The sequence below is a fragment of the Peromyscus leucopus genome, chromosome 1, assembly GCF_004664715.2.
Source record: "Peromyscus leucopus breed LL Stock chromosome 1, UCI_PerLeu_2.1, whole genome shotgun sequence".
NCBI lineage: Eukaryota > Metazoa > Chordata > Mammalia > Rodentia > Cricetidae > Peromyscus > Peromyscus leucopus.
Window position 1 is genome coordinate 163,065,737 of NC_051063.1, and position 144,179 is coordinate 163,209,915.

The 144,179-nt window shown below is 42.4% G+C and overlaps 3 protein-coding genes, 1 long non-coding RNA gene and 1 pseudogene across 8 annotated transcripts; 2 read left to right on the forward strand and 3 right to left on the reverse strand.

Annotated features, from left to right (window-relative positions):
• Window positions 1–326: 326 nt before the first annotated feature.
• Window positions 327–61,489, reverse strand: Znf568 (zinc finger protein 568). 4 transcript variants are annotated; one of them, XM_037202111.1, is made up of 9 exons: window positions 61,402–61,489; window positions 58,339–58,599; window positions 57,291–57,349; window positions 46,591–46,717; window positions 46,265–46,360; window positions 16,091–16,137; window positions 13,538–13,661; window positions 11,950–12,045; window positions 327–5,900 (listed from the first exon to the last, which is right to left on the reverse strand). In XM_037202111.1, the coding sequence occupies exons 2-9, from the start codon at window positions 58,370–58,372 to the stop codon at window positions 4,459–4,461; spliced, it is 2,025 nt and encodes a 674-aa protein (XP_037058006.1). In that variant the 5' UTR covers window positions 58,373–58,599; window positions 61,402–61,489; the 3' UTR covers window positions 327–4,458. The 4 variants fall into 4 exon arrangements, with proteins under 4 accessions (XP_037058006.1, XP_028711168.1, XP_028711167.1 ...); XM_028855335.2 differs by having other exon boundaries at window positions 16,091–16,140; XM_028855334.2 differs by lacking the exon at window positions 61,402–61,489 and adding an exon at window positions 60,394–60,457 and having other exon boundaries at window positions 16,091–16,140.
• Window positions 61,490–63,806: 2,317 nt separating this feature from the next.
• LOC114681695 lies at window positions 63,807–66,347 on the forward strand. The gene is made up of 2 exons (XR_005090818.1): window positions 63,807–64,923; window positions 65,198–66,347. It is a non-coding gene; the product is annotated as an uncharacterized LOC114681695 (long non-coding RNA).
• Window positions 66,348–76,487: 10,140 nt separating this feature from the next.
• LOC114681702 lies at window positions 76,488–76,587 on the reverse strand (annotated as a pseudogene).
• A 9,884-nt stretch (window positions 76,588–86,471) lies between these two features.
• Znf570 (zinc finger protein 570) lies at window positions 86,472–101,719 on the reverse strand. 2 transcript variants are annotated; one of them, XM_028855348.2, is made up of 4 exons: window positions 101,359–101,719; window positions 95,133–95,259; window positions 92,737–92,832; window positions 86,472–89,269 (listed from the first exon to the last, which is right to left on the reverse strand). In XM_028855348.2, the coding sequence occupies exons 2-4, from the start codon at window positions 95,254–95,256 to the stop codon at window positions 87,921–87,923; spliced, it is 1,569 nt and encodes a 522-aa protein (XP_028711181.1). In that variant the 5' UTR covers window positions 95,257–95,259; window positions 101,359–101,719; the 3' UTR covers window positions 86,472–87,920. The 2 variants fall into 2 exon arrangements, with proteins under 2 accessions (XP_028711181.1, XP_037058168.1); XM_037202273.1 differs by lacking the exons at window positions 92,737–92,832; window positions 95,133–95,259; window positions 101,359–101,719 and adding an exon at window positions 91,206–91,283.
• A 5,387-nt stretch (window positions 101,720–107,106) lies between these two features.
• LOC114681682 (zinc finger protein 569) lies at window positions 107,107–128,915 on the forward strand. The gene is given in 7 exon segments (XM_028855333.2): window positions 107,107–107,212; window positions 108,278–108,449; window positions 119,205–119,260; window positions 124,251–124,377; window positions 124,619–124,714; window positions 126,181–127,904; window positions 127,906–128,915. Coding segments are annotated over 5 exon segments (2,091 nt in total). The 5' UTR covers window positions 107,107–107,212; window positions 108,278–108,449; window positions 119,205–119,245; the 3' UTR covers window positions 128,035–128,915.
• The last annotated feature ends 15,264 nt before the right edge of the window (window positions 128,916–144,179 follow it).

Consider the following 144,179-nt stretch of genomic DNA (forward strand, 5'->3'; position numbering starts at 1 on the left):
ATGGCTCCTTGGTTTGCTAAATGTTCTTTAAATGAAAAATCTTTATTAAATCCCTCAGTGCTTAAAATACATAAATGTTATCTGCTTCTGTTGTTCTCTCAGTAAATCTAATACATAAAAATGGAAAAGAGCAAGCACAACATTAGGTCTGTCCCTGTCAATCCCACACACTGTCCTAAAGTTACAGAAGGCTGTTACTCCGAAGTCAAACAGGTCATGCATCACCCATGTGTACACTTGAGTTTGATCTTGCACACCCAGTGCACGAGGCTCTCACCTCTTCAGGCACAGGAAACAGAGCTTCACAAAGGCAAAGTGAGACTTCATCATATTTTTCTGAAATGATTTATTAAATGTAATTTCAACCAAAACTAAGCAAACAAAAACTCATGCTTGAAAAATACTGGGCCAATGTTACACACATGCTACTGATCCTCTGAATTTTTAGGAAGGAAGATTTAAGGCCATAAAATACAGAAAACTTGGGATAAAAGATAATTCAGAAAACAAAGCCAGCAAAACAGCACACAACCAAAGCTAACACAGGGCGAGACCACCACACCTGCAGGCGCACTACGGCGGCCGCTCGCCTCTGTGAATGTTTTGTCGACACAGTGGAGTCCAGTTCCATTTGGCCAGAAACGTGACTGCCATTTTCGGAGTGCAACATCGTTTTGCTTTGGGGACTACAGTGTGCATCACAAGACACTGAGAAGGATCTCTGGCCTCTGTCCACAAGACACAAGCAGCAATCATCTTTAAAGTGACAAACAAAAATGCCTGTGGACATTGGCAAATGTCTCCTGGGGTGTGGTACAAGTGGCCGAGAACCACTGTCTCCAACAGGATATGCTTCCATGCTGCAAAGGTTGCATGAAAACAGGACCCCAAAGCCTGAAATAGTGTCTGGCCCTTCAGAAAACATTTGGTAACTTTTAATATAAACAAGGGCAAATGACATGTGCTAGACTAAGACAATAAATTGCTAATGTGGTAATATGATCTCCTAGCTGTGTTTCTACAAATGTCTGAGAAAAACAACTCCAATTTTACAAAGGCAGACCGATAACAATGTGCAATTCACAGAAACAAAGCTCAAATGTCCCACAGGCCCAGAAGATGCTCAGCCTTGCTGGCAGTTAAGGAAGTGCAAATGGAAGGCACATTTTCAGTCCTGGTTGACACAGTTTCTGTTGAGATACTGAGACCTTCACACAAAAGCAATAAGGCACTGAGTACAGTTTAAGTCTACTATGTTAAGGCAGGGATTCAACTGGCAGGAATTCACCTGCTTTACAGAAGCAGAAACACCAATATGAGGCAAGACCTGTGTCCTGAACTCACTGTTCATGGTAAAACTAACCTGAACATTCGTGGTAAAGAATGGGCTCCACACACATGACTTGTGTGAATTATGTGACGCTAGTTAGATCTGTAAGCACCGACTAGAAAGATGTCTACAGTATATTACCACCATGTGAGAAAAGGAGGCTGCCCCCTCTGTGTGTACCCACGATCCCATTCAATACAATCCCATAACTTGTTTCCAAGCCGGGTCTAAGCATGGGTGTGTGCCCCAACCAGAGTGAGAACGGACGCACAGCCTCCGCGACTACACTTCAGACAGTGTGGTCAGTGCCGTTTCTCTAAAGAAATCTGTGTAGCATATTCTTGCTTTCAGGGCGTCATGATACATACATTTGGGAGAGGACATTCAAGTCTTGGAAAAAATATGTATACATGAACAGAAAATTAAAGAGTTATTCTTCCAACACTGAAATCAGTACTAATATCACCTTTTAAAAAACTGCTCTTATTAATTAATTCCTATAAAATGTGCAAGTTCTCTTTTTAGAAGAATAGTTAAAACTTTAGATAGATTTATTAAATTACTATAGCAGTGCAGATTGCCACCCAGTAATCATTTCTCCCTTAAGAAACACTGTGATGGGCTGAGAGCCGGCTCAGTCAGTAATGTGTCTGCCGTACAGACATGAGGACCCAAGCCCCAAAGCTCCCAAAACCCACAGAAGGAAAAGTCAGGTGATGTGGCACCTGCTTTTAATTCCAATGTAAGGCTACAGAGTGGGCCCCTGGTCACTGGTCAGCCGGCTGAGCCTACCGGGCAAGCCCCAGCTCCTCAGGAGGCCCTGTGGCACACCACCAAAGGGGTGGCTTCTGAGGTAGGACATCTTAGGTGGACCTCTGGCCTCCACACACGTGTGCACATAACACACCTACTCACTACCTGAATTCCGTTATAAATTGTCCCGCAGTAGTTTTTCCAATAATTAGGAGTTTTACTTATCACATGCATTACTGTTCTACAGTGTGAGGCAGATGAACTCCACTAGATGGCGACTGTTCTCAAGTGGAAGTCTGTAGACAGGGAGGGAGGTAGTTTCCCTTCACAGCAGGCACCTGCTGTTCTCAATCAAGTTCCTGCCTTATTACTCTCATTTACTTATTAACATGTCCACAAACACATCTGCACAAAGCACCACGGTCCTCTTTTGCTGGGCTTCTGACGAGCCTTGCTGGTCTAATCAGAATACCCTCTACTAAGTACAGTGGGATTGTAAATAGCTGACTTGATTTCAGATGCTGCCCTTTTCCAAATCTGGTAAAATGTCTGCTCCCTTCCCAGATGTGAGTGCCTGTGTCCTGAAGAGGTAGAAGATTTTCAGCTGTCAGATGACTCGGTTAGAGAGGATTTAGTGTAGTTCCTTAAGCAGGTTCTTAACTTCAGTCAGGAAAACAAAACTTTTCCAAGATTTAAGATATATTGTAAAAAGCAGGATATAAAAATACATGATCAAATGCTTTAAGTAAACATCCTATATCTTACTAAATCAAAACTAAATATATATTTCAATAATATGGCTAAGAAAATACTTTGGGAAATAATGCTTCTCTATATCAGATATACTATAAAAGCTGAATATATATATATAAAGCTTACTGAAACTGAATATATATGTAAAAATATTTTAAAATGGTAATTTCCCAAGAGTTAGGTATACTGTAGAGCTAAGTATTTATTTTCAATTATTCATTTCTTACTCTGCAAGTTCAGGGAAAGGGCAGTTCATGGTTTCATGAAGCCACAATGTCAATGACAATGTATTTCCCACGACAATCTCAGCCTCATGGCCTTGTGACTGCAACACAAATCAGGCGCCACCTGGTGTACAGATGCGCTCCCTGCAGTGAAGACCATTTCTGTGTCTTGTTGCTCAAGTCCACTGTGGACTTGTGCTCAGGCCCTCTATCACACAGGAGGCCAAGTGCTTAGCCAGGAGGAGCAGACTGTGAGTGGTTGGGGACACTGCAGAGGGGGAGTGGTAACGCCAGCAGACAGACAAACCTACAGTCTCCGCTTGTCCACCTGGCCTTAGTTCAGTGATAATTTCATCTTCATCTCCTACACAACACTTGTGTCATCAAAATCTCCCCACCTCCCCCAATGGGACTACGTTTAACCCCGGACCTTCTGACTAGCAGAAGGGCACACTATGAATGGAAATTTTCAGTTTTTCTTCAAAAGGATTCTGTAACAGTCAAGGAGACAATGCAACATGTCCCTCCAAGCACTGGACATGTAAGGCTTTCCTTTTATAAGATTGTTACATAAAAGTTCACAATTTTGAAAATAACAAGGAAAGCAGCTATCTTTGGCATACTTTTTTGTTCTTGAAACATTCTTCAAGCTAGCCTCACTTGTGATCCTCCTGCCTTTGGCTCCCAGGGGCTTGTATTACAGGTGTGCACCACCATGCCCTGCTGGATGCTATTCCACAAACTATACCCATCCTCACAGTATAACTTGATACATGACACTAACATTACTAATTTATAAAAGAATTTGAAGTCAGTAATTCACCCTGCACGAACTCTGAGTGAGGACAAGCACAAAGTAAACATGGTTAAGTCCTTTCCTATACTTCCTCAGTTCAAATTCATTGCATAGAATAAACTCGCAAATATTTCTTAAAAGTTGAGTGGGATGGAGGAAGAATGTGCTGCATTTTTAATACAAGTGTGGCCTTCAGTATGAAAGATCACATTTGTATGGTGGTTATGAATTTTCTCCTCTGAGGGCTAACGACTAATTTCTGATATTACTGCTGCCTCAGTTTTTTTCCTGGTATGAATTCTCTGAGGCATATTTGGCTCTGGGCCACTGAAAGGGCCTTCCTACTTTCTTTACATTCATGGAAATTTCCAGCTTTTCATAAACTAAAGCCTCACGGTAAGTTCTGGAACAATTGAGTCACTTCCGATTTCTGTAATTGTGAGGTTTCTTACTGGTGACAAGTGTCCAATTGTTTCTGGCCCTAATTGGTCTTTGAGTATGAGTTCTAGTGTTGCTGAGAAACCCTATGATGTTGTTTTCCCACACTTGTTAGCCACCACAGGGTTTTTGAACCGTATGAATTTCCTGACGGCAGTGTTCCTTCATTCACTCCTCTGTCCTGTGTGGATTCTCTGATGTTGGGTAAGGTGAGAGCCACGGATGAAGGCTTTCCCACACTGCTTACACTTGTAGGGCTTCTCCCCAGTATGGATTTTCTGGTGTCGACTAAGCTCTGAGCCCCGGCCAAAAGTCTTCCCGCATTCCTTACACTCATAGGGTTTCTCACCACTGTGGCTTCTTTCATGATGGGTTAGTTCTGATCTTCGAATGAAAGCCTTCCCACACTCCTTACATTTGTGGGGTCTCTCGCCAGTGTGAACTTTTAGGTGTCTCATGAGCTCTGTAGTACATGTAAATGACTTTCCACATTCCTTACATTTATAGGGTTTATCACCAGCATGGGCTCTCTGATGCCGGGCAAGTTCTGTGCCACGACGAAAGCCTTTCCCACATTCCTTACATTTATAGGGCTTCTCACCAGTGTGAACACTCTGATGTCGAAGAAGATGCGAATCAGAGATAAAGCCTTTCCCACACTCTTTACACTTGTGGGGCTTCTCCCCGGTGTGAACCATCTGATGTAAAGTGAGTTGTGAGGCACAACTATACACTCTGTCACAGTCCTTACACTCGTAGCGTCGTGCCCCAGCATGAGTTAGCTGATGAAGACTAAGCTGAGTGTCGTAACGAAAGGCCTTCCCACACTCCTGACACACATGAGGCTTCTCACCAGTGTGGATCCGCTGGTGACGAAGGAGGTGTTGGGGCCGGGTGAAGGCCTTCCCACACTCCTTGCACTCAAAGCACTTCTCGTCGGTGTGAACTCTCTGGTGAAGACTAAGCTGTGCATTAGATGGAAAAGCCTTCCCACACTCCTGACACTTGTAGGGCTTCTCACCTATATGCAACTTCTGATGGTGACTGAGCTGTGAGGTAGTATGGAACCCTTTCCCACATTCCTTACACTTATGAGGTTTCTCACTACTGTGAGTACTCTGAGGTTTCAAACTGTCAGAACCACAAATAAGGGCACTTTTCTTATTTTCATTGCTTTTTTTGCTTTCATGAAGTTTTTGATGCATAATCAAGTCTGACCTACAGTTAAAGACTTTCCCACATTGTGCACACCCAGTGCCTTTTTCTTTATCGTGAATTTGCTCGTGTTCAATGAGACATGATTGGCACATGAATGTTTTCTTACATTTCTTGCATTTACAAGGTTTTTCTGAAGGCTGAACTTCTCTATGGACTGTGCATTGGATGGAACTTGGCCTCTCGACCGAGGTCACTACAGCTTGTCTCAAATGTCCCTCCTGATGGTCCTGCTGCTGCTCCAACTGGCCTGTGACTTCTCTGTTACCTCTGGCCCCGCTGTCCTCAAGGCTGGAGCGTGTATGGTTTTCTGCCATCTTTTGTTGCAATGATTTAATTTTGTAACCGTCCTCTGGAAGTAAGTTCTTGCCTTCTCTTATAGATGCCCAGTCTGTAAGATAATAAGAAAGTAGAAGGTCATTTTCAAACTTCAGAAGGGAATATTGCTGGAAGTGACAGCTAAAGGCAATGAAAATTCAAACAACTCACAACATAGCATTGAAATCTGGAGAGGGAGAGGGGTATGCGATTAGAAACTATGAAGAGAGCTCAAAAAGGAAGGGGAAGGTTATGTTCTTTCCACTCTGGTGGGCATCCAAATTCGATAGGAAACTTACTCAAATCACGGTATCAGGAACTGCCTAAGAAAGCTGAGAGAACACACACAAGGCAGAGCCACAACAGCCCCGTCTCCAGCGTCGGACCGTGTGCTCAACCATCTTGTTATGAGCCATTATTGGCTAAAGAGTTACACCATGCTGTGTGTGAACCACACTGTGTGTGAACCAGGCTGTGTGTGAACCAGGCTGTGTGTGAAACACGCTGTGTGTGAACCACGCTGTGTGTGAACCAGGCTGTGTGTGAACCAGGCTGTGTGTGAACCAGGCTGTGTGTGAACCAGGCTGTGTGTGAACCACGCTGTATGTGAACCAGGCTGTGTGTGAACCAGGCTGTGTGTGAACCAGGCTGTGTGTGAACCAGGCTGTGTGTGAACCAGCTGTGTGTGAACCACGCTGTGTGTGAACCATGGGGTGTGTGAACCACGCTGTATGTGAACCATGCTGTGTGTGAAGCACGCTGTGTGTGAACCACGCTGTGTGTGAACCACGCTGTGTGTGAACCACGCTGTGTGTCCTGCTAGCTCTGCTGACATTCCCTATTTCCTCTCCACATAGTAGTTAGAACGTTGCTGTTAAAAACACATCAGCCGGGCAGTGGTGTGCACACCTTTAATCCCAGCACTAGGAAGGTAGAGGCCAAGTGGATCTCTCTGAGTTTGAGGCCAGCCTGGTCTACAAAGCAAGTTCCAGGACAGCCAGGACTGTTACACAGAGAAACCCTGTCTTGAAAAACCAGGGAGGAAAAAAAGTGAGATCCTAGCACTGTCCTGTCAGAACCTCCTCCTCACTTAATAACATCCCTCCACAAGGGGGCTAAGAGACAGCTCAGAGGTTACAAGTACTTGCTGCTCTTGCAGAGGTCCCAGGTTTGAGTCTTAGAACCTACCCCAGGCGGCTCACAACCATCTTTTACTTCAGCTCCAGAAGATTTAATGCTATACTCACAGGTGCACACACAAAGACACAGACACACAGACTCAAAATAAAAAATAAATCTATTGCTGGAGAGATGGCTCAGCAGTTAAGAATATTTGCTGCTCTTGTAGGTGACTTAGGTTTGATTCACAGGACCTACAAGGTGGCTTACAACCATCTATAATTCCAGATCCGAGGATCCCAATGCCGTCTTCTGACCTTCATGGGCACCAGGAATATACGTAGTGCACATACATCTGTGCAGGCAAAGATCCTCAAACATAAAATAAACAACCTACAACGTCTCTTAACGGAGCCGGAGAGAAGGCGGCTCAGCAGTTAGAAATACTTGCTGCTCTTATACAGGACTTGGGTTTGGCTCTCAGCACTGTAACTTCAGGGACTCTGACTCACTGGCCTGCACAGGCACTGCATGCCTGTGGTACACAGTCAGACAAGCAGGCACATACACATACACATAGGAAAAAGAACTGTCCGAAAATCTGCCCTTCAGTATCTGTTTCCGACCTTAGCTACCCTTGATCCAGCTCTCTGGCCGACTGCATGCTCTTCACAGAGTCCTTCAGAATCTGCTGGTAGACCCCTCCCCTAAGACATCAACACAGCTCACTCAGCTGCTTTACCCCAGCCTCCTCCAGTCACAGCTACTTACGATCGTTACAGAAGAAGGTGCTCACCACTCTCTCCACACTTATTTTTGTAAAGCACATTTATTACATGTCATCTGGTATTTTCTAGTACTGTGAAAATTTTCAAACATGTATAGAAAAAGTATACTCAATTCCATTCCCTCAACTGTACAGTACATGCCGTGTTCTATTTGCCTTACTCTTCATCCATCATGATGCTGGGCAACCTTGTGTGCTCCTCAAATACATTTTCCACGGTTTCGCCTCTTCTTGAAATCCAGTAAGTTTTGTCCCTGTCACTCTACTGTAACTAGTTTCAAATGTCTCACCTCCCTCCCTCCCTCCCTCCCTCCCTCCCTCCCTCCCTCCCTCCCTCTCTCTCTCTCTCTCTCTCTCCCCCTAGACAGGGTTTCTCTGTATAGCTCTGGCTGTCCTGGAACTCACTCTGTAACCCAGGATGCCCTCGAACTCACAGAGATCCACCTGCCTCTGCCTCCCCAGTGCTGGGATTAAAGGCGTGCGCCACCATCACCTGGCCTCCTCTCATAACTTCTCTGTAGCTAATTCAAATAGCTAATTCTCTCAGCTACTCTCTTAGCTACCAGTTGCTCGATTCCTTTTTCTTTAAGGTCAGCATTTAAAGCGATGGGTTTTGGTCCAGCATCTCCACACAAATATGTCATTGTGCTTTGTTCTCCCCCTTGTTAGTTCCTCCCCTCTGCTCTTACACCACACACATCTTGTCCTCTGTCCCTTCCTTACTCAACTAAAGCCGCTCTCAGGGTTCTGCGGACCTCTCTGATCTCCCTCTTACACACTAGCTCTTCCGCCTGGCTTTCTTTGGCTAGATGCGCCTCTTTTCTCAACTAAATGGTAAGGGCCCCAGGGCTGAGTCTCCTCTCGGGATGATACACACTTTAAAGCTCAGCAACAGTAATATAGAGCAAACACTACGTTCTCTAGACAGCCTTGGAATTTGGCTTCCCCGTGTCTACTGCTTGGAAGGTGATCTAGTGGCAAGTCCTACACACCCCCATCCTCAGGGCCTGGATGATGGGGAAAGTGGGTCCCCATGGCCTTTGCCCTCCACTACAAGTCCTACACACCCCAATCCTCAGGGCCTGGACGATGGGAAAGTGGGTCCCCATGGCCCTCGCCCTCCACTACAAGTCCTACACACCCCCATCCTCAGGGCCTGGACGATGGGAAAGTGAAGGTCACGGCAAAGGCGTTGCTGATGTTGTCTGTTACACCCACCATCCCAAGTCCTCCACTCGCTTCCTGCGGACAATCTTTAAGCTCATGTCCTCCATGCACTGCTGTTCTTGCCACCCTGACACTGGCTCCCTCCTGGACCCTTCTCTTCGTTCCCTGTTGCATCCATGTCCTTCCTCAGACAACCATCCCAACACAGTCACAGAGCTAGACCTCATCCTTCTGACTTTAAACACAATGCTTCAATATTTTATCGCCACTTAAATGCTGCAGGATATTTGTTTACTCTGCATGAAGATGTGTCTATGTTTTGTCTCACCTGCCTAAGGCACCTGATTGTTTTTAATAAAGAACTGAGTGGTCAATAGCTAGGCAGGAGAGGTTGGGCAGGACTTTCAGACAGAGAACTCAGGGATGAATCTAGGCACACAGAGATGTCAGTGAGACACAGAGGGAGTCAGATGTACAGAATGGAGGAGAGGTAAAGAGCCATGTGGCAAAATGTAGATTAATAGAAACAAGTTAATTTAAGTTATAAGATCTAGTTAGAAACAAGCCTAAGCTAAAGGCCAAACTATCATAATTAATAAGTCTCTGTGTTATTATTTGGGGGCTGGAGGTCCCCAAAGGAAGTCTGATGAGAAAGCTTACTACACTTTAAATAAGTATGTATCTATTTTTCCCTCACTAGAACATATAATAAATCTGCTTGGATGGGGCCTTCACTTGTTCACTGTTAAATCTGCAATAGGAAAATACTGGGTGGGGTTGAAGAGATGGCTCAGCGGTTAGGAGCGTGTATTTCTCTAGCAGGGGAGCAAGTTCAGTTCTCAGCACTTGAGTCTGGCAGCTCACAACTGCCTGTCACTTCAGCTTCAGGGGATGGGAAACTAGGGATTGGGGGCAGGAAGCAGGAAGTCTCACCCTGGAACATTGTTGAAAACAGTAGCAAACAGCTAGTAATATTGTAGCAGCATAATGCTATGGTTTTAGTTTTTAGTAAACCAGGAGTTAGAAAGGAAATCATATATCTGGACAATCTATGTTTCTGGGAATATAAAGGCTGTGCACACAAGCAGCTGTCTGCTTCCCCAGAAGACTTGGGAAAGAAGTTCTCGTCAGTCACAATCCCCTGATCTCAAAGCAGGAAGGGGAAGTTTATGGGCCTGTTTTCTTTTTTTTTTTTTTTTTTTTTTTTTTTGAGACAGGGTTTCTCTGTGTAGCTTTGCGCCTTTCCTGGAGCTCACTTGGTAGCCCAGGCTGGCCTCGAACTCACAGAGATCCGCCTGGCTCTGCCTCCCGAGTGCTGGGATTAAAGGCGTGCGCCACCAACGCCCGGCATGGGCCTGTTTTCTTACAAATGTCTGTGGGAACGAGTAGGAGAAATACATCAAAGGCATTTGGGAAACTATTCTCTTTCCTTTCCAACTCGAAGAGCTTGCCCATATTCCACAGTTTGTGCCTCTATCTTATTTCTTTCTGAGTCAGGGTATCACTAGCCCAGGATAGTCTAGAACACATGAGCCCCATTTCGGCCTCCAGAGTACTGATTATAGCTGTGGGATGCCTGGCTTCTAAACTGTTTGAAATTAAAGTGCTGATTACACTTCTTAGTTCCTACTGCACCCCGTCAAATACAACAGTCGCTAGGGCAACCACTGAGAAAGTAACTAAGAACTACAGTAAAAGAATCTATAACAATCTAGCTGCAAATCTTACAGAACCAGAGTCTAAAGAGCAAACTAATGCTAACGCCAATGGGAGGGAGACCGCCAAGTCAGCAGACATCAACAAACTAAAGAACAGAGAAAGCAATAGATAGACCGGAGGGACTAAAGCTGACAAACCTTTAAGAGAAACAAGAGAAGACATTCATGGCTCCAAGCTCGAGAATGAAAGGAGACCACTAGTGACCTCACATCCATAAAAAGGGCTGTAAGGAACCACTCTGAACTAATTTATGATAGCCTAGACAAAACACACAAATTCTTAAATGAAAAACTACTAAGACAGATTCAAGAGTAACCAGAACATATGAGTAGTTCTGTAACAAAGATTATGAATTAATAGTTATAATAAAAAATGTGGGGACTGCAGCGATGACTCAGTGGTTAAGAGCACTTGCTATTCTTGCAAAGGACCTGGGTTCAGTTCCCAGCACCCACATCAGGTGACTCTAAACTCCTGTAACCTCCCCAGTTCCAGAGGATCCAGAGATCTCTCCCAGCTCTCTTGGGCACCTGCATGCATGTGCACATACAGACAAGCAGGCACATGTGAATACACATTAATGAAGACAGATTAAAAATTCTCCCCATTGTTAGGTCTCAAAGAAACTCAGGGCAGATGGCTGAGGTGCCTATTTAATACATCAAGGCAGATGCTGGCCGCCAGGTCCTCCCACCATCTCTCAGTATGGCAAGTACCTGTGACAGTCATCCTGGCTGTGCACCGCCCCCCAGCTTCGTCTCCCCCCCCCCCCCCCCCCCCGCCAGCTTCTCTTCTACAAACCCAGCCATTCTGGCTATGTGTTTCCTTGGTGCTCCTGCTCTCCTGGTCTTTCTGGATGATTCTGACTGTGCTCTCTCTCATATCTATACTAAAAACTTTCTCCTCAACCATACCATGGAGCGGTCATGTTCTCATTTTTTCATTCACCCATGAAAAGCATAGACCTAAAAGTTTTCACTGTTGAATTCTACCACTGACGGAATTTAGCATAAAGAGAAACCTGCATGTATGCACACAGTGGCCAGAGGGCAACCTGAGAATCTTCCTAAGGAACAACATCTGTATCCTTTGAGACAGCTTCTCATTAGGCTGCAGCTCAGTCATATGCTAAGCTGGCTGGCTAGCAAGCCCCAGCAATCCCCGTCTCACCTTTCCCTGGCAAGGATGACATGTTTATGAGCTCTAGAACACCCTTTCTCCCCCGGACCGCAGGCTTCGGCTGCCAGGGAGCTTTCCTAGCAGCACCTAGAGTGCTGCCTTCCTTCTCACAGACTGCCTGGTCTCGCCAGGTGCATGAACCGTCACTCACCAGAATGCCATCCTTTTGTCTCATCCCTCATAACCATCCAGGGCTCTTTCCCCCGCTCCAAAAGGGAGATCACACTTGGCTTAGTGTCAGCAAGACCTGTCCAAAGACAAAAGGGGAAGTTTATGTTGTGCATGTCAGAATCAATTTCAGTCCAGGAGGCCTGGCGCAGAAGCACAAGGCTTTAATCCTAGCACCCTAGAGGCAGAGGAAGGAGGATTTTTGTGGGTTCAAGGACATCCAGGGCTACACAGTGAGACTATAGTAAAATAAGTCCATGACTGTCAAGAGAGAAAAAGAGGGTCTCAGACCTGAGAGGGGAAGTGGACAGAAGCCCTCTCTCCTAACCCAGAAGCTCACAACCACCCGCAAGGGAGAAATGAAGTTTTCTCCAAAGGACCCTCCCTGGGCATAGAAACCACACGTAAGGGCAGGCCTCATGCTCAGCAGTAGATGGCCAGCACACCAGGAACTCAATGGAATTGTTGGAGTTTTTTCTTTATCTCCTAACGCTTCACCTGGGCTTTTTATTTCTTTCTTTCTATTTATTTACTTACTTATTTCTTTTTAACCACACAGATCTGTCACTTATATTTTAGGGTTTCCTATGTGTGCAAATGCGTCTCAGTGTCACTATGTTTCCTGTGCTTTTCCGTTGTTTTCTTTTTCTTTTCCCTGTTTATTTAGTCCTAGCCTGGTTTGTTTGCTAATGAGAGAAAGAAAGGCTGTGGATTTGGGTGGGTGGGGAAGTGGGAGGATCTGGGGGAAGGGAAATGCAATCAGAATATATTGTATTATAAAAAATCTCTTTTCAATGAGAGAGAGAGAGAGAGAGAGAGAGAGAGAGAGAGAGAGAGAGAGAGAGAGAAACTGGGCGCAACCTAAATTCAATCCTTGGAACCCACGTAGAGACAGATGGAGAGAATGGACTCCACAGAGTTGTCCTCTGATCCCTACGTGTATGCCCTTCACCATCCCAATTAAAAAAAAAATATTTTAAGATCAAAATGAGTGAACTTTAGAGGGCTGGGGAAGAGAAGATAAGATGCCTTTCTCTCTCTCTTCCCCTGTGTGTGTGTGTGTGTGAACATGTGTGCTTGGATGCACATGTGCGTGATATGTGTAAACCATTATTAATTTGGCCCAGTACTTGAAGCGTTCATGAAAAACTCAACAAAAGCTTTTGGTAGTGGTGCAGGCCTACAACCTCAGCACCTGTAAAGCTAAGGCAGGAGAATTGTCATGAGTTTCAGACCATTCTGGGCTACGTAGCAGACTTTGTCTGAAACAAAACAGATCAACGGGCTGGAGAGGTGGCTCAGCAGTTAAGAGCACTGGCTGTTCTTACAGAGGACTGGACTTCAATTCCCAACAACCACATGGTGGCTCACAACCATTTATAACTCAAACTCTAGGGGATCTGATGCCTCTTCTGGCTTCCATGGGTACCAGGCATGCACATGGTGCGCAGGTATACCTGCAGGTAAACCACCCACCCACATAGAAAACTAAAGACAAAACAGCACTCATCACAAAGAACATGGACGTTCTGAAAGGGCAGTTCTGAACTTCGGTGGGTAGATGAACTCACCTAGTGAAATGAGGTTGCTGTAATTCTCCAACATTACATCCCGGTACAGATTCCTGTGGGACGGGTACAAGCATGCCCACTCATCTCGAGAGAAGTAAATGACCACATCTTTGAACTTCAAGCTCTGAAATCACACACGAACATGTTGTTTGTGAAGTTAAGACAAAAATCTTAAGCTAATCGAAAGGACAGTGGAGAAGACACTTCCCTGGAAAGCCTGGCTGGGCCCTTCCACGTGAACAGGCCACAGCGGGGACAAAGGTGCCCACGGTGGCCCTGAGCACGCCTGCTCCTTGGACTTCAAAGAAAGTCCGTGTAGTGGTGTTTCTCAACTCCATGGGACTGCCCATGCCAGCACACAGCCCTCTCCTCACCGGCTCCATTCTCCTCCCAGCTGTAACTCCGAGCTTTAACTGCCGACCGACTCACTGTGCTCCACACCTGTCTCTTCTCTGCACCTACACAGATCTTATGTCTGTCTCTGTACATCTAAACTAGTCTCACCGTGAACCTCCTACCTCTGACCTAACTGGACAGTCCCATCTCATGCTGTGTTCCCTCTCTCCTCCTTTCCTTCCAAAGAACTAGGCCATGCACGCCCTCCATCCAGTGCCCCTAGGGCCAGTCTCTGCGCCGTGGAAACTCAAGTGTGATGCCAAAGGGTTTTCTACAGGGGGGCAAACTAAAACTGTGACAAACTACTGGAGGGGCTGCACGCCAACCTGCCCCAACAGCTGCAGGAAATGTACTTCGGAATGAGGGCATCCTTTTTGGAAGGCCTCGCACAAACACAGCCCAAGAAAGAGTTAAAAAAGGAAAGGACACATCCAGTGCCATAGATATGCAAATACAACAAAGGAACACCAAAGACTAGGAGACAACAAGCTACCACAACAGAGGCCCAACCAACTCCTGGGTAACAGAAGCTAAAAGAGCGAGACAGCTGAAATGTCTGAGAAAAACCTCAGGGTCCTCCTTTTACAAACAATGACAGGGAAAGGGGAACCACTGTTGTCAGCTGTGTACCCACTGGTGACCCAGCCGGTGCCAATGGAAAGTTCGAAGACTCACAGCTGGGTGTGGTGATGCACACTTTTAGTCCCAGCATTGGGGAAACAGAGCCAGGAGGAGGAGCTCTCTGAGTTTGGGCCATCCTGGTCTACAAAGTAAGTTCCAGGCCAGTCAAGGCTACACAGTAAAACCCTGTTTCACAACAAACCAATACACGAGTCACACAGAGAGCCGTGGGTAAACTATATGGACCACACAATAAAACCAAGGGTTGTGAGTCTGGGGAAGGGACAGATAAAGAGAAGGGGTGTTGTCTGGCATGGGAGGAAGATACGAGAGGGTCAGGAGAGAGTTATCAGAATGCATTCTATACCAGCATGAAATTGTCAAAGGAACAACGTCAACAAAGAAACAAGAGGGGCTGGAGAGAGGGCTCAGCAGTTGAGATCACTGACTCTCTTCCAGAGGATGCCGGTTCAATTCCCAGCACCCACACGGCAGTCCATAATCGCCTGTAACTCCAGTCTCTGGGGACTCCACCATCCTCTTCTAGCTTCCATGGGTATCAGGCACACATGTAGTGCAAGGACATACACAGAGACAAAATAACCACACATGAAATAAAAATGAATAAAAAATGTAATTCACCACACAAATATGATCTTAAGGATGGGGAGGGTGTTGAGACATGGAGACCGTTCTCATGGACTCCCTGTGGCTAACTACCGGCCCAAGGCCAGGCCAGCAAGACCAGTCAACATTGCAACAGGCGGAGGGGGAGGAGGAAGAGGAGGAGCGAGGAGGAGGAGGAAGGTGACATGAAGGCATGAACCCGGAAGGGGACATAGGGCTACCTGGCAGAAGGGGGAAGTGGAGGATGCGTATGACTAATGTACTTTCTATGTGTGAAACCGTCAAAGAAGAAACAGACACCCTATTTAAGAAAAGAATATGTAACAGAATTAACGACACAGTCACAGATGTCTCACAGGGTTGTGACGAGAATTCAGTAAGATCACTTTGGGGAAGAACCTCAAACTATCATGACCCAAAGCAAGTCCCGAAGTCAGTTGTTTCTGTCAGCGCCACCTGCACTGAAAACACGAACACAGGGCCAGCCGCACACACACACAGAACAGTGTGAACACATGAACAGCTGAGTGTCTTCTGCACAAACAGTGCAGGGAGGGGCCGGGCAGACACCACAGGCTGTTACCATTTTAAGCGAGAAGGTCACTACCGCGACTCTAGAAGGGACAACAAGGAGATGAGACCGAGATAACCTCGGATTCTCTCTTTGCTCAATGACCAGGTTCACCAGCACGATTCTGTTCCACACGAATAAAAGCCTGGGACACGGAGATTCTGGCACACGGATGGTCTGTACAGAGCGGATGCCTAGGATGGTTTGAGAAAACTGCCCCCTCCACAAACATGGCTTCCTCCTCTCCAAATCACTGAGGGCTCTAGAGGAGACGCCTGGATCACAGCAGCATTTACACCAAGAAGCTTCTCATGACTAAAGTGGCATTTGTGGCTTACCTTGGCCATGTCTGTAGACGCAAAGTTCTTCTTTCCTCCTCTTCTGGCTTCTTAGAGAAAGAAAAGGGTGGGAAATGGTTAAGAAACTATGTGCTGCGTACACTCCTGCACCGTCTCCCATCCCCACCATCTTCTCTAATCCTTACTCAGTAAAAAGGTGACCCCAGGACCCAGATTAGAGTGCTGAGGCAGAGTCTCAAAGGTAAGTTTGTTCTTCCTTAAGAAAAAGCACTGGGCTGCGGTGGCGCACGCCTTTAGTCTCAGCACTTGGGAGGCAGAGGCAGGCGGATCTGTGAGTTTGAGGCCAGCCTGGTCTACAGAGTGAGTTCCAGGACAGCCAGGACTACACAAGAGAAACTGCCTAGAAAAACAAAAAGTTAGTACTCTGATGAGAGCAAACCTTATTCCACTTCTTCAGCCCAAGACTGTCTCTAAGACACTGCCTAAACATGGGTGCACTGCTGGCCTTCGTCCTGTGGCATCTACACAATAGAGAAGTGGGGATCCCAGGGGGTCTAGAGCTCCCACCACCCTCAAACTTAGAGCTAGCCCAAGGGGAACAGCAGTCACAACACTGGAGAACTGAGTGGGGTTAGCTCAAGGAGTGAGTAACGGCAGCTCTGGTCCTTGCTGCTGGGACTCAAAAATATACCAGGAACTACACCGGCTTTCTACACAGTTGGGAATGAAGTAGAGATGACTCAGACTCCATCCAGTGTAGACCAAGTCTGTAGAGAGTCTATGCCCTGGGGCACTGCTGGTGCTGGGCATCACGGAGTGTCCCACATACACATCTACTAATGACTGTAAGAGCAAGAGAAAGCAAATGCAGCAACCAGTCCCAAGAAGAGAGGCTCTTGCCCACCAGTGTTCCTCTTGCCCCCTCTACTGACTAGGCTTCACATCACACTCGCCCTTAAGAGGCCAATCACATTTCATACCAAGGATTAATGGCTCAATTTTCAATCCACAGGCAGTAAGTTGTAATTGGCAGCCTATCCCTCTGGCTACTCAGTTCCTATAGGCTGTCTGTCATAACCAACAAGAGGATAAGGGTATATTAAACCATATTAACCAGGCCTCAGAACAGCCATGTCTGATAAAAGCATTCCATCTGACACATATGTACACTCCTTATGACAACACTACTCGAGCTACCTAGCAATTTGCAGATGCAAATGAGAAGATGCACAATCCTAACAGTTGGCTATATTAATTACTTTTCAATTTAGTTACACAACACTGAACATTCTTTTACCTAAACAGTAAATAAATTATAGCCGGGTGTGCGGCATATACCTTTAACCAGAACTCGAGAGGCAGAGGCAAGAGGATCTCTGTGATTTAAAGGCCAGCCTGGTCTACAGAGTGAGATCCAGGACAGCACAGAGAAACTCTGTCTCAAAAAACCACCCACCCAAAAAGTTATAAAGCTAGCTTCTAAACATTTGTATATCTACAAACCACGGGTAATATATAAACACGTGTAACAAAACAAACGCGCAGAGTTACCAGCAGCCTTTATGTTTGTAACCGAACATGAGTTATACTTGATGCCTGCAGCTCCCTCATTCAACATGAATCTGTACCACTTTATGAATCATCTTGAGCACTCTGGGGTACTCAGGACATTAAAGGGCTATGCACGTCCTTAATCTTTACAAGCAGGGTGATCTAAACCGTCATTTCAAATCTGACTTTCACCGCTCTCATTCCCCCCACTAAGGAGCACACACAGACAAGCCAGAGAGCCTCCGGGCTCTACAGCCCCTACTGCCCCATGCAACAGCAATCCAGTTTTCCACGGGAATCAGACTTAGTCATTTCAACTACTAAGTTCATCTGTGTTTTTGCTAATTCTCTTTCTTTTTAATCCCACCCCCAACCTGAGTTCTGTGAGCCACCTGAGCAAAGTAATTGAATCCAAGGAGAGGTTATGTGAATCAAGTTATAGCCAGTTGATCAAAAATTAAAAGCCACTGGGTCTTGCAAAAAGGCTTCTGAAGTGGAGAAAGTGTCAGAATTGACTTTCATTAGAGAACACCCAAGTTATGTTTGATACAACAAATTGTATGAACATAGACAATCCTCTTTCACGTCTATTAGTGACATCAGTTATCTCATGGGACATGCTTTATCGTCTACTGCATTATCTAATGTCAATCATTTCTTGGGTAAACCTTAATGTAATATATTTGGATATAAAAACCAGACAAGCTCAGATTCTTCATATTATAGTTAACACTAATGGTTCATTCTTCATCTTCAATATTGGTTTCTTTAAGGAACTTCCACACCTTGTAGAACACCAGGAAACCTTAGCAAGTTACTATATATTTAGCATGTCTTAAGAAAGTACCATTTTGGGGACTGGAGATATGGCGTAGCTGTTAAGAGCACTGACTGCTCTTCCAGAGGACCTGGGTTCAAATCCCAGCACCCACATGTCAGCTCACCACTGTTTCTAACTCCAAGATCTGACACCCTCACACAGACATACATGCAGACAAGACACCGATCGATGTACATAAAACTAACAACAACAACAAAAGGAGAGTTCCATTTTGGGAGGCTGGAGGGACGGCTCAGTGTTAAGAGCATTGGCTGCTCTTCCACAGGATGCAAGTTTGGTTCCCAGCCTCCACTTGCCTATAACTCCAGTTTCAAGGGATCTGAGACCCTCTTCTGATCTCTGTGGTGTCTCCCGAACACATGTGGTACACATACAATAAAAAGTAACACTCCAAAGCTGGGTGTAACCCCAGTACACGGGAGGCTGAGACACAAGTTCAAGGCCAGCTTAGCTTATACAATAGTGTGACCCCGTCCCCTCAAATCAGAACAAAACAAATGAAAAGTTGACATGTTGCAAACGTTCAGAAGCGAAGATGTCTGTGTGTGACCAGGGCTTCGCCAGGGTAAATGCATCAGCAGCCTGAGCTCTCCTCAGAACCCTCGCCATGCTGCTGTCTGTCCTCTCCGAGCCTTACTGACCTTTTATTGTTTGTTTTCTATAAAGACAGGGTTTCTCTGTGTAGTTCTGGCTGTCCTGGAACTCACTTGGTAGCCCAGGCTGGCCTCGAACTCAGAGATCTGCCTGGCTCTGCCTCCCGAGTGCTGGGATTAAAGGCGTGTGCCACCACTGCCAGACCTTCTGGAAACTAGGTTGAGAGGGGACTTTTCTGAAAATCCCAGTACTGGGTCAGAATGTCCCCGGGGCTTAGATCAGAATCTACTGCCTTTAATCTGAGGTACTAAGCCCGCAGGAATATATCATAAGAACTCAGCTGGTCATGGCAAAGCCACTACCTGAAGGGATCAAGGAATTCCTTCAGAGGAAGCCAAATGCCAAGGAGCTTTTGGTGTTATTTGGCTTGTTATATATCAGCTGTATTCTGTATGAAAATCATGTGTGCCGTCACAGTTTTCCCAATTGATTTTTTCCTAAGAACTGCTAACAGTGTGGACTGATCACTATTTGGACATACACATTTGAGGTATTTGGAGAACAACCCCAGGAAAGACTTCCTTCCCTCAGGCACATCTGTTTTTTTCTCCTTTCAGCACTGGAATCAGATATGTCCCTTAGCCACTTTCAAGGACTATCAGAAATAACAGCCCAGACCACCACATGCTAGTCTCCTGATTTAAGGTAAATTCCACAAGGAGACACCGCCTAGGTCAGGTGGACCTTAAGTAATAGCTTCGCACAATTTAGCTTGGACCCTCCTTTCTTACAGGATTACTAACTTTATAGACTTCTAACTCCTTACCTAACCACTCCTAAGAATGTAGACTGAGCACAAAAATTCCCTTTTTGATATACTAACTGATATTAGCTGTCAGCTGACCTCCTCCCTTAACCACGCCACTTTCAGGTCGTTAAAGAAAGCCTGACACTCAGTGCCTGAGGAAACTCTTACCTGCCTTTATGACCTTGCAGGAATTCAGGCCTGGTGACTGGCTGGAGGGGAGCATTGTGATTGGGTTTATAACTGTAAAGCTAGAGAATGAGGAGGGAATTAAAGCAAGTGGATGGACTAAAGAGCTTGCTGTACTTAGATTCTTTTCCTGAAATAGTTCTCGCCGTTCATAGTTTCTTTTCTGAGCCCCTGGGAAGTAAATTATTAAGGCTGGTCCTTTTTTTTTTTTTTTTTTTGGTTTTTCGAGACAGGGTTTCTCTGTGTATCTTTGAGCCTTTTCCTGGAACTCACTTGGTAGCCCAGGCTGGCCTCGAACTCACAGAGATCCGCCTGGCTCTGCTTCCCGAGTGCTGGGATTAAAGGCGTGTGCCACCACCGCCCGGCTAAGGCTGGTCCTTTTAATAATATACAAGACTGAGGTCACTTATTGACCCTTGGTTTACCATCTGTGACATTTATCACACATCAGGAAGGGAATTAAATAATTATGAAGATGATTATTTTTTACCCCTATCTGATTAATTCGCCAAAAGCTCGTAATGGGTCTCAAACTCTTTACATATTTGGGTAACTCCATACAGTAGCAAATGGACACCGTTCTTACATTACAGCTTTTTCTGCCTTGAAAAATGGCTTCCCCTCTGCTGATCATTATAAACAAACAAAAACAAACCAATACCCCCACCCAGACAGACAACAGCCCTCTACTCCAGCGGGCCAGCGGCTGCGGCTCTTCCTGGTGAAAGGCGCTGTCTCTGTTGGCTGCGGCTCTTCCTGGTGAAAGGCGCTGTCTCTGTTGGCTGCGGCTCTTCCTGGTGAAAGGCGCTGTCTCTGTTGGCTGCGGCTCTTCCTGGTGAAAGGCGCTGTCTTGGGCAGCTTTCCTTCCCAGCTCTCTCCTTGCTGTGAGATGTCCCACCTGCTCGGTAACAGCAGGTTTTCTCTCTTTGGAGACCTTCTCAGTTTCCCTGTCCTTGCCCACCTGAGTGGGAGTGAACACTAGCTGCCCAGTCAGTACCCACCTCCTGAAACGCAAGCTTAGGAACCAGCCCTGGCTTCTCTCAGCAAGAAACCCACCGCACCTCTACCTGCAGGTCCTCCTGGCCAGACTGAGAGATTACACAAGTACCACGTTCTCGCCCATCCAAACTGCCCACCCATGCGCATATGGTCCTGTGACAACATACTCCATCTGTCCGCATCTCCTTGGTTGTCCTGCAATGCCTGACAGTTAGCGAGAATGGAAGTTCAACACAGCTACGTCCCGTTTTTAGCTGGAAGTAGGCAGGGTGACTCCCTGTCCATTACAATAATTTAAATGATCTGATGGTCTGGACTCTTGAGGGGAAAATGGTAGGTAGCTAGATATTAGCAGGCTTGGAGGCCATCGAGGAAGGACCCTTTCCTAAAAGCACCCTTCTCCTCCAGGATTTCCCACACTATAACTGTCCCAAGACTCCCCTGATGAGGATGTCACTCCAGGAGAGAACTACTAAAATCCTAAGTAAGCTCCCCTTTCACCTGGCTAATTAAACAAACAAACAATCAAACAAACAAACAAACAAAACCCTCACAAATGTTACCTATGTGCACACCAGTGTCTAAAGGTCCTGTATTAACTTGTTTTTCTAGATTCTTGCTCTCCCGCACCTCCAGGAATGGCCTGCCTGAAAGCATTTACCATGGACTACCCCTCAAACATGTGGCAGAGAACCTTCCCCCTTCCTCTGAGACCGTTAAGGAGGGTCAGTCACTCTGCCCCATGGGGCTGAACTCCCCTCAAAGCCCACACCATGTCGCTGTTTGTCTGTTCCGCTATAACGTTAGTAACTTCTAATAAATCTCATACCTAAAAAGAAAAGAACAGTGCGTTGTGAACCACGAGGGACACTTCTAAAACGGGGAACCAATCACTGCACAGCTCTTGCCAAGCTCTGTAACAGAGACTATATTGGGAATACTTCACTAACTGGCTTCCTGCTGCTCGAAGTTGTTATATTTAGTTGGAGCAGCAGCAGCAGCTGCATAGTTACATGGGACCAGGCATCAGCTACGCTCCAGAAGCAGCTGCTGAGCTCACTGTGGGTTTGGCACAGACACTCTGCCCGAAGCCTAGGGCAGCTGGCACCATCTGTTCTTTACTGATGGAGTCATCAGTCAAAATTACACTGTGACTTGAATTTCCATAGCTTGCCAAGCTAAGAAAGAAAGAAAAAAAGAAAGAGAGAAAGAAAGAAAGAAAGAAAGAAAGAACTAAGATGGAATTAATAGCACTGGAAATTTAGACTTTTCATAAATACGTGTCTCACATTACCCAGCCAATTTTACCTCAGTATCCATCTACCCAAGAGAAATGAAGATCCTTACTTATCTTCATGAGGTCTTGTGCACGCATCAATGTATGCTTGCTTGCTTTCTGCTAGCCCCCAGACTGGAAGCTGCTCAAGTCTTCATGGACAACTGATGGGATAAGCTGGCTGTGGGAACATTGCTAATAAAAAGACGCTACAGAGACGGCAATGTGGCCAAAGCTCATGGTGTCTGAGCCAGTGAAGCCAGGCCACCGACAGGGTAGAGCTCCACCGATGTGACGCTCTCGAATATGAACATTAATCCAGGAGGATGGAAGTGGGAACTGGTGATTCTGGATGGGGAAAGGAGACTTTTGAGAGGAGGAGGAGAGGACACTGTGGGAACTGGATTAAATACTCCACTTTCTCTTCTACATGGGCCTCTGTACAAATAAATGTTCAAGATACAGACTTAAGACTTAATACTTTATGTAAAAAATGTTTCCATTTTTTAAAAAGAAAACTTTCAGTTTGAAAAGAAATAAAGACTTTCAGAGACCAGGGTTGGTAAAGAACAGAGGGAAGGAAGGAATGCCGGGCAATCAGCCTGACATGCAGACTATTTCAGACCAAAAGTACAGAGGAGCTAATACTGTCTTCTAGTCGGTGTCTACAAAGCGTGCAAGTTGTCATTCCTAACAAGTAAAACCCCATTTAAGCCGGGAGGTGGTGGTGCATGCCTTTAATTCCAGCACTAAGGAGGAGGAGGAGGAGGAGGAAGAGGAGGAGGCGGCGGCGGCAGAATCTCTGTGAGTTTGAGGCTAGCCTGGTTTACAGAGTGAGTTTCAGGACAGCCAGGATGACACGGAGAAACCCTGTCTCAAAAAACCAAATCCAAACCAAACATAAACAAAAACCTATTTAAAAAACTGACATTCTCTCAGATCCATGAGAACAGTGAGGCTAAACTATCCTCCCAATCCAGAGACACAGGCAGATAGGAGAGTCACAACTGACTGGAGCAGAAACCACACAAGACAAGGGATGGGGTAGAAAAACCCCAAACTAGAGCTGATGAGTTCCCCAGCAGAGTCACTGTGCAACTCTGAGAGTTAGTCCTGGTCTCTGGGGAATGCTCCCCGCCCCCCGCCCCACCATGAGCTCCTTCTTTTTTGATAAAAAATAAAGTGGGTTTTACTTATAATATAAAGAGGGGGTTGTATCCATTCTGGTTAATAAAGTTGGCCTCGAGAGTTTTAACAGGACTTTAATCCATCACACAGCTTGGCACGCCAATGGCACTTTGAATGCTAACTCCAAGAGTGAACAGACTGCTCAGTTTGGGAAGCTGAACCCTGCACTGAGCAATTCCCCCCTTTCTCTACAAATCCCTGGGTACTACAGCTGCCCTCGGCAGCTAAGTTTCAGCCTCTCAGAAGAGGGGTTGGGGGACTGACAAAGGGAAGAGCAAGCCGACAGACGTAAGTGACAGAGGCAGCTGCCACTGTGGCAGAGCAGAGACTAGCCCGAGGTCGCTCTTCTTCACACCTGCCCTGACATCTTCCACAGACTGTGCTCATTACATTCTTGAGCAGATGTGCCCGAGACTCAGGATGGAGACGCCTGGACAGCGACAGACAGGAGGTGCTTGGCGTCAGCTCCTAAGGGGTGGGTACAAACGACTGAGGCCAAACATGGAGATGATGGAAAGCCCATGCATGACCTGGGGCCGGTAGAGGAGAGGAGGACTGAGCTCATGACCAGTCCAGGCATTTCCTCCTCGGCAGCAGCACTTGTCAGCGTCCCTGTGACAGACACACGCAGTCTCACTTGCCTGCTGTCTAGCTCAGCAGCACACACAGAACAGAAATGGGTAGCACTGAGGAATAATAAATTACATTTGTTACAGATGTGTTCTCTCTTTCCAAAAGTTCTGCCCCACCCCGAGCCTCAACCCAAGCCTGTCTAACATTAGGAGTGACCGGTGCACGGAAAGAAACAACGGAAGTGGGGACAAGGCACGTGGGGACAGGCCTTTTCCAGGCTGTGGGCTCAGGAGCTCGTTTGCTCTCTAGATGCCTCACCTGGTTCTTAGTAGAGATCAGAGAAATTCTCCACTGCGCATCTCACAGGAGGCGGGGAAAGCCACCCTCTGAAAGACACCCAGAGCGCTCGGTTCTTCACAAAACCAGCCCCAGAAGCCTTAAGCAAGAGCTTAACCTAGTGGGGTTTCATTATCACTAACTAGCCTGGGGATGGGGGTTCACTGTAGTCACCCCATTCCACCTACCAGGTAGAAACTACATGGGAAGTAGTTCACAGTCCAGAGCACCAGTTCACTGGATGACTGAGATCAGACCCACGATTCCCTCCCCATCAAGTTCTAGAACAGGGGACACTCACTGTAAAGAGGGAAAGTAACTTCAGAATGGAGATTCGAGGACAAGATTCCCAGAGTCCCCCAGGACTCAGGCTGCTTCCCTCCACCTCCACCTATCCTATCACATCACTATACGTCTGTTTGAGTTACTTTTGCCAAGAAATGTCCAGTTTTCAACAACAACAACAAAAACAAAAACAAACTCCAAGGTACAGTAAAAACAAAACACCAGAGTTTGAAGTAACAGAGCAAGGACAAAAACCTGAATCAGGTACAAGAACACTGTAGTTAAAACAGACAGGATTTAAAACAGAGTAGCATGCTAAAGGCTTAATGGGGGGAAAAAGCAAGACAAAGATGGGCAATGTCATCAGAAAGATGAAAACTCTAAACAAAAGTAAAGCAGAAATGCCACAGGTCAGAAACACTGCAAAAGAAACAATGTATGTTTCAATACAAACTTCTAAAATAAATAAAAAAGGACTGGAAAACAACGAAGAGAAAACCTAACTACAGAAAAAAGTATAGAAGGCTTAAAATAGGAGGAGATACAGAATCAATGATTATTAACTTTGAAAACAGCACAAGGCCCAGAAACATTCACTAATAAATTCTACCAAACAAGGAAGAAACTAGTTTCTTAACTCATTCTGGAAGGCCATTTCTAGAACAGAAGGATAATTACCACAAGAAAATAACCAACCACAGACTAACATCTCTCTGAACACAAGTGCAAAAATCCTGAACAAAATATTAGCAAATCAAAGTCCAACAGGACAGAAGAATTATATCAAGATCTGCAACTGTTCAGCACTGGAAGTCCATTCATGTAACCCATCATATCAACAGGCTAAAGTAGCACATCACATGATCATATCAAGAGATAGCCAAAGACTCACGGTGAAATTCTGTACATGAACACCATTTGTGTGTGTAAGGCATGTGTGTGTACAGACACACACACCCTGTGTGCACATGTAGAGGTCAGACATTGATTCTGAGTGTCTTAGACTGCTCTCCACCTGATTTGAATGAGTCTGTCTTCCTGAACATGGGGCTCACTTCAGCTACACTGGAAGACTGGTGAGATTCAGGAACCTTCCTGACTTTGCTCCCCAACAAAGACTGGGGCTACAGGCATGTGCCACCTTACACTGGCTTTTGATGTTGGAGGTTGGAGCTGGGAATCTGAATTCAGGCCTTCAGGTTTCCTCATCCAATATGTTACCCACTGAGCCATTTCTCTCTCTCTCTCTCTCTCTCTCTCTCTCTCTCTCTCTCTCTCTCTCTCTCTCTCTCTCTCTCTCTCTCACACACACACACACACACACACACACACACACACACACACACCCTTTCAAGAGAACAGCAAGATGGTTTAGGTGGGTAAAGATACTTGCCACAAAGCCTGAGAACCTGAGTTCAATACTGGGACCCACATAATAAAAGGAGAGACCCAACTCCACAAGCCATCTTTGGATCTGCACTCATACACAGTTCAATAAAAAAGGGCACTAAAAGTGCCAGAGATATGACTCAGTGGGTAAAGGTGCTTGCCTCAGAGTCTGACAAGCTGAGTTCAGGGACCCAAGTGATAGAAAGACTTCCACAAACTGTCTGCTGACCACATGTACGTACACATGATAGATGGATAGACAGACAGATAAATAGATGCAAATGGCAATAGACTACAACAAGCATTTCATACATGAAGCTGCATAGGTAACCAGTAATATATGGAAAAGGTACTCTGGGGGTTGGAACGATGGCCGAGCAGTTCAGAGTACTTCCTGTTCTTCCAGAGGACCAGAGTTCTGCTCTTAGCACAGGTCAGCCAACTCACAACTGCCTGTAACTCCAGCTCCAGGGGATCCAATGACCTCTTCTGGCCTCTACAGGCACTGCACACACATAGCACACATTCCCAGATACATATACATACACATAAATAAAAAATAAAAATTAAAAAAAAGGGATGGTGCATTTTTAATTATTTTCTTCTAATCGCCTTATTTTCAGAGTTTGGAGCTGGTACACTAGCCAGCAGCAAAAGATGAATATTGATTTTTTGTCTTGTGTTTTTCTAAGATCACTTGATTTGTACAGATTTTCATATTTTATACATCTAGATACTTTAAGCTGACATCAATTTGCAGCCATTAATATTACTATTGTCAAAGGCATCTTATTTTGGGCCACTAAGAGTGCCTTTAAGGGCTCTTTTGGTCTTTTGAATGATCTCAGAAGTCTTTGGTAATTTTCTTGCTTCTTGACACTCAGTAGCCTCAGGCTTTCATGATGGCTGCCTGGCTTAAGCTCACATGTAGAGCACAGTTCAAGATCACAATCTACTACTATTTGGCTGATTTTTCAAATGATCAATTTCTACCTCCTCTTCCTTTTGTATTAGGAATGTAGTGTCTTGAATTTTCAGGTGCACATCTTAGATATTATGCTCAATTGCTCAGTTTATTAGCCATGTGTTCAAGTTATTTTATGTGGATCCCAGGGACAAAACTCATGTTGTCCTGTTGGGCACACGTACCTTTCCTGGCTGAGCATCTCAAGTCTTTGAGAGATGCCTGAGCCTTGCGTATCTAGGGGAACTCCAGAGAGCCCAGGGAAATGAAGAGCTAGATGACTAAAGAAGGGGAAAAATCATTTCTGCTACTGCCTCCTTCAGGAAAGACAGACTAGGTTTTAAGTTTAGCCAAGTTCTGCTTTTGAGGATAGAAACCAACACTCTTCTAAGAAGTGTAACAAATTCTGGCATCTTTCTGTATCCCACTGCATGCCACCTGTGTCCTGCTATTCCCTCTCAACCTCCCTCTACTTGTGGTCCCTTTGTACTTTCCTGGTGTCTGTGCTTACTCCAGGGCATATATCACATCTGAGGATCTGGGGCTAGGAATCGCAAATGAGAGATAAAATATGGCATTTGTCTTTTTGGGTCTGGGTTACCTTACTCAATATACAGCCACTTACCTGCCAAGTCCATGATTTAATTATACTTTAGAGCTGAACAGTATTCAACTGTGTATATGGACCACATGTTCATTATTCATTCACCTGATGAAGGACATTTAGACTGTAGCCTATCGATGTAGTCTGTGTTGCCTCTTGGGGGTTGGGGGTTCGTCCCCAGTACTAAAGACACTGCACACTTAAGATGCAGGTTTTGGATAATTCAAGCTGGATCTGGCCCGAAAGCCTTCTTCGTTTGGATCTAATTTTTATAGTTCTAGAAAATACTTTGCAAGCTACCAAGGGAAGGAAGCAATTATACAGTCTCACCCAGCTGCAACAGCTCAGAAGCACGACAATGACCAATGTGGCGAGATTTCTATAAAGATGCAGCAAGTGGTTCTCACATGGTGGTGGTAACCAACAGCCATCTGACTGGACTTCAGGCCAACTCAACAAGAGTGCAATCAAGACTGCTCCTGGAAACCTAGCCAACTTTTCAGGGTTAGTGAGGTCATGGACCTTAGAAAAGAATCTATTACCACCACTTTGCTACATCAACATAATTCCTTACTACAGTCTACATCTTAACCTTAGACCCATGGATAATTGTAGTTACCACCCCTCATTAAAGCTTTTCTCTGCAGCAAATGGAGACCATCACAAAAACCACAACTAGACACAGTGCAGAGATCAACCGACTGCAGGGAGCCAAGCTCCAGAGGATACATCTGTGCCAGACATCACAGTTCCTGCAGCTACGGCTCAGGGAATGCCAGGGAAGAAGGGACAAGGATACTCTAGGAGTTAGACTATCAGGAAGTCTGCTGTGAAATGGTCTCTCCTAGAAACGGATACATAAACAAGACTTGAACAATGGCAGTACCAATGAACATGACTAACACGGAAGAGGAAGATTTTGAAGGGTCCCACCCCTAGATGAAGAACTCCAGGCAATTACCAACTTCTGGGAGAAGAACAGCCTCTCTAGGGAAGACCCCCTTATTGGTTGTCCAAGGCAGAGTGGTCAGCCCTGAAACCAATCACACCCAAACAACAAAAACAGACTCAACAGGCTGTATTTAAATATTTGTGCATTTATGTGTATGTATTTATGTTGTGTATGTATATAACAGTAACAATCAAAGAAAAGGGGGCTATCAGCTTGAGAGTGGGGGCTTGGGAGGGATCGGAGGGAGGGAAGGGAAGGCAGAAAATGATGTAATTCTATTTTAATTAAAATATTTTAAAAAATATGAAAAAGTCTAGCATCTTGACAATGTAGTCATCATGTCCACTACACAATCAAAGTGTATACACACACACACACACACACACACACACACACACAAAGGATATAGGAAAAGTAAACCCACTGAAGAAAATAACTTTTTTAAAAATAGGGTTTATCTGTGTAGTCCTGGCTATCCTGGAACTCCCTCTGTAAACTAGGCTGGCCTCGAACTCAGAGATCTGCCTACCTCTGCCTCCTGAGTGCTGGGATTAAAGGCATGTGCCAAAACCATTCGGCAAGAAAATAACTCTTAAGACAATATAGATACTGGAATTATGAGAGGAATTTTTAACTTGAGTGTGAAGATTTATCACTTTATTCATTTTTCATGTATTGCTATTCAGAAGCATCCAGTATATTTTCAATATTATACAGCGATGACCACTATATCCAGACAATTTTCATCATTTGTTTTACCCATTAAACATCACCCCATTTCTCCCCATCCCAGTCCCTGGTCACCTCTATGCTAACTTCTAAATTCTCATAGTCTAGGTACTTCAATAAGTGAAAGTTATATAAACTTAGCTTTTTGTGTTTGGCTCACTTCACTCAGTATGTTTTCAGAGACCCTCCACGTTATAGCACGTTCCAGGATTGCACTTACTGTTAAACAATATCCCATTGTTAAGCACAGACTGAACTTTCTTCACCTGCTGATGGGCTGTGTCAAGAGGATCTCGTCTTTCACCCCTAAGATTTTTAATGACGCTTCTGTATGTTGTTGTTAAATCTTTCTTCAGTGAGATAAGTCAGCTAGAGGGAGATTGGCTAAGTGTCCTTTCCTTCAGTAGAGAAGAGCTGCTGATTACTTCCTTGATTACTTTATTCCGAGGGTGCTTTGGTTTCTGGGACTCGATCTCATGCAGCAGACTAGCCTTGCACTCCTGATTCTCCTACCTCCTCTCCCCAAGTTCTAGGACTGTGAATATGCACAACACCCAGATATTCAATATTAATAAGAAATGGGCTTGAATTCTGTCACGTGCCTTGTTAAATCAACTGAAATGATTGTGTCTTTAGTATATTAATGTGGCGTGGCTTCATTTATTAGTCTTTATATGTAAAGGCATCCTTACATTCCAGAAATATCATTTTATTATGGTATGTAATTCTTTTAAACATATATTTAAATTGTTTTCTAGTGTTTTACCAAGGTTTTTTTCATGAGTATTTTAAGTTAAAAAAAAAATTGATTTATCATGTTTGGGTGTTTTGCCTGAATGTGTATCTGTTCACACATGTGTACAGTGTCCACAGGGGCCAGAAGAGGATGTTAGATCCTCTGGGACTGAAGTTATAGACAGTTGTGAGCTGCCATGGGGAAGCTAGGAACTTAACCCAGTTCCTCTCAAGAACAGATAGTGCTCTTAACCACGGAGCCACCTCCCCAGCCCTCATGAGTATTTATAAGGGATGTATTAGTCTATATTTTCTTAAGTGTTTGTCTGGTTTTTCTATCAGGGTAATGCTGATTTCACAAGAGTTAGAAAGTGTTTCTTCCCCTTTAAGTTTTTGGGAAAGGCTTGAGAAGGTGGTGTTCCTGTTCCTTGTATGTTTTTCCAATTCAGGGAAATACACATTTTGAGTACCAAGTGTGCTGACTCTTCCCTCACTTCCCAAAGACTGATGCATTTCAAACTTCAGTTACTTCTGTAAGGTGGGGGTTCCTTGGGCACAGCCTCAGAAGCCTCTTCCACAGGAAACCAGGACAGAGGTCTCCTTCTGTGTCTAGCTCTGAGAAAGTTAAAATTTCTTCTCATCTTAATCACTTCACTATAGAATTCAAACGTTAAAAACACATTAAATACTTCACATGATTTCTGAAAAGAAATTCAACATGATTCTTAACCCTTCTTCTATGGAATATTAACAACAGCAAATGAAACCATGACAAATGTTACAATAGGAAGGTCTTTGAAAAGCCCTCCTCACTGGCTTCTTTCAAGGTTTGCTTTGTCTTTTTCTTTCTTTTTTACAGTTTTAGAATGATATACACAGATACAGTTTTAATGTATTTAATGTATTTAATGTGCTCTTCTGCACCTACTGCATCTGTGATTTGCCACCATCAATTTTGAAGTCTCAGCCATCAGCCCTCAACATACTTGTTTCTTTTTCTTCTCCTTCTTCGGACATTCCAGTGGCAATTATGTTACATCCTTTTAATTGATCCTCAGTTCACAGCCATTCTGAGTTGGCATTTCAGTCTGAGAAATTTCAGCTGACATATTTTCAGCTTACCACATCTTTCCTTGGCTCAGTACTGTGCAGTACACTGATGAGCCCATCAAAGTTGTCTTCCCTAGCACTTCCTTTTGAGCCTCTGGGAAATGTTTCCATTTCTTTGCTTATATTACTTATCTGTTTGCATATTTGACTACACTTTCCACAACACACTTTAACATTTCAATCATACTTATCTTAAACTTATTACTTATGAATCTGCATCAAATTTGAGCCTGGTTTTATGCCTGTCTTCGTGTATTCAGGCTATTTTTTTCCTTGCCTTTTTAACATGTCCTCCAATGTTTAACTGAAAGGATGTAATGTAAACTAAGGTAAATATGCTAGACTGTTTGAACTTTTTTGTGTGGTTGGTTTGAATTTCTTCTAGTTCTTGTGGGTCCTCTCATCCACTAAGATGTCTATTTTAGTTTATCTCATAATTTTTTTTCCACCCCCAGACAGGGTTTCTGTGTGTAGCTCTGGCTGTCTTGGAACTCTGTAGACCAGGCTGGCCTCAAACTCAGAGATCTACTTGCCTTTGCCTCTCAAGGCTGGGATTAAAGGCGTGCACCACCACTGCCCGGCTTCATAATTCTGTTTTATATAGCAGCTCTACTGCTATGGTGCTCCAGTGTTCAGGAGAGGAAGAACTCTACAATTCTATTCAATCTCACATCGCACTGTCCTGAGTCCTAGCATGTGGCCTTGAGAAGCACATTTATCTCTGTTACTGGCTTTGGCAAGACATAGGGTGTTTAGTGGCCACACGCCCTTCCCTCCAGTAGATAAGGTCTGTAACAGCGTCTGCCTAGTAGAGCTTTGTTTTAGACAACACTCCCCACTGTATTTCAAAAGAGCTGACATGTATGCACACCTACACATGCTCACCATGAAAGCAAACTTAATGTTTGTTTTTCTCATCTTTCACGTGAGCAAATCCTATTGAATTCCCTTCTACTGGTGTATCTCTGGTCCTAACACAAAAGACAGAAGAAGGGGGTGTAAATTTAGAGGACAGATCATTTGCTCCCTGGTAAACAATCACAATCAGTGAAACTCTTAGACTCCAGGTTCAGTTTATAACCAGGCACTTTACCTCATCCAGAGAGTTTAGCTAGTCTTATTGGGGGGGGGAGGTGAGGCCCAAAGAGGACCCTAAGGAGGCCTTCCAATCTGCAGTGAAAAGTTAATTCTCTGTTTTCTTCAAATCCATGTTTCAGAAGAGGCAGCAGAGGCTTGTATTCCATACACCTTACCTAACTGTATATGGCATATGAAACACAGGCCCAAAGTAAAAAAGAAAAACACAAGGAAAAAAACGGAGAAAAAAGATAGTCTAGCCAAAAACACCCCCCCCAAAAAAAAAAACCAATGCACTACAACTGAGAATATTTACATGGGGTTCTTATGTGGACAATGTATGTATGAATTTGAAAAATGTTTTTACACCTATAAATATTAAGTATGTTTATGAAACTACACTTAGCATGAAGCCTACCAAAGGAAAAAATACATAAAATGACAATGATTCTTTATTAATACTTCAGTAAAACACTGTTTCTATTATAATTAATTCCTGTTATTTATGACAAGCTACTTACTGTCCATCATCTAAAATATCATATAAAAGTCCAAACTGAAACGGTCATGGTTGTATTTAATAATTTTTAACTGAAAGGGATTTTTTACTTATGTGAAGTCAACTACAAACAAATTAATGTTCAAATATAAAATCTAAAGACCCCTTTGACCAATACCCTTAATTCTTATTTTTAAAAAATGTATTAGTAGCCTTTTGCTCATCAAATACTGTAAAGATGATAAAAATTTTTTAAAATTATCTTAAAGATTGTCTCATGTATTAAGAGAATAAGGACCTTTTAGAGGATATTGCTCAGAATTTGGGATCCTCACTGCTTCCAACCAAAACTAGATAAGCCACGAAGTCAACGGTTTTGAAAGGATTAAGAATGGGCTGAAAGTTAAGACTGAACAATAAAATTGTGCATAGCCACCTAAGAGAAAAAAGGCTTCTCATTTCAAAATGCATTCATTAACAATAAGATTAATGCCTATGTTAACCACATGCAAAACCACAGGGTAATAATATCACAATGCAAATTCCCTAAAACATCTTATTAATTCTGCATGATGCTAAACGTATTAATTAGTTAGTTAAGAGCCTAACAAATCTTTTGCGGAACAATGGTAGACACAAGAGTAGGGGAAATATGTAGTAGATGATACCCTAAAATAGTAAATAAAACCTATTTTCAGCTGGGCACAGCAGCAGTGCCTCTGAACTCACTTCTTCTGGAAGCTGAGGAAGAAGGATCATGAGTTCAATGCCAGTCTGAGCTACATATGGAAACCTGTCTCAGAAAACCAAAGGTGAGGACATAGTGAAAAGTAGTAGAGTGCCTGCCAAACATGCGCAGAGCCCTGGGTTCGCATCCTAGCACTATACACATACATACATACATACATACATACACACACACACACACATACACACATACAAAAAAATCACAAAGAAACAAAAAGCACATTTTATATTACACCAACTTCAGATTTTCAAACTTAGGATAATTTGGGCTGAGAATATGGCTCAGTTAAAGCCCTGGCTTTAAGAATTAGCAATTCATAAGCTAGGCAGGGTGGCACATATTCTCAGGTTTTGGGAGGTAGAGAGGAAGGAGGATCAGAAGTTCAAACTGATCCTCAGCTACATAGCAAGTTGAAGACAGACCAGGATACATGAGGCTTGGCCTCAAATGAATAAGTAAATAATAGTTTATGACAAAGATTTACTTGAACCTAAGACATTATTGTTTCAATGATGAATTTAAATAAGAGGATTGGCTATATATTGCTCAGTTGTAGAGTAGCTGTCTAAATAAGAAATCAATTTATAACATCAATCCTCAGCACTTTATCCAAGAAAATAACCACAGTACATCTTCTATTAATGTTGAGTTCATATTTTCAATTTTACAATAAAAATTTACTTGAATTTAATAAATCATTGGTTGAAAGATGAATCCAAATATCAAAAATGCTAAATGTGAAACAAAATATCACAGAATAAAACACACTAACTTCAAATTTTTAGTACCTAGTACCATTCTAAGTACTGTGTGGATATGTATATATGTATGTATTCAGTGTGTGCATGTGTGTATAGAGGTCAGAGGACACCTTGGGTATTGTTCCTCAGGAGCCATTCACTTGGGGATGCGGGGGGGGGGGGGATTTCTAACTGGCCTAGAACTTACCAAATAGGCTAGGCTAGTTGAGTAGCCTAGCCTATTTGGTAAGTAACCTGTCTCTCCCCCATACTGGGATTACAAGTGTGAACCACTAAGCCTTACTTATTATTTTTTTAAGCACAGGTTTTGGGGATCAAACTCAGGTCTTCCTGTTTGCAAGAGATGGGCTTTAGCAACTGATCTGTTCCCTCAGACAAAGTTTGTTTTACTATGGAGGCAGAGTTGATTTCAAAATCTTAATCCTTTTGCATCAGCTCCTGGGATGCTGGGAGGCATATGGAAATATTTCTGATAAAATGGTTCAGCATCTGAAAGGGCACATGAATCCTTTATAACTTTTTTTTTTTTTTAATGGACACAGGTTTCCCTTAGCCAGTTAGTGGTGAGAAATAACTAAGAAAACACACCATCATCTTGAAGAAAAAAGGAATCACCTTGTGTGTCATAGCTTATTTGTTTAAAAAGGATCTACTCAGGTGTCTTGCATGAATTATTCTATTTCGATATTAGAAAAAAGACAAGTCATATTACTCCCATGTATCACTAACTTTAAGATTTATTTTATATTCTATTAGTCTTTTAAAGACAAAAAAGGCCTTCCCATCAACATCCTCTCACCCTCAGTCCCAACGTCTTCTGATAGACAAAACTACAAAGAATTTAGCATGTATCTTTCTAATCAACTTTAAATAACTTTACATACATACATACATACACAAGTTTTTCAATAAAACCAGTTTCTATTCAATAGCAGTTTCAATAAAACCAGTTCTATTCTTTGTACAGGATTTCATTGCAACTTATATGGATAATAAACAGTATGTCTCATTGCATCTTATTTTCCACTCTACACTGTTCTAGGTAACTATCTCTGTTACACAATATGGAGCTGCTTGTTTTTAAGTGCTACACACTATTCCATCCTTGGGGTAGGTTGTATTTTATTCATCCATTAGCCCACTGCTGGGCATCCAGGTTTTCAATTTATATGCATATGTTTCCTCTTCTTTATTTACAAATTTCTAGAGCCTCTAATAGAAATGAAGCTAATCTGAACTAGAACTGTATGATCACTTTACATTTTCAAAATTGATTCTTTGACTTCAAGTTATAGATAAAGAGTCTGTATTTTTTTTAAAGACAGTCTTACGTAGTCCAGGCTTACTTTAGCTTGCTATATAGTCAAAGCTGACCTTGAACTCCTTATCCTCCTGCCTCGACCTCCCAAGCACTACGATTGTATGCATGCACCATCATATTCATCAACATCCAATGGTTTCAAGGTCTGAGTTTTTTCAACAATTCAGTATTCAAATCCTTTGGAATAGTGTTTATTATGTTGTAGTACTGTTTACACTTGAACTTTCTCCAATAGCCAAATACTCCAGAAACAAATGACTAGATTGTTCTTTCTCTACCAACTTATGATTTCATGTCTGACAAGCACCAAGTTCACATATTTCCCCAGCTCTGTATCTGGGCACTCTATAACCTGTTTACCCACCTAATTATGCTCCTATGCTATACACTTTAAGTGGCTATAAGTTTACCACACATTATGAACAGTGCTAATCTAAGTACTAATTGGGTTATACTTTTTGTTTTGTTTTGAGTTAGGGTCTCACTACACAGCCCAAGCTGTCTCAAACTCTAGATTCTTCTGCCTCGATCTCCAGAGTGCAGGGATTACAGTAAGTATGTTCAGACTATTCTTTTTCTAAAATCATCTCTTCAATCCATGGACTTTTATTTATTGAGACAGTCTTACTATGTAGAACAGGCTGGCTTTAATCTTGTGGCAATCTTCCTGTCATCCAAATGCTGGGATTATAGACAAGCATCACCATGCCTGATTTTCACTTCTATTTTATATGAATTATAGAATTACTTTATATTATAGAAAAATGTTATGAGATTATTTGGAACTGTATTATCTACAGATTTTCAGAACTGAAAATTTCACGATGCTGTATTTACCTATATACACATTTCTCTGCATTTGCTCATAAGCTCCAACAAAGTTCTATTATTTTTCCAAAAAGACTTTGTTATTGCACTTACATCAGATATTTCAAATATATAAGAGGCATTACCTCAGTACACTGGGTGTTTCTAGCCTGTATGACCTCTTTTATGTATAGAAAGGGATGCTCTCTGAGAAAATGCCTTCCCACATTCATTACATTCAAAGGGTTTCTCACCAGTATGACTTCTCATATGTATAATAAGTAATGAGCACTGAGAGAAGGCTTTTCCACATTTATTACATTCATAAGGTTTCTCCCCTGTGTGACTTCTCACATGAAGAGTAAGGGATGAGATTCGAGAAAAGGCTTTACTGCACTCATTACATTTAAATGGTTTCTCTCCAGTATGGATTTTTTCATGTTCAAGGAGATTTTGCCTCTGACTAAAGGCTTTTCCACACTGATTACAATGATAAGGTTTCTCTCCAGTATGAATTTTCTCATGCTCAGTAAGATTTGATTTCTGGCTAAAGGCTTTCCCACATACGGTACATGCATAGGGTTTTTCACCGGTATGAATTCGCTGATGTCTAATGAGGTTTGACATCTGAATAAAAGCTTTTCCACACTCATTACATTTATAAGGTTTCTCTCCGGTATGAATTTTCTGATGTGTAACAAGATTTTCTTTCCGGCTGAAGGCTTTCCCACACTCATTACACTCATAGGGTTTCTCAGCAGTATGATTTCGCATATGTACAGTAAGGGAAGAACTTTGTGAGAAGGCTTTTCCACATTCGCTACATACATAAGGCTTCTCACCTGTATGGCTTCTCATATGTATAATAAATACTGAGCACTGAGAGAAGGCTTTTCCACATTTATTACATTTATAGGGCTTTTCTCCTGTGTGACTTCTCATATGCAGAGTAACAGATGACATTCGAGAGAAAGTTCTACCACATTCACTACATGCATAAGGTTTCTCCCCGGTGTGAATTTTCTCATGCTCAATAAGATTTTGCTTCTGGCTGAAGGATTTCCCACATTCCTTACATTCATAGGGTTTTTCTCCAGTGTGGATCCTCTCATGTTCAATGAGATTTGATTTCTGACTGAAAGCTTTCCAACAATTCTTACAAGCATAAGGTTTCTCCCCAGTATGAATTCTTTGGTGTCTAATGAGATTAGACATTTGAATGAAAGCTTTTCCACATTCATTACACATATATGGTTTTTCCCCGGTATGGATTTTCTGATGTGTGATGAGATTTTCCTTCCTGCTAAAAGATTTTCCACACTCTTTACATCCATAAGGTTTTTCTCCAGCATGATTTCTCTCATGTCTGAGGAGGTCAAATTTATGAATGAAGTCTTGTCCACACTGATTACATTTAAAGGGGGCTATGGCATAGGGTGAGCAATGGTAAAATGGCGTCTCGTACTCATTACATTCAAAGTTTTTGTCTCTTACACAGCCTTTCTTATAACTAAGTCTATCTAAATTTTGTTCCAAACACTTATTAAGTGAGTCACAATCATAGAGGCTTTGTCTTGAAGTAACAACATCTGAGCTCAGAGGAAAGATTTTTGCAACCTTTTTACAGTCAATGACATTTTCCTTAATCAGAGCTTTCTTGGAGATGGATGTGACTTTCCTCACAAGTGTTTCCTGTTGTTTCTCCATCTGTTCATCAACTTCCCAAACTTCTAAAATGGAGGATCAAAAATCATTACTTGTGAAATTTTCTATCACTAAACTATTCATAATAATTTAGAAATTTACTAATGTGGTGTTGAATCTTTATGGTTGGCCTTAGTCCATAAGAAAGAAACTAAAATGCAAATGCCCCCCAGTCCTTAAAGGTTAGAAGTTAACTCCTCCAGACAACACTATGAGAAGAAAACAACAACAACAACAACCTGGCACTTGTAGATCTAAGCAGCACTGAAGGATTTTTTTAAAAAACAGTATCCTTGTATATAATGAGGAAATCAGCAAAATGAATGGAATGAAAACAAGAGGGTAAATACATAAAGGACTAGATAAGGGGTCAAGTAGCAACAAGATAAAATTAGTATTTGTGGTTAAACACGGCAGGCAGGACTAAATATATGTTTACTTCTTCTTTCCAAAAAGAATAAAGGGTCAAACCTTAAAGGCAAAAGAAATAGAAGAGATTGCAACAAGATCGTACAGGATGAATGGTATGCAGAGGACTGTTGGCTGGCGAGCACATGTAAGATGCTACAGCGAAAGTATCATGAAGATAAAATGACAAGCCACAGGAAGAACCAGAAGATCCAAGAACTCAAAGGGAATAAGATCGGGGTGCTCCTTTTACCACTTTTTCTATATCACCAAATGTTTGGCCTATGCAGTAAGAGAGAAAAGGAAATAAAAGATGCATAGACTGGAGTGATGGAAAAAGCAGTATTAACACTGTTCACGGACAATGTGGTCATCTGTGCAGAAAATCTAAGAGAATCAACAACTAAAATCTGCTGGAACCAATCATTATTAACAAGGTGGACACATACAAGGTTAACATGCAAAACTCAATTGCTTATCAGGAATGAACTAGCAGAATTTGGAATTAAGCATGCATCACTATTTATATTATTATTCCTCAAAACAAAACAAATACAAATCTAATAACATATGACAAGATCTGTAATGGGAAAACCACAAAACTCTGACTACAACAATCAAAGAATAAATGGATATTGTACGCTGATGGGAAAAGCCTCAACATTCAGCATGTTAGTTCTTAATTTGATTCATAGGTTCAAAGCAATCTCATTTTTCACTTTACTCTGTGTACAGAGACCAATCGATTCTAAAGTTCACATGGAGGTAAGATATCAGAATAGAGAACACAGTCCTAAAGGAGAAAAGTGGTGGGGATGGATACCACCTGACTTCAGGACTTCTGATTAAGCTCTAGCAATCACGTGGTCTGGTAGGCAGTAGAAGAGACAAACAGCACAATGGGACAGAATATAGAACACAGAAAACAGGCTCAAAGAAATATAGTCAATCTTTGACAAAGGAGCAAAAGAAATAGGGCAAAACCAGCCTTTTTAACAGACAGAGCTGCTTCAACTGGACATCTGCATCAACCCTATCAGTCTAGACACCAACTTACATTCTTCACAGAAAGTAACTCAAACCATAGAGCTAAGTGTAAAGCACAAAACAGTAAAACTAGTAGAAGGTAACATAGGACCAAGTCTGGGTTATGACAGTGGGCAGGAGAGGGGGGTGACAAGAAAAGGCCTGATTAATGAAAAACAGTAGGCTGAACTTCTTAAAATGTAAAAACTTCTACTTTACAAAAGACACAGTCAAGCAAGTGAGAAGATAAGCCACAGACAGTGAGTACTTGGAGAAGAAAGATATGAGAAAGATTATCACTGACATATACAGAGGACACATAAAACTTGACATTAAAAACAAAAACAAAACCTTGCCAGGTGTGGCTGTACATGCCTGTGATTCCAGCACTTGTAGGCTGAAGCAGGAAAACTGGAAGATCAAGGACAGCCAGGGTTACATGGTGAGCTCACGGTGTACCCAAAACAAAGACAATTCCCCTACCTGAAGCATAAAGCATCCAGGAAAAGAAATGAACAGGAACCTAGAAAGATGCCTAATTACTTAAGGAACTAAAAAGACATGGTCACTAAGCATATGCAACCATGTTCAACACTGTATGCTAATAGGGAGGTTCCTGCAAATTGAAACATCAAAGACACTAAGCAGCTAGTAGAGTAACCAAATCTTAGCCACAGATACCACCAGAGGCGCCAAGAATGCACAACAGGGATTCTCAGACACTGCTGCTGGGAATGCACGGTGCTACATCCACTTTAAAGACAATCTGGAAGTTGTTTGCAAAATTAATTATATTCTTTTTTTTTTTTGGTTTTTTTCGAGACAGGGTTTCTCTATTTAGTTTTGCGCCTTTCCTGGAACTCACTTGGTAGCCCAGGCTGGCCTTGAACTCAGAGATCCGCCTGCCTCTGCCTCCCAAGTGCTGGGATTAAAGGTGTGCGCCACCACCGCCCGGCCTATTAATTATATTCTTAAAATAAACCTTTATTACATTTTATTTACTTATTGATTTGAGGGAGGGGGCATGTGTGCAGTACATGTAGAAGTCAGAGGACAACTTGCAGGAGTCAGTTTTTTACTTCCACAATGTGGATCCCAGGGATTGGGCCCACACTGTAGACTTGGCAGGCAAGTGCGTTAACACTCTGAGCCATCTCACTAGGCAATAAAATGAAATAATACTTTTACCTATGACTAAGTAACCATACTCCCTGGTATGTGCCCCAGTGAACTAAAAAAAAACAAAAACAAAAACAAAAAAACAACTAAGTTTATTATTATCATTTTAAAGAAAAAGATAGGATAAAACTGGCATTAAAAACAAGAGATTTTAAAATCTGAATAGGGAGCAATTAGACCCCAGACAGACAATACAGATCTGTTTAAGTACAATTACATCTCTTCCAACCACAAGATGTTTTTCCATCTTACAAAGGATGAACCAGTTCAAACTACCCTTCCTAACACAACTGCACATAGGGTTCACATGTGACTTACAGAATTGCCACCTGCACATATGAACATTAGATTTAGAATTAAATGAGGAGATGTACATGTTTTCTTAGGAGATTAAAACAGAGGCAGAGAGCACTCATAGTTGGAAAGACTTTCTTTAGTTCGACCACAAGTACTTTCTTGATCATTTTTCAAAGAAGCACTCCCTCAGTAGCTCACTCCTGTAGACATGCCTTTGTGACTCACTACTAGAAATTTAGTCCATCTCCAAATCCTGTGAGCCATTTAATATCCGCACAGATTCTTAAACAGCAGCTAGTACATTTTCTTTGTGACTCACTACTAGAAATTTAGTCCATCTCCAAATCCTGTGAGCCATTTAATATCCGCACAGATTCTTAAACAGCAGCTAGTACATTTTCTTTGCCATAACTAGACTTGACTACACTACCACTTAACAATCTATATAAGAAAATGGCGGGGTCTCTTTATTTCTAGAAAAAAATGAACCAAAGAGACTCTAGACTTAGAAGCAATCAGACAGAGGATTCATGTTAACAAAAAAAGTAGGAACTATATGACCATTTAGATACTGAATTGTGAGGTCTCCAACCCTTAGTGTCCTAAAGGATGTGCCTCCAGGGAGGACATGAGAAAATTTAAAAATAAAAACTTACAGATACCAGTATTTGGGACACTGCACAAAGCTTTTAGGTTCTGATCTAACCAGTACAGTCTAGTACTCAAAAAAGCATAAAAATCTGCATTACCTTAAATTTTTGTTTAATTTTTGTAATTTCTCTAAATGAGGGGAAAAATAAAGTTAGAATAGGATACTACTGTAAGATCTGTTGCCGGGCGGTGGTGGTGCACGCCTTTAATCCCAGCACTTGGGAGGCAGAGGCAGGCGGATCTCTGTGAGTTCGAGGCCAGCCTGGGCTACCAAGTGAGTTCCAGGAAAAGGCGCAAAGCTACACAGAGAAACCCTGTCTCGAAAAACCAAAAAAAAAAAAAAAAAAAAAAAAAAAGAAAAAGAAAAAAAGATTTGTCTATGTGTTTGTCTGTTCCTCCCTTCCTTTCCTTCTTTCTTCCTTTTTCTGAGACAGGGCTTCTCTGTGTAGTCCTGGCTGTCTTGGAACGTTCTGTAGACCAGGCTAGCCTCAAACTCACAGAGATCTGCCTGCCTCTGCCTTCCAAGGCAGGGATTAAAGGTGTGTGCCACTACCACCTGGCAAGATTTGTATTTCTATTGACTTTCTTAAAAGAAGTGCATGTATGGCTTTGGAGAAACTAAAAATGCATGTTAAAACACAAAGAAGTCGGGCTGAGGAGGCAGCTCAGTTGGTAAAGTGCCTGCCTTGCAGGTGGGAGGACCCAGGTTTAATTCCCAACACTCAGATGGGAACAGGAGGAGCCCTTTAGCTCAAAGGCCAGTTTAGTTTAAGTTTAGCCTTACTGGTGAGTTCCAGAGCAACGAGAGGGCCTCTGTCTTAAAGGAAGTGGACGGCATGCCTAAGGATGATGCCGTCTCTGTCCTCACACTCACATGCACACACACACATACACACATACTGAAATAAAAAACAAACCATATACAAGAAAAACAACAGCTCCATTAGATCAAGAGACACAACACTACAAGTTCTTATTCTTGTTTATACGAACTATCACAGAACCCTGGTAAATCTGTCCATTCTATACTCCAAAAGCCTGTTAGCTTTTCATAAAGTAATAGTTATGAAAGTGTTTGAAGATTAGGTTGTCACCACTAAATTCCAATCCAAACTTTTAGTAAATATGGAGAGAACGTCAACTACCTAGTTAGCATGAATAAAAAGTATGAAGTGATCAAGAGCCAAGCCATCTTCACTCCCTGTGGTTCTCTAAGAGCAGCTGCTATCGACTCAGCTTATGCTTGTCCACACCTCTGGAGTGCCATCAACTGTGAGGAGCTTGAGATTCAGACCTACTTTAAACCTGAACTGTGAGGGGGCGGGGACGGGGGAAAGGGTGGAGACGGGGGGAAAGGGCAGAGAGGAAGGGATGAGAACATAAGGAAGCAGAGAGCTGGGGTCAGGAGGACTGTATAAGCTGATGGCACACGCAAGTTAGTTAAGCAGCAGAGCCTCTTATATACTGTTTGCAGGGGAAACGGGGCAAAGCCAGAAGAAAGCTATCACACGATGGGAAGATCAGCAGGACGCTTATCAAGCAACGCTGCACCAGGGAACACAGGGTATCTCAAGTATGTCACAGACCAAGCACAAAGTAGCCTTGGGATTGATAACCACAGACCTTCACAGGGAAGAGTCTCTGTTCTCTGGAACGGAAGCCTTGACTCTTTGAAGCCCTGGCCCTTGCCCCAGCCCTCACCAAGTGTGCCCGTGGACGAGGACACAGAAATTAATGCTCCCTTTGTCCTTTCAGCAGGGGCTTTGGAAATGTTTTGAATTGGCCTGGCCCCTAACAGTCCAGGGAAGTTGAGAAAAGGAGTCATGCAAAAAGCATTTTATAAAACAAGAAAAAACAAACAGTGAGTGGGAACTAAAGAAAAATCAGAACCAGGAGAAGAGCAAAGAAGCTATTTCCAAGAACGGTGGTTTATGGGATCAACACAGCAGCGTTTCACTATGGTGGTATTAAACACCTGTCCCCAGTCTACCCTACAAATACAAACAACAGAATAATCAATACGTCTTCAATGAAACTTTAACTCCAGAATATAAGGAAAGAACAGAAAGTGGGTCAGTCAAGGTAGAGAAGCAGCCCAGAGATCAAGTTGTCTCTTCTCTTGGATGGGATAGATAGGGAAGAGAGTCCTGCAAAACGTAGACATTATTTGCAACTCTGCAATCCAGGTGTGCTGACATTGGTGGGAAGAGCCTAGAGGACTTCACTTGGTCCTGACAAATGGCAAGGAAGGCACAACCAAGGAAGCAGATGCAAATAAACCTTATTCTACTACAACAGACTATTGGCACAGGCGGGTGGGAGGGACTCTGAACACTGAAGGAAGCATGAAAATGATAATCCCTTCAGCTTGGGACAATGGACAACCCAACTTTGAATCCAATGGCATGGTCAATATGAGGCACAAAGGTTTCCTATTAGCTCAGACTATTTCTTTTTGTAATGGGTGCAGGGAAAATACCTCCATTTAAGGATGAACAATGATAATCAAAAAGGGGCAGCTACCAAATCTATATATAATAACAGTATAAAAAGCAAAGCCATGAATCTTTGGGCTGGGGGAGTTGTTCGGTGCTCTGTGCTCAGAATGCGTAAAGGGGGGTTGATTCCCAGCACTGAAAACAAAACAAACGACAAAGGGAGGAAGGACACACACACGAGTCAAAAGGAAACCCTGATGGGAGTTGGCACCGCTCCTAAAGCTTCAAGAAAAAACAACAGAGCAGCCCCACCTGTAAACCCCGGATTTACCTGTGTGGACAAACAGATCAAGTGATTATGAGCAGAAACAACCAACTTCTTTTCCAACAATATTTAAAAGTGGGAAATTACACAGAATTGCCTAAAGCTCATGGAAACTACCCACAATAAGTCTTTGGGAAAGAAAGTATGGCTTAAGAATTTTAGATACAGCCAATCTTGTGAAATGTACTAATTTAGAAGGGTATTTTCTTTGTATTTTGAATTCTTTAATGTGCATTAGAGTACCACCTGCATGCAGGTACTAGAAAAGGGTTTCAGAACTCCTGGGGCTGGAGTTACAGCGGTTGTGAGTTGCCTACTGCAGGTGCTGGGACCCAAACCCGGGTCCTCTGCAAGAGAGCAACTGCTATTAACTGCCGAGTCATTTTTCTAGTACCCAAAGGTCTTTTCTTACATACAAAATAAATTATGCGCTGGAGATGTGGCTCAATTGGTGAAGTATTTGCCCAGCATGCACAAAGTTCTGGGTTTGATCTCTACATAAGCACAGCACTTGAGAGGTAGAGGCAGAGGGATCAGAACTTCAAGGGATTTCAAGGACAGCATGGGGTTTTCTAGAGATCTAGCCTCAAAACAAAGAAACCAAAAATATCCATTCAAGCAAACACACAAAAATCCACTAAATTCTAAGGTCCATGTAAGTAGACTTTGTTTTGTGCACTGTTACATGCCTATGCTCTTAACTAGTGGGCCATTTCCCCCACCCACCTTTTCAATTCTTTGTTTGTTTGTTTGAGACACGGTTTCTCTGTGTAGCCCTGGCTGTCCTGAAGCTGTAAACTAGGCTGACTTCCGCCTGCCCCTGCCTCCCAAGTACTGAGATTAAAGGCATGTGCCACCATTGCCAAGCATCCCTTTTTAATTCTTGTTTTTCTTTCTTGTCTAATACTTGGAGAAACTTAACAAACAATATACAATATACAAGAACACAAAAGAGAATTTAGAAAGTTCCGTTTCTCAAAGTAGATAGAAACAAAACAAAATAAGAACTTGACAAACTGCTAAAGTTAATTCATATATCCAGCATAGTCCTAAGAAAAATTCATCATAGTTTTCTCTAAATAAGACAGTTAGTTAAATCTAAAATACATATGGCAAAATCAACTAGAGAGCTCTGAAAAGAAAGAGGTGAATGCAACTGCAGAAAGGGAGGAGAAACGGACACTTTTTAATGTATCTTTTGGATGGTTTGCAGTTTTTAAACAAGTAGGCATATGCTCTATTTTCAAAATATTAAAGGGAGGATATGAATAAGTAGAAGAGGACACCACAGGATTCCTAAACCAGGAACTTAAGCTTCTCAACCACGGACTGTGAGGTCGGAAGTACAACTGGAAGTACGGCTTACTATAAAACAAGGCTGAAGCTTTTCCAAGTGCAGGGAAGCCAAAATCTAAAGGACACCAAGTATAAATCAAAGCTGATTTTCAATCCCACACTCCACAAAATGCTGACTATGTAAGGAAATAACATGAGGGAGGGAGGGAGGGAGGGAGGGAGGGAGGGAGGGAGGGAGGGAGGGAAGATCATATAAAGGTACAATAATCATAAAGGTAAGTTGTAAACACACCAGAAGGTGGGCATCCTGAAATCACATGGGGTTACTGCCCCTCTAAAAAATTTTTAAAAAAAGAACGTAACTCCAATAGGACAGTTATTCCTAGAACAGAGTGTCACATACTCTAACAAATGATATGTCACATACAGCATTTGTCATTTAGAAGACGAGGGCCTTTAACACAGACTTGGGAAATGTGAAATGGAAGCCACCCCTCACTGAACAAACTAACTGTCACATGGCTTTCTCATTCAGAGCTACTTCTCACTTATTCACCTGGAGAGTGTCTCCAAAACATTTCTTCCTCCAGCACCCATGGCTCCTCTTCTTGCTCCAACTTCAAGATCACATCTGGCTTGTTGACTTGACAACCTGTTACAGGAAACAGGAAGAACTTGCATGTTAATGCTAGAGACGATCTGGGGCTGAGTCCTGGGGTCCTGAGGACTTATGAAAGAGGAGACTCAAGGGACTTGTACAATGACAGAAGTCCTTAGGTTGGAGCACATGCCATCCTGAGGAAGGCGAGGCTCATCCAGCGACTGTAGTCTCCACACACTGCAGGACCCAGGAATTCTATGGTAATAGAAAGCTCCCCTTACCGACTGTTACTAGGTTGCTGTAGGTCTCCAGCATCACATCTCGATACAAACTCCTCTGGGCAGGCTTCATTTGCTGCCATTCCTCCTGGGTGAGGTCCACAGCCACGTCCTTGAAGGTCACTGTTTTCTATAAAAACATAATCTCAATTAATCCGAAGTCATCAAAATTAGGGCCTGTGATCAAAATAAGAATTCATTTAGCAAGTAACTAGGGTTTGTCAAAGCTTGTTAACAATTGTTTTGGAAGTCTTCATAGTTACCAAGTTTCGCAGTATAAAGGGGGTAATCTATTAGAGTGAAAATACCCTAGAAGAGTGTGTGAATCACTGAGTCAGCAGGCATTCATTCATCCTCGATCATCAGCTGACGGCAGTGGGCACTGACTTCCTACTGTGTCAGGGCTCAAACAGCCACACATGACTCAGGAGTAAGCAGCTCGCATCTGACAGGTAGTAGGTATTCCGTTTAGTGAGGAAGGGAACAGGGCAGGGCAAAGGGCAAGGGAAAGAGGCAGGCAGGAAGGAAAGGCATGAATATTTGAAAAGGCAAAGCTTAGAAATCCTATTGGACTTCCAGTGTGCAGTCAGACATAAGATGGAAGAAGAAGAGAATATGTGAGTAAGTAACCGAAAACTGGAATAAATCCATGGCCGGCGAGTGGGAATGGTTAAAGAGAACACACAATATAGTGCTAACAGGACTAAAGAGGACTAAGTGAAACATCAGAGAAACAGACTCAAGTTTTTTATTAGAATTAATACTATGATACTAACATAATGGAAATAAAAAACATATTAAGCATTTCTGGAAAAGAATATGACTTTATGACTAGTTCTTGTTTTTAAACTGTTTAAAATGTCTAATATCCAAGGAAAAAGGAAAAAGAGTTTATCTGAGATGTTTGTAAGAAAGAAAAGCATCCATACAGCCAATCTTTGGGAAGAATTTGTTCAACAGTAGAAATGTGGTGAGATAAAATGACAATTACAAATGGACTGAGCTGCAACAAATGCTTCTAGGAATTGATCTCTCCGCTATTAAGATCATCCCTGTCATCAGCACTCCACTGCATTACTCTCATCCGCGAGTACTGAGAGGTGTGAGGCAACAGTCACTTCTCTTGGCGTATTAACTTTATTGAGCTTTGAGACACTTTTGCTGTGTCGGTCTGGGTGGCCTGGAATTCACAGAGATCTACCTGCCTCTGCCTCCTGAGAGCTGGGATTAAAGGCGTGCAATACCACACCCAGCTACATATTAACTTTCAAAAATTTCCTAAAAAGGCTATGGGAAGGTATTAACACTATCTATTTAAAAGGTAAGAGTACTGTAGCTAAAAGTAATGCACCCCATCACAAGGCTATCACAGGGTAGAGCCACGATTCTAGCTCAAGCAATGTGGCTGCAGAGCTATAGGTTTTTACCCATCATGCTATGCTTTCTCTCCAAATCAGCAGGAAGAGTCTCCGAATGCCACAAATAACAATTTAAGATGTCAATTGGACACACAAGGACTCCTGGACCTGAAACCCTTTCTACAGATGGGGATTCGTGGAAAACAGGAACTCATCCATGACAAGAATTCACAGGAAAAAGACACCAAATAGTCCAAAGCTGAGCATTGCAACACACAGTCCAAAGTTGACAGAGAAGACTGATCAACAGCAGGACAAAGGGTAATGATAAAACCACCTCTGATGCAACAGTTTGTGTGATCGTTGCAGCACAAATGCAAACACGAAACATTCTTCTTGTTGCTGCCCAAAATCAGACCAACCAAACTCATCAAATATTCACAAGAACTAATTAAGGCTTTGACCTATCTCTGTAATTCCACATGAAGTCAAGATAAACACCAGCCTGGACAACATAGGGAACTGGTCTCAAAAGGAAAGGGGGGCGGATTTTAGATGAGGAGGGAATTATTAAAAAAACAAAACCCTTCAGCTAGGGCTGGAGAGGTGGCTCAGCAGTTAAGAGCGCTGGCTGCTCCTCAGAGGACCTGGTTCAATTCCCAGCAACCACATGGTAACTCAAAACCCTCTGTAACTAGAGATCTGGGATACCACACACAGGTGATGCACAGACAGACATGCAGACAAAACTCACAGACATAAAAACAAAAGTAAAATGTTCATGGGGGAAAAAACCTTTAGTGCAAATAGTTGGTATTTCAGAACGGATATGCAAAAATAAATTAATCTTACACTTTAAGATTTATGATGTACGTGTGTACATCATATCTGTATGATTATATGCCTTAATTTATAAAAACTTAAAACCTTAATGCTTTCAATAAGTTGAACAAACACTTGTCAAACCTAAGTAAAGAATAAGATACAACTAGTAGTCAAAGAATTTAAAATAGAACATGCAACAGAAGAACAGAACGGCGAGTCGTTTTTGTTGTTTTAGAAAGGGTCTCTTGTAGTCCAGGACGGCCTCAAACCTGCTACACAGTTGAGAGGTGGAAGGGTCCAAACCCTGCTTTGTATTTTCCTGTCAATTAATCTGCACAATGAAAGTAAATACTGTCCTTTTTTTTTTTTTTAATCTCAGCATGGTTTCTACAACACTGCCAAACAAACAAACAAAAACAAAAAACAGTCCCCAACAAAAAGACTATAGGTGAAGAAAGATTGTTCAACAAAAACCGATACATGACTACTTTTTTGTTGATGCAAACAGGCATTTTTATTAATCTGTAAAGAATTTGTGCAAGTGCAAAGACTTTAAAAAGGCATCATATAACCGGGCATGGTGGGCACGCCTTTAGTCCCAGCACTCGAGAGGCAGAGGCAGGAGGATCTCTGTGAGCTTGACACCAGCCTGGTGTCAACCAGAGTGAGTTCCAGGACAGCCAGGGCTACACTGAGAAACCCTGTCTCAAAAAACAAAAAATAAACAAACAAAAAAGAGCATTATATGCAAAACATGCTGCCAAATTCCATGGGTCTCGAGAACTGTGTCCTGGGATGAAAATAGTCTGCCTTTTCTTTTCAACCTTTATTTTTAAGTTACAACTCAGGGCTGGGAAGATGACTCAGCCATACAAATCTAATGACCAGAGTTCGAACCCCTAACCCACAGCAGAAGAGGAAAATCAGCTCCCAAAAGCTGTCTTCTGACCTCCACTGGTCCACGGTGGCATGTGTGCACTAGGAAATAATGTTAAAGTTCCATCTCAGACTCCACTGTGAAAGCTAGTTAGTTACATGGCAGCACACTTAGTAGCAAAGGAAGTCAAGGCAGTTTCCTCAGGGTGAGTTCTCCCCATGCTGCTCAGCCCTAGAAAGGCATTTCTAACGTCAGTCTGTCTCACCAGACCGCACAGGGAGTGAAGACACCGACCGGTACATCCAAACAAGCCTGGACAGCAGAGCTGCGGGTCTCAAGTTGTACTTCAGCAGTGGACGGCAGGCTGATCCTACCCATGTGGCTCTACCAGCCACCTTACTGGAGACACTGATGAGAACTAAAGAGATGGCTTCTGTTTTTCTAATTTTATTTTAAATTTATTTTACCTTATGTGCATGAATGTTTTGTCTGCACGCACGTATATGCAGCACATGCACACCTGTTGGATCCCCTGGAGCTGGGATTAACGAAGGTTGTGAGCTACCACGTGGGTGCTAGGAATTGAACCTAGTCCCCTACAAGAGTGGCAAGTGCTCTTAGCTGATTTCTCCAGCTTCTGAGAAACCACTTTCAAGAACGAAACACACTAAGAGTTAAAATTAGAACCAAAGTATCTGATGAACACTTGGAGACCTTCGACTATATCCATCAGATAAGCAGACAGTGCCGTGTTAGTTTCTCGGGGTCAGTATCCCAGTAGTTTCGTGTCAGGTGGCCTCTCTTCTTTTACATTGATAATAAAAAGTACACCCCCATCACTGAAGTTTTATTACTTACAGATGTTAGTTTTCTTATTAGTGACTATAAAATGCGGACCTGCCTGATGATTTTAACAGTCTCTGAACAGGGCACAAAACAATTAAGATTATGTGAGGACTATTTTTTGCTATTTATGGTGGAGGACATCATGAACATTTGACACTTTAAAAACTATTATGCTTATTTACTTTGTATGTGAGATGCTGTGCACACACCTTGGTGTGGAGGTCAGAGGACTACTTAAGGGCGTCAGTTCTTCAGTTCCATTATGCCGGTCTCAGGGATAGAGCTAGGAGAGCACTCGATCAACTGAGCTATATCCCCAGCCTCAATAACTATTTCTATCTGTTGTCATTTCACCTGTCCTACACACGGTTTTAACTGATGAATTTTTGCTAATGTTTGTGTGTTTAATATGTGGCCCAAGACAATTCTTCATCCAATGCAGCCTAGAGAAACCAAGAGGCTAGGCAATGTTTTTTTGAACATGATATGAAAAAAAAAAAAAAAACTCTTGCAAATTTAATAAAAGACAAATCAATTTAGGACTGGGGAGGTGGCTGAGCAAGCCTGATAACCGAGTTTCATCTCTGGAAGTCATATAAGAAGCTGGATGTGGTGGTACACACCTGTAATCCAGCACTGCTATGGTGAGAGGGAGGCAGACATAAGAGAATCTGTGGGAAGCTTGTGGGCTGTTATCCTGGGGTACACACCACAGCAGCAGAAACAAGAGAGAACTTGCTTCAACATGTGGAAGCCAAGAACCAACTCCTAAAGTTGTCCTGTCCCCTCTGCGTGCTCCCTGTGGCATGCATACATTCATCCACCTACCCCATCCCACCCCCCACAATCCACATAGTAAATTAATCTAGAAAAGACAACCTGGGCCAGCAAGACAGCTCAGTGGATAAGGGCACTTGCAGCCAAGGCTAACAACCTGAGTTAAATCCCCAGGACCCACAAAGTGGAAGGAAAGAACCAACTCCAGCAAGCTGCCTTCTGACTTCTACATGTAGGTCCTGGCACATGCCCCTCCAAACGCCAATAAACAAATGTAATTTTTGTTGTTGTTGTTTTTGAGACAGGTCTCACTATGAAGATCAAGCTGGGCTTGAACTCACAGAGATCTGCCTGCCTTTCTGCCTTCTGGGTACTGGGATTAAAGGTGTGCATCCCCATGCCCAGAAAATAAGTGCAATTAAAAAAAAGAGAGAAATCAAGGCTTGGCACAGAGGCACTTGCTTGCCTTTAATCTCAGCACTTATGAGGCCAGGGCAGATGGATCTGTGAGTTGGAGGCCAGCCATGGATACATAACCGACCTTGTCTCAAAAAGAAAAGGTGGAAAAACAAGCAAATGGTGGGGAGCACCTGAGGACGACATCTGGTGTGCACCTCTGGCCTCTACAGACACATGCACACACATGCAAGCAGGCCCCCCAGAGCACGTACACACACAACACACAAAATGAAGTACTGACACTGATACAAGCTGCAGAACCCAAACGAACCTTGAAAACATTGTGTCTTACGTTATGTGAGTCTATTTATATGGAACGTTGTAACCGGCACACAGTTCTACACAGATAGAAAGTATACTTGTGCTTGTCAACACTGGAGCCTGGGGGGGAATGGGAAGTGAGGGCTAGCAAATACACGGTTTCTTTTTAGGGTAATAAAAATGTTCTAACAATATGCTTATGGCTATGAATACAATAAAAAGAAAAGAGGTAATTTTATGACATGTAACTTATATGTCAAAGTTCTTTTTTAAGTTATGAAATTACATTCTCTATGTTCAGGATTCTTTAAATCTCAGTATAAAACAATTTCATGAGCTGAGGATGTTGTGTACCATGCCTGAGGACTTGGGTTTGATACAGCACTGCAACAGCTCCTTTCTGATGCTACACAATAAACTGACTACCGAGTATGTATTCCTTACACTCTGCTTACCTAACCTAACGTCCCATCTACTAATGTGGGCTCGTCCCAGCCATGTGCTGAGGCAGGAGGAATGTTAGTGCACAGTGAGCAAACACTCAAGCATGATTCCGCCCTTTAACCCGACCCAGGGAGCTGCAGCCCTGAGCTCACTGCACAGCCCACATCAACCTCCAAGCAGAGGTGCCCAAGCAGTTAACCAGGGACCCTAGGAAGGACAAAAAATGTGTGTCATACCACTTAACAAAAACAAACAAACAAAAACAAAACAAAAAACCCAAAGCATGTAAGATAGATAACTGACACATTCTTGGCTGCAAACCCTCTCAAGGTAGTAAGATACTCAAATGAAGCCAGGTTCAGATGTTCTTAGTGGTTAATAACAATGCCCTGTGTTCCGATACTGTAAGCCCAATCCTGGCTTAGAGTTGACCATGTAACCTTGACAAATAGCAAATGTGAGCCTCTCAGTTTCCTCATCTGTAGAGCAGCACCGCTCTCAACCATTCAATGAAGGCTTTAGAAACGGATCACCCTCTGGAATAGAAACCACAAAAAGGTATTTACCAAAAAAAAAAACACCAAAAAACAAAACACAATTCTTTCCCAGTGGCTCTAATAAATTAGTAAATCCCATACAAAAACAAAATAAAAACTGCAACTCTGACAAAAAGTAAAAGCAAATGACAGAGACTTAAAAGGAAATAGACCAGGCTGCCCCAAGACTTGCTCTACGGTCAAGGATGATCTCGACTTTCTGATCCTCCAGCCTCTACACCTCGTTCATGCAGCAGGGCTGGGACCAATACAGGGCTCTTTCTGTGCATGCTAGGAGAGCACTTTATCAGCCTCACTGTGTAAGACATGCAATCAGTGCATTACAACTTACTCTTTTCTTTAATGCATCAACTCCCTTTATATACATATACAAAAAATCCAGATTAATAGCAAGTAACAGGGCTTTTAACCTAATAAAACACAGACTCACTAAGGTACAAATAAAAAGGACAAATGATAGGGATAGGCCAAATGGCAAAACTGTGCACTTCTTTATTCAGGGCCACACCAGAGTGTGGGTACTAGAATCAAATTGTGAGGGTTTGAACTCTGAGTTCATTACACACTGATACCTGATTGTATAAGCTTCTTAACCCTGTTTTTACCTCCTGTATCTTTAAAAATTAAAATAACATCTATGTCACAGCCTTCTGATAATAGCTACATGAATTAAGCTATACAAAGCTTATAGTAGAATAATCTAGAACACAACAGTCATAAAGCTATGATACACAGTCCTGTAGAGGATTCTTCTAACTGGTATGTAATCTACTCATACACAGTTAAGAACTGCCATGGACAACATCTATATCCTGATTCTGTAATGAGTTTGAAACTGGTCACTGTTCATTAATTGGAAATATACATAAAAATTGCTTCTACTAAATTGTCTTGTTAGGTTTTGTTTTGTTTTTCAGGACAGGGTTTCCCTGTGTATCCCTGGCTGTCCTGGAACTTGCTCTGTAGATGAGGCTGGTTTCAAACTTAGAGATCTGCCTGTCTCTGCTTCCCAAGTGCTGGGATTAAAGGTGTGTGCTACCACTGCCTGGCCTAAATTGTCTTTTTATAACATAATTTTAAGGGTTTGTTGGTCATCTGTATTTCCTCTAATTCTTCATGTTCTTTATCCAATTTATTATTTTCTTAATTATTGATTTTTGAGAATTAGTGTGTTCCTGATATATATGTGTAAATACATGTATATACATAGATATTAAAAAAAAATTCCTAGCTTTGCCTTCTCATAACAGGTATGGAGGTTTTACCAATATGTGTGTGTAAATGCTGCAAGCTGCAAAAATATATGAAGTAGGATTTCAGCTGATTATGACAAGCTAAAACCTAGAAGAATCCAGGGCCTTCCAGAGGTCAAGCTGAGGCTCAAGGAGCCTTGGTGATATTGGCTTTTGATTATTAGCCGTTTCCTGCTATGAATTTCTTGTGTGCTATTGTAGCTTTTCCATCATTCACTGGGCACAATTTCCCCTCCACTAAAGGACTATTTGGATAACCTTCTGTGCAGTAACGCAGCCAGGATCTGTAATTTCAGGCCTTTCTGTCATTATCTCACCAGCAGCATTTGGCCAGGATGGACGAAAGTATCTTATCAGAGATACCTCTGCACTCCCTAAGAACAGACTTAAGCATCCAGACTATCTGTGTGAGAAGACCTGGCAGATGTGCTAATTAAGCTTAACTTTCTCCTTTCCAAAGTCTTATCTCTAGTTTTAGATTCACCCTTAACAATTAACTCAGAACTAAAGGGTTCCAACTTACAGGTCCATCTACCTGCGACAGAAGTTGGCCAGCCAAGTTGCCTAGTGACCGAGCACACTTGCCAGAAATGGTGGGAGCAGAGATAGCTTGGAGAGATAAGGGTCAAAGGGATAAAAAGGCAGTTTTATTTTCAGAGAGGAACTAGACGGAGAAGAGAAAAACACAATGGAAGAACTAGATGGGTAAGAACTGGATTGAAGGGCTAGAAGAGAGTACTAGAGGAACGAGATGAAAGATGAGGAAGAGTCTGATGGGGAAGAACAAGATGAGAGAGAAGGAGATGGGAGAGTAAGATGGGAAAGAACTAGATGGATGAGAACCTAGATGGGGCAGAACTAAGATGAAAGAATTAAGATAGAACTTAGAGGAGACAGTAGATAAATATAGAGAGAAATCAGGTAAGAGAGGAGCTAGGCATGAGAGCAGAGTAGAAGCTGTGTAGAGAAAACTGACTCAGAAGAATAAAATGTATGGACTAAAGAATATCGTGTATGTAGAGTCATTTGGTATCGTCAAGATTAAATTATCAGCTGATTGTAGATTCTGTCCATGGGAGGGGACTACTGAGGGGCTGGACCCCCACAGTCTCTGTTGTGTAAATACATGTATATACACACCCTAGCTTTGCCCTCTCACAACAGTTACGGAGGTTTTACTGAAGAAGTGACCCAGGTCAGTCAATCTTCTCCTCTCTCTTCTAGGTTATACTGAAGTACTCAACAGAATCAGCACATCCAAAGAGCAGCTCAGAAAGGAGAGACTCCATAGCTAAAGAGAGTAAGCAGTGCCAGTCAACTATGGAGCACTGGTACCCTTGACACCCTGACATTCTTATGGGATGAGTTCCAATACTGTCCCTAGTTTAGATTATGAAACTGAGGTACAAAGAAAGTAAGAGACTTCTCCATCCATTGTCATGCATTTAGTCAGTCACCCGTCAAAATTTGAACTTTAAGTCTGTTTAGGGCTAGAGAAAGACTATGCCAACAGGAGAAAAAAGTTTATGAACCATTAGATCAGTGGTTCTCAACCTGTGATCTGTGACCATTTTGGGGGTTGAATGACCCTTTCTCAGGGGTCACCTAAAACCATTGGAAAACACAGAGATTTACATTATGATTCATAACAGGAGCAAAATGACAGTTAACGAAGTAGCAACAAAAACCATCTCATGGTTGGGGTCACCACACCATGAGGAACTGTACTGAAGGATGGCAGCATTGGGAAGGTTGAGAACCACTGCTCTAGATCATACAGCAAAAAGAGTGTGTCTGCTTCATGATGATGAGAGCTGAAGAAGGCAGCCAAGAACAAAAATGTTCAAAATACAAGATGAATGACTTCGAATATAGAAACAGAAAGACTCAAGAAAAGAACACGGCACTGAGCCAGCGAGACGGCTCAGTGGGTAAAGGCTCTTGATACCAACCCTGATGGTCTGAGTTCAGTCCCTGGGGTCCCTATGGTGGAAGGAGAGAACTGACTCCAACGAGTGTCCTCTGACCTCCACACTTACATAACGGCACACACATTGCCTCCCCCCCCCAAATAAATAAAATAAAGGTTGCTTTAAGAAAGAATTCTGGCCGGGCGGTGGTGGCGTACACCTTTAACCCCAGCACTCGGGAGGCAGAGCCAGGCGGATCTCTGTGAGTTTGAGGCCATCCTGGGCTACAGAGTGAGCTCCAGGAAAGGCACAAAGCTACACAGAAAAGCCCTGTCTCAAAAAAACGGAAAAAAAAAAAAAAAAAAAAAAAAGAAAGAATTCTGGCAAGGTATGGTGGCAAGTGCTTTTAATCTCAGCACTTGAGCAGCAGAGGCAGGTGGAGGAGCCCTGCTAAGTTTGAGGCCAGCCTGTTCTACAAAGCAAGCTCCAGACAAATCAAGGCTACCTAGCGAGACCTCATCTCAAAAACAAACAAAAGAATACTGCATCTCCTAAGATCATTAAAGATAAAGAGTTGGAAGGCTACAAACAACAGAACCGCAAGTATGCCACAGAATATCCATATCATTTAGTTTAACTTGCTACCAAAAGCTGAAACTGAAAAACAAACAAGAAACATTTGAGTAGGACTGTTCCAAAGAGACATGCATGCTCCACATACTATTCTACATAATTTTTCTTTGGCCAAGACTGACTTGTAAAAATTGAGCTTAAAAAAAAAAAAAAAAAAAAAAAAAAACATGGAACTATTTTAGAATTTTTTTTTTTTTAGAATTGGTTTCAGTGTCAACAAGAAGCTTTTGCTTTCCTTAGTTTTTTTCTTCAGAAACTACAAGTTATGGAATGGATTTTACGTCTGTTTGCTTTGACTGTCCAGATAACATTCAACTTTGACCCAACCAGTTAATTCTACAGCACTTATTTCTTCATAGCCGTACTTCCTTTCCCCTGGCTCTCATTCTTTTAAAACTTTTTTTCCTTTCGTTTCATTTTTTCCCAGCTTAGCAGTAGATTATAGTAACCCACAACAACTGCACTGCAAAACAATGCAGGGAAAAATTATGTTTAGGACGTACAAAGGGTCTGGTCATGTCCTCTTCTTCCTGGCAAAGTGCAGAGTCCTGGGAACACCAAGCTGAGGAAAGAGAAGAAGCAAAAGAGATTTGCTCAGAATTCCAGACAAAGGAATGTGCAGAGCTTTATGACCAGATGCTCTAAGATCCTCTAGAAACTTGATCCTCAGCACCATGAGAAATGTTAAGTACCACATCAATCTCCAGAGACTCCAGACAAATGTATGAGCAGAACTAAACTTACACATGCGGTCTGATGTAATTTCAGGAGGTTAATAAATTGTCCAATGACCCAACTGGCTACATAGAAATACAGCATTTCTTTAAGAAAGAGAAAAGTTCTGACCGGAATGATACAAACTGTAAAAATCTGATAAATCAAAAATTAGCCATATATAGATGCTATTCAGAAAAATGGCAATGAATACCCAGATAAAAATGTTCAAGTGGTTGTAGCTGAGAAGTAGGAATGAAACAGGAACGCCTCTTTCTAGTTTATAACACCATTTAAAAAAATATATTCTCTAAGAAAGGACGAGCCAAGCCGGGCGGTGGTGGCGCACGCCTTTAATCCCAGCACTCGGGAGGCAGAGCCAGGCGGATCTCTGTGAGTTCGAGGCCAGCCTGGGCTACCAAGTGAGTTCCAGGAAAGGCGCAAAGCTACATAGAGAAACCCTGTCTCGAAAAACCAAAAAAAAAAAAAAAAAGCTTAAAAAAGAAAGGACGAGCCAGTAAGATGGCTCTGTAGGTGAAGGTACCTGCCTTCAAGCCTGACAACCTGAGTTCCATCCCTAGGAGAGAGCCAATACCTGCAAGTTGTCCTCTGGCCTCCACACATGCTCTGTGGCATGCCTGAGCCTACATACATGCACATGCACAGATACAAACACACAAAATAAATAAATATAAACTTTTAAAAATCAGTCAAATTAACAAAATAAAATGTCTATCCTGTATAGTCAGTAATACCCATGTGAACTTCCATGACAGGAGCATCAAGCCTTCCAAGCTCTCACATTTCCCAAGGACCACACTCTGCTCTTGCCCTCACCTCTTCTCCACACAGTCTGGGTCAACCGCTCCATGTTGCACAGCTGTCGCTGGTATTTCAAGGTTGAGATGTCATTTGGATCTTGCCGGCTCTGGGAAGGACTGGTCAAGATGGTCCGCAGGCGCAGAGTCCACCCCTGCCCAGGACTCCCGAGCTTCTGGTGTAGGTCTCAGGTCAGAAGATCTCCTTCCATGTCAGACACCCATTCTCAGGCTTCAAACTCACACCACAGATCTGTCTTAGTGTAGGGGGAGGTAGGTCCTGTAGGTTTAGACCAGAAATCAAATTTGCCTCATGCATTCTCACAGGCTTTGTCATAGCCAGCCTCAGAGACAGCCCCAGTAGTCAACATTCTGCAGTAGATGACTGCTGTTTAAGCATTCCGTTTTCAGACAATGGAATGCATACCAGGAGATAACGAAGACCGCCCCCAACACTCCCTTCCTTGTTGCCACTCACATCTTGGAGTCACTGGCTAGAGACACTGGGTGGAAACCAGGCGGGCTCAGGGACCAAAGCCAGACTCGGTACCTCCGGCTAAAGTGAAGTACTCAACAGAGACACCGAAACTCCAGAAATTTAGGTAAAAGCGCATTGTAATTTAGAATTTCAAGGTTTTTCATTTGAAGTAAAAATCATAACCTTGTCACATGATACTAGATATAAATAAATGAAATGGCTACTAAATTACATCAGTTTACCATCTATGAGCCTTTACTAAGAAAAAAATAGAAAAAAGTGAATGCACCTTTGTTCAGTATGATAAAACTAATAAAGCAGAAAAGATTGTTTTAATGAATCTTTGTGTTATGCTTGAGATACATACCTAATATCCTCCATATGGTTGCTTTTGTTTTTTAAATCAAGGTCTTACTCTGCAAGCCAAGCTGGCCTGTAAGTTACTATGTAGTCCAGGCTGGCCTTAAACTACATCCACCTAATTTACATGTTTACTTTTCATTCCACAATTCTCAAATTCTAAAAAGTGGTATAATTTATATTATAGTATCTACCCATTGTCTTTCCAATATAAACCTCATGAAAACAGGAATTTACTTCTAATTTTGTCAATGATAGGTAATTAAAAAATAAGATATGTAGCCATTACAAGTATGGTAATAAAAAAAAAAACTAAAAAAAACAGAGTAACCAATAAAAAAGCCAAGCAATCCTCCCCTTGTATATAATACTCAATGTGACTAAAAGCAAGCATCAGATTCTTTTTATCTTTATGTTTATAGCAGCGTCATTTGCAACAGCCAAGTAGTAATGGATACATGTGTTCACAGATTCATGAAGAGATTAAAAATAGTTATTCATGCACAACACATTATTTAGGCTTAGAAGAAAATTCTGACACGACTAATCCAGAAGAATGTTGAGGACTTTATGTTAATTAAACCAGTTACAAAAGGACAACTACAGTACAGGTCTCCTTATATTAAATACTTGGAATTCTCAAATTTAGACACAGAAAGTAGAATAGTGGTACTGTATCTGGGAGGAATGAGGAAACGGAATTATTGTTTAAAGGATATCAAATTTTTATTTTCTAATATGAAAACAGTATGTGGGGAGTGAGGATGAAAATATAACATGTAAATGTACTTTATGTTACTGAATTATATGATTAAATATTAATATGATGAATTTTATATTGTGTATTTACCACAATTTCAAGAACATACATCTGGGATAACCCCTTCCCCTTTCCCTAGTGTTCTGAGACAGTCTCTCTCTCACTGTACCATGGACTAGCCTCAAGTAGCCTTGAATGTGAATTCCTCCTCTAGCCTCCAGGGTGCTAGGATTACCTCACGGCTTGAGAATTTTAAAGGAGGAGAAAGTAATGTACTACCCAAGAATAACAGAAAGAGATGGCTACCTAGCTTGGTGTTCAAGTATATAAATGTCTTATTTAAGTTTAGGTTTTGTTAAGACTACAGAGACAAGAACACAAACCAAGCCAGTGAGGAAATAAAAGGAGGTAAGGTAAATGTAAATAATAAAAACATTTTTCAGTAATTATGATAAATAAAACAGAATTAAACTCACCTATTAACAGTCAAACCGGATAAATGAGTTAAAAAGCTCAGCTGATACTATTCTCATGAGAAACTTGAGACAAAAAGACAAAGGGTTTGGAATATAAAATTCCCGACAAATGCAATTTTAAAAGGAGAGAGAAAGCAGTATTACCAAGCAAGAACACTTGCACTGAAAGGTAGCCCCCAGAATTATGACGGATGTGTCTTCATGTGGCAGTTATTTCGGTAACACTGCCCCATCTTCAAACCATAAGTGGATTACAAGCTTACCCACCCAACTTTTCTTTGGCTAATGTACTACGGACACATTTGGAAGCAGAGCCCTTGAATGATTCAGTAACTCAATGATAAAAAAGAAAACGTCTTCGGAACCAGTTCTTTTTAACCAGAGGCCCAGAAGAAACAAATGGAGGGCAAATCTGAATGCATCCTACTGCTCTGAGATTCAACCAAGTGCAGCCGGGATCAGTCAAATGCAGTGGATCTGCTAACAAGAATTAGAGAATGAATCCAAGCTGATGTTGGCTACTGAGCTTAGGGATGTTTTTTATTTTTTTTTTAAGCCATTATTAAACTAATTTCAGGGCTAGGAATGTAGCTCAGAGCTTTTGCCTGGCATAATTAGAGCGCTAGGCTGATCCCCAACACTTCAAACTTAAATAAATAAATAAGCCAAGTAAGCCATTAGATAATAATGAACTTGGAAAGTTATAAAAAGAAAAACTGAAAAGTTAGAGAACAAAGTGTTGGGGCGAGGAAAGACCAACGCGGAAGGGCCAATGAAGGAGGAATCCTTAAAAAAAAAAAGTAATTTTTTCTTAGTTACTAGTTATGCCACATGCTACAAACCCGAGAGCCAAGAACCAGTACACGGTACAATCACACACGCTACACGACCCTCACACTCACCACACCCTTGCTCACTCACAAACCACCAAACATCTCCATGACACAACGCCCACACCCACACGACGACGCCCCCTCAAAATCTTTAGAATTACACATTAACTCTCACCAGTTTTCTGGTTGCAACTCCAAACATCCACAAGTCAGGTGCTCCGGCCGAGAGCGCTCCGCACCACGACTGTTAACTCCCAGCCTCCTGAGAGCCCGCGCTCAGTCCGCAGCCCACGGCCGGCGCAAACCGGATCGCTCGGGCGCCCCCCTCGCTTCCTGCGCCGGGGTCCCGGCAGCGCCACCGGCCGCAAACCCCCGAAACGCGATTTCAGAGACACCGCATGCAGGCGACCCACAGACAGGTCCATAGACCCAAGCAGCAGCGCGCGTCCGTTATGTCCCGGAGCACAGATGCTCCCAGAAGGCCGCGCGGCCCGACCCCACTTCCGGTCAGCCCTCCGGCTGCGTTTCCTGTGTGAGGGACCCGAGAGCTGGCCGGGGCCGCCCGCGTGGCCGAGCCCTTCAGCGCCCCGGTATGGTGATGCTGGCAGCGAGGCCGCGCTGGACTTGAACGGGAGCAGCCAGAGGAGGCGCTGGGGGCACCTGGTGGCTGTACCTTTGTGGACTACATCTCCCAGAAAGCCGAGCGGCCTGACCCGCCTCTCGCAGGAATTCGGGCGTTTGCACTTGCCTGGCGGGTTCCTTAGATCGTGAGGCAAAGAGAGTCTGGCTTCGTACGGTGTGGTGTCTGTTAGGTGCTGCAGGTTCCGACCTCGGACGACTGGAAGGGCTTCAGGCGAGGCCCGGGCGAGCCGGAGCCCTGGCGGGCACAGAGCGCCGAATGGACTTCGTGGGTCGTCTGTCATACATTCTGATAGGCTGGTTAATGTGGAGTTGTGGCTTAAGACTGCGCCTAAATGTATGTGGCGCCTCGCGTGTTACCATGGGACTCCTGTCACCGCTCTGGTGGTGACTTCAGAACTCTGTCCCCGGGAACTGTCTCTGAGGTGAGGTCTGGTTCTAACCTGAGGCAGCAGTAAACGGAACCTTTCCTCCAGAGTCTAACACTCAAATTGGGCAGGATGCCTGGTCTCCTCTGATCGCCATTCCCTATGCATGATGGATAATGGGGATAAGACTGGTAATGATCTCTGGCCTAAGAAAAACCTGGCGTGTCACAATTATTTTTTATGCTCCCAGTTTTACCCTTTGCCAGGTGAGTTGCCCAGAAGAGGGAAAGAATGCACGGTGAACTGCAAATAATAGCCAAGGTATGGTGGGCTTTCCTTTTTGTATGCCTCCTGGAAATACTTGCTTAGTGATGGTTTATCATTTGAATATAGATCTCTGTATTGTCTCCATTGGAGAAAAGACTAGCTGTGCCTACTAATGTTCCTTATATTCAACATACACCTAATGTTCACTTGTTTGAAAACTGCCTCTTGAAGCGTTAATCTAAAAAAATCACACCACAGCCTCTTCTTCTTGCTGAACAATGTCTTTTTAAGTATGAAATTTACTGTTTTAAATAAATAAATGATTATTTTAAAAATTTCAAAATTCAGAAATTACCAAGAAAAATTAAAATTGAACATGTAACTGATATTAATATTTTAATGAGTTTCATATTGTGCCAGTATCAGATTATGCTTCATGTACCATTTGTAGCTTATATTTTCACTAAAAATATCATAAATATTCTCCTGTTAGCAAATGGTTTTGCTAAGTTCCATTTTTAAAACACACGTATTTCTTTGCATGAAAGAGCCAGAGTTTATACTTTTCTTCAGATCATTTGTGTCAAGCTTTAAATATTAAAGATCTGTTAAGGGGCTGACGAGATGGCTCAGAAGTTAAGAACATTTGTTGTTCTTGCAGAGGGGCTGGGTTTGATTCTCAGCACCCACATAGTGGCTCACAACTATGTGTAACAACTCCAGTCCCAGGAGATCCAACACCTTCTTCTGACTCCAGCAGGCACCAGGTTGCACATACATACAGCAAAATATTTTTGTTTAAAACACAATTTAAAATTTAATTTTTTTTCAAAATAAGACCTGTGCATCTCAAGATCATACAACTATTGTCTATTAATTCCCAAAGCTATGAATTTCAACTTCCCATTTGGATGGTCTACTTATATCTGGCCTTTGTATATGCTATAAAGTAAGGGTCAGGTCTCCCCACCTTATTAATTCTCCTCTCCTCAAACCAGATATTGGAAAATCCTTTGGGCTGTTGTTAATCTGCAAATACATCTAGTATCTCTATATGCATGAATCTATTTCAGAGCTTGTTATTCTATTTCATTGATCTAAGCACTGGGGAGAGAGAGCTCAGTGATAAAGTACTTGCCTGGCCTACCATGGTCCAATATTTGCTGCTGTTGTCCTAGTTTAAAATTTATGTTGGCTGAGTATGGTGTGTTGACTGGATATGGTGGTGCACACCTTTAGTCTCGAAGTGTTCGAGAGGTAGAGCAGGTGGATCTCTGTGAGTTTGAGGCCAGCCTGGTCTACAGATCAAGATCCAAGAAAGCCAGTGGTACACAGTGAGACCCTGTCTCTGAAAACAACAACAAAATAAAATTTGTGTAGTCCTTATGATTGTTTTGTTCACTGTTTGGTATCGTTTGATGGTTTCCATTCATATAATCAGTTTTATTTTTACTAATTACAACTTCTAGTTCAATACACTCTGGTGTCAAGATCTCTTTAAGCTTGCTTCATACTTTAGAAGCTGAAGTGTGCAGTGTGGGAGGAGGATGTTCGATGTGATTTCTTCACTCTAAACTTCTCTTCCTCCTACCCAATAGGCAGTCGCTACAGAGACTGTTCGATTAGAACTGTGATTGTGAAGAAGAAATATCCAGAAGACTTTCTTGAGAAATCTGTTGGCCTGTCTTTGAAAGCTATTAAGCAATTCCTCCTCTCTCTGTGGGGTGCTTTTCTGAGTTTCTCAGAGATGCCCTAATTGGAAACCTCTTAATGCACATTAATGCACTGAATAGTATGTCTCTTTACTTGAAGCAGTAGTCACAGTTCCTGGCATGTAGCTTGGCATTTTGTCATGCACTCTTTTGTTGAGGTCCCTTTATCCCATGATGGGTCTAAGTAAGAGAATAGGTGCCAGTCTTGTGCCCTCTAAACTCTAGAGAATATAGGGAAAATTCTTTCAGAGCATCTTACCATTCTACTTCATACTCTGTGGTGTATGTGGATTCCCTTGCTCCATCTAAGCTGAAGGAGAAGTAACTTCATTTCTCCTGTGAATGTGAATATGTGTCCTCTTTTAAAACAATAGCCAATTCTTAGAAACGGTCTAGATATCCTACAATTCAGTTCTATCCTGAGTTAATACAGACCCACTGGTTAAGGACCTCTGCCCATGTGTAGACACATCCCTTTGTCCTCTAGTAAAGGATATTCCAGTCCTTCATTTGCTCAGCCCTTTCCTGCAGAGCCTCTCCTCATTTTCTCTCTTTTCCACCGAGAATACATGTGTGTCGTTTCCGGGATCACGACTCTTCAGGCTGTGTCCATACACTTCTCTCAGGAGGAATGGGAACACCTGGACTCTGCTCAGATGAATTTACGGAAAGAAGTGATTTTGGAGAATTTCAGTCACCTGGTTTCAGTGGGTAAGGACATCTACCCTCTGAAATTCAGACTCTGTCCTTGGGAATCTCTCCCTTCTCCATTGAAGATTATTAAAGTAACCAGCTGAATTTCTGCTCCCTCAAGGAATGGTTTGAGCTGAATGGAATGGAATAGGCAGCTTCATCTTCTCCATCTTTTTCTCTGTAATGGCATCTTTTCCTTGATTACCAAGGGTCTGGGTCTGATTTCTGGGACACCCACAGAATAATCATGTCTCATGTCTCATGTGAGCTGGATTTTCCAATTCTATACCAGCTGTGATCTCCTTATTGGAACAAAGGAAAGAACTCTGGATGGTTGACATAGAGCTGAGCAGAGGTCTCTATTCAGGTAAGCAAGGGATGACATGTCCATAAGCTTTCTTCTGGGACAAATACCTTCCTTTGTTTCCAAAACAACTATTCTGTCTACAATTTAAAGCATATGCCACATTTCTAGTTATATAACACTGACTATTCCCATCCTAAGAAGTGTGTGTGTGTGTGTGTGTGTGTGTGAGTGTCTCATTTCCCTGTGCTAGTTTTTATTTCATATACTGCACAATTTAAATATTTTTGATCAGCTTGCCTATATGTAGCAGTTCATGTTTTGATTTTAAAAAGTAAAAATCAGGGCTGGGCAATAGTTGTGTTGGTGAGGTGATTGCTGGGAAAGCATGAGGACCTTCATAATCCACAAAGAAATGGTGGGCATGGTCATACATGCTTGTAATCCCAGCCTAACCATTGAGCTCCAAGGCTAATGAGAGACACTGTCTCAAGATTAAGGTAGATAGTAAGCCTGAGAAATGGTACCTGAGGCTGACCTCTGGCTTCTGTGCATGCACACCCCTAAATAACCATATCATACACACAAAGTAAAAATCATTTTTACTGCTGTATATTTACAATATGGAGTTCTGAGTTAAGTACCACCCTTAATACTGGGAACAGAATGCAACCCATGTCAATCAGATGCAGGTGGTACTCACATGACCAGCATGATCAGTAGGAATTTTCTTGATGTATCCTTTCTTCCAGCACAGTGCAAGATATAGTTGCTGTTGATGCCGTATGTTTAGACTGCTGTTCTCACCCTATTTATCTTTCTCTATGCCATTTGGAACTTGATTTCCTAATCCAGTTTTTGCTGCTGTGAAACAGCTTTGACAAACACTAAATATGCATTTGAGTTAGCTGGATTGTATATACTTGCAGATTTTAAAAAAGGATAGGGAAATTGAAAAAGACATGTAGAATTTTGTTAGGTCTGCTAAGCACGGATATGAAGATATCTGCTTACATTAATTTTATAAAGTCATTCAGTCAGAATATAGGATTCAGTCATTGGCAGGTATCTATGCATTCGTAGAACTTCTAAGGGTAAGGGATTTTTTTTATAGTTTAAATAAAGTCAGCTGAATCTACATGTCTCTTGTTTTATTTCTCTCTAAACTTGAAAACAATAAATCTGCAGATACTGTGAGGCACATATTATAATTCACAAGAAAGGAAAAATAAGAGAAATAAAAGCCAGGTATGGTGGAACATACCTTTAATCTCAGTACTGGGGGGTTGGGGAGGAAAGCAGAGGCAGGCATATTTCTGAGTTTGAGGCCAGCCTGTTCTGCATAGTAAGTTCTAAGCCAGTAATGGACATATAGTAAAACCTTGGGAATAGGGAGAAGCAGAGTGCTAGGGAGGTTCCCAGGAATCCACAAGGATGACTCCACCATAGACTGCTGGCAATAGTCGAGAGAGTGCCTGAGCTGGCCTACTCTGGTGATCGGATGGCTGAATACCCTAACTGTCATCATAGAACCCTCATCCAGTGACTGATGGAAAGAGATGTAGACATGCACGGCCAGGTCCCAGGCAGAAGCTCCAGGAGTCCAATTGATGAGAGAGAGGAGGGATGCTGTGAGCAAGAGATACTGAGACCATGATTGGAAAAAGTACAGAGACAACTAGCCAAACTAGTAGACACATGAACTGTGGACCAATAGCTGAGGAGCCCCCATGGTACTGTACTAGTCCCACTGGATAAATGAGACAGTTGTTTAGCTTGAACTGTTTAGGGGGCCCCAGGCAGTGGGATCGGGACCTGTCCCTAGTGCATGAGCTGGCTTTTTGGAGCCTAGTGCCTATGGTGAGACACTTTGTGCATGCAGCCTTGGTGCAGGGAGGAGGGGCTTGGACCGGCCTCAACTGAATGTACCAGGCTCTGCTGACTCCCCATGGGAGACCTTGCCTTGGAGGAGGTGGGAATGGAGGGTGGGTTGGGGGGAAGGCTTGGGGATGGGAGGAGGGAGGACAGGGGAATCTGTGGTTGGTATGTAAAATGAATAGAAAATCTCTTAATAAAAAAAATATAAGAGGAAAAAAAAGAAAGAAAATAAAAATAAAAATGAATGAAAGAAACCCTACTTACTGATTCCTGCATGTTATATTTCTGCATTATATAAAGAATGACTCTTCCATTCTAATGCAAGACACTTTCAGGAAGACCAAGAGAATACAGTGTACAATCAAGCAGAAAAACTCCAGTTTGTCAAATTTGCTGAGTAATCAAGTTTATATTATTTTGTTTATTCAATACCAGGCCATTAAAACTGTTCCTTAGCTTTGCATTTCCAACATAAATACCTAGGTTTTTAGTAGTTTTTGCCTGACCTATCAAGAGATATTAAGGACATTTCTTTATTATTTAGTCACAGGATCAATAAGAACTAATATAGACATTCACTCTTATCACAGACTAGCTGATGTAGTATGGTAAGGTTCTTAAAAACAGTTGGTTATAGCATTATTTTCTACACAGTTTATGTATCAAAAGACATCATTGATGTTTAGAGTAGCAACTTTGATGGAAGGCATCCTATGTGATATATGGGTTTAGTATTTTCTATTTATGTTCAATTTATATTTACAATTTCAAAAGAAATACAGCTTACTGAGGAATGTATTACAATATACTTCTAAGTCCACATATAATTTGTATTCTGTTGTCATCATACTTAATAAAGTTTTTTTTTTCTCTCTCTCTTTTTTTATTTTATTTTTTATTTTACAATACCATTCAGTTCTACATATCAGCCACGGGTTCCCCTGTTCTCCTCCCTCCCACTCCCTCCCCTTACCCCCAGCCCACCCCCCATTCCCACCTCCTTCAGGACAAGTCCTCCCCCGAGGACTGCGATCAACCTGGTAGACTCAGTCTAGGCAGGTCCAGTCCCTTCCTCCCAGACTGAGCCAAGTGTCCCTGCATAAGCTCCAGGTTTCAAACAGCCAACTCATGCAATGAGCACAGGACTTGGTCCCACTGCCTAGTTGCCTCCCAAACAGATCAAGCCAATCAACTGTCTCACCTATTCAGAGGGCCTGATCCAGCTGGGGGCCCCTCAGCCTTTGGTTCATAGTTCATGTGTTTCCATTCTTAATAAAGGTTTTTGTGTCAGAAGAACCATGCTTATATTTTATAAAGTATATTATTTAATCTTTTCTACTAAAATTTGCATCACAATGATGAGAGTAGGAATTCCCTGCTACTAAAATGCTGTATCTAGGCCGGGCGTTGGTGGCGCACGCCTTTAATCCCAGCACTCGGGAGGCAGAGCCAGGCGGATCTCTGTGAGTTCGAGGCCAGCCTGGGCTACCAAGTGAGCTCCAGGGAAGGCACAAAGCTACACAGAGAAACCCTGTCTCGAAACACCCCCCCAAAAAAAATGCTGTATCTAAATTCAGTAAAATTGATAAGATTGGGAATCTTGATCAAGGCTTCTGCACAGTTACTAGGTTCTCATTGCTGTAAGCATTCTTCCTGGCATGAATTTTCTAATGTCTGCTGAGGTTTGGCTTCCATAGAAGACTTTGCCACACTAATTATACCCATGGGATGTTTCTCCTATATGAATAGCCAGCACAGTGTTTATTGAGACATGACTTCTGCCTGAAGCGTTTTCCACATTCTCTGCAGTGATAACGTCTTTCTCTTGTGTGTATCTTCTGATATACATTGAGGTATGACTTTTCACCAAATGATTTTCCACATTCACTGCACAAAAAGGGTCTCTCCCTTTTATGTGTTCTCTGATGTTCTGTGCAGTGTGATTTCTTAGTGAAGGCTTTCCTACACACAAAAAAAGCTTTTGAAAGGTCTTACCCCAGTGTGAATTCTCTGGTTAACAGTCAGAGGATCCATAAGTTTCCTCCCCACTTGTGACTTCTCTGATGTCTAATGAATTCAGACTTGTAGCAGAAGGTTTTCCCATACTCACTACAAATATGGGTTTTTTCTGTAGATGGAACCTTTTTTTTTTTTTTTTTTTTTTGAGACATGGTTTCTCTGTGTAGCTTTGCACCTCTCCTGGAACTCACTCGGTAGTCCAGGCTGGCCTCGAACTCACAGAGATCTGCCTGGCTCTGCCTCCAGAGTGCTGGGATTAAAGGCGTGTGTGTGCACCACCACCACCACCACCACCACCACCACCACCACCACCACCGCCCAGCAGATGGAACCCTCTTAGGTTTATATACAAGACAATTGGCCACCACTGTTTTATATACAAGTGTTGGGTTATGGTCAAAAGCTTTCCCACATTCACTGCAACCCCCAAAGTTTTCTTCTTTAGATCATCTATCATGGTTGGTATGCTGTAACCACTTCCTAAGTTCGTAACATTCATCTTTCTTTTTTGTATAGTTTCTCTTAAAACCCATCAAGTTTAAGTGATGGCTTAAACTCTTTTCACAAGGATCTGCATTATTGGGGTTTTTAATTGAAGGAAAGGGATCATTACTCAGAAGTGGTACTGTCCTAAACTTATTACATTCATGGATTTATTCCCCCTGGATGATGTTTTCTTGCTGATGAGTTCACCATCTCTGAAAAGCATGTTTTGCTGTCCTTTACTCTGGACATTAACCTGCCATCTGTTTTCTGAAGAAACTACAGTAATCTATTATGAGTCTTTATACTTATAATCTGAAATGAAACTATTTAAGAAATGACTTCCAAGATTTAAAGAATAAAGACGATGCACCATAGTTAAAAAGCATAATTTAGAAGACAGTGTTCTATGAGTAGAGAAGACTCAACATTGTCACAAATGGAATGAATTAGATCACAGGGTTCGGGGGACATAATTTGAAAGAAGATCAGATGATATTAAAGAGTGGGAGCTGGCAAACTTATTCTTAAGAGAGTGGATGACTAAATGTTTTATGGTTTATGGGCCATGTGGTTACTGTTGCAAGTAACCATTGCAAGTTTCCCATTGTAGAAGGAAAACCTAGACAATATGGAATTATAAGAATTTGGTTATAGGCTGGTTGTGGTGGTTCATGCCTTTAGCCCCAGCACTTAGAAGGAAAAGGCATGTGGATCTTTGTGAGTTGGTGACCATCCTGGGCTACTCAGTAAGTTGAATGTCAGCCTGGGCTACATAGAGAGACCATGTCTCAAACAAAGACAAAACAAACAAACAAACAACAACAAAAATTATTGGCCAATTTATAAGGTTATGGTTTGCTGATCCTTGTTACTCTAACAAAGAGGTTTAAATAAAATACAGCTGTGGTGATATTTTATTTGTGCTGAAATGTGATTTTATTTGTATGTTAATAAATAAAGTTTGCCTGGAAATCAGAGGTCATTTACGAGCCAGGAACAGAAGTCAGGTGGTGGTAGCCCACGCCCTTAATCCAATCACATGGCAGGCAGAGTCTCTGTGTGGTCAAGGACACAGCCAAGCATGGTGACCTGAATCTTTAATCCCAGTACCAACCATAGAGACCTGGAGGTCTGTATAGACAGGCAGTGACGAGGAAGTCATGTGGTTGGGTTTAGAGCCAATGAGAAGGCAGAACATAAAGGCAATTAAAAGACAGGACACAGGAAGAAGGTCTCTTGGGAAGGACGGCAGCAAGTGATAAGATAAGGTGGTCTTAGCTCTTGGCTACTGCTCAGATCTCTTGGGCTTTTAACTCTGTATTTCTTATTTAATAAGACCGTTTAGAATTTCATCTACATACAGCACCTTGTTATGCAATGTGAATGCCTTCAAAGAACAACTTTGGCCTTATTTGGAAGCTTTTGAGTTAGACTGAATGGCAAAACTCATCTGAAATCTGCTGAATCAGAACCTGTATTTTAGGAAGATATCCAGGTGATTCTATTGTGTTATAACATGACAAGCACTGATTCAGCCTTACTTGAAACTGTGTCTCACTGGGCCAGTTATAAATGCAAAAGTACATACAAAGAAACAACAAAGCTAACTAGGATTCAAAGAGAAGTTCTGGCTGGGCGTGGTTGCTCATGCCTTTAATCCTAACATTTGGGAAGCAGAGGTACTGGATCTTTGTAAGTTCAAGGCCAGACTGGTCTATATATAGTGTTCCAGGCCAGCCAGAGATATGTTGTAATACCCTGTTTCAAAAAAATAAGAATAAATAAACAAGAATTCCTATGTTAAGCAGACAGAAATCAAACAGGTTGTACAATTGGACTAGAACAAAATTATGTATATTTTCACTAGCTCTAATTGTAATTACAAAATCCTTTTATTATTGACATAATCACAAAGCACTGCAGTATTAGCAGTTCCTGTGACTGTGTGCTAGCTTTTTTGGTTCTTTTTTTGTTTGTTTTTTTCAAGACAGGGTTTCTCTGTGTACTTGGCTGTCCTGGAACTCGCTCTGTAGACCAGGCTGGCCTCGAACTCACAGAGATCCACTTGCCTCTGCCTCCTGAGTGCTGGGATTAAAGGTATGGGCCACTACTGCCCCGCTACTAGTTTCTTTTTTAAAAAATTGTGTGTGTGTGTGTGTGTGTGTGTGTGTGTGTGTGTGTGTGTGAATGCAGGTATCCAGAAAGGCCAGAAGAGGACGCCACCTCTGGAGCTGGAGTTACAGGCAATCAAGAATTAACCAGTGTGGGTGCTGGGAATGGAACTCAGGTCCTCCAGAAGAGTTACATGCGCTCTGAACCACTGAGCCATCTCTCCAGTCCTGTGGTAGATTTTTAAAATATGGTATTTTCCATCTCCCATTACAGTTGTTAAATATTTCTCACATTTATAGTCACCTCTGTTTTTATAGTTATCAAACTCTGCTTATTTTCTTGTGGTGCTGGGGATTAGACCCAGGGCATGTTCATGCCGAACAAGCATTCTATCACTGAGCTACATCCCAGCCTGCTGGAAGCTGGTAGCCATGTCAGAGGAACAGCAGATGGCAATTGGGGTTCAGGGTGTCAGCCCACCAGAAGGAAAACTCTCTAATGGGTATAACTTCATTGCAAGGTCACGAGGCTATAGACTCCAAAATATGGGGAGTCCTCCACTGCCTTTATTATAGTGTGTTTATCTCATGAAAACATTCTGATCTACTGGGCATTTATATCTGTGGATTGTCAGGAAGATGATTCCTCTTTAAGCTGTACTGTCTAATAAATTGGTAATAATGATAGTCTATGCAGAATTTTGATGAATAAAAATGAATACAAAGAAATACTATACAGTCAGGGCCTATGAGTTCCCCGGAAGGAGCTGTTTCAGATCACAGCTCAAGTTAATGATTAACCAGGCTAGCTCAAATTCCTTTAATTTTATTCCTGAGAACCACTAGCTGATACAGACCTTCAAAATAGCTTTAGATTAGATCAGATGCCTTGCTAATGGTTTTTATGATAAATGATAAACATTCCCCAAAACCCAATCTGTAGTTCACAAGGATGTAGCTGAGCTGTCTGGCTAGTTCTTAAACACAAAATAGTCCAATTATTGCTAACTGGCAAATGATTAATTCCTTGCACCCATTCCTGACCTCAATTTGTGAAAATAAATTCTGACCAGAAAATAATTTGACTCTGTAGCCCCAAAATAGGGCTACAGGTTTTCTTTGAGAGTCAGGAGTTGCACACAGGACAGAAAGGACATTTTAAGATTTCAGCATTATGGTGCCATAATACCATGGAAAGTGCCAACTGAGCTGATACTAAAAGATTTATGGTTAACTCAGGAATATTGACCTGAGCCTGAACTAGAGAATCTATGACACCCTTAGCTTCTCTTTTCTGAAACCCGGCACTCACCAGGCAACTCTGAGATCTACAGAAAATTTGGAATTTATGATTTCTGTTTGCAGAGTGTTGATTAAAAATGTTTACATAGTCATGAGTTAGTTTGAATTGCCTTTCCACTGCCTGGGAGTATCCAGGAAATAATGGCAAAGTAGCCATTACACTCAAAAGTATAGGTTACAAATACACAATTTTTTCATTCTCTGGGGCTCTTCAACAGTTTAGGTTTATGATTCCTTTAAAATTCCTTATAAGATTACCTCTCAAGATAGATAATAAAGTAATTGATTCCTTTCTTATAAATATAATTGAAGTCAGTCAATCAAAGGGTTGGCTGAGAAAATATGCTCATGAAAGGCTACTTAGATATATTGCATGAGAGTTGTTGGAGTGACTCTGTTTTTATTCATGTCTTTACCTATGGAATGTAACCTTTATGACTCCTATATTGCCTGAAAGATTGTGTTGGGATATATAAGCAATGAGAAAGAGAGAACAAAGGAGAATAAAGAAGGGACCCATCAAGAGAATGTGTGAGTGTCTTCATTTTCTCTAACCCCTCAGACAGAAAAGTTGTAGCTTTGCCAATGCTGTGGATTTTCCTTCGAGCCCTGTGTGGGGACCCAGGCAGCATTACCAGCCCTTGTGTTTTGAGACAGCATCTGCCTGTATAGCCCAGGTTGACCTCGAACTCATGACATCTTGCCTTAGCCTTAGCCTCAGCCTCCATAGTGCTAGTATTACAGGCGTTTGATACAGTACTATAGTCTCACTTTTAAAGGGCATTTTTGGTCTGGGTGGTGGTGGCACACGCCTTTAATCCCAGCACTCTTGAGGCAGAGGCAGGCGGATCTCTGTGAGTTTGAGGCCAGTCTGGTCTACAGAGTGAGTTCCAGGAGAGGGGCAAAGCGTTGCATTAAAGGTAATGATTAGCAGGTATCCTTTTCCCTTGCCATCATATAAGCACTTCATGTGTACCTGCTGATTTCACCCAAGCACTTGTGAGGTAGCCAGCATTCACTATGCTGTTTATAAAGGAGGAACTAACCAACACGTGCAAGTGGTGCAAGTGTCTTTTGTTTTATAGACTACTTGATTTAATTGTGCCATTATAGTATCAAAATAGAAGACCCGCTCTAAGGGAATCCAGGAACAGAACAGAGGCTCTCAGGCTTTCTTGGGCAGTGACTCTTGCTAAGCTCAAGCTCAGTGATCCTCATATAGAAAGGAGGCAATCAGGTTCTACTCAAATCCTCCTACAGGATTGGCTGCTATTGGCCTGAGCCCCACCCCTCTGAGGATTATCCTTAGCCAACTGAGGTGCCACACTGAATGTTATCTCTCTTCCTTGGGGCAGCCTGCAATGAAAGACTGGTTGCTTTCAGAAGATAGAAGCCCCCTCATCCTGGAGTAAGAAAACACTGGGGGCCCTGCTAGCATCAGAATATTTTATAACATTATTTAAGCCCTCTGCCCAATCCTGCTACCTCTACTGCCTTACAAATGTTCAAGAGCCTCTTGAATAAACCTATGTAAAATCTGTGTCCCCAAATCTGCTTTTCCCAGAACCCAGATAATGGCAAAATACCTATGATGGTACACACATTTTTTTTCTAGAACAGTTTTCTCCAAGAAAAGAAAACTGGGCTACTTAATGTCATACTTACCTGACCCTCAATCATTTTCTATTTGTGGGAATAGGGTGGGGAGAGCTAAGACCTGAGAAGACAGAGGTTGGAAAGAAGATGCAGAAAGAACAGAAAATATGGCTGTGAGAGACCAGCCCTATCTTGGAACTTACAAGTTCCCTATGCAAATCATATATACAATCTATATATTGCACCATTTAGCGGAAGAGAAAAACAGGGCTAGCATGAAATTCAGCATAGAGGTGTTAAAAGCAGAAACAAATAACCACCAGATTTGGCTCCTGCATTGTAATTTGGCAACCCCAGTTCAAAATGATAGAAATGTTGATTTGAGTGGTGGCCGGCAGAGTATAATACATATATACAAATTCATCAAATTGTTCATTAAAAGTTCTGTATTAGGGCAGGGCATGTTATTGCACGCCTTTAACCCCAGCACTCGGGAGGCAGAGGCAGGTGGATCGCTGTGGATTTAAGGCCAGCTTCGTCTACAGAGAAAGTTCCAGGGTAGCCAGGGCTATGTAGAGAGACCCAGTCTCAGAACAGCAAAGTCCTTCTGATAGTTTCATGTTTCTACAGTGACTTTAGATGTCCTCCTCCTGCTCTCCACTCTCTCCCCCTCCCGTTGGAGCCCCGCCCCCCTCCTCTCCCCCCTCCCGTTGGAGCCCCGCCCCCACTCTCCTCTCTCACCCCTCCCGTTGGAGCCCCGCCCCCTCCTCTCACCCCTCCCGTTGGAGCCCCTCCCCACTCTCCTCTCTCTCACCCCTCCCGTTGGATCCCCTCCCCCACTCTCCTCTCTCACACCCCTCCCGTTGGAGCCCCTCCCCACCCTCCTCTCTCACACCCCTCCCATTGGAGCCCCTCCCCCTCCCCCTCCCGTTGGAGCCCCTCCCCTCCTCTCTCTCACACCCCTCCCGTTGGAGCCCCTCCCCCTCCCCCCTCCCGTTGGAGCCCCTCCCCACTCTCCTCTCTCCCCTCCCGTTGGAGCCCCTCCCCCACTCTCCTCTCTCCCCCTCCCGTTGGAGCCCCGCCCCCACTCTCCTCTCTCCCCCTCCCGTTGGAGCCCCGCCCCCACTCTCCTCTCTCACCCTCCCGTTGGAGCCCCGCCCCACTCTCCTCTCTCACCCCTCCGTTGGAGCCCCGCCCCCACTCTCCTCTCTCCCCCTCCCGTTGGAGCCCCGCCCCCACTCTCCTCTCTCACCCCTCCCGTTGGAGCCCCGCCCCCTCCTCTCACCCCTCCCGTTGGAGCCCCGCCCCCACTCTCCTCTCTCTCACCCCTCCCGTCGGAGCCCGCCCCCCTCCTCTCTCACCCTCCCGTTGGAGCCCCGCCCCCACTCTCCTCTCTCTCACCCCTCCCGTCGGAGCCCCGCCCCCCTCCTCTCTCACCCCTCCCGTTGGAGCCCCGCCCCCACTCTCCTCTCTCTCACCCCTCCCGTCGGAGTCCTTCCCAACAAGTCCCCTCCTACTGTCATGTCTTCTGTGTGGGACCCACTTGAGTTAGTTTTCTTGACCTAGTATTGGAGGTTGACTACTGATCAGTGGCTATACCACTGAAGAAAATAGCACTCTCTTCCTTAACAACTGTTAATTGCCAATAAAGTGTCTCAGGGAGGGTGTGGCCCTATGGGCCCCTTCCCCTCCCATGATAAAATGTTAATGGACCCAATATATTTTTTTTCAAGACACAGTTTCTTTCTGCATAGCACTGGCTGTCCTCTAATTCACTCTATAGAACAGGCTGGCCTCAAACTCACAGAGATCTGCCTGCCTCTGCCCCCCCCCCCAATACTGGGACTAAAGGTGTGCACCACCATGCCCAGCTATGGACCAATCTCCAAAGCATGGCCTGATTCATGAATTCTCATGTCATCTTTGTTCAGGGGCCATGCTAATCTCTGTATATGTGCTTTCCTACAAAATGAGCACAATTTGTACATTTAAGATGTGTATGTTTGAGCAGAGTATGGCGGTGATGCCTTTAATCCCAGCACTTGAAAGGTGGATCTCTGTGGGTTCAGAACAGCCAGGGCTATACAATGAAGCATTGCCCTCCCCCCTCCAAAAAAAAGAAAAGAAAAGAAAAAAGAAAGACAGACAACCACACTTGGGCCAATGCCTATAATTATAAGGTAAAGGCAGAGAGGGATTGCCATGAATTCCAGGCATGCCTGAGCTACTTATCAAGATCTTGGCTCAAATAAAACAACAAAGCAGATACCCTGTCTACAAAAACTAAAACAAAAGAAGAATAGCCCCCAGAAGTAAAAAACCCAACCACCAACAAAAAGATAACGCTTGGCTATATGCACTTTATTTTAATCTTTAAAGAAGGCATGTCTTTTGAGGCCAGCTTGGTCTACATAGCAAGTTCTAGGCCATCTAGAACTATATAGAGATATCTAAAAAAAAAACAATGACGATGATTGATAACTTAAAAAACAATGTGTAATGTTCTTAGGAGAATGGCTAGCCTCCTTTGTCACCTCCCAGTCCCCTTTCTGTTTTACTTTAAGATGGGGCTCACTCTGTGGCCCTGTCTGCTGTGGAACTTGATGCTTCCTGAGTCCTAAGATTAAAGGTATGTGCCAGCATGTCCAGCACTTGCCTCAGTCATCTTCATGACTATTAACACAAGTTTTAAGATTTAGTGTGTGTGTGTGTGTGTGTGTGTGTGTGTGTGTGTGTGTGAACATTTTGCTTACGTTTATACGCTGCCCACAGAGGCCAAAAGAGTGTCAGTCACTCCCCTCCCCTCCTGAAGCTGGAGCTCGTCCTGCTGGTTGTGAGCTTCCATCTGGGCATGGGAAAGTAAACCTGAGTCCTCTGCAAGAGCAGTTAGTGCTCTTAACTGCTGGACCGTTGCTCCGGCCCCAGTTCAACTTTAATTTCAATAAAAACAGTTTCTATAAATTGCTTTTGAATTTTTTGTGTGTGTTTGTTATGAAAATTTTAGCTTCAGTGAAGTATTTTATTGGAAATTCATAAGAAACTGATTCATGAAGGTCCAACATGCCACACATTAAAAAAACAGATAAGACAAAATAATTCCTAACACACTGTAAAGCCCAGTTCTAGTTTTTCTCCCTTTGATAGTTTTTTGTATAGGGAAAGTCCAAATAAAGTATTTTCCACAGTTTGCTCTTCCAAAGGTTTCAATTAACATACTCAGTAAACTCTGTGTTGTAGCCACAGATTGCTATGGAGTAACCAGCCTCATTGTTGGGATGCTGTCATGGTTAGGCATGTCAGAGAACCTTAAAGGAAATGTTAGAAGAGAAATGCATTAAGTCCCCACCAAGAGCAAAAGAAACCACACCAATCCCTATGATATTTCTTTTTCTTTTATATATATATATATATATATATATATATATATATATATATATATATATTACAATACCATTCAGTTCTACATATCAGCCATGGGTTCCCCTATTCTCCCCCCTCCCACCCCCTCCCCTTACCCCCAGCCCACCCTCCATTCCCCCTATGATATTTCTTAGTCACACAATCTCCGACCTCCAGACATCTGCAGTCACTGACATGTCTCATATATCTAAAGCTGACTCATGGAGCATTACTAGCCAGTCCATACAATGCTCACTGATAAGATTCGATTGCCAAACAGCCAATTACATCCCAGTCATGACTCACTTTAGTCACCAGTGGATGGATATCCCAGTGATGGGTCAGCTTGTTCTGATCTCCAAAAGACCAGTTAAAACTCAGACTCCTTGTGGATGACCAAAAGGAATGGAAATCTCGGTCACTGGTGGCTTGAAGTGTCTCTCTGTTGGTCCCCACTGACCTGGTTCTGAACCTCATCGTTTGCAAAATCACTAATTACAGGAACTAATTTCTTTTTTTTCTCTCTCTCCTTTTTTTAAAGCCTCATTTTATTTTATTTTGTTTTTTATTTTAATTTATTTTAACTTTATTTTATATTCATTGGTGAGAAGGTGTCAGATCCTGGAGATCTGAACTTATAGACAGTTGTGAGCTGCCATGTGGGTGCTGGGAATTGAGCCCGGGTCCCCTGGAAGATCAGCCAGTGCTCTTAACCATTGTGCTCTCCAGTCCCTCTCTCTCTCTTTTTTTTTTTTTTTTTTGAGATAGGGTTTCTTTGTGTAGCCCTGGCTGTCCTGGAACCTGCTTTGTAGATGAGGCTGGCCTCTAACTCACAGAGATCTACCTGCCTCTGTCTCTGCCTCTTGAGTGCTGAGATTAAAGGCATTTGCCACCAACACCTGGCATAGGAATTAATTTCTTGTTGTGATTGTTATTATTTTCCATGGGTAGTGGAGCTCATCCCATGAACCATGACTCAAAATCAGAAATGTTAACTTTCAGCGGTGGAGGCTTGGGACCCAAAGAGCAAACAGGAAGATGTGAGAATCCAGCATATTCCCAGCACACTGTATTTTTATTATAGGCAATGACATGCAACAATACTATACAATCATTAAACCTCGTTTACAAGGAAATAGAAAGTTTTGCTTAATAGATCACCAACAACAAAGACAAGGAAGTATAAATATAAAAATATATAGTAACATAATGAGCTCATATGTCTTAAAAATTACACAATCCTGTTGTGGAATAACCTTTTTCCACACTGTGAAGATGTGTCACCCTGATTTATTTAATAAAAAGCTGAACAGCCAATAGCTAGGCAGAATTTTCAGGGCAGAGAGAATGCTGGGAAGAAGAAGACTGAGTTGCCGGCAAGATACAGAAGAACCATGGCATGTAGGAGATGAGGTAACAAGCCATGAGACACATGGCAGCACAGAAATTAATAGAAATGTGTTAATTCAAGTTATAAGAGCTAATTAGAAATAAACCTAAGCTATATGCCAAGTTTCATAATATAATAAGTGTAGGGAAAGGGGGCTGGCTAAAGAAACCCACCCTGACCCTGGAGCCCAGAATTAGGGAAGGATGGCTCAGATAAGGCCAGTGAGAGAAACACAGTTTATCTCAGATCAGAGCCATCTCTGCCCCTGTCCAACTAACTTGTGAAACCAACCAATCATAGACAGGACAGTAGAATCCTGGCCCTAGGACCCAGGACCAGGGAAGGAAACACAGCCTGTGTTTAGGACCTGAGCCAGAGAAATGAACACTTTATCTCCAAACCCAAGGAAATATGTCCTGACTCTGAAACCAGTACCAAAGAAACACTCTTGGCCCCTAGAATCAGAGTCAGTGAAAGAAATGTACCCTGGCCTTAGAGGTAGTGTCAAAAAACCAAGAAAGGCGGGCGGCGGCGGCGGCGGCGGCGGCGGCGGCGGCGGCGGCGGCGGCGCCGCACGCCTTTAATCCCAGCACTTGGGAGGCAGAGCCAGGTGGATCTCTGTGAGTTCAAGGCCAGCCTGGTCTACAGAGCAAGATCCAGGAAAGGTGCAAAGCTACACAGAGAAACCCTGTCTTGAAAAACCAAAAAAAAAAAAAAAAAAAAAAAAAAAAAAAAAAAAAAAAGCCAAAAAAAGGCCACAAAACTGGCTAATCCCTGGGCAGAAAAAAACTAACCAATCACAGTTGACTCTGCCCCCTGGACATTCTATATAAACCGCCCTGCCTGGTCAGTTGTGGGCTGTTCTCCACCCTGGTAGAGGCAGCTACTGTCCTGGTCTCCTCCTTCCCAAATAAACCTCTTTCTCAAAAGAGTTTTGGGTGAAGACCTTCATTCACTGGTGCACAGAAGAACCTTGCTAAGACATCCCATAGTGTATTGGCCATCATCGACCCTGCGGGGAGACCATCCCCCATCACATCAGGTAAGCCTGACTTTCCCCAAGAGTCAGGATACCCTGCTGAAGCAGTTCCAGGCCTCACTCTGCTGAGAAGTCAGAAAAATTTCCCGTCCAGAGTTGGGCTGTTTCTTTGCCTAGGACACCTTCAGGGCAGAGCTGTTGTTCTGAGCAGCTCGAGGTGTCCGGGATACCCCGCCCTCCAGGGCTGAACTGTCTCCTTGCAGTTTCAGCCACCACAGCTGTGCTACACAGCTCAAGGTATTGCCTGACTCCCCAGGTAGTCAGGACACCAAACCCACAGAGTTTCGAAACTCACGTTCTGCAACCAGTTTACTAACATTTTTGGTGCTGAAACCTGGGGCACCAAACCCAGAGTTTTTTCAACCAGTTTACTAACATTTTTGGTGCAGTTTATTAACATTTTGGTGCAATTTACTAGCAATAAGTCTCCATGTTGTGATTTGGGAGCTGGCAGACAGGACAGAAAAATCTGCTTACACAATTCCACATTTGGTTTGTTTGTTTGTTTTTTGAGACAGGATTTCTCTGTGTAACCCTGGCTGCCTTGGAACTCACTCTGTAGACCAGGCTGGCCTCGAACTCACAGAGATCTACCTGCTTCTGCCTCCCAAGTGCTGGGATTAAAGGTGTGCGCCACCGGTTGGGCTTCACATTCCTATATTCTTGAGGTAGGAATGTCTACTGGACTAATCATTTACCTCTTTAGTGTACCAAGGGTCAGAGTGCTCTAGAGGCAGAATGTGTTTCTTAGACAAGACTGTTGACAGTAATTATCATTATTGAGACAAGCTCACAGGTACAAGGCTAGCCTTGAACTTCTGATCCTCCTGTTCCACCTCCCAGCTGCAGTGGAACAATCCTTTTCTACACTATGAATATTTATTACTCTCATTGGTTATTGAAAAGCTGACAGGCCAGTAGCTGGGCAGGAAGTTAAGCAGAAAAACTAAACAGAGAATGATGGGAAGAAGGAGGGTGGAGTCAGGGGAAATGCCAGCAAGCTGCCCAGGAAGCAAGACACGCTAGAGGACAGGTAAATCCATGAGCCACGTGGCCAAATATAGATTAATAGAAATGGGTTAATTTAAATGTACAAGCTAGTTAGTAATAAGCCTGAGCTAGCAGGCAAGCATTTACAGATAATATTAAGTCTCTGGGTGGCAACTGGGAAGCAGCTGCCTGAATGGGGAGCAGGTGGCTGGGACAGGAAATGTCCGTTTGTTTGCACTGTGCCTTTGAAAACCACACTTGGCCCCAGACCCATGAAGACTGTTGTAACTGACCACCTTACACCTGTTAGTTATGACATTTCACAGAACCCTTGTTTATTAATTCCCACACATTCCCAACTCACAGAGCATCTGCCACCAATTCCCTTGGATATGATGCCCATTCACACAGTCATTTGGTCTGGCTGGCATTGACACTTTTAAGTACCCATGACTGACCCAGCTGGGGCACTGTAGTCCCAAGTCAGCATCTAATACAGATCCTAGGTTTTGACTGTTTTCCCCTCACTAACCATTCCCATTTAGATAAGCATTTTTAACCCCAAATTGATTGGCTCAGCTTTCACTATGGGGTCACTTCTTCCCATCCAGAGAGCCAGTGCCCAGACTCAGTATCAACTTTGAGGTTGTCAGCCGACACTCTGCAGCCTTTCCGTGGACAGGAGTCTGGGCATTCCGTGCATTAATGAAGGCATGATGGCTGCACCTGCCTGGCAGCCACTTGATAACAGGAACCATATTTAAAACCGTGCCATACTACAAACCCTTTGCTAGGCCAGGAGATTTGGCTATTGTAGGGCAAGTGAAGTAGGTGCCCCTGCATCTCTAAACAAAGTTACTCTTGCATTGTAGAAATCCAATGCTCCTTTCTCCATGAACACCATGGAGAGTCCCACACCCTAGAGCTGAGCTTTCTTAGTCTCCAATGCCAGGAGGTGGGGTTGGTCACATATGTTTTTATGGGGTTTTGTTGTTGTTTAATGTATTTGTTTTTGCTTGTTTTAGACAGGGTATGATGTAACCTAGGCTGACCTTGAACTCTTGATCTCCCTGCTTTCACTTCCAAAGTGCGAGGATTACAGGTGTGCTCCCCCACATTTGTAATCCCAGTCCCTTTCAGGCTGGAATAATAGTTTAGCTGCAAACTGTCTGAGGCTCAGTGAAAACCACACAACTGAAGGCCAAAGAAAAGACTGACTACGTGCACTAAAGACACCCCCAATCGGACATCTTATTTTATAGGTGAATTATACAGCCATAGAATTGGAAGCCAAGAAGTTACCAAGCGCAAAGAAAGCATGAAAACCTATAACTCCCAAAACTGCTATTGCTTAGCCATGAATAATTAAGGAAACATCAATGATGTAGGCAGACTTTTCTGTTTCACCTGCCAACTCCCAAATAATCAAACAGAGACTTCTTGTTAATTATGAAAGCTTGACCAATAGCTTAGGCTTGTTCATAATGAACTCTTATAACTTAAGTTAACCCATATTTTATTAATCTATGTTCTCCCATGTGGCTTTTACCTCTATCCCATTTTGTGTGTCTAACTCGTTCCGCATCTGTTTGGCTTCTCTGCCCTTCTTCTTCCCAGCATTCTTTCTGCCCCAAAAATCCTGCCTAGCTATTGGCCATTTAGCTTTTTATTAAACCAATCACAGTGACATATCTTCACACAGTATAAAGGAATATTCCACAACACAATGGAATTGATCCAAAAGAGTCTTGCACCTTTATAAATAATATCAAGGTAGATCAAGCTCACGAGTGACAAAGCCAGGGACAGCAAAGGCTGGAGACCAGGAGAAACCACCCCAACTGTGAAGTAGGGCCTGGATGTTGTGCACAACCAGCCATCTTGCCACAAATGCTGCAGTTTTAGTTCATAAGTCTGCTCCTAAGTTACTTCTTTCCTCCGTTATTACACAGGTCCCATGTTTGGTTACATATTATCCCGAGGGAAAGTAGAAAACAGAATCATCAGCACCATATAACACAAATTTTAAAAGATCTTATTAATTAAAAAAAAACTGGAGCCAGGTATTGAGGTGAAAGCTGGAAGATCAGAGAAACAGAACAAGCCACAGCCAACCTCACCTCACCAACTCCTCAGCTGATCCTGTTTCCTTAGACTGAAAGTCTATGAGTCCTCACCTGGAAGAGTCGTAGCTGAACTGCTTAAAAGCCTCTAGCTCCTGGTCCTCATGCTTATATACCTTTCTGCTTCCTGCCATCACTTCCTGGGATTAAAGGCATGTGTCCTTCCCAAGCAAAGCCCTGAGATCTCGAGTGCTGGGATTAAAGGTGTGTGCTACCATGCTGGCTGTGTGTGTGGCCTTGAATTTACAGAGATCCAGAGGGATCTCTGCCTCCGAGTGATAGGATTAAAGGTATATGCCACCACTGTCTGGCCTATATGTCTAATCTAGTGGCTGGCTCTGTCCTTTGATCCCCAAATAAGTTTATTAGGGTGCACAATACATTGGGGTACACAATATAATACCACACCACGTCCTTCTCTTCCTTCTTTTGTTTTGAAGCAGAGGATAAGGTCTTGATGTGTAGCCCTGATTTGACTGACAGGTCGCCCAGACTACTCTCAGACTTGTGGAATTCCTTCTGCTTTAGCCTCTGAAATGCTGGAATTATAGAACTAAACCAACCTTGAATATAAACCCTCAAACATGAAAGAGTAGTCTTTTTTGTGGGGATCTCGTGGAGTGGGGTGGTGAAGAGTGAGGTTTGGGGTTGGGGCAGTGCTGGAGCTTGAACTCAGGACTGTGTAACTCTACCACCATTACAAGCCTAGTTTCAGCTGGCAACTGTGGTTGCCTCTTGAAGCTGATGTCCACTTTTTTCCTGAAGATGGTGAATGTGAGGACAGCAATGGCATGCCTGGAGTAAGGAAGTGACTAATAAAAGCAAAAGCAAACACCACTGGAATGTCTTTTATCCTTTATTATGAAACAGTTTAGATAGGAAGATGGAGAATGAGCACTAACCCGGACACCTACAAGCAACTTGAATTGGCTATTTTTGTGGTGCCCCACGTTGGGCACCAAATGTAGCAACCTTTCTTGTCAGACTATCTTTGGTCTGAAACATAAATAATGACCTAGAGACTTATTATGAAAGTTTGGCCTTTAACTTAGGCTTATCTCAACTAGCTCTTATAACTTAAATTAACCCATATTTTTTAATCTTCATTTTGCCGTGTGGCTTTTACCTTTCTTTCATTCTGAATGTTTGACTTTTTCCATGTTTTGTTGGTGTCTGATGCATGCCTATGTTCATCTCCTACTTCTCTTCTCTCTGCCTGGAAGTCCTGCCTATACATCCTGTCTATCTGTTGGATGTTCAGCTCTTTATTAAACCAATCACAGTAACATATCTTCACACACTGTACAAATATCCCACATTTTTGCTTGTTTTTAAATAAATAGCTTTTCTTTGTATTATTTCTCAGTCTCATTTTTAGTTCTTCCCAGAGATCACCACTATTATGGATCTTGTGATTATTTCCATAAATGCTTTCATGTTCTCCCTATATAGTATCTATTATGGAAAGTATATAGCATCTGACTTGTATGCTTTTAAGCCTTGTGGTACTGTGTCATACAAAATACTCTCTAATTAAATATTATTATAGTTTTGGAATTTAACAAGGTTGATGGAAGTATCTCCATTGGCTAGAATAACTGGCATTCTAAATTAAGCCCACTTTTTGGCTACTTTCTTCATTCCTATAAATAGCACTGCAGTGGGTCTTCCATGTACATCTCATGAAACATGAAGACTTGCATTTTTGTAGAGGGTTCAAAGCAGAATTACTGGGTTCAAGACAGTTCACATCCTCAACTTTATAAGATATTGCCAACTGATGCTGCAGACAACCACAACTATGAATATCCACAAGGCTCCACATCTTTCCAGTTAGTTCTTCTTCTTCTTCTTCTTCTTCTTCTTCTTCTTCTTCTTCTTCTTCTTCTTCTTCTTCTTCTTCTTCTTCTTCTTCTTCTTTTCTTCTTCTCCTCCTCCTCCTCCTCCTCCTCCTCCTCCTCCTCCTCCTCCTTCTTTTAAAATACTGGTTTCACTTTGTAGTCTTGGCTGACTTGGAACTTGCTATGTAAAGCAAGCTGATCTCCAACCCATAAAGCTCTGCCTGTGCCTCTGACAAGTGTTCACCACTGTGCCTAGCTGCCAGCATTGATCTTGAAATAGCTCATTTTATGATGGTTTCATTTTGTACAACCCTTACTCCTCATGACATAAAAAATCAATTTTTCTAACCCCTCCAGGTCTACTTTTTGCTACCATCCTGAACCGACCTTTCATATGAAGTTTCTACAAATAGAGTCAATATGTTTCTTGCATTCTTTGGGATTTTCACTTGCCAGAAGCTTCCAGGGCATTGTATGAAATTAAAGGGTACAAGCATTCCATTGAGGAGTTGTAATGGATATTGTTGCAGAATATTTGTATATTGTGAAAATGTGTCTTTGCCAATGTACCTTTTGATAGGTTTAATAAAGAGCTGAATGGCCAATAGCTAGTTAGGAGAGGATAGGTGGTATTTCTGGGGAGAGAGAGAAAGGGGAGGAATCTAGGCACTCAGATTTCACCATCAGATTTGGAGCAAGTCAGGATGTGCCATACTGAGGAAAAGGTAAACGCCATGGGGCATAACATGGATTAACAGAAGCAGGTTTATTTGAGTTATAAGTGCTAGTTGTGGACAAGCCTAAGCAAAAGGCCAAGCTTTCATAATTAATAAGAAGTCACCATGTCATTATTTAGGGGCTGCCAATCCAAAGATAGTCCAACAAGAAAGCTTGCTGTAGAATATGAATTAGGAAGAACCACCAACTCCAATGAGTTTCCTGGGACTATGCTATAGCTTATGGTCCTTAGCTTATTTTCTTGTCATTTTTCTGTTTTCTGGGTGTTAAAATGTATTTTTGGAGGGTTTTTTGAGACAGGGTTTCTCTGTATAGTTTTGGCACCTTTCCTGGAACTCACTCTATAGCCCAGGCTGGCCTCGAACTCGCAAAGATCTATCTGCCTCTGCCCCCACCGAGTGCTGGGATTAAGGTGTGTGACACCATGCTGGTCATAAAATGTATTGTCTCTATATCTAAGTATTATTAACCCTTTCACACTCTGGAATTTAACTGATGAGAATGTAGTATTCATATTGTTCACGTCACATGCTTCAGGGTGCTTAAAGAGTAGCTACTCAATTGTTACAGAATAAATGAAAATCTGTAGTTTTACTTTTGATTTCACTTTGGAAACCACTTGATAAAAGCTTGAAAAGTATATTTTTTTCTAAGTATAAAACAATTGATATGTTTTCATACTGAATTAACTCATATAATTACTTAGGTTTAGTGTCTTTTGATGGGAACTACCCATTTCTGCTTTATGTTTTTAGAGTTAATTGTGAATTCTATCTTCCTGATCTAAATATAAGTGCTGAATACTTCCCCGTGAATCCTATCTTATTGGTTTAATCTACTCCATTCTCTTTAGAAACTTGGTAAAACACTAATAATCAATTATTGTTTTACTCCCTGTGTCTATAATGATGATTCAGAGAGGATGGAAACTCCCATTTATGTTCTAAAATGTTTAGGTTTTCTCAATTCTGATCAGGTGTTTCCCAAAGAGGTTCAACAAATCTTGTTTCAGTTGTGAGAAGTAAATGAGTTCAAATATTCTAACTATACTGAACAGTGCCTGGCGCCTAGTATATACCTAATTCATGTTAGGCATTACTATTTACTGAGTATCTGCTATAGCTGATGTCCTATGTGTAAGTACTCTGCATGCAAATTTCTTATCTCAGTATGCATTAATTTTCAACAGACACTTTCATTTAATACATTTGCACAATACAGTGGCCTTCAATATCTCTATTTTAAGATTAAATCCTGAGGTTTAGATAAGTCAAATAAGTTGTTCAAACTCACACAATACCATAGTAGGGGTAGAACTATGATTTCCCAGAACCTAAGCTCATAGCCTTAAGAAGTGTCTAGTGCCTAAAGGAGATGGGGATAAAATAAAGCTGAATGGTATGTTTGGACCAGACAATGAAAAGTCTTATATATAATTTTAAAGGGTCTTGATTGTCTAAAACCACCAGCAATCAAAAAACAATTTTAGGTGGAGATGGTGATGCATGAATCCTTATACTTAACAAAATCTGCTAGGTGTGGTAGCACATAGTTGTAATCACAGCACTTGCACTTGAGGGGCAGAGACAGGAAGATAATGAGTCGAGGCCAGCCTTGGCTACATAGTGATTCTAAGGCCAGTGTGAGTTACACAAGATCCCACCTCAAAATATAATCATTTTGGGTACATTATGGGAAAAGGATTTAAAGATAGTAATAATAAATACTGGAAAACCCATTAGAACAGTATAGCAGTGGTCAGCATTGAAGACAGAAAAGAACATACATTTCAGAAATATTTAGGAGATGGGATTTACAGGACTTGGTGATTTCCTGGATTGGGTGGCAAGTGACTCCCCATTGTGAATTCTCTGATGATGAGCGAGATGTGCATGTTGCCTGAAGGTTTTCTTGCATTCTTTACATTCATAGGGTCTCTCTCCTGTATGAATTCTCTGATGCTGGGCAAGGGATCCACAGTAACTGAAAGTCTTCCCACAAACATTACATTCATAAGGTTTCTCTCCAGTATGAACTCTCTGGTGTTGAGTAAGGGATGAGTCATTGCTAAAAGCCTTCCCACACTTAACACACTCATAAGGTTTCTCCCCAGTGTGAACTCTTTGATGTTGAGCAAGGTAGGCAATCTGGCTGAAGGCCTTCCTGCATTCCTGGCATTTGTAAGGTTTTTCTCCTGTATGAATTCTCTGATGTTGAGCAAGGTGTGAATTTTGGCTGAAGGTCTTGCCACATTCCTTACATGCATAGGGCCTCTCCCCGGTATGTATCCTCTGATGCACAGTAAGGTATGCACGGAGGCTAAATGCTTTTCCGCAGACCCTGCACCCATAAGGTTTCTCTCCTGTGTGAACTCTCTGGTGTTGAGCAATGGATGACCTATTGCTGAATGCTTTCCCACATTCGATACATTCATAGGGTTTCTCCCCAGTGTGAACTCTCTGATGCTGAGCAAGGTAGGCCATCTGGCTGAAGGCCTTCCTGCACACCGCGCACTCGTAAGGTTTCTCTCCAGTGTGGACTCGCAGGTGTTGGACTAGGTGTGCATTCTGACTGAAAGCTTTCGGACACTCTCTACACTCATAGGGTTTCTCTCCGGTATGAATCCTGTGATGCTGAACAAGGTTTGACCTCTGGCTGAAGGCTTTCCCACATTCTATACATGTGTAGGGTTTCTCTCCAGTATGAATTCTTTGATGTAGAGTAAGGGAGGAACTCTGGCTAAAGACTTTCTCACAATCGTTGCATTTCAAAAGTTTCTTCTCTGTGTAGATGCTCCTGGGCCTAACAGTCTTCAAGCTTTTCTTCAAGCTTTTCTTGTGTGTGCCTTGTTTATATGCATTCTCCTCTGTGGGGGTTGCCTGCTGTGCATGAAGCAATGTGTTCTGATAGAAACTTCCCCAGGATCTGTTATCAACCAGAGCTTCAAAAGTGATGGTCTCTTCCTTGAAATACGCTTTTAGATTCTGAGATTGCCTCTCAAAATGCTGCTCATGGTTCCATTCTCCCATCAACCTGGGATACTCAAGGCCAATACTTCTAAGTTCTTCTATTATCTTTCTGGATGACCGTTCTTCATAAAGTTTCTGCTTTGGGATTAATTCTTCAGTCACATACATAGACTCCCAGTCTAAAAGTAATAAGAAAAAGTGTCTTCTTTATTATTTATCCAGAAAATATGGTCATGAATGTACATGTTTAAAGTGAAGGATGTAAACCCAAAAGAACACTTAATACTTACTTTCACAGTTCTGAAGTATGTAACAAACTGAAAATTGGCTATAAACATATGTGAAGAGTGATTAGAACTTTATGAAAATCAGTAAGGCAAGTCACAGGGTGAGAAGGAACTGGTTATTACTGGATTTGACTGTAAGTATAGATACTGGAATAGTCTGCATTCTCATAATTGCTTCAGTGAAGGACATTCATTGAAAAATAATTATCTGATATCAGATACTCTTGTGGATGCTTTCAGTGTCGTGAGACAATGATCACTGCCTTCATTGATCTTATTTTCTTAGAAGAGACAAAAATAAGCAAGGAAATTTGATTGCATGTTAAATGTACTAAGTGCTACAGAAAAAGGAAAGGGTAGGCTGTATCTATATGTAGGTCCTAAAATGGCATTGACAATTTTATATTTATTTTATGTTTTACTTCATTATAAGTTGTATTTCTACAAAATAACTAACAATAAAAATTTCTTTTACCTTGTTTAAAAATATTTCATTGTTAAACTTATTTTGCTTGGCATTGGTGGCACACGTGTTTAATCCCAGAGGCAGAGGTAGGTGGATCTCTGAGTTCAAGGCCAGCCTGGTCTACAGAGAGTGAGTTCCAGGACAGCCAGGGCAACATAGAGAAATACTGTCTTGAAAAACAAAACAAAACAAAAATCTGTTTTGTGTGCATATGTGTGTTTGCGTGCACACATGCTCATGCCCATGTCATTTGCCATGCGGATGTTGGAGGATAATTTGCTAGATTGGTTCTCTCTGTCCACCATGTGGGTCCTAGTGATCAAACTCATAGTGTCAGACTTAAAAGTAAGGGTTGCTACCCACTGAGACATCTCACCAGCTCCAGTTGCCTATTTCTATTTTAGAAGTAACTAAATGGGGTTTTGCTCTAGTTAAACTTCATATAGGAGATGGAGAGATGGCTCAAGTGATTAAGAGCACTTACTGTTCAGAGGACCCAAAACTGCTTCCAGGCACCCAGGCTTACAACTGCCTTTAACTCCAGCTCCAGGGGATACAATGTCTCTGTCCCCTTGAGCACTTTCACACATGTACACACACACACACACACACACACACACACACACACACACACACAGTGGTGGTTTGAATGAGAATGGCCCCACAGGCTCATATATTTGAGTGTTTGATCCCCATTTGGTGGAACTGTTTGGGATGTATTAGGTGTGGCCCTGTTGGATTAATGTTTTAATCAAAAGCCCATGTTATTCCCAGTTCTCTCTCTCTCTCCCTCTCCCTCTCTCTCCATGCTTGTGGATCAGATGTAAGCTATTAGATACTGGTCCAGCAACAATGCCTCCCTGCCTATTGCCATGATTTCTGCCAAGATGATCATGGATATTGTGGGATATTTGTGAACCCTGAGATTGCATTATTTAAATAAAATCCACCATAGGTCGAGAGGCGGAGCAAGCAACCAGTTGATTGGAAGTAACCGGAGTGTGAAGGGAAGTCAGGAGGTTGGAGAAAGAGAGGCACAGGAGTAAAGGGGTCGGGGGAGCATCCAGTTCAGACAGACTAGGAGAGACTCTCTGAGACTATGGCTGAGGAGGAAGTTCAGCCAGCTGCTTTCTCTGTTTCTCTGAGCTAGCAGGTTTTTACCCCAGCATCTGGCTCCAAAGTCTTTATTGGTAAAATAAAAGGACAGAGACTTAGTTAACACAACATTAGGGAGGCGGTTGAAGCAGCAATGGGGTGTGAAGCCCCTCCCCCACCCCGCCCCCGCCCCGCCCCCGCCCCGCCCGTGGTCTTGAGGCAGTGGTAGTGCTGAGCAACAGCTATAAAAACAACACAGGGACTTACCCTTTGAAGATGTAAGTCCTGATAAACTTTCTTCTATGACTTGACTTGATCATGGTGTCTCCTCACAGCAAGAGAAAAGTAACTAAGACACACACACACACACACACACACACATACATACACGCACACGCACACATACACACACGCACACGCACACACAAAGTTTAAAATAATTTCTAAACTCCATATATGTGATAACGGTTATATGTGAGCGATTGTTTAATAATAACGCATAAAATTCAATTCTGTATCATTTGATACTACAGTTACCCATCAACATTTCTTCTCAGACATTGAGTGTATACATGAACACTGGCTGAGGCAGTGTGGGGTACGGGGTTGAGAGAGGCATTTACAATGGCAAAACATTGTCCTTGATTTTCCCTCAGTGTTTCCTGTCTGTCTGCAAATCCTTCCACACCACAGACCTAAGCCCCTACTCCTCTGCTCCTCAAATGTTCTCCAGCTGCTCGTCTTTGCTTGTTCAAGATCGTCACCTTCCCAGGTACCCAGAATTCGCTGTCTCTCGCCCGTCCTCTGGGCTTCCTTTATGTCCAGCTTTCTTTCCATATGTGCCACCTGTAGCTTTATCATTTCTTTACGGCTAGCCTAACAATTGTTTGACTATTTGTACACACATGTAACCCTCTAGGGCCTTGGGGTGGGGAGCGAGGTAGGAGTGGTGTTGAAAGAACCATGTTTTAAGCACGGGTTGAGTAACGTTGGTATTGATTAGAGGAAAAAGAATGAATGGACTGACAGAGAAAGATGAGACATTTAGAGAGAAACCACTACTTCCAATGGAAGGGAACAGCTACTGAATTCCCATTGTACAACGGAACAGTTCAAGGTACTTCCAAAGTACTATTTTAGAGATGACAACAAAGAGAGATTAAGCAACTCTCCTAGAATTTCACTACACGTAAGAATCAGGATTCGAACCTGGGACTTCATTTACTCTCAGGATGGCCCAGCGCTATCAACTCAGGAAAAGACTATTTCATTTATTGGTTTATTTCTGTTGTTGTTGTTGTTGATTGTTTTGTTTTTTTTTTCCCCTGAGACAGGGTTTCTCTGTGTAGTTTTTGGTGCCTGTCCTGGATCTCGCTCTATAGCCCAGGCTGGCCTCGAACTCACAGAGATCCGCCTGGCTCTGTCTCCCGAGTACTGGGATTAAAGGTGTGCATCACCACCGCCCGGCCAGGAAAAGACTATTTAAATACTAGAAGGGAATTATGAAGAAGCATCAAGAGTCGGAAAACAAATGAAATGAGTCATTAGGAAGAAGGAGCGATGCATGAGGAGAGTGAGGTTGGCCAATAGGGGAGAATATCCTGGAAGGCCCCAAGTTTCCTTTAGGCCCAAAACATTTGGGAACATGCCACAAAAAAAAGAACCAAGAGACATGTTCCTGAGTCGGGTTGAGCGGTCACCTTCAAAGTTCTCCGCCTGTCTCTTTACCCCCTGTCTCTTTACCCCTGTCTCTTTACCCCCTGTCTCTTTACCCCCTGTCTCTTTACCCCCCACTCACCTGTGGACAAACTGTCTGTCAGCTCCGTCTTCGCCGTCCATGGCTCTTTTCCTTGTTCCAACAAGATTATCACACTTGGCTTAGAAAAGCAAAGGCCTGAAAATGTGAAGAGAAAATGGTTATGTGGAGGGCAGCCCACACCTCCCATCTGGTGTCAGCCACAGTGCAGGGCAGGCCCCATGCCGAGGAGGAGCTGGCCAACATAAAATAAATGCAAGGCAGTTTTGTTTCCTTTTGTTTGTTTGGCTTTGTTTTTCTTATTGGCATTTTACCTGTTTGTTTTTATTTTTGTTTTTGTGACTTTTTTGTTGTTGCTGTTGTTTCTTGGTTTGTTTGTTTGTTTTCTTTCTTTCTTTTTGAAAGAGAGAAAGTATAAAGTTGAGTGTGTATGAAAGAGGGGAGGATCTGGGAGGAGTTGGGGGAGAGGAAACCATGATCAAAATATATTGTATAAAAATGTTAATAATAAAAGAATACCTGGGGCTGAGGAGGTGGCTCAGTCAGAAAAGAACCTATGTAAAAAGCATGGTGGCACACATCTGTAATCACAATTATGGGCAGCAGAGACAAGCAGATGCCTGGAGCTCACTGGACAGCCAGTGTAGCCAAATCAGTGAGGTCCAGGGTCAGTGAGAGACTGCATCTCAAAAGAGGTTTGGCTGGTGAGATGGTCTACAAGTGAAGGCACTTGCTGAAGGAGAGTGATGCCCTGAGTTTGATCACTAGGACACACGTGGTAGAGAGAACTGTTACAAGCTATCTTCTGACCTCCATGAGCCTGTGCCAACGCACAACAAATAATTATTTTAAAAGCTCTCCTATTCAAAAACTGTTAAAAAACAGAATATGAAACTACTGGCAGAGGTTGATGACAGGGCTAACTGCTGTTAACTCCATGTGATTTTCACTCTGGCAGACACTCACCCAAGCTTGGAGATGCTACCAAAATAGTCACAATGATGATAGCAAAGTCCCTTATGAATAGAAGTCCCGTTTTGCAGGGAAAAATACCCTTCCTGTCTTAGTTAGGGTTGCCATGTTAGGGTTGCTGTGATGAAACACTATGACCAGAACAACTTGGGGAGTGTGGTGGTTTGAATAAGAATGGCCCCCACAGGCTCATGTATCTGAATGCTTGGTCATATGGGCGTGGCACTACTTGAGAGGGATTAGGAGGTGATATAGGCAGACTTTTTTTTCCCTGCCAGCCAATTCCCAAATAACCACACTAAGACTTATTATTAATTATAAATGCTTGGCTAATAGCTTAGGTTGTCTCCAGCCAGCTCTTTTTTTTTTTTTTTTATGTTTTCAAGGTCGAACAGATATATTTTAGATAGACAGGTCATCTTCAAACACTGCAGAGATCTATAGAATATGGCATTTAAGATGTTTTCATAATATAGATTCTTTTTTTATTACTATGAGACATGTCTGCTCCTGGCAGCACCGATCTACTTCAGAGAAGATGATGGGTACTAAAGAAAACTACAGCCTGGTGGCAGTGTCCAGCCAGCTCTCACAACTTAACTTACCCATTTCTACTATCTGTGTGCTGCCCCGAGGCTCGTTTACCTCATCTATGAGCTTCCCATGTTTTGTCTTCCATGTTTGGCTCTCAACTCCTCAGATCCCACCCTCCTTCTTTCCAGTATCCTCTCTGCCCCGAAAATCCTGCCTAGCTATCAGCCAATCAGCTTTTATTAACAATGAGAGCAATACATCTTCACAGTGTGCAGGATTATTCCACAGCAAGGTGAGGCCTTGTTGGAGGAAGTGTGTCATCTAAGTGGGCCCTGGGGTTTCAAAGATCAAGTCAGGCCCAGTGTCTCTTCCTTCCTACTGCCTGTGGCTATGGATATAGAATTCTCAGCTCCTTCTCCAGGACCATGTCCGCCTGTGTGCCACCACGCTTCCTGCCATGATGACAATGGACTAAACCTCTGAAACTGTAAGCGAGCCCCAATTAAATGCTTTCCTTTATAATAGTTGACATGGACATGGTGTCTCTTCACAGCAATAGAACACTGGCTAAAATGGAGGAAAAGGTTTATTTGGCTTACACTTTCACATCGTAGTCCATCACTGAAGGAAGTCAGGGCAGGAGCTCAAGCAGGGCAGAAACCTGGAGGCAGGAGCTGGTGCAGAAGCCATGGAGGGGTGCTGCTTACTGGCTTGCTCTTCATGGCTTGTTCAGCTTGCTTTCTTATAGAACCCAAGACCACCAGCCCAGGGATGGCACCACCCACAATAGGATGAGCCCTCCCACATCAATCACTAATTAAGACTACGCCCTGCAGCTTGATCTTATGGAAGCATTTCCTTAATTGCAGTTCCCTCCCCTCAGATGACTTCAGATTGTGTCAAGTTGACATAAAACTGTCTGGTATACTTACCCAGAGACACCAAGATCCTATAGTTCTCCAACATCACATGACTGTACAAATGCCTTTGAGAAGAATTCAGACAATCCCATTCTTCTTGGGAGAAGTCAACTGCCACGTCTCTGAAGGTCACCATCTCCTGAAGTGAAAGAAATGAAAGGAAATAATCTCCCCCTCGCCATGTTCACCTCATTTACTCAGCACTGGGACAGGGGCTCTCCCTGATATGAAACCCCCAAACATGTCAGCCATGCTCCCTCTCAGGGCCTCTGTATTTCTCATCACATTCTGAACAGTGTTCCTATGTAGTGAGATCAAGCAGAGTCATTGCATCTTTTCATTCTTTAGAATGAAATAGTTGTTTCTCACTGTATCTAGCAACATTAGAACGAATAGTTGGAGGTTCTTAGACCTTGAAGAAATCATAGTAGAGAACAGTGATTGTTTTCTGTGCATTGTGGAGTTGTTTTTCAGAAGGAATTTTCCATCTGCTGCATGACTGTGGTCACAACACTATCCTGGCACACTTACAGCATCTTGAATTACTGGGCTGCAAACAGTGCACAATAAGGACTGTGATGATTTCCTTCAAAAAACATATAGAATAGATCAAAGGGGCTTTGATAGGAGGAACTTGTTTTACACACACACACACACACACACACACACACACACACACACTCACTCACACACAAACCCTTTGTGTAACAATCAATAATATGCTCTGGCCGGGCGGTGGTGGCGCACGCCTTTAATCCCAGCACTCGGGAGGCAGAGCCAGGCGGATCTCTGTGAGTTCGAGGCCAGCCTGGTCTACCAAGTGAGTTCCAGGAAAGGCGCAAAGCTACACAGAGAAACCCTGTCTCGAAAAAACCAAAAAAAAAAAAAAAAAATGCTCTGAACAGTGGTTCAAGGCTCAGTCTATCCGAGGCTGGACCTCCTTGCTGCCAGAGAGCCTAAATTACATTCTAGAGTGGCTCTCCTCCTTTGATCATCCTTACAACACAGACCAATAACACTCCCACCTCAATTCCCTACCCCCCTAGCTGTGCGTGCTATATTTACTTATAAGTTATATGTAGGAGTGTTTGGCTTGCATGTGTGTCTGCACATCACATGCCCACGGTGCCCTCAGCGGCCAGAAGAGGGAGTTGAATCCCCTGGAACCAGAGTTACAGATGGTTGTGCACAGCAATGTGGGTGCTGGGACCCAACGCCAGTCCTCTCTCTGCAAGAGCAGCCAGTGCTCCCAACCCCTGAGTCCTCTCTGCAGCCCCAGATCAGAGGTGGGGTGCTGAGGTTTGAACCCAGGACTTTGCACATGCTAAGCAAGGCTCTTCAGTGAGCTACATCCTCAGCTCCGTACATTATTTTACTTTTGAGACAGGGTTTCATGTATCCCAGGCTGGTCTCGAATTCTGTGTAGCAGAAGATGACCTTGAACTCCTGATCCTCCTGCCCCCACCTGCCAAGTGCCAGGATTGCCATCACACCTGGATTTTGAGGTCCTGGGTTTAAGCTCAGGGCTTAGTGCATGTGAGGCAGACACTCATCTGAGCTGCAGTCCAGCCCTCTGTCTGCTTCATGTACTGCCTGTCCCTTCCCCTGTGACTGAAATGGAAGCACTTTTCAAGGGCAGTGTGTTGCTTTGGTCACCGCTGTATCCCTGTGTTGAACAGGACTGATACTCATGAGACACTTAAATACTCACTGGATTAGCCAGGTGCAGTGGTGCACGCCTTTAATCCCAGCGGTCGGGAGGCGGATCTCTTGAGTTTGAGGCCAGCCTGAGTTCCAGTACAGGCTCCAAAAGCTACACAGAAGAAATCTCGTCTCAAAAAGCAAAACAACAACAACAAACAAGATAAATAAACAAAAAATATTCACTTGACAATTTAAATGAATGAATGAAGGGTTGACCATTTCAACAAGCTCAAGGGGCTTAAAAAAAAAACGGTCCACAGTTACTTGCTCAGCTCTGAAAATTGTGCTAGACTGGGCACAGCATACTGTTTTTGTGTAGAGAAATGGAAGTTTCCTTCATCATTTTGCTTCTATCTCCATGGGTAGGGCAAAGTTCTTAAAAATCTGGAGCTACGCTATGGTTCATTTGCATTACAGGTTTCTTTATGTGACCACTTGCTGATGAACCTAATATGTTACATGTGTGTGTTTTGAAATACAATCTAATACCTTACAAAAGCAAAAGATGTGACCTGTTGTCAAAGCAATATAAAAGGATGTGACTTATTTTATATTTTATATGGTGGTGGTGGTGGTGATGGTGGTGGTGGTGGTGTGTGTGTGTGTGTGTGTGTGTGTGTGTGTGTTACTTAAAATCAAACTAAGGGCCTTGTGAATGCTAAGCAAGTATTCCACCGCTGAGCTGTATCCCTTGTCTTTATATTTGATTCAATTCTGTTCCCATAAAAATAAAACAGGTTAGGTATGGTGGTGCATACTTTTAATCCCAGCACTCAGGAGGTAGAGACACTGTGAGTTTGAGGCCAGCTTGGTCTACATAGCCAGTTCCAGGACAGCAAGGACAACAAATAAAGACCCTGTCTCAAAACAACAACAACAATAAAAATGCAAGAAAACAACAAAAGGCCTGTTTCAAGCCAGGCAGAGCAGCACAGGCCTGTAGTCCTCGTAGCACTCCAGGGGCACAAACAGGACAGAGAGATTATGGTCAGCTGGATACATAGAAGATCTTGTGTCAAAACACCAAGGACTGGAAGTGCAGCTCGGTGGCACAGCCCTCACCTAGGATAGGAAAGGCACTGGCTTTATTGTTCAGCATTTAGGAGGCTGAAGCAGGAAACTTCCAAGTTCCAGGTTAGCCTGCCGCACATAAAAAGACCTTGTTTTTGTTGTTGTTTAGGAAGAAAGGAAGAGAAACTGTCTCATTGAAACGAAAGGACTCCCGAGGCCCTCATCACTCAGCAGTTGGAAGTGAACCGCTCCCACTTTGCTTTCGCCAACGTTTGGCTGGTGAGGTATTTATGCTCCCCAAGATGTTTTCTTTAGTCTATATAAAACCATATAATAAAAAAGAAAGGGACAAGGGGTGGTTCAACAGGTAAGGGCACTTGTTGCTCCTGCAGAGGACCCAGGTTTGGTCCGTGCACCTCCATGAAGCTCACAGCTGTAACTCCTGTTCTAGGGGATCCAACACCCTCTTCTGACACCTGGGGACACTGCATGCACATGGCACACATACACACATGTAGGCAAAACACCTATATTCATAAAATAAATAAATTCATATATAACGATGCATATATGACATACATAGTTTTTCAATTCTTTTTAAGATTTATTTTTTATTGTGTGTATATGTTTGTGTGTGAATATGAGTGCAGGTGCCTATGGAGGCCAGAAGAGGGTGTCAGAAATCTCTTAGAGCTGGAGGACTGGCAGTTGTGAGATACCTGACATGGGTACTGGAAACCATATTTAGGTCCTCTGCAAGAGCACTATATGCTCTTAACTGCAGAGCAATCCTTCTAGCCCCCACCATCTTTTCTCCAGGTTGTCAGTTTATATTAGCATCAAAAAATAAACACGAGGTCAGCTGCAGACATAGCTTCTTGGTAGGAGTGCTTGCCTCCCATTTACAAGGGCCTGGGTTTGATCGAGAGCATTGCATTTTTAAAGAGAGCTTAAATTCCAAATTAAAAATGAATTTGACCCCTAACAAATGATGACAATGTACTTAGCCTCTATATTTACATGGCCTACACATGTAGAGTTAACCAACTGTGATCAAAATAGTAGAAGCAGCTGGGCACAGTGTGTAACATCTGTAATCACTGCACTCAGGAGGCTGAAGCAGGAGAATTTCAAGTTTAAGGAGCCAAACACTGTCAGAGAGAGTGGGTGAAACAAACACAAGGAGCAGAAAGAATGGGAGAAGGCCAAGCCAGGAGGATATAGCAACAGTCCACACGAGAGATGACGGTTCAGAACAGAACAGCAGCCGCGCCGGGAGTGGAAAGCAGGTTGATTCTAGCCATGTTTGGAAAGTAGAACAAACAGCCCCTGATGGAAGAGTAAGAGCTCCCTAGTTCCCTGGTCTACTTCCCTGGTTTATCCTCAACCCATTCAGTTTACTACCAACAGTGGAAGACAGATCCTACTAAAATGAGAATCAGACCATGACACTCCCCACTCCTGAATTTTACTCAATTTGAAAGATGTTTGCATTTGAGATAGCTACTATGCAACCACATGAACATGTTCAGTAGGCAGTCAGAGATGAAAGTCAGGTTCAGGAATGAGATCTATGCTGTGGAATAATCGTTCTATACACTGTGAATATAGATCACTCTCACTGGTTAATAAAAAGCTGACAGGCTGGTAGCCAGGCACAAAGTTAGGTGGGAAAACCAAACTGAGAATGATGGGAAGAGGAAGGGCAGAGTCTGGAGTTGCCAGCCATATGAAGAATGAGTGGGGCACACAAAGTGGGATAGAGGCAAAAACTACGAGCCTTGGGGCAGCACATAGATTTATAGAAATGGGCTAAGTTGTAAGAGCTACTTAGTAACAAGCCTGAGCTACTGGCCAATCATTTGTAATTAATATAAGCCTCAGTGTGTCTGTTTGAGAGTGACTACAGGACAAGAAAACTCCTACAGATCTAGCCAGTGTAGTGGTGTACACCTTTAGTCACAACACTCAGAAGGCAGAGGCAGATGGAGTTTTGTGAATTTAAGGCCTGCCTTGTCTATGCAGTGAGACTCTACATATCAAAAAACAGAAACAAACAAACAAAAAAGGTTTAGATGTACAGTCTGGTAATTGTGGGCATACAAATAGTGTTTTAAGCCATGCTGCAAGATGAGATTACCAGAGCAGTGAGTGTAAATAAAAGAGCAAGAGACCCAAGAGTAAGTCCTGTGGTACCCAATGTCAACAGGCACTTAAAATCTGCTGATGCATGAATGATGTTTGGGAAGTAACTAGAATTAATCTGGGCTTTATCTTATATATGGCGGAATAGCATGCCAGGAAGAGGGAACAGTATGTGTAAGATCACACATTAAAAATGTATATAGCATTGTATGGCTTTAATGCTGGCACTTGTGAGGCAGAGGCAGGTGGATCTAGGTGAGTTCAAAGCCAGTCTGGTCTACAGAGTGAGTTCCAGGACAGCCAGGGCCACACAGAGAAACCCTGTCTCAAAAAAAAAAAAATGTATACAGGGCTGGGGAGGTGGACCATAGTAAAGAGCATTGCTATGCTCTTAACCGATTCTAATTCAGTTTCCAGCATCCAGGTCAGGCGGCTCACACCTGCCTGTAACTCTAGCACCAGAGGATCCGACTCCCTCTCCTGGCCTCTGTGGGCAGTTGCACACACCTGGCACATACTCACACAGATAAACACACGTGCACTTAAAAAAATCTTTTGAAAAAGATTTTTTTTTAAAATTGTATTTAAAAATTTTAAGGATAGTAGTGAGCTGACTGAAAGAGAGTCACAGAGTGAAAGATGAGCTCAAATGAGATAGTCAGGAGTATTGGGAATCCACTGGAGGACTTTGGGACAACTCAAAGAGAGAATATACCAGCTCACCTGACACACGGTTTTAAGAAGCCCAGAGCCCCCCCCCCTCCACCGGCCCCCAACTCTTCTCTTAAGAAATGGCAATCCCAGGTAACTGAGATGGGAAAAGAACATAAGAAACTAGATGTTCCTCTCAGCATCCAGAACTGCCTACCATTTTAGGTTTTTTTTTCCCCCTCCTGTTTCAACTTTTCCTCCAATAAACAGAGCATGATGGAGAGCTAGCAATACAATCCATGGCCGACGTTATTTCCAATTTATTACTTGGGCAGCAAATACACAGAGTTAACAAAGAGAAATGAGATAGTTTAAAGATACACCTCGAATACATGAGTCACTAAGATTAAATGAGATTGCTTCTCTCCAATAGAAGACTAATTCGGAAACTTGGCAGCATACTGTCACCACTTGGGTAGCTTGAAAAGACACTGGGTGACAGTCTCAGGACCCTCACATACCCAAAGCCTCAAAGACTACATTGCCAGCCACTGTCACACATATGCCACAGTCAAGGCCCTGGGTGTAGTGTCAAATGTTCACCCTCTCCTACACCCCCAATTCTCACATGGTCAGGTGCCACAGTCTGGCATCACTAACAACGGTCTCACACTCCAGTCACAAAGAGGCTGCACGTCCGTGCGCAAGGGGGAAAAGAGAAAGGTACCAGTCGTGGATTCACTCGCACCCTGTCCCACAGTCGACGTGGACTCGCACATCGGGAGACAGTCTCGCCGTACCGTAGCAAACACTGTCTTATTCCGAGGGGCACTCAGAGGCTCTGACGGCCGGTGTCCGGGAGACGCGCGCTGGCCACTCCCCGGCCCACTCCGCGCCCGCAGAACGAACTGCGGGGAAGTCCCGTTTCTGCCCGGAAGGCTCTGGAATCTCCTCCACACCCGCAGCCCTTAGGCTCACGAAATCTAGCCTCAGGGGAAAGGGCCAGGAAAGAAGCGACTCTGTTGCCTGGGCTCCTGGAGGACACAAAGGGGCGACGGCCCAGCTCCCGCTGGGGCCATTGGGAAATGTAGTCCAGACAGAAAGGGCAGCGGCACCACGGAGTTCCGCTGCACTGAAAGGCTCAGTCCCAATGTCTCTCTCACGGCTTTCCGCGGCCAAACCACATATATGCAGACATCCATGCAAGCAGAACACCCATGCACGTGAAACAATTTGAAAATGTATTTATTTATTTTTACTTTGTGTGTATTTTTGCCTGCATTTATGGATGTGCACCACGAGCATGTCTGATGTCAGGAGAAGCCAGAAAAGGACGTCAGAAGTTCCCAGAGTGGTCTTTATTGCTGAGCCGTCTCTCTAGTCCCTCCAAAGATCTTTTTGCTGGATGGAACCCAGGTCCTCACGCATGGCAGGCAAGCTCTTTGCCACTCAGCCACGCCCTCCGTATCTTTTTGATCTGACTCTACACTTCTTCTGAACACATAGCATTTTTTTCTTCAGGAAAAATTTCTTTCACAGTTGTGATTTTGAGAATAAATATCAGACTCTCTGTGTCTTTGTGTGTGTGTGTGTGTGTGTGTGTGTGTGTGTGTGTGTGTGTTTCTCTGAGTGTAACTGTGGAAAACACGACGTGTTAGTTTATCCATACATTTCTGTGATCACATGTGATTGTGTTCACTGTATGATATTCATGATATTTAAATGTGCTGTGATAGGAACAGATTTGTGGGGAGTGCAATGGGACCATTGTGACAGGTTGAAGGATTAAAATAATGGATATATGTTTGTGTATGGAATTCTTCTCTGTGGTGTCTGATTAGAAAAGCCAATACTGTATGGGAGAAGCTATTTGAGGTACTGGGATAAACAGAAAATAAAAGTAAAAAAAATATGGACTAATGCTGGGCATTGTGGTATATTATATACCTTTAATCTCAGTACCTGGGAAGCAGAAGCAGGCCGATTTCTGTGAGCTTGAGGCCTGTAAATGAACGTTTCCTGTCCTGCCTGCCCAGTTCCAAATAAACACACAGAGGCTTATATGAATTATAAATGATTGGCCAATAGCTTAGGCTTGTTACTAACTAGCTTTTACATTTTAAGTATCGGGGACTATGGGGGTCCAGCCCCTTGATAGTCCCCTCCCAGGGTCCAGGAAGAATCTACAACCAGCTGATAATAAATCTTTAATGAGAATAAATGAATTTATGTACACGAAACTCCTTAGTTCATACACTTTATTATTCTGTGATAGTTCTCTCTCTACACAGCTTCTATTCTGCTATCATGCCTAGCTCCTTTCTTGCCTGATTTCTCTATATTTATCTACTGTCCCCTTTAGGTTCTATCTTAATTCCTTCATGTAGTTCTGTCTCTTCTAGGTTCTCATCTATCTAGTTCTTTCCCCTATCAGCTCCTCTCCCATCTCCTTCTCTGTCATCTGGTTCTTCCTCATCTTGTTCTTCCCCATCTGGCTCTTCCTCATCTTCCATCTTGTTCCTCTAGTACTGTCTTCTAGCCCTTCAATCTAGTTCTTCCCCATCTCAGTTTGTTCCTCTCAAGTTCTTCCCCATCTAGTTCTTCCATATTCTTTTCTCTTCTCCGTCCTCTGCCCTGGAAGTCCCGGTATATAAAAGGAGGGTCCGAGCTAAATTGTGTAAAGCCATTATTTAAAGTCCACCTGACCTAGGCGGTGTCCCCTTATGAAATTTACCTTAAGCCAGGAGACTTGTATGTGGGCTGCTATCACTATTAGTCCTTGAAAGTTGGGGCCCACCTGGGTAGTGTCTCCTTGTGGAATTTAAGTCAGGAGACTTGCATATGGGCTGTTATCACTGTTATCCTTGGAAGTTGGGCGCCCACCTGGGCGGTGTTTCCTGTAGTCCTTGAAAGTGGCTAAGGGAGATATCTGATTCCAGAGAAAGCCTTTTCCTGAGGCTGTTCTCCAAATACCTGGAATGTGTATGTCCAGAGAGTGATCAGTTCACACTGTTAGTCCTTCTTAGGGAAAAGTCAATTGGGAAAACTACGAAGGCACACATGATTTTCATAACAGAATACAACTGATATATAACAAGCCAAGTAACACCAAAAGCTCCTTGGGATTTGGCTTCCTCTGGAGGAAATCCCTGACCCCTCCAGGTAGTGACTTTGCCATAACCAGCTGAGTTCTTATGATATATCCCTGTGGCCTGCAGCATTTAAGTTAACCCATATTTGTATTTATGCTTTACCACATGGTGGTACCTTTATTAGCATGGCATGTTCATCTCCTGCTCTCTCTGCATCTGACTGGCGACTCATCTCTCTGCCCTTCTTCCCACCATCCTTAGTTTGGCTGCCCTGCCTATACTTCCTGCTTGGATACTGGCCAATCAGCATTTTATTAAACCAATTCAAGTGGCAAACCTTTACAGTGTACAAGAGGATTATTCCACAGCAGAGGCCAGTCTGTTCTATATGCAGTGAGCAATGGCAAATTCAATAACAATAACATTAGGCAAGGAAAAAAAGAAGTGAACTATTGCTTAGAGTTCTATGCTCTATATGAAGTAAAGTAATGTTGCTTAAATATGTACACTATAATACCCAAAGCAAGGCCTGGAGAGATGACTTAGTAGTTAAGGGTATTTGCTGCTCTTGAAGAACTCTTGTGTTCAATTCTCAGCAATCACATGGAGTTGCTTACAACCACCTGTCACTCCAGTTCCAGGGAATCTGGTGCCCTCTTCTGGTCTCTCTGTGAACTGCATGCACATGGCGCAGTGGTACTTGCAGGCAAAATTCTCATACACATAAAATAGAAATAAATAAATCTGGCCCAGCAGTGGTAGCACACATCTTTAATCTCAGCACTCAGGAGACAAAAAAAAAGGCAGATCTCTGTGAGTTAGAGGCTGGCTTGATCTACAGAGTGAGTTCCAGGAAAACTAAGATTACACAGAGAAACCCCTGTCTCAAAAACTGGAGAGAGAGAGAGTTAAAAAAAACCCTTGTGCATCAAAGGGTATTATTAAGAAATTAAATGTTGTGGGCAAAGATGTGTTACATTTGTTTATGCTGCAGAACATTATTTTAACTATGTGTTACTTTTGTTTCTGCTGCCTTTGTTTAACATGTAAGGGTGTGTTACATTTGTTTATGCTGCATTTGTTTAATTATGAAAAAGATGTGTTGCTGTTTCACCTTGCCTGCCTAAGGCACCTGATTGGTCTAATAAAAAGCTGGACAGCCAATAGCTAGGCAGTAGAGGAATAGGTGGGGCTGGCAGGCAGAGAGAACAAGTAAGAGGAAGAATCTAGGCTCCAGAAGAGAGGGAAGAAGAGACGAGAGAATGAGGGAGAAAGAGAGGGACATGCCTGAGGCCAGAAGCCAGGCAGCTGCCAGCCAGACAGGGAGACAGCAGGAAAGTAAGATATACAGAAAGGATGAAAGGTCAAAAAGACTGAGGCAAAAGGTGGATAAAGAGAAACCGGTTAATTTAAGTTAAAAGAGCTAGCCAGAAATGAGCCTAAGCCAGGCAGAGCTTTCATAACTAATAAGTCTCTATGTCATAATTTGGGAGCTGGTTGGTATCCCAAGAGAAAAAGCCTGGTACAATGAAAAGAGAACCTACTCCTACAGCATGGATGAGTGTTTGTAAAGTATGTATCTAATAAAGGTTTCTTTTATGGTGATTGTTTTGTTGTACTAGAGATAAATCCCAGGGCCTTCTATATACAACGGAAATACTCTACCACCTGAATGACATCCCCAACTCCTGCTAAGGATTTAAATATATGAAAAACTCCAGCCAATAAGACAATCACAACCAACTAAAAAGAAAAAAGAGCAATGAATTTGAAAAGATGTTTCTCTAAAGAAGACATGCAATGTCCAACAAGCAGCTAAAAAATTGCCCGGTATCATTCGTAATTAGATTACTAGAGAATGAAAAGTGTGGGAAGAAAGGGGAAAGATAGAGAGAGGATGGCTAACTGGTACAAGGGTCAAGCTGACTAGTGAATGGCGCGGTGTCATGGAATTTAGTTAGTAAGTGTTGGAGCCCACTAGGTTTCCTAGTGGCTGTACCCAGCAGGACTGCATGGGAGGCTGATTGGACCATGGACTGCAGGTATTTGTAAGGGTCTAACTAGCAAGGGGAGGTCTTATGCTCCACCCCTTGGCATTGATCAAGTTCTGGGTCGGTGGATAAGGATTCAGGACCATTTGAGTCTATCCTGTGTTTTCTCTCTGTTTCTTTACTCTTCATTTCTAACTAAGTCTCTTATCCCTCATTCCTCAAAGTTCCTGGGGTAAATGAGTGTGGGGGCTGGTCCCCCACAAGTATGCAGACACTTCTGCCCAGCAATCACGTTTACAATCCTGGGTCTTCCGTCCAGGAACACTGTCAGAATCTAGGTTCTACAGCTATAGACAAAAGTATCTGTTTCTGACAAAATTGGAGGATCCCAATGAACATACTACCCGACCATGGTCACAACAGTGACTGCAAACTCACAAATTCAGTCATTGAACCTCAGGGTCTCTCAATTCCATAACTCCACACCCCAAGCCCATTGTCTAGTACACACACACACACACACACACACACACACACACACACACACACGCGTAGTCACATACGTGTAACTCCTCCTGCTTCTGCCAGCTACCAAAGAGTTTGTGTCTCCCCGGAGGACCACCCTTCTTGTAAAATCACGGAGAAAGCCCAGGAAAGAAACCAAAATAGCCGCTCCGTGGGTGAAAGGGGAAAAGTTTATTGCAAACCGCCAAAGCTGTCTCCTGGGAAAGCAAGGAGAATCAACAGGAAAAAGATTTTCAGAGTTAAATGGGAAGGAGAGAAAGGCAGCTTGTGAGCTGGGACTGAGGGAGCCTGGCCTTGACCTTGGCAAGTTAAAAGGCACCACAGGCATATGTTAATGGCAGAGCCACAAGCTCCTCTTGCCAGAGATACGGAGAATGACTGCTTTTTTTTTTTTTTTTTTCAAGCAAGAACTTTCTTCAAGCCCCTGAGGGAATGGGGGCTTTTGTCTAAATGCCAGACCTTGAGAAAAGGGCTGTGTTGAGGGACCAAACACCATGGAACTAAGTAAACTAAGTAAATCTCTTCTGAGGTTCTCAGAAGAAGCCAGGGCTGCTTTTCATTTGGGTGAGCGCAAGTCTCCGGCCGCGAAGGCCTCTGGGAAATGTAGTCCGGAGCAAGAAAGTGGCGGACCCATTCGGATTCCTCTCACTTGCAAGCTGCGGATCCAGGGCTGTGATTGCCAGGCCGCAGGGAAGCCGCTGTTCCAAACCCGTCCAGGCCCGGTGCAGGCCTAAGCCGATCCCCCGCTGGAGCGCCGCGCCCTCACCTGGGCCCTCTCCCAGCTCGAACACGGAAGGCCAGACCCGCCCGGCCTGCCGCGGGGCCCTCTGGGAAGTGCTACCCTGCGTCTAACGGACCGAGGTTTGTGGCGCTGCTCCTGGCCAGCCTTAGCCGTGCCGGGTCGCAGTCCCCCGGGTTGTGCGCCTCGGGTGGCAGCGGGGTGGAGGATCGCGGCCGGTGGCTGGGCTCGGCGGTGAGGCCCCAGGAAGCCGCGAGCCGGGAGGCCGGGACTCTTTGTGCTGGGTGGGAGCGAGGCCCTGTGGACCCGGGTGTGGATGGAGGATGCCAGCGGTCTGCAGCGGCCGTGGCCTCGGCGTGATGTGGCTGTGATTTGCTGGTTATCCTTTATGTGCCTTTACGAAAGGGGTGCACATGTGCATGACTGAGATAATGAATGAATGAGAAATTCTGTGGGTGGAAGTCAGGTAGGTAGGATTGTGAGTGGAGATGTGTGAAGACCGTGTTTGAACGAGTCGTTTGTAATTTAGTCGTTTATAATAATTGGAAATATAATTTTGTACGAAATAGTAGTAGCCCCAATGCATGACTATTTTCGTGCATTGACAAGCTGTCTTGTGCCCCCACTCCATTTCCCAAATACCAAGATACAGAAAATCCCAAAGAATAAAAATTATTCAGTTCTACTAGTCACACAGCTCTTGTCAAATATACTTCTTTACACTCTGTATGCGCATTATGTGCTCATATAAAGAGCATGGTGGCTTAAAAGAGCAGTCACATCATATATACAGTTCTGTAGCTTACCTCATTTAATAGATATTGTTAACGTATCGACATCAACAATTACAAATGTATACCATTTAAAATTTCCTTGGTATACATATATGCATCTGTCTCCTGAATAATTTGTGTCTTTTCAACCTCTTGAAGTTATAAACCAAGTTTATGAAGAACTGTTTGGTAATGCTCTAACTCATCTCCTCCTCCCCCCTTCCTTGGGGGTAAGCTTTTAGAAGTGGAATTGATACAGTAATAATCCTTATTAAAACTCCCTAGATCTAAACATTTGTTCCCAATGCAAGGTTCTAACATTCTACAATATTACTAAAATAATAGGCACATCTCTACTATTTCAGTAATATTGGAATAGAGATACACCCTAGATAGCAACAAATACTGTAAGTGATAATAATCCTTGTTAACTTCATAGTTACAAAATAAAACTTAGTTTGCAGTACTTATTACCAAAATCAAGCGTTTTGTGATTTGTTTTTCTAAAGTAATGTTCTATTTTCAGCTTTCATTTCCAGAGTTCTTCCTCTGCTGAGAGTCCTTTTATAAACTGAATGTTTATTGAATGTTGGATACATATCAGTCACAGTTTTTTGGTGCTTGGGATCCGGCAGTGAACAAAAGAACCAACCCCTCTGCTATCATGATACTCTCATTGCCGCGGGCCCGATAATAAAGTAAGTAAACCGAATATACCAAATGCTGAAAAATACTAAGAGAAGAAGTCAAAGAGGAGGATATTTAGAATTAGAGATGGGAAGAAGAGTTTTAGGTGGAGTGGCCAGGGAAGGGGTATTGAGAAGGATCGATAAGGAGAAGACGGAAGAGAAGGAGGTAGGCGTGCGTGTGTACAGCCGAGGGAGGATTGCTGCACACAGGGACAATGCAGTCATTCGGGTTTTGAGGTTTTCATGCCTGCTGGGATGAAAAACGCTGGTGCTGGCTAAAACAGCAAATGACTGGGAAGACTAGTGCGAGGTGTTAGAAGAAAGCGCAGTGGAGGGGAGGAGGGCAGAGGAGGTTGGGCTTTCTTGTCCTTAGTCATGATTTTGGCTTTTACCTTGAGTGAAATGGGAGGTATTTTGAACATGGGAGTAATAATAAATATACCTGCGTGATGGCAGCGTTGGCTGCTCTGGTGACAGTGAGTAGCTGGAAGAGGAATGAGGAAAGACCAGTTAGGAAACTTAGAAGACTTGCAGATCCAGGGCAACAGTGGTGGGAATGATGAGCGGTGCTCTCAATACCGTGCTCAAGCAGAGCTGCGGTAGTTGGATGGAAGGATGGATGCAAGGATGGACGCAGAATGTAGCTGTAACAAGACTGTACAGTGTTTGTTTGGTTAAGAAGTCGATTCTTTTTTTTTTTTTTTTTTTTCTGTTTTGGTTTTTTGAGACAGGATTTCTCTGTATAGTTGTGGCTGTCCTGGAATTTACTCTGTAGACCAGGCTGGCCTCGAACTCACAGAGATCTGCCTGCCTCTGCCTCCTGATTTCTAGGATTAAAGGTGTGCGCAACCACTGCCTGGCTAAGAGCTTGATTTTTGAGAATGGAGGAGAGTCTTCCTCAAGAAGATATGAGATTCTGGTTTGGGATATAATATGTGAAATGTGATATGCTCATTCAAATTGAAATGTCACGTTAGCAACTACATATACAAGTGTGACATTCAAGAATTCCTAGCATATAAATGGTACTGAAAACCAGAAGAATGAATGAGATCACTTAGAACAGATGGAAAAAGATAGCGGTGAAGGACTGATTTGAGGGTTACTCTAACATTATGACATCTGAGGGATAGTAGAGAATTAATAAAAATGTCTGACAGACCCGCTAGAAAAGTCAGGAAACTGGGTGAATGTGTTATTCTGGAGACAAGGAATGAGTCCATCTTAGTGAAAACTGTCAAACACTACAGACGGGTACTGAAGGCTAAGAAAGAAGCATTGGATTCATTGGTGGCTCTGAGAAACATTTCAGTGGATCATGGAGCCAAGGAGAACTAGAGAGGAAAAAACGGGAGAGATCAAATCCAGATAGCTCTTAAGAAACCCACCCCCCACACCCACTAAAAAATAAAGGTGAATATGATCAAAATACACTGGATGAAAGAACTAATCAAAAACGAGGGAGGAATGTGTCTGTCCTTAACTAGAGCCTGGAGGATCAGAGCGCAGAGTGTGCCTTAGCTTGGCGCATGCTCACACTATCCCGAGGAGAGAAGGAAGAAGTCACTGGACCAGAGACAGGCCGGCAAACAGATAGCTTGGAAGCTCCTTCAACTTTATAGCTGACTGATGGAGACCCGGCCTGACCCGCTGGGAGAGGGGAAAGAGCTGTTAGGGGTTTGAAGGGAAAGCAAAGCAAACACAAAACTGGGTAATCACTTAAGCGAGCAGGGATAACGTGAAAGAGAAGTGAGGAAGGCTTAAGTTAAAGTAATTGATCGTATTTTCTGATTGTGGATTTTTAAAAAGTGTTATTTTTTTAATTTGTGTGTACGGGTGTTTTGTCTGCATGTATGTCTGTGCCTCGTGTGTGTGCAGCGTCCTTGGATCCTGTGGAACTGAAGTTATAGACAGGTAGAGCTGTGTGTGTGCTGGGAGCCCACCCTGCAAGAGCAGCACGTGCCCTACCCGTGGGAGCCGTCTCCCCGGCCCCGATGGTCTCAGTACAGCACGTGCCCTACCCGTGGAGCCGCCTCCCCGGGCCCAGTGGTCGGTGCAGCACGTGCCCTACCCGTGGAGCCGCCTCCCCGGCCCGGTGGTCAGTTTGAACTGAGCAAACAAAGGAATGAGACTAGGAAGGAATAAAGGACAATGAAAAGTTGGTGGAGTCCTGAAGGGGCTGAAATAAGGTGACAGGAAGGAGATTTTTCAGTTTTGGTTGTCAGATGTCTTGTAAACAGAACCAAAGGAGCCGGACATGATGGAGGCAGGGAGATGACCAGGTTAGCCTGGGCTGCATGGCAAGGCTCAAAAAACAAAAGTAATAACTGGACTGTCATTGCTACTGTTATTTCCGCTGCTTTTACTAACTGAAATATTTTCCTAAAGAAAAAAAAAAAGCCCTCATCAATTCTTTAGTTAGGGACAGTTTGCACAAGAAAGAGGGAATGAATAGACTTTTCCTTCTTTATAGGATTTAAGGACATTGTATTGGTTCTCTGTTTCCCCCGCTACTATCCTTCCCACTGCCTTTTCTAGACAGGGTTTCTCTTGTAGCCCAGGCTGTCCTGTAACTCACTCTGTAGACCAGGCTGGCCTCGAATTCACAGAGATCTGCCTGCCTCTGCCTCCCAGGTGTTAGGATTAAAGGCGTGTGCCGCCGCCGCCGCCGCCGCCGCCGCCACCACCGCCACCACCAGGCTTTCTCTCTCTCTCTCTCCCTCCCCCTCCTTCCCTCCCTCCCTCCCTCCCTCCCTCCCTCCCTCCCTCCCTCCCTTCCTCCCTCCCTAGTTGTCTTTGTGTGCATCATGTATATGCAAGTGCTTTCAGGGGCCAGAAGAGCTGTGCAGTCTCCTGGAACTAGTTACTTACAGGTGGTTGTAGCCATCCAATGTGGGTGCTGGGAATTGAATCAGGGTCCTTTGCAAGCGCAGCATATGCTCTTAACCACTGAGCCATCTCTCCAGCCCCAGTTTTTAAATTTGTTTTCTTGTTTGTTTTTTAAAAGATTAATTTTTATTTATATATATGAGTGCTATGTCCACGTGGTTTCTGCACACCAGAGGAAGGCATTGAATCCCATTATAGATGGTTGTGAGCCACCATGTGGTTGCTGGGAATTGAACTCAGGACCCCTGCAAGAGCAACCAGTGCTCTTAACTGCTGAGCCATCTCTCTAGACCTTAAATTTGTTTTTTAAATAAGCAAAAGTAAAGTGAAAGTTTATTTCAGGACAGCAGTGAAATAACCATATTTACCATGGTGACTTTACCTATTTTAAGTATGATATTTATTTTAGCTCATTTTTATGAGCTTGGATAAACTTTTGTTTCTATTTTGTCTTTTTTTTAATTTGAGATGGTGACTCTGTGTTGCTCAGGCTGTCTCACTCAGAGCTCATGTGACCCTCCAAGGCATGGCCTGTTCAGTACTGGGACTGATTGAAGGCATTAGTGTCATAATTGCTCATTAAATTTTTATATAAAAAATAAATTTTAGAAGTCAGATTTCATATAGCTTTTGTTTGCATTATTCCAAGTGTCACCTTTGTGCATAAGTTAAAAGAACATACAGTGACTTACCTTTCTCCCAGGAAGTATCCATTGGACTGGAGCCTTTGTCTATCCCTCAGAGCTCCTGGAGAGAGGATTCTGACAGGCGCTGGCAGGCCTCTTCATTTATATCTAGCCAGGAGCGAGTGTCCAGAGTCCCTGGTTCTTGCATTTTCCCATCTCTCTATTTTCATCAGAGCTTAAAGTAGTTTTCTTGTGGACATAGATTGTTGTGGGATATTTGTTTGCATTGACACTCTGAGACTGTCAATAAAGTTTAGCTTCAAATTATCCATAGAAGTTTTGGAGGACCCAAGATACAGATTGAGGAACACAGGAAGCAGTCGAAAGGGGCTTAGAAAGATTCATAGGCCTTTTGGATCAAGGAAGGAGAGAGAGAGGAGGCCACTGGTCACTTCTCTGCCACTTCTGTGATTCAAGGGGAACTTTATTGTGAGTCTTGAGTGTCAGTGTGAACAAATATCCCACAACAGTAGGTAGGTAGCTCTGTCTTTTGTGTGATGAGATTAACAACAATTCCCTTGGTAGTGGGCTAATATCCACCACCTTCCTAATTGTTGAGATTAACAACACTTCCTTTGGTAGTAGGCTATCACCCACTACCTTCCTAATTGTGCTTGTCTGTTCTTTGGCCCCGGGGTTTTTTGTTTTTGTTTTTGTTTGTTTGTTTTTAAAGATCTATTTATTTATTATGCAGTGTTTTGTCTGCATGTATACCTGCTTGCCAGAAGAGGGCACCAAGTCTCATTATAGATGGTTCTGAGCCATCATGTGGTTGCTGGGAATTGAACTCTGTGCCTTTGGAAGATCAGTGCTCTTAACCTCTGAGCCATCTCTCCAGACCCTGGTTTTACTCTTTTATTTATATTTTCTTTAAAAAACACAGAGTATTGCCCCAGAATTTTCAATATGTATTTTTTTTTAACTCATCTTGGTTCACTTTGAAGAAGAGCTGCCTTGTCCTGTACACAGCACAAGAGCTGTTTAACTGTGTGGTCTTTGTTGCTCCTTCCCACATTTTATGGCACTTTGGTCATTGACGTCATTCATTCTGTGCTATAATTAGCTATATTTATATGTACTATAATTAGCTAACACATTGTTATTGCTATTGTTTTAAGTAAGCATTTGTCTCTAGATCAATTAATGAAGGACCCAAGAACGTCTTTTCTTTCACCTGTATTGTCCCATTACAGGATTGCCCTTGTCATTTGCCATCACTACAAGCATTACAGCTTGGATGGAGAGGTGTCCTGGCAGCTGGGAGCCAAGGAATACCACAAAGCCACACTGCACAACAAACCTCACACGAGACTTATTGGGAAGGAAAAAAACAGAAGGCTGGCTGTCTCTGCTTGTGCAAGAAACATCATCAAACTGAACAGGATACAGGGCTTATATAGAGTTTCTTGGGAAGGGGGTAGAACTTTCCAGGGTGGAGATTTTATGTCCAGAGATTGGGCTTTATACTCTGTAGGGTAGAGGCAGGGTCCAGCAGTTAGAGTTTTGTGTGAGTGGATCCTGGCAGTTAGAGGTCCTTGGGGGAGAGGCCTGGCCACTCATATGGCTCAAGGGGTTCCTCCTTTTCTGTTTATTATTGATAACAATTAGGTCACAAGAAAAGGGGCTATATTATCATTAGACTATTTCTTGCTGAAGCAGGGTGTTGAAGTCCTTTGGGTGAAATCTTTACTATCAGGGTATAATCGGGAGTTGCTGGCCTCTGTCTGTGCAGCTAGAGGCTGGTAATTCTGTAATAGCAACTGATTAAAAGTCTGGTTAGAGATCTTTCACATCTGTTGTTAAAGAAATTTAGACAAGAAGTTTATAAGGCAGGGTGTGACTAGTAGGATTAAGAAAAGCAGGAGAAAGGAGATATCAAAAAGGGTGGTATCCAATTGCATATTGGACTGTCAATAGCCACTAGCTAGAGGCACTGAGCTGTTTTTTACATTTTTGGAAGATCCAGCTGGAGTTGCTGCTGGATCTTGTCTTTTACTATATCTGACTGGTTGATATAGAAACAATATTTATCCCTGAAGAAGAGACAAAGACCACCTCTTTCTGCTGTTAGTGAATCTAATCCTTGCTAATTTTGTAGCACTTATGGTGGCCCAGTGAGTCTATTTGGCCCTGGAGGGTAAGGATGGTCTGAACTACCTGTTGGAGATCCTGAGTGAACTGAGAGGAAAACTGATGGTCAATAGCTAGGGAAGTAGTCAGTCCTGGGTTTTGGCACCAAGTATAAGTGTTACAGCTCTGCAGAGAAAGGTTATAGCTACAGCCTGGAAGGAGAAGCTATCCTGGCCGTTCCTGTAGCTGTGTTCCAGTGGGAGAGGTTTCCCCAAAGGAATCTAGCAATCCTGCTCTTCTCCGAGACAGCCATTACAGCTCAGCTCTGCCCCACTCTGCTAAGTTTCCCCACAGAGACGTCCATTGCTTCTCTGCTCTGGTGAAAATTGTTACTTCTCTGCTCCACTCAGCTAAGGGGGACACCCCCTCAGGAATGCAGCAGTTTGCTCTAGCTTTGGAGAAAGCTGTTACTTCCCTGTCCCACTCCACTCCAGTGAAAGAAGGTCTTCATTCAAAATTCATTCAAGAGATTTATTGGGAGGGAGGAATCCAGAAGAGTGGCTGCCTCTGCCAGGGTGGAAAAAGGCAGCTCCCAACCGACCAGGCACAGGGCTTATGTAGGGCTTCATTTTCCAGGGTGAAGGGTGGGAATTGGCCAGATTTCAATCCCTGGGCTTGGACAAACTCAGAGATTGGCTGGATTTTGTTCTCAGGGATTGGTTGGTTTTCCTGCTCAGGGATTGGTTGGTTTTTCTGCTCAGGGATTGGTTGGTTTTCCTGCTCAGGAATTGGTTGGATTTTGTACTGAGTTGGTCAGGGACAGAGTGTGTTTCTTTGGCTCTGGCTTCAGGGCCAGGGTGTGTTTCTTTCACTGGCTCTGGTCTCATGGCCAAGATGTGTTTCTTTGGCTGGCCCTTTTACTCTACAACTACATTGTCCAGTCCTAAGATCTTCTTGCCTCTGCCTGCAAGTGCTGGAATTTACCAGAGTATACCACCATGACCAACTAAAAAACTTTACCATTCTTTGAAGGAAGATCTGCTTGATAGATTCCCCCAGGTTTTGTTTGAGAGAGTTTCTCTATGTCCTTCACTGTTGAAAGGTTGATTTTTCTGGACAGACAGTTCTGGGTTGGTGTTTTCTTCTTCAGGCAAACACTCCCTGTACTCTGTTTGGTGTCTGTGTTTATTTTTAAGACTGCTATAGTCCTTTCCCTTTTTTTTTTTTTTTTTTTTTTTTTTTGGTTTTTCGAGACAGGGTTTCTCTGTGTAGTTTTGCGCCTTTCCTGGAACTCACTTGGTAGCCCAGGCTGGCCTCGAACTCACAGAGATCCGCCTGGCTCTGCCTCCCGAGTGCTGGGATTAAAGGCGTGCGCCACCACCGCCCGGCCCCTTTTTTCTGTGTTGTTTTTTTGCTGGCTTTTTTATTTTCAGTCTGCCATGCTTATGTGTGTGTTGTCTTCCTACACCACACTGATATTCTCTGAGCTTTTTAGGACTGTGACCAGATCTGCTGTTTGTAATATTCCTGTAGATTATTGCTTAAAACACTTCTCCTTTTGGCAATTCTTTTGCATGTGTAGTATCTATGTATCATGTGCTTTAATATTGTCTCATAGTTTGGTTATTCTCCATTGTTTTGCATTTATGCTTAGACAATATCTGTTGGCATATCTTTAAACTCACTAATGTTTTCCCTTGATTTATTAATTCTGCTGGTCAGCACAAAGATATTTGTTTCTGTTCAAATGTTTTTTTTTTTTTTAATCTATAACATCCCTTTTATTTCTTAGTTTCCATTTCTTTGCTGATTTCCCCAAGTTTCCATTAGAGTCCCCATCATACTAATCATGGTGTTTTCAAACTCATTTCACAAACTTTACTGCATCTTTTCATGTGAGTTACTGTGCTTTGTCATGAAACATCAAGTCTTATAGCAGTCCATACCATAAATACTTCATAGTATTAGAGACCCTGACAGGTCAACAAATAATACTATTGCAGGTGATACAGCCACAGCCTGGGAGCTTAGGGAATGCAGGACTCTAAGTAAGCCAAGAAGTGAGGTCGTTTTGACTTTAGGAGCAGCAGACTGATCAGCAGTCGGGGAATGGTTTCTGGGCATGGGAACAGGATGTGCAGTGTGGACTTTTAGAAAGGCATATCATTATATATAGCTGGAGTTTAACTTCAGGAGTGAAAGAGGCCAGCAAGGCATTGAGGAATAAATCTGTAAAAGGAGCCATTGATTGAATTTAAGCAGGAGAACATTTTATAAGTAAAAAATGTATAAGATTTATATTATTTCATATGTATGTGTGAGGTCTTGCATGTATGTACATGTACCACGTATGTGGTTAGTGGCCTTGGAGGATTTTGGAGCCTCTGGAGCTGGAGTTGCAGGCAATTATGAGTGTCCAGTGTGGGTGCTGAGAACTGCACCTGGGTCTTCTGCAAGAATAGCAAGTGCTTTTAACCACTGAGCTACCTCTCCAGCCTCAGTATAAAATTCCTGATTAAATTGTGGGATTTAAAAATTAATTTTGAAAAGGGTATCATTAAAATTATTGGGGATATTTGAATATGTAGATTTGAAAAGTATGAGTGTATGTGTGTTTGTATGTGCATGTTGGGGGCTGCTCACAGAGGCCAGAAGAGGGATTCCCTTGAGCTGGAGTTCCAGGCCATTGTGAGACACCTGATATGGGTTCTGGGAACCAAACCCAGGTCCTCTGGAAGAGCAGCCAGTGCTCTTAACAACTGAGCCATCTCTCCAGACCCATGACTATATAGATTTTATTATTTTACCAATTTTTTAATGTTTTTGGTGTAATAGTGGCATTGTGTTTATGTGGGAGAATTTCTTTAGTTTTTAACAGGTATAAGCTAGAGATAAGAGTGAAGGTCAAGTATTTAGAGAAGGAATGAGACCAAATGTAGCAGATGAAAGCAAGCTCTAAGTGAATGTTTCCACAGCCTTTGTATAGAGCTTCTAAAAGTGAAAATGAGCCAAGTGGTGGTGGTGCATGCCTCCAGCTCTTGGGAGCCAGAGGCAGGTGGATCTCCAAGTTCGAGGCCAGCCTGGTCTACAGACTGAGTTCCAGGACAGCCAGGGCTCCACAGGAGAACCTGTGGGGGGTGGGAGGTAGTGGAAATGAATACAAATTGAGGGGAATTAGAGGAGAATGCATATATAAGTTCATAATGTAAACTAGAGGAAAGGAAGGAAATAGGTAAGCTATTTTAGGAAGCACATCCCTCACTTTTAACCTATCTAGAGGGATACTTTGCATGTTGGCTACTGTGGAGTTCTGTTACCTTATGTTTAACAAATGTCAGTGGGGAGCTTCTTTCTCAAATGCAAAGACTCTTGGTGTCCCCTCAGAGCAAGAGAAAGCTTATAAACAAACTCTAGTTCTTTTCTTGTAGGCTTTGTTTTGAAAAAGTTTATCTTGTTTATTGTAAAGTAGAGCTTTTCTTTTGTTGGTGCGAATTGATTGAGTGAATGATTGAGACTGGCCTCAACCGTAGCCAGGGTGGCCTTGACCTAATGGAGACCTTCCTGCCTTGACCTCACAAATGCTGGGAGTGCAGGCCTGTGCCACCACCCTCACTTAAAATTTAAAAATGCAAGAATATACTTAGGCATGCACATTACATACAAACACGTGTGTGTATTCAAAATAGACAGGTGACTTCAAGTGAGAAGTAAGCCTCTTTTAGCCTGTTTTCTGCCCCACACCTGTCCCTCCTCTGCTGAGGCCAGTGCTGTTTTCCTGCCTCTTGTTGACATGGAATCTTGGGCTGTTTAGTGTTTGGATGGGGGACAAGAGGACTAGACTGTTCGTCTTCCCAGAGGAGCTTTGCTGCCGTCCCTGGCTTTTCCTCTGAGCTGTGGGTGACCTCTCTCTGCATGCCCGCCTTAAGGTTTCGGCCTCGTGCCCCTTGCTGCCTTAGTCTTTCCGCCAGCTTGGTAATTTATGTAATTGTGCTCCTCTTCCCAATGCTTTCATACAGAAATGTTGTTTTCAGTGAGAGGTTTCGAGGTGCATTTCCCTAAGTCTCTGGGCTTCCTTTCTTCCCATCACGGTAATCTAGCATCAGAAATATCCGTGTACTTTGCATCCTGATATCTTTATTAAATGAAACTTTGCTTTGTATAGCCTTTTATTTCCTTTTGTAGTAATGAGAATTGAACCTAGGATCTTGAAGGTGCTAGGTAGGTGCTAGACCACTGGACTGTTCTCTAGCCCTTTAAAACATCATTTACTTATTTTATTATTTATTTATTTGTCTATCATCTATCTATCTATCTATCTATCTATCTATCTATCTATCTATCTATCTATCTAGGCAAGCTTAAGTTGCCCAGGCAAGCCCTGGGCTTGAAATCCTCCTGCCTCTGACTGATTTGTATATTCTTAGATGTGTTTGTGTGTGTGTGTGTGTGTGTGTGTGTGTGTGTTGAATCTTCATGTAAATATGAAAAAGAAAGTCTGCTTTGTAGCGCGGCGGCTGATGATAAAGTTTTATAGTCACAACTTGAGAAAAGTTTTCAAAACTATAAGTATAGATATGACAGGAAACTGCCTTGTTTTGTCTTGTTAAAACACCAGTAAGAGAATTTAAGGAGCTTAGACTAGAGACAGAAAAAGTAAGAGCAAGTTCAGTCTCTGTGTCTGAGAGTTTGCAGCACATTTTTAAAGATAAGCAAACCGAGTGCTCTTAACCACCAGTACTTCTGATACACCTTACAAACATGAACCTTCCAGTCCTGGAAACACGCCACCTTACTTGTTACCTTCCCATTTAATTTTTTCCTTTGTAAATGTCTCAGCACACCAAGAGAGCCGGCATGGCTTAGCAGTCTCCTGATTGTCCTGGGGCTATGCTCTCAGAGCTGCGGATAAAGTCCTGGGCATCCCCCCTGATGTGCCCCTGCTCTCCCACCCCACCTCAGCCCCGACCATCTTTCTAGTGACCCTCGTGGTATTAACCCCTCAGTGATCTGACTATTTCCCCACTTTCTGTTGGAGCCCAGAATGATTGTAAGTTGTAAATACATATTCCTGAAGCCACAAAGGCAACTGTGTGCTAATGACTTCCGTTCTTTTTGCCAGCTCAGCCTGCTCAGGCCGCCCCTCCCTAACCGGAAGAGGAAATGACTGAGTCTGAGGTAAATATTAAATAGTGTCTTGTCCTGTGCTTGTACATGCAATTTAAGGGCACTGCAGTAAAAAGTCTGTATACATAAGACATTTTTTTTTCTTCAAAGGAAGTAGCATTAGAAGTTTAAAACTAAGGGAGAGTTCAGATGTGGTTGTTTTATGAAGTCCATTCAGAGAGATTAAAGCTGAGCCTCAAGTTTTGGTTTCATTCTTTTTTTTTTTTTTTTTTTTTAATTCTTTTTGGTTTTTCAAGACAGGGTTTTTCTGTGTAGCCCTGGCTGTCTTGGAACTCTCTTGGTAGACTCAGGCTGGCCTTGAACTCATAGAGATCTTCCTGCTTCTGCCTCCTGAGTGCTGAGATTAAAGGCGTGCGCCACCCCTGCCCGGCTAGTTTCATTCTTTTAGGTAAAGAAAACCATGGCACAAGTTGATTACATCACTTTCATTATACATGAGGCTAAAACCAATAATTTCCTCACAGAAATAAGCCTTTCATTGGCACATGGGTCATGAGAACAACACTGTGTGGCTCCTTACAGTTGATAAACCTGCAGTTTTGTTTGTCTTGACTAAAGATGGAGCAATATTGTCAAAGTTGTCCAGAATTGGAAGGCTCACAAATAAACATCAACAGCAAAATAAACACAGCCTAGTGCTATGTACAGTGGGCACTGCACAGCAGTGAGGGAGTGTATGTAAACACTGTGCAGTGGGTACTGTAGCAGTGAGGGAGTGTATGTAAACACAGTGTGCAGTACTGTGCAGCAGTGAGGGAGTGTATGTAAACACAGTGTGCAGTGGGCACTGCACAGCAGTGAGGGAGTGTATGTAAACACAGTGTGCAGTGGGCACTGCACAGCAGTGAGGGAGTGTATGTAAACACAGTGTGCAGGGCTGCACAGCAGTGAGGGAGTGTATGTAAACACAGTGTGCAGTGGGCACTGCACAGCAGTGAGGGAGTGTATGTAAACACAGTGTGCAGTGCTGTGCAGCAGTGAGGGAGTGTATGTAAATGCAGAATAGTGTGTCTAAAGTCAGAATAGTGCCCTGGGTATGGCAGTATATGTTTATAATCCAGACACTTGGGAGGTGAAAACGCCGAAGCTCAATGTCAACTTTGTCTACTTAGCAAGTTCAAGGCCAGCCTGGGTAATGAGATCATTACCTACTCCACATCAACAAAGTCAGAACAGGCTACCTCTGAGAGAGTAGAAGGTTGCACATTCACTTATTGAAGACAGCTTTATTTGACTTTATTTGCTAGGTGGACATGTTGTAAGTTATAAAAATGTCAGGCTGTGCACGTAAGACTTTCAGGTATTGAATTATTGACTGTGACCCTCACTTCATGGCATCTTTGTCTCAGTTGAGGTAAATACTGAAGGATTCTTTTCCTCAACCGTGTTTCCATATCTGCCAGCTTCTTCTACTTCTAATTTTTGCCTCAGGCACACTGAGATAATTTTCAGAGTGAACACACTGTGTAGGCAGCACAGAGTCAAGAAATAGGATTGTTGCCAGCGAGATGCTCAGAAAGGAAAGGCACTGGTCACCAGGCTTGAAGGCCTGGTTCAGTCTGGGCCCCATGTGCTGAATGGAAAGGACTGTCATATAATCCATGGGATCTGTCTGTCTCTGGCTTAATTTACTTAATTGAACACAGATTCATCCATGTTCAATTGTTACATCTAGTTGTAGCTCAGTTTCTTCCATTCAGCTAACAAATTTGCTTTTATTTATACATATGCTGACAAGTATTTCATTGGTTTTATTTTTAGGAATTATAAATGTGAAAAATGTGAAATTTCTTATAAATGCCAGGTTGTGCATAAAGTCCATTGCTATGGAAAACAGTTTTCTAAAGTGATTGTTCAAAATGACACTGTGTTGGAGAGCACTCAGTCACCCCAAGGAACCTTCTTGAGTGTTGTTATTGGCTTGGCTATGGTACTGGGGGTTGAACCCAGGGCACCACGCTTGAGTACTCTACAACTGAGCCAGGAGCCAAAGGTTTTGTGTGCATGTACACGTTAAGGTGCCCTTAGAGTCGAAAAGAGGGAGTCAGGTCCTCTGAGCTGGAATGGCAGGCAGTTGTGTGCTGGAACTGAATCTGGGTCCTCTGGGAGTTCTCTTAATCACTAAGCTGTCTCTCCAGCCCTATTGAATGCATTTTCTGTATTTACAAGCTTGCCTTTTCAACATAATAGGGATTCATTTGTGGTAAAGGAGAAACTCAGAACTTGAATACATAAAAATCATATTCTTGTCAGGCATGATGACTCACTTATGCCTTTAACCACAGCACTTAGGAAGCAGAGGCAGGAGGATCTCAATGAGTTAAAGACTACCTTGTTTATATAGTGAGTTTCGGATCCTGTCTCCAACAAAACAAAACAGCAAAAATACAGCAAAACAGAAAACAAAATCCCTTTCTTCTTTTTATATAGTCACCTAAATTAGATGGAACACAGCAGCGAGCCCCAAACTAGAGTTCTTCTAGAGACAAGTCAACACCTCATGTGTTAAATCTTGCACAGCAGTTGCCAAAGCCATTTTGCTACAACAAATTTAAAGTTTTTTTAAAAAATTATTTGTGTATGTCTGTGTGTCTGAGCATATCTACGTGTGTGTGTGTGTGTGTGTGTGTGTGTGTGTGTGTGTATACAGATGCAGGAAGAAGGTATCAGATGTGATCCTCTGTGTCTTGCTGTCTGGTTTTTTTTTTTTTGGTTTTTCGAGACAGAGCCGTAACTCATTCTCTAGCCCAGGCTGAACTCACAGAGACCCACCTGGCTCTGCCTCCCAAGTGCTGGGATTAAAGGCGTGCACCACCACCACCTGATGCTGTCTGTTTTTAGAGGCAGGATCTCTACCTAAAACTGGTATTCTCTCAGCTAGGCTGGAGCCTTCTGTCTCTGCCCTCCTCAGAGCTGAGTTACAGGCATGTTTGGGATATCTGGCTTGTTATATGTGCCATGGTATCTGAACTCAGATTCTCATGATTGAGTAGTAAACACTCATAACTGCTGAGCCATCTCACCAGCTCTAAGGGAGATTTTTTTTCCCCCTTTTATTGAAAATAGATTTTTTCTGACATAATTATCCTGATTATAGTTTCCCCTCTCTCTACTCCTCCCAGCTCCTCTCCCCCTCCCATCTTGATCCACCCCTTTCTTTCTCATTAGAATACAAAACAAGCTTCTAAAGGATTATATGATATGATATAACAAAAACTAACACATTGGAATGGGACAAAAGAAAGAAAGAAAAGAGCCCAAGACAAGGCACAAGAAATATACAGAGGCACAGGTATAGATACAGAGACCCACTCATTTGCACACTCATGAATCTCATGAAAACTTTAAACTGGAGACCATACTATATACCCGAAGGACTTGTAGGATAAAAAGAGAAAAAATATATATAAAAGATAAAAGTAAAAAGGTAAAATTAAGCTGGGCATAGTGGCACACACCTTTAATCCCAGCACCCAGGAGGCAGAGGCAGGCAGTTTCTTGAGTTCAAGCCCAGGCTGGTCTACAAAGTGAGTTCCAGGAAAGCCAGGGATACACAGAGAAACCCTGTGTCAAAAACCCAAAACTGAAAGGGGGAGCAAAAAAAGCCCTGACACAACATTATAAGACAAGGAATCTCCAAAGGTGCCATTGAGTTCCTTTTCTGTCGGCTATCTATTGCTGGCCATGCAGCCTACCCCTAAGAGTAATTTGTTTCTGCAGTGAGACTCTAGGGGAGATTTTATTATTACATCAATATCACTGCTTGTTCTAGATCTTTTTAAATTGTTTATTTCATGTTAATTTAATTTTGATAGATTATATGCATATAAAAATTCATCCCTGTTTTTAGATTTTTCCAATTTAGTGGATATGCTTTTAAGGGATGTACTAGTGATTTTCTGAATTTCATTTGCATATGACTCCCTTTTTAACACCCTCTGTTGGTGAGACTCTTCATAGAGGTTTTGATTTGATTGCTCTGTTCTTCATTTCCAGTATTTCAGTTTGGGTTTTCTTCAGTATTTCTGTCTTCTTTTTTCTTGAGACAGGGTTTCTCTGCGTAGTTTTGGTGCCTGTCCTGGATTTCGCTCTGTAGACCAGGCTGGCCTCGAACTCACAGAGATCCATCTGGCTCTGCCTCCTGAGTGCTGGGATTAAAGGCATGCGCCACCGCTGCCCGGCTTATTTCTGTCTTATTCAGAATCCCTCTTTCATGTCACCCATCCTTATTGTATTCAGCTGTTTGTGTCCTCGGGATTTTTTTTTCAGGAGTTTATTTTGTTCTTTAAGTTGAACATACTTATCCTTCTTTTCAGTTATTTTTTGGATGTCATTACTATAGAGTAATACTTTTGAAGGAGTTAGGTTTCCTTGGTTTTTCTTGTTTCTTGTGTGGAGACTTGTACATCTGGAGCTAGATTATTGGTTGAATTTATTTCTTATTTAACTTACCCTTATTTTTTAGGAGTGGGTGTCTCTTCATGGTCTTCCCTGTGAAGGGTATCAGGTTGTTATTATCACCTGGCAGAACCAGGAGTGGTGGTGGATAGAGTCTGGGTAGGTGTGCTGACCTCACTTATGGAAGGTTCAGGGCAGTTGCACCCCAGAAACTGTGGTTACCAGTATGATGGGTAGGATTGAGGCTTCCTGGACATACTGAACCCACCAGGACAACAGGCAAGGCTAGAACCTCCCTAGTTCACTGGGGTAACAGTCAAGGCTTTGCTCATCAGGTGTGATGTCATTTTTCTTTATGGCTGAACAAAATTCTATTGTGTATGCATACCACTGGCTCTATTTTCTAGTAAATGACCATAACTGCCAAATATTGCTAATGATATTTGGTTTGGTTTGTTTAAAAAACAGGCAATGTTTTTTGTAACCTCTTTTTTTCTGAATAATATCTGAACAAGATTTATTATGTTTTTCCTGTGTCATTAAAATGGATAACTTCAGGTTGAGTGTAAGTATGTTGTTACAGGGAACAGTGACATTCAAAGATGTGGCTATTGATTTCACCCCAGAAGAATGGAAGCAATTGGATCCTACTCAGAGGAACCTATATCGGAATGTGATGTTAGAAAATTATAACAACTTAATCACAGTGGGTAAGTAATGCCCTTTTTCTAAAATAGATGGAATGTTTCAATGTTGGTGAGTTTTGTCTTGAGATGCCTTTGTTTGTGCTCCTGTCTGTGCTTCAGTGTCAAAGCAAAATCTTTGGTCATATTTCAGGGTACAACATTCCCAGAAGTCAGAATACCTGGCTTCCACAGGCCTATCTCAATTCCTGAATTGTCTTTTGTTACTAGTGTGTATACCCGAATCAATATCCTTTCCCTCTGACAGGCTCTCCAGTCACCAAACCTGATGTGATTTTCAAGTTGGAACAAGAGGAAGAGCCATGTGTAGTGGAGAAAGAAGTGTTAAAGAGACACTATCCAGGTTAGTGGGAGGGAATCAGACAGGTGAGGAGAGAGGAACAATAAATGACTAATCTCTCTGAGATGTTTCCCAAGGTATTTTTCTAAAGCATGTAGACTTGTGTAGTAACAGTGTGAACACTTAAAAACTAAGATGTCATTTCCCTTTAAAAAATTTTAATTACATTTTTATTTGTGCATATGTGCACATGTGTGTGGATGCACATGTGCTATGGTACACATGTGCTATGGTGCACATGTGGAGGTTAAAGGACAAGTTGTACCCTTGAACTTGGGTCACTAGGCTTAGTGGCAAATGCCTTTATCTGTTGAGCCATTTCATCAGCTCAAGGTGTTATTTTTCAATACTATGAATTTTTGCGAGTGTGCATGTGTGTGTGTGTGTGTGTCTGAGTTGTTTTTGAGTGTGTGCTGGAGCATGTGTGTGTGAAGACATGCATGTGGAGGACAGAGGATAACTATATTCTGAGGTACTGGCAGTTGGGACTGTATTATATCTTTTTGGCAGCACACAGTTGGACTAAGATTGTTATTGTTGTATTGAGATAAAGTCTCATATAGCAAAAGCAAGTCTTGAACTTGCTATGTAGCTGAGACTGGCCTTGAATTACTGATCCTTCTGCCTCCACCTCCCAAGGGCTGAACTTAGGAGGCATAGTCTACAATGCTTTGATATTGTGTGTTCATTTTGAGTTTTCATGCAATCTTTGGGTATTTCTTACTAATTTTTCCTTAAATTTTTTCAAATTCCTTTATAGGCAGTTTTCTTTTTTATTATATTTCCTAAATAGTTATTTATGTATATGTGAAAGTTATTAAAATTAATATTGCTTTCTTTCACATAAAACAAAGATGATTGAATGTCTAGATATCTGCTTCTACCCACACTTCCTTTCTTGGAATTTCCTTCTAAAAACTGTGGAGATAAGAGATATATGTGGGGCTGGAGAGATGGCTCAGCAGTTAAGAGCACTGGCTGGTCCTCTGGAGGACCCAGGTTGGATTCCCAGTACCCACATGGCAGCTCACAACTGTCTGTAACTCCAATTCCATGAGATCTGATGCCCTCTTTAGGCTTCAACAGGCACCAAGTATGCACATGGTGCACCTAAATGCATGCAGGCAAAACACCCATATACATAAAATGGTTTTAAGATTAAATTAAAATAGGAGAGATATGCATTTGAGATTTTTTTTTTTTTTTTTTTTTTTTTTTTTTTTTTGATTTTTCGAGACAGGGTTTCTCTGCGTAGCTTTGCGCCTTTCCTGGAGCTCACTTGGTAGCCCAGGCTGGCCTCGAACTCACAGAGATCCGCCTGGCTCTGCCTCCCGAGTGCTGGGATTAAAGGCGTGCGCCACCACCGCCCGGCTGCATTTGAGATTTAATTGGAATTTTTTTCAAGTATACTTGGTATTTCAATATTTGAAAAGAAATCACCAGTGATATTTATTTGCTATCTATTTTAGGAGAAATTTGGGCAATTGATGAGCATCAGAAAACCCAGAACAAACTCTTGAGACAAGATTTCAAGGAAACAGTGACTGATGAAGCCAATGAATGTTCTAAGAAATTTGCAAATACATTTCCTCCAAATGCAGATTCCATTCCTTCCAGACATAATCTCTATGAACATGAGTGGTTTGGAAAGTCTTCAGAAGATAATCTTGATGATCACAATGATGTTAAAAGCCCAATGACAGAAGAACATTTTGAATATGATGATGCTACGAAATCATTTAATAATAGCTCGCCCTATTTTGTAGTGACCCCCTTTAAATGTAACCATTGTGGAAAAGGCTTCAGTCAAACCTTGGACCTTATTAGGCACCTGAGAATTCACACAGGTGGAAAACTCTATGAATGCCACCAATGTGGAAAAGGATTTAGCCTCAAGGAAAAACTTATTAATCATCATAAACTTCATAGTAGGGAACAGTGTTATGAGTGTAATGAATGTGGGAAAACTTTCATTAAAATGTCAAATCTCATTAGACATCAAAGAATTCATACTGGAGAGAAACCGTATGCATGCATGGAATGTGGGAAGTCCTTCAGCCAGAAATCTAATCTGATTGATCATGAAAAAATTCATACTGGTGAGAAACCTTATGAATGTAATGAATGTGGAAAATCCTTCAGCCAGAAACAAAGCCTCATTGCACATCAAAAAGTTCACACTGGGGAGAAGCCTTATGCATGTAATGAATGTGGAAAAGCCTTCCCTCGAATTGCTTCCCTTGCTCTTCATATGAGAAGTCATACAGGAGAAAAACCTTATAAATGTGATAAATGTGGAAAAGCCTTTTCTCAGTTTTCCATGCTTATTATACACGTAAGAATCCATACAGGTGAGAAACCCTATGAATGCAATGAGTGTGGAAAAGCCTTCTCTCAAAGCTCAGCACTAACTGTACATATTAGAAGTCACACAGGTGAAAAACCCTATGAATGTAAGGAATGTAGAAAATCCTTCAGCCATAAGAAAAACTTCATTACCCATCAGAAAATTCACACTAGAGAGAAACCTTATGGATGCAATGAATGTGGGAAAGCTTTCATTCAGATGTCAAATCTTGTTAGGCACCAGAGAATTCATACAGGAGAAAAACCTTACATATGTAAGGAATGTGGCAAAGCTTTTAGCCAGAAATCAAATCTCATTGCTCATGAAAAAATTCATTCTGGAGAGAAACCCTATGAGTGTAATGAGTGTGGTAAAGCCTTCAGCCAGAAACAAAACTTTATTACACACCAGAAAGTTCATACTGGAGAGAAACCTTATGATTGTAATAAATGTGGTAAAGCCTTTTCTCAGATTGCATCCCTTACTCTTCATTTGAGAAGTCACACAGGAGAAAAGCCTTATGAATGTGATAAATGTGGGAAAGCCTTCTCTCAGTGCTCACTACTTAATTTACATATGAGAAGTCATACAGGTGAGAAGCCTTATGTATGCAATGAATGTGGGAAAGCTTTCTCTCAAAGAACTTCCCTTATTGTGCATATGAGAGGCCACACTGGTGAGAAGCCCTATGAATGTAACAAATGTGGAAAAGCCTTTTCCCAGAGCTCGTCCCTTACTATACACATACGAGGTCACACGGGTGAGAAACCCTTCGACTGCAGCAAATGTGGAAAAGCCTTCTCTCAGATCTCATCTCTTACTCTTCATATGAGGAAACACACAGGAGAAAAGCCCTATAATTGTATTGAGTGTGGCAAAGCTTTCAGCCAAAAGTCACACCTTGTTAGACACCAGAGAATCCACACTAACTAGAAACTCCGTGAACATTGTGAATGTGGGGGCTGCCTACCAATGAAATAACCACCTCATAGCACATACTACATGATCCGTTCTAGAGCAGAAAGCTATGAATATAGGAAAGCCTTGTGAAGAACCCATGCATTTATTAGAGAATTCTCAGTGAGATGACCAATCATATGAGAAAACTGAGAAACTGAACAAACCAGTTGATAGCTAATCAGTATTCTCATTCAAATCTGACAGACAATATCTGCTGAGTATCAGCATACTTGAGCTCCTTGCCAATGCATGAAGCAAGATAAGAAGATTGGAAAAAGCAGAAAAGTAACCTTTTATAGGCAGTATGAGACTATGAAAAAGTAGGTTATGTATGATAATGCATAAATAAGAAAATCTAAGATAATTAGGTGACATGTCTACAAAGTTACAAAACTTGCTGATGGTTACAAAAGAACACTTGAAAAATAAAGTTAGAAAATTATAAAAAATACAAGTACTCTTCCAATTTTCTACCTTTGCTATACCTCCACTCAAAATTTATACATCAGTTGTAAGGAAATTCATGAAATGATTTCAGAGTAATACAGCAAGGCAAAGGACCACAAATGGGAACAAAAATTTTTTGACAAAACTAGGGAAGGTGATCACTACTAGATATCATTACATTATTTAAAGTTTTTTCTCATTTAAATTCTTTTGAGCGAATAAAGAAACTACTGGAAACAAATTGAGGATTAACATAGAAATTCAAGACTTGGCCAATTTGTGTATGGTTAATGCTACCGAAATCATTGGAGTAAGTGTCTAGCCTATTCAGTATGTGTGAAATTCATATGACCCAAACACGTTAATTCTCAACCATACATATATGAAATCAATGAGGCTGATGAGATGGTTCAGCTGATAGGGTGCTTGCTGCCAAGCCTGATACCTGACTTTGATCCTCAGAATCCACATGGTGGAAGGAGAGGTCACTGACTCCCACAGTTGTCCTCTGACCTCTAATGGCACACCATGGCACACATGTCCACACACACACACACACACAAAAATAACCCAAATAGAAAAGGTAAAATTCTAAACTATGATGGAAATAAAGTAGAATATGTTGCTTTAGAATAAGAGTATTTAAAAAGAACCCATAAACATGGAATCGTCTATTTTAATGTATTAGACTCAGAAGCACCCTTGTATGTGTGCAAGCAGATATCTATCAGTATGTTCCTGGAATCATGGTTTGTTTTGCTCTAAATTGTATGTAATATGTCCATCAACATAGATCAATATGTTTATTTCTATGATAGGATACTATACTGTAAAATATACAAAATTCACATGGATAGATCACAATATTTTGAGAGGGAAAAGCAAAATACACAATAAAACATGGTATAATATTTGTAACTTAATAAACCAGTTCAAGGAACAGTATTGGATGTTACTCATGGGTCCATTTATGATATTAACTGCCTTTGAGGATGTAGAAGGTTTCATGGGAGTTGTTACATTGATCTGTAATACTTCTTTAATAAAAGGATGAAAGCAAATATTACAGTGCTGACAAGTCTGGTTGTCAAAATTAGTTCTGAAAATTTAAAGCTTGTCTTCAATTGCCTGCTTTTTCTAAAGTAAGTCAATCGGTGCAGGAAGCATGGACTTATAGAATCAATTTTAATAGCATTTATGTGTTATTTTATATTTAGTCCTCTTTATACCAACAAGCTTGACTGAAGATGCTTTGTTTTCTGTTTTGGTTGATGTTTCCCCAAAGACTCATGTGTTGAGAGTTTGAATCCTAAAACAAGTGTTCATGGGTGATTTCGTCATGATGTTCTAACCTCTTCAAATGTTTAACCCACTACTGGATTCCTAGTTGATACTGGAAGGTGGAAGCTGTAGGAGGTGATACTTAGTGAGAGGAAGTAGGCCACCTGAGGCATGCCTTCAAAAGGGGTAATACGTTTCCCCCTCATTTCAGTTGATTTTCTTAGACCTTCTTGTATCAGTAACAGAAGGCTGGCTCACATTCTTTGTAACATTGATTGGTATAATGCAAATCAACAGTATACAACATTGAAGGCCCGTTTTAAAATTGTAAATCATGTTATCTTTTACATAGTTCTTTCCCTAGTTAAAAGCAGTAGAAAAACAGAAGACATTATTTGTTGGAAATACTCTCAATTTTAAAGAAAAGGTCCAGTTGCATTTGGGTTGGTTTTGAAGAGAAGGAGAGGAACTATGCACAATGCTAGATGGGGTTAGCAGCCTCTGGAGCCAAGGGCCAGTAACAGCATCAGAGCAGGAGCAAAGTTCAGCGTATCTCAACAAAGCTTTTTTGAGTGTCTATATTTAGTTCATTTGTATTTGGCAAATTTAGAGAAAACACTATATTATTTATTCTATCCTGATGAGTCCAAAGCTCTCTACCCAATTTACCTTCTTTCATAACTAAGGAAAACTATAACTATGACTAGTCTTCAACTCCATCAAAGACCCCAGAAAGGTGAAATGTTACCTAACAACAGGGACATTTGGGTGCCTGGACAGTAACCGTAGGTTCTTCTGTAACATTGGGGTATTCAACTTTGGCCTACAGGCCTAGTATATCTGACAGACATTTATGAGAAGCTGGGAATTTTGAAGAACTGTCCTACCTTGTCTTGGCAAAGTTTGGCAGTCACTTTTTTTTTTTTTTAACCTCCTTCTGGTCCAGTTTGGCCAGTATGCTGTCGGCAATTGAGGCATGGGCAGTTTCTTTGCCCAAATGGCTACCTTTTGCCATAAAGAAAGCAACCTCCATATGGAGGTTCTTTGATGCCTATCATCATCTTTTAAGTAAATGGGTGCTGTCAGGAGCAGACTGTATGAAATGTTGTGGAATAATCCTCTTTTGCACTGTAAAGATTTGTCACTCAAATTGCTTTAATAAAAAGCTGACAGACCAGTAGCTGGGCAGGAAGTTATTTGGGAAAGCCAAGCTGAAAATGATGGGAAGGGAAGGGCAGAGTCAGGAGTCACCAGCCAGATGCAGAGGAAGCAAGATGAGAATGTCATACTGAAAAAAGTTATCAAGCCACGTGGCTAAACATAGATGAGAATTATGGTTTAATTTAAGTGTAAGAGCTAGTTAGTAGTAAGCCTGAACTACCAGCTAAGCATTTATAAGTAATATTAAGCCTCTGAGTTATTTAGGAAGTGGCTGATGGGTATTGGAGAGTTTCTGGCAGGACCGAAATTTTTACTTACATATGGTGCTCCAACATGATGCTCATACATCCACATAAAGCCTGAAAGAGCTTAAAAGATAGACATGAGAAAATAAACCTAAAGTAACTACAAGACACATGACATATATTTCACCTGCTCAAACATAAAATAAAAAATTATATTTGGCTGGTTTGTGTACAAAACACAGTTAATATTTATATTAATACACATATATGTTTCAGAACAAGGGGACTAGACACCAATAAAAATGGATGGCCCAGATGATCCAACATTTCAATACACCTCTCTTGCAGTTTCCTCTGAGTTCTGCATCCAGAACAGCTTCAAGGCTTCTGGCTGAGATGATGCAGCCACACAGAATACTCCAGTCAGGACATGACCATAATCCTAAATTTTCTCAGGGTCCCTCAAAGATTACCAGCACCCCCAATCAACAGGAAGTAGTCTGGAGAACTATGCCCACATCCCCAAAACTAAATTATGAATATTTGTCATTGTTTAGTGGGGTTGGTTACAAGTTGTTATTGCTAATAGGAAAAAAGCTGAACAAAGGAGTTAGATTCAGGGATCTCATTCTAAAAAGAAAAGGGGGGATACAGAAATGATAGGATAAAAGGGTAGATTATTGAATCTACTTAAAAAAAACTATTAATCTTACATATTTTACATTAGTATGGATTTTGGTTTATTGATATAAATTTAAAGTTAATTTTGCTTTACTGCATGCATATTTCTACTCTTATTTAGTATATTATGTTTATGCAGCTCATTTAAAAATGTAACATGATTAAGAAATATAGATTAATAGTCATCTATAATAGCAAACTTATAGTCAGGTATGTTTTTAAGGTCATAAAGAGAGATATTTCAGATAGGCAATCTTCAAACACTTCTAAGACCTACAGAATATTGCATTTAAAATGTTTTAGGAACTTAGACTTTTCTTGACAGTGAGACACATCTGCTCCTGGCAGCACCAATCTACTTCAGAGATGATGGACACTGAAAAAACTCCACATGGAGTTTGTTTTCTTTATGGCAAAAGCTAGCCATGTGAGCAAAGAAACTGCCCTTGCCTCAATTGCTGACAGTTACTGTCCAAACTGGACCAGCAGGACACAAGAAAGGTGACTGCAAAACTTTGCCAAGACAAGGGAAAATCCTTCAGAATTCCCTGCTCCACAGGAAAATATGTCAGACATGCTAGGCCTGTAGGCCAGAGTTGGATGCCCCAACATTGCAAGTCAACTTTGGGTGACTGTTCAGGCAGCCTGAGTTCCCTGTCATTAGGTAACATTTCACTCTTCTGGGGTCTTCGATGGAGTTGAAGACTAAATAGTTATAATTTTCTTTAGTTATAATAGAAAGTCAATTAGATAAGAAACTTTAGACTCACCAAGATAAGATAGGTAATAGAGTATTTTCTTTAATTTTGCCAAGTGCAAATGGATTGGATAGTGTTGCTATAATTCTTACTTAATAACTTTTTGTTGTATATAATCCTACTATGTTAAAACCTTCATTTTTTTCATTAGACAAAAGTGGGGAATGCTGTGGAATAATCCTCTTTTACACCGTAAAGATTTGTCACTCAAATTGCTTTAATAAAAAGCTGACAGGCCAGTAATGTAGGAAGTATAGGTGAGAAAGCCAAACTGAGAATGCTGGGAAGGAGAAGGGCGGAGTCAGGAGTCACCAGCCAGATGCAGAGGAAGCAAGATGAGATTGCCAAACTGAGAAAAGTTACCAAGCCACGTAGCTAAACATAGATAAGAATTATGGGTTAATTTAAGTGTAAGAGCTAGTTAGTAGTAAGCCTGAGCTACCAGCTAAGCATTTATAAGTAATATTAAGCCTCTGAGTCAATTATTTGGGAAGTGGCTACTGGGTATTTGGGAGTTGCTAGTGGGGCAGAAACTTCTGCTTACAATGAAAAGCCTTAGGTTAGTAAACATATTAAATGCCATATTCTGTAGGTCTTTAACGTGTTTGAAGACCATATATCTATCTAAATATATCTGTGTATGACCTTGAAAACATAGCTAACATGAATATGTTTGACTATCATAGATGACTATTAATCTATTTCTTAATTATACATTACATTTAAAATGAGTTGCATAAGCACCATACCCCACAATAAGAGTAGAAACAGACATATAATATAGTAAAAATAACTTTAAATTTGTATCAATAAACCAAAATCTATATCAATATAAAATGCTTTGAAATTAATTGTTAATCATTGATTTTTGGATTAAAGTAGATTCAATAATCTACCCTTTTATCTCATAATTTTTGATTATATCCTTTTTTTTTTTAGAAAGAGATCTTTGAATTTAACTCATTTGTTTTTTGTTTTTGTTTTTTACTATGGCCAATAACAATTTGTCACCAACCCCCTTTAAATGATAACAAACATACCAAACCAATATTTTGGGAATGTGGGTGTTGTTTTCTAGACTACTTCCTGTTGTCTGGTATGCTGGTATCTTTGGGGGAACCTTGAGAAAATTGAGATAACTAGCTCTTATAGCAAATTAACCCATTTCTATTAATCCCTCAGATCTCATTGCTGTGGGCCGCAGGAATATCATAAGAACTCAGCTGGTTATGGCAAAGTCACTACCTGGAGGAATCAGGGAATTCTTCCAGAGGAAGCCAAATCCCAAGGAGTTTTTGGTGTTCCTTGGCTTGTTATATGTCAGCTGTCTTCTGTTATGAAAATCATGTGTGCCTTTATAGTTTTTCCAATTGACTTTCCCCTAAGAAGGACTAACAGTGTAAACTGATCACTCTCTGGACATACACATTCCAGGTATTTGGAGAACAGCCTCAGGAAAGGCTTTCTCTGGAATCAGATTATCTCCCTTAGCCACTTTCAAGGACTACAGGAAACACCACCCAGGTGGGCTAACAATGATAACAGCCCACATACAAGTCTCCTCACTTATGGTAAATTCCACAAGGAGACGCCACCTAGGGGAGGTGGACGTTAAGTAATAGCTTTACACAATTTAGCTTGGACCCTCCCTTTTATATACCGGGACTTCCAGGACACAAGACAGAGAAAAGAGAATGGAAGAACTAGATAGGTAAGAACTTGAGAGGAACAAACTGAGATGGGGAAGAACTAGATTGAAGGGCTAAAAGAGAGGACTAGAGGAACGAGATAGAAGATGAGGAAGAGCCAGATGGGGAAGAACAAGATGAGGAAGAACCAAGATGAGAGAGAAGGAGACGGGAGAGGAACTGATAGGGGAAAAAACTAGATAGATGAGAACCTAGAAGGGACAGAACTAGATGAAGGAATTAAGATAGAACCTAGAGGGGACAGTAGATAAATATAGAGATATCAGGCAAGAAAGGAGCTAGACATGAGAACAGAACTGAAGCTGTGTATAAAGGATATTATGCCAGAGGAATTAAAGCAAGTGGATGATAGAGCTCCGTGTGCTGAGATTCTATTTCCTGAAAATAGTCCTCTCCGTTAGTAGTTCTCTCTCCTGAGCCCCTGGGATGTATAATATTGAGGCTGATTCCCCTAATATTATACAAAATCTCATCTCTTACTCTTTGTATGAGGAAACACACAGGAGAAAAGGCCTATAACTGTATTGAGTGTGGTATAGCTTTCAGCCACAAGTCACACCTTGTTAGACACCTGAGAATCCACACTCACTTCTGTTCCAAGGCGAGTGGAGGCAGGAGGATTGCTGGGGCTTGCTGGCTTCCAGCCTAGTTGAGAAAACATGAGCTCCAGTTTCAGGGAGGGACTCTGCCTCAAAGGAATAAGTGAAGAATAATGGAGAAGGGCATCTAATACCTTCTTCTGTGCTCCAGAACCCCCCACACAACATAAGCATGCAGACTGTAGATGTACATAACAAATATTGATCCTTTAATCTCTTGAGATCTGCTGCATATATCATCTAAAATGTTTACGTTTTCTGCAATGAACCATGACCATGCCTAACAGTGACCTTTGAAGTCTCCAAAAGGAGGGTGGGGCCTAACAAGGATGATTCCATCAGGACTATGGTAATACCACTAAGCTGACAATCATCACTCAAAGATCAGCTTTGGACTACAAACTGCTCAGGACAATTTTGACGTGGCTAGCTGAGATGATACAGCCTTATAGAGTACTCTAGCCAGGAGTTGAGACAAGCCCTGCACTCTCCCATTACACAGAGACTCACAACAAATGATTCAGCTACCTCTCCCAGGACTTGACAATTAACCCAAATTTTTCTTCCAGGATCCCCTAAAGATGCTGTTACCCCCAGGCAACAGGAAGTAAACTTAAGAACATGATGCCCACATTCCCAAGAGGTGAGGTGGGTGGTTTTTGGTCATTCAATGGGTTATGGATATTTGTCACTGTTTAGGGTGACTAGTTACAAGTTGTTATTGGCAATGGTTAAAAAAAGAAAAAAAAAAGGAAAAGGGGGGGTATAGAAATTATAGGATAAAGTGTACATTATTGAATCTACTCTGAAAAGAAAAAAGGGGGGTATAGAGATAGGATAAAAAGGTAGATTATTAAATCTACTTTTAAACCAAAAAAGCAACTACAGTTTTAAATATTTTACATTGATATGGATTTTTATATATTGATACAAATTTGAGATTATTTTGTTAGAGCATACTGTACATACATTTCTTGTTCAAGGTATTGTACCTATGCAACTCATTTAACAATGTAATGCAAATTTCTAATCCTTGAAAGTTGTTATTACAAACTATTTAGGATAATAAAGAAATATAGGTTAGTAGTTAGTCACCATTACAATTAAAACTTGTAGTCATATTAGGTTACTATGTATGTTTTGATGATCAAACAGAGATATATTTTAGATAGGTCATCTTCAAACACTTTGGAGATCTACAGAATATGGCATTTAAGATGTTTTAATAACATAGGTTCTTTTTTTTATGACAATGAGACATGCCTGCTCCTGGCAGCACCAATCTACTTCAGAGAAGATGATAGGCATCAAAGAAACTCCATATGAAGTTTAGTTTTTGTGGCAAAAGTTAGCTACTGGGCAAGAAAATGCCCTTGCTTCGACTGCTGACAGTATGCTGTCCAAATGGGACAAGCAGGACACAAAAGAAAGGACTGTTGAACTTTGCCATGACAAGGTAGGACAGCCCTTCAGAAAATCCTACTTCAAAGAGAATTGTGTCAGATATTCTAGACCTGTATGCCAAAGATGGATGCCCCAATGTTTCAGAGGAAACTTGGGTGACTGTCCAGGCAGCCAGATGTTTCTGGCATTTCTCATGTTTTTTGGAAGTCACTTGCTTGCACTTCCTGCTTACTCAGGTAATACTATTTCCTTCTCAGGTCTCTGAGGGAGTTGAAGACTTTATAGTTATAGTTATAGTTTTCCTTGTTACCAAATTCAGGAAAGAAATTTACTAAAGAGGTGTAAAGTATATAAGGTTGAGAGACATTAAAAGATAATTTTGTTAATGCAAGTTAGAATAGAAAGTGAATTAGGTACAACCTTTTGGACTCACCAAGATAGGATAGATACACAGAGTATTCTCTCTGAATTTGTCAATTGTAAATGGAATAGACATTGTTGATGTATGTATTGCTTGTACATATTGTATATAGTTATTGCACTTATTGTATATAGTTTCTCTTATAACCTTTTTAAATTTTAGACAAATAAAGGGAAATGTGATATCTTGTTTGTGCTCTAACAAATAAAGCTTGCCTGGAGCTCAGAGTGTGGAGCTAGCCACTAGTTAACCATAGAGCCAGGCTGTGGTGCTGCACGTCTTTAATCCCAGCACTGTGTCTCATGTCTTTGATACCAGTACTTGGGAGGCACACACCTTTAATCCCAGCACTAAGGAGGTAGAGACAGGAAATGATATGGCTGGGTGGAGAGAGGAATATAAGGTGGGAGGAGACAGGAGCTCACCCCTTTCAGGCTGAGGAGTTGGCTAGGTAAGAGGTGGCCATGGCTTGCTCCTTTGTCTCTCTGATCGTTCAGCATTTACCCTGATATTTGGCTCTAGGTTTTTATTATTAAGACCAATTAGGATTCACACCACAGCTCTGTGAGGACAAAGTGCTCTGTTTCCCATGTGAGAATCACAAAGACAGGACTACTGTTCTTTTATCATCCTCATCTCCCCCTTGTGTGGGACAACTCACCTTTTCCAATATCTGATGAAAAGGCCATACTGAAGTCAATCACAGGAGTCTTGACTTATATTAAGGATATGTTGCCAAAATCCAACACAAACGAAGCCTTTCCTATGGCCTTCATGGCAAGTTATGGTATAGCCCTTGCCAGGCTTCTGATCTCATTTCCTACCCTTCTCTCTTTTGTTCCCCCTCTCCACACAAAGGTCTCCCTGTTGCTACTCAAACACTATGGATACCACTTGTGGTTTCTGCTTTTGCTTTTCTTTTTGTCTGAAACTCCCTTCTCTTAGGAATCAACATGACTCACTATCTCTCTATTCCTACCTGTATTATTGTGGCTACAGAGGGACTTTGCTGAATTATTTTTATCTACACAGAATTCCTTCTGGTCACTACTTTCCCCCTAGCCTGATTTCGCTGTAGTTTGCAAGATTTATTATTTTTTTTATTAATGTGTATGTAACCATGTGTCTGTTTGCCTGGTACATGTGTGTGAGTGCCAATAGAGGCCAGAGGTGGACGTCAGATCCCCTGAAGCTGGAGTTCAGGAGATCTGTAAACCACCTGACATGGATGTTGGGAACTGAACCCAGGTCCTCTGGAAAAAAAGCAAGGGCTCATAAACTGCTAAGCCATTTCTCTAGCCTCAACCCTGATTTATTTTTATTCTTACCATTTATCCCACACATTTTATTTTTTGTCTTCCAACCCAGGATTGCAAGATCTAAGACAGCTGGGATTTCTTTGGCTGTCTTGTACATTTTAGTAGTAGAACAATGCCAGAGCTATTGTAGGTGCTCAGGAATTGTTGTATAAGTCAATATAAGCCATATTGTGCATCCTGTAATATACATAGTGACATTATGCATGTCGCTCATGCTAGCCTCATGTAAGCTTCAGAAACTGAAATGATAGGTATTACTGTCCTCATTTTACTAATGAGGAAAATTGATGTTCAAGAAGTTTAAGCAACCAATTCTAATTAAAAAAAATCCTTCACATTTTATGTGTATGGATGTTTTGCCTGCATATATACCTGTGCATCATATCTGCAGTGCCCACGAAGAGCAGAAGAGGGCTGTTGGGTGCTCTGGCACTGGGGTTTAGGTTTTGAGGTGTGACATGGGAATCAAACATGGATCCTCTGTAAGAACAAGTGCTCTTAACCACTGAGCTGTCTCTCCAACTGCCTTCTAAGGGTTCAAATGAAGTATGATTTAAAAGCTGGTCTTTCTCATCCCAGTTAACATGACAATGTAGATGTGGGAAATTTCACAAGACCTCTCCCCCAAATGCAGAGCTACAGGCCATCAAAGGCCACTGAGAGAGGTAGAATAAGCTTTCTTCAGATATGAGACCCCTTGACAGGTTATCCAATCCCAAGAGGTCAGCTCTAACACTAATGGACTCGCTAGGTTGTATGTGTGTGTGATTGCATATAACAATAATAATAAGAGGTCAGGAATTCAAGAGTGGGAGCATGAGAGGACTGAAGAGGGAGAAGGGAGAGTAGAAATTATGGAATACAGTGTAGCATTCCATCCATATAAATAATCATATATGAAATATTTTTTTTTAAAGTTGGTCATTCAAAAAGCTACAATGATGTCTGGACAAGGTCGCACACACTGTTAATCCCAGTACTTGAGTAGCAGAGACAGACAGATCTCTGTAAGTTTGAGGCCAGCCTGGTCTACATAGTAAGATGTGACCCTGTTTCATTAGAAAATAACAATAATAAATAAATAGGCTGGAGAAACAGCTTGTGGATTAAGAGCTCTTGCTGTTCTTTCAGAGGACCAGAGCTTAGTTCCCACCAAGCTTGTCAGGCAGGTACCTACAAGCACACATACACATAAATAGGAAGAAATCTTTTCTTTAAAAAAGCTGTGATGTCTGAGTGGAAAATCTTCAACAGGATCTGAGGACTGATGTGATCTGTCCCTTACAGCAGCATTTTCAGAAACAGCAACTGTCATCTTAATTGTGGCACAGAAAACCAGCCGGAGTGAGACATTGCCACAGCAACCTGCACAGCCGGAAGCATCCCAGACCTCTGAAAGCCAACATGTCTTCTGAAAATGGGAGAGTTGAGTCTGACCTAGAATTCCGGATAGACAGCAGCAGTCAGCTGTCTTGAGGAATGTCATTTCCTTAATGTAATACAACTTGAAATAGTCTATAAAAATCCTCTCCAGCCGGAGGGGAAAATCACTGCACTCTTGTTGGCAGCTGGAAGGACCTTAAATGGCACTTGCCTAAAAGAACTGCTTTCCAGTTTCTGTTCTATTCTGATATCTGTATCAGATATCATATCTGATAAACATCTGATGAACATCAGATAAACATATTTTTGGTGACATGTTTCTAAATTTGAATTGAGCATCAGTCTTTGCAAAAAAAAATGTGTAATGGAAAAGACAGATTTGTATAGCTTCTAGACCGAAGTTCTTCAACTCCTGTCCTTGGTATATGACATTAGGCAAACCATTCAGAAGCTTTCTTTCCACATAGTTAAAACTGCAGGAGCCAACACACTTAGTACACAAAAGCATATCTTTTATTGTTTATATTCTATTTTCACATTTGAAAATGAAATGAGAACATTTTTCTTTATTAAATGCAAAAGTCAAAAGCAAAAACTTAGCTTACAGCCGGGCGGTGGTGTCGCATGCCTTTAATCCCAGCACTCGGGAGGCAGAGGCAGGCAGATCTCTGTGAGTTCGAGGCCAGCCTGGGCTACCAAGTGAGCTCCAGGAAAGGCGCAAAGCTACACAGAGAAACCCTGTCTCGAAAAACCAAAAAAAAAAAAAAAAAAAAAAAAAAAAAAAACAACAACAAAACTTAGCTTACTTGGTACACCATTAAAAGAATTATAGACTAAGTCTCAGTACCAAAAATGACATAATTTTTGACATGGACAAACTAAGATGTCCAGTTCAGTGGCCTTACAAGGAAGAAGATGGACTTTCCTTCCCTGAAAGAAACCAGTGTCAGTATGTTCTCACTACAATGTCTTTGACGCCATTCCGTAATTCAGACTGAAGGGAAACGTCCATATCAAACCTCCACGACCTAAAATTCCCCAGTTCCAGAGATAATTCTCTCCAACATCCTCCTGTTTTTAACACTCAAAATATGTGTGTTGGGGAGCAGGAACCAAAACGACTTTTAATTAGAAGTACGAAGTAGGTGGCTGAGAGACGGCTCAATAGACCGGAGCGGGGCTGCTCCTCCCGAAAACCAGGGTTCTATTCCCAGCATACACAAGGTGGCTCAGAACCATCTGTACTTCCGGTTCCAGGGGTCTAACACCCTCCTCTGGCCTCCCAGGGTACTAGACATTCAAATGGTGGGCAGACAAACATTCAGGTAAAATACTCATACACATAAAAGAAAAAAATTTAACTATATTAATTTTTTTTTTTTTTAAGCAAGAAGCCTAGAGCCAACTGCTTGTGTTTGAGTACTGGTTCTACCACTCATTATCCTCGTGAAGCTGGGCAAGTAATTTTAATTTCCCTGCACCTCATAACCACAAAGCAGATCCCAGCCCATCAGGTCCACGATCCTACCACACTCAATTTCTCACCCAGTCACACACAGAACAACACACAGTTCATGTAAACACACAGAAACAGGCACACATAATGTCACAGTTTGCTCTCTGGGAAACGTAAACCCACAGTAGCACATCACAAACCATCACAAGCATTCGGTTTTCCTGTCAATCACACACAAGAAACAAATACAGGCATGCACACCCACAGTGACACAAGATAACACACTGTCACAGCTGGAGCCTCTCACATGGTTATGCACAACAACACACTGACACACACACACACAACGCCTCGCGGGGTCCACTGGGTCCCCACACGGTTCGTCACTCTCCATCTCCAGCCAGCCCCTCACCTCCTGCTCCCGCCCAGCCTCACTCACCTCGCGGTGCCACAGGCCATGGAAACACGCTCGGTGATCCAGGCCCGTGACGTCACCGCGTGCGAGCCGGAGGGCTGAGGTCGGCCAGCGATGCCCTCAACCAGCTGCTGAATCCCACCCGGGAACTACCAGCCCCAGAGTGCTTTGCGGCGCAACGCTTTCCACTTTGCGCTTGTGCCTCAAGATGTGCGGCAAGTGCGAGAGCGCAGGGAACTGTAAGCCGCCCCAGACGAGTTCCCGGGTGTGGGTTGGTCTGTGAGGCGATGCTAAGGCTCTGCAAGGGCGTGACAGTGATTGAATGTCTGCGTGTGTGGTATGTGCTTTACTATTGCTGCACACCGTTGCGCGTGCGCACCGACAGGGGTTGGCTTCTGTCAGTTTACTGAGTGAGGTTCTGAATTTGAAATTACATCCTTACAACTTTGAGTGTGTCACACCAGACTTGGAGTCACTGCGGGTGTGTAGAGTGACGGTCTTACCTTGTTTTTTGTTTGTTTCTGGGTTTTGGATTTTGGAGACAGGGTTTCTCTGTGTAGCCCTGGCTGTCAAGGAACTAGCTCTGTAGACCAGGCTGGACTCCAACTCAGAGATCTGCCAGCCTCTGCCTCCTGAATGCTGGGATTAAGGCCGCCTGGCTATTTTACTTAGAGAGTGACCATTTCTGTCTGTGTTACTGTTTGGGGTCTTTTGTTTCAAGCTTGCACGTAAGGGGTGCGTGAGCGTGGTGTTTCAATTGCTGTATCTTCAAAGTTTTTTTTTTTTTTTAAGTAAGGTTTTATTTATGTGTATGAGTGTTTTGCCCGCATGTATGTATATGTACCATGTGTGTGCCTGGTTCCCTAAGAGGCCAGAAGAAAGCATTTAGGTTCCCTGGAACTGGAGTTACAGGACAGTTGTGAACTGCCGTGTGGGTGCTGGGAACCAAACTTAAGTTCTCCGGAAGAGCAGCAAATGCTTTCAACTGCTGAGCAATCTCTCTGGTCCCTTAAATGAACTTTTAAAAAAGTAACTACCTGTATTATAGGAAGCAAAAACAAGTCAAGAATAGAGTCATCTCCAGTCACTAGGGCCTATCTGTGAGCACACCCATTCCATTTTAATAGGATCAATTGAATTCACCAATTCAAAAATCCTAAAGCTGGCAAGACATGGTGGCGCACACCTTTAATCCCAGCACTTGGAGGCAAAGATGGGACATCTCTGTGAGTTCGAGGCCTGATCTACATATTAGCCAGGCTAGCCAGAACGAAATACTGAGAACCTGTCTAGAAACAAAACAAACCCTCCAAAAGCCACATGAGTATTCTGATAACCAACGTTACCAGCTTCTGATCCCTAGTGCTGGGATTAAAGATGTGTGACACCATATTTTGCCTGGCTCACTGAATAAAATATATATATTTTGCCAGGCAGTGGCAGCATACACCTTTGATCCCAGCACTTGGGAGGCAGAGGCAGGTGATCTCTGTGAATTTTAGGCCAGCCTTGTCTACAGAGTGAGTTCCAGGATAGCCAAGGCTACATAGAAAAATCCTGTCTCAACACCCCCATATACATATATGTGTATGTATATATATAGTGCTACTTTATTTGTATACCCCAATAAAGTTTATCTGAGGATCAAGGAAAAAGCCAGCCACTATAGTAAACATAGAGGTCAGGCAATGGTAGCAACCGCCTTTAATCCTAGCATTCCAGAGGCAGAGATTCATCGGATCTCTGTGAGTTCAAGGCCACACTGGGAACAGAGCCAGGCATGGTGGTATATACCTTTAATCCCAACACTAACCATAAAGGTCTGGAGGTCTGTATAGAAGTGATGTAGCTGGGCGGAGAGAGGAAATGAGATGGCAGAACAGAAAGGCATATAGGCGTGGGTACACAGGAAGTAGGTCTCTTTGGCTGAGGATCCCCAAGTGGTGAGAATGTGGCTGGCTTCTTTCTGCTTTTCTGATCTCTTGGTTTTAACCCCAATATCTGGCTCCTGGCTTTTTTATTAATAAGACCGTTTAGCACTTCATCTTACACACACACACACACACACACACACACACACACACACACACACACACACGTATTTTGGTACCTGAGGCATCCAGAAGAGGGCGTCAGATTCCATGAAGCTGGAGTTACAGGCGGTTGTGAGCTGCCTGACATGGGCGATGAAATCCAAACCCAGATCTCCAGCAGAGCAAGTTTTCTTTGCTCTAGACTTCCAATGCCTGTTTCAGCTGTGGTTGAGTATCGCTTGGGCTGAAGACTGTAATTTCATATGTCCTACTTCCCAGAGACAAATGTCCCCACAATCATGCCTTTACTAATATCATAGCTTTTGGGCAGCACCTACATTTGTGAGCCACTATTTTCAAGAATGAAGCACACCAAAAGTAGAACCAAGGTATCTGATGAACACTGAGGATTGGAACTACTTCCCTCAAACCAGACATTGATAACATCAGGTTATCAAATGCGGTGTCAAACATCCCATTGCTGTTATGTTGCCTTTTTTAATATTTATAAACATCAAAAATAAATGAAAAGTGATGGCACATGCCATTTCGGCACTTGGGAGGCAAAGGCAGGTAGATCTCTGTGGGTTTGAGACTAGCCTGGTCTACAAATAAACTTCCAGGCCAGCCAGGGCTACATAATGAGGTCCTGTCTCAAATTAAAAATCAACAAACAAAAGAAGCTTTTATGAGTTTGTAAGAGTTACACTTCTTTTCCATCTGATTTTGTTATCCATTCAGTTTCTCTATAAAAATAACATTTTGTTTGGCATTTTCATATATTCTACAAAAAAATCCTAATTTTTTTATGTTTTTTATGTTTGTTGTTTTGATTTGTTTACACATGTC

Coding starts and splice junctions, on each gene's coding strand:
- Znf568 (XM_028855335.2), bottom strand. CDS start 58,372: ATGGAGCGGTTGACCCAGACTGTGTGGAGAAGAG. Junction 46,361..46,590: donor CAGCAACCTAGTAACAGTCG/GTAAGGGGAGCT, acceptor TTCCTGTAACAG/GTTGTCAAGTCAACAAGCCA. Junction 16,141..46,264: donor GTTTTGGAGACACTCTCCAG/GTGAATAAGTGA, acceptor TCTTTCTCTAAG/AAGCCAGAAGAGGAGGAAAG.
- Znf570 (XM_028855348.2), bottom strand. CDS start 95,256: ATGGTGACCTTCAGAGACGTGGCAGTTGACTTCTCCCAAGAAGAATGG. Junction 92,833..95,132: donor TAGGATCTTGGTGTCTCTGG/GTAAGTATACCA, acceptor TCACATTTTCAG/GCCTTTGCTTTTCTAAGCCA. Junction 89,270..92,736: donor GACAGACAGTTTGTCCACAG/GTGAGTGGGGGG, acceptor TATTACTTTTAG/ACTGGGAGTCTATGTATGTG.